The following is a 138659-nucleotide window of genomic DNA, read 5'->3' as shown; positions in this document are numbered from 1 at the left end:
CCATGCCTGAAATGCTCTTATGGTGTTTTCAGTCAGGCCTTAGGAGCTGATTCTAAGGTCAGAGTGCCGTTTAGGGTGTTTGTCATTCTATGAGTCTGCTATGTAGACTGCTTCCCATGTTGGAACTTTCTCTCCTTTGTAATTCTATCTATTGTTATTACCAGGCACTTGGTCTTATTTATGTGATTCCTTTGACTGATAGTCTTATGTATATGATCAATTCCATTCTTAATATGATCACTTTATGACATAAGATCTGCCCATCTCTTATACTCTAAGATTTCTACTAGTCATGACAATCCAAGTGGACTTTTACCTTTTTTTTTATTTTATTTTACAGAGTTAGAGAGAGAGCAAGCCAGAGAGAAAGGTCTTTCTTCTGTTGGTTCACTCCTCAATGGCCGCTACTGCCAGAGCTACACCAATCTGAAGCCAGGAGCCAGGTGCTTCCTCCTGGTCTACCATGTGGGTGCAGGGGCCCAAGCACTTGGGCCATCCTCCACTGCCTTCCTGGGTCACAGCAGAGAGCTGGACTGGAAAAGTAGCAACCAGGACTAGAATCCAGCGCCCATATGGGATGCTGGCACCGCAGGCGGAGGATTAACCTAGTGAGTCATGGCACCGGCCCCAAATTTTTACCTCTTAGATTCGACTTGAAGTAATGTATACTAATTTTCCCCAGGCAGTCTCCGAGGAGTCTGTCTGTGAAGTACTGGGAAATGCACATTGAAAAGTGTCAGTGGGGTAGACACAGTGGAAAATCAGATGACACCTTTTCCCCTCAATTTAAGAACTTGTATTTTCCCTAAATTATATGGCTTTTTACAAAATCTAATCTGCATTGTAGTTGCTGCCAGGTATGTCATTATTTGATTTGAAAGAAAAATGAAAAGATCAGAGAATCAAATCTAGAAAAACATACTTAGTAAGTATGTACCACATGCCACTGTCAGTGCTTAGATGCAAAAGTCAAACCAACCCATGGCAAATTGGCTCCTTGCCTGCAGAAGCCCAGTAGATAGACCACTGCAGCAGGACACAGCCAGGTGTAGTGGGGGCAGCTGGCTACTGGCTCTCGCCACTCAGCCGGTCTATCCAGCATGGCGTCTCTCACGGCATTGCTTCTCGGGAGTGTACCTTCCCAAAGTCTCTATCCAAGGATCTGGCTCAGGATTAGTGGAGTACAGGTCACAGCTGAACACAGTCCACATGGGATAAAGACAGACAGTTGCCTCAAGGCTACGCAGTCAGTCACCCAGAATGCTTCTACAGGGGCCGCTCCGTAAGAGCCTCTTGTCAGCTCCCAAGGGTGGGCACAAGAATGCGAGGCTCAGGAAAACAGGCACTGCTGGACGTGCTGCAATTTGTCAGCTAAACGTTGGGCCATTTCAGGGGGACTCAATGTGTCTGCTCATGCACACATCCTGTTTCATATTGGTTGAGGTACTGACCTCCCTGTGGGATATCAGGGTTGATGTGAAGATTACATGGTGATGTTGTTGTGAGAATTAAGTGAGATAAGCTAGTAAACTTGGAACTTCGCCTATTATAGAGTGTTTTTATATTTTAAGCCAAAATATAGCAAGTATCTGAAGTAGAGATATTAAGAAAAGTGAACAGATACAGTTTAAATAGTCTCTTTGGGGAGAAAGGCAGATTTTTGTATTCTGAGATCTTCTCATTTTTTATTTACCATTCCTGTGAGAACTGTTAATTAGAAATAGAGTGCTGGAGCCAGTGTGGTGGCACAGCAGCTTACACCAACTCTCTTAGGACACTGGCATCCCACTTCAGAGCAGTGGTTCTTGTCCCGGCTGCGCGACTTCCCATCCAGCTCCCTGCCTGGGAGCATGCCTGGGAAAGTAACAGATAATCGCCCAAGTACTTAGGCCCCTGCCACCTATATGGGAGACTTGGATGGAGCTCCTGGCTCCAGGCTTTGGCCTGGTCCCTGCCATTGTGGCTATCTAGGGAATAAACCAGAGGATGGTAGATTCTCTCTCTCCTTCTCTCTCTCTCTCTCTCTCTCTCTCCTTCTCCCTATCTAAAGTTCCCTGTCTGTCACTCTGCCTTTCAAATAAATAAAATAAACCTTATCTCTTAGAGACTTATACTGATGTGTTTGTGGCTGAAGTTCTGTAATATCTGGGTTGGTTGAAAATTAACACAGGAATAGAGCTAGAGAATGAACGAGCATATGAATGAAACAAGTTGGTCATGTGCTGACAATTGTTGAAGCTGGGCCATAGATGCATGCCAGTTTATACTCTTCTCTCTACTTCTGTACCTGATCAAACACGTGCTGAAATGTAAAATCATAATAATAAAGTCAGTATTTGTAGCTGCTGTCTGCTCCAGTGTATAAATTATCCGGTGGGGGAGTGAATGCCCAATTTTCTTTTCAAACCAGGAGAGCATGCATTGCCATCAACCTGTTGCAGAAATCATGTTGCTACAGCAACTCTTCACTAAGCTAAATGGCTATGGAGTCAAAATGGCAGTAAATTCTCCCCACCCCACCCCCAGGAGAGGATTAGAGAGAGAAAACCATCTCAGAGAGAGAGACCCCATATGGTGATTCACCCCCCAAATGCCTGCAACTGCCAGGAGTCAGGAACTCAATCCAGGACTCCTGTGTGGGTGGCAGGAACCCAAGTACGTAAGTCATCCCGGCTGCCTCCCAGGATCTGCCTTAGCAGGAAGCTGGAGGCAGGAGCTGGGGATGAAAGTGTCCCCAGTGCTAGGCCAGATGGCTGCCTGTCCCTTCCAGTTTGGAGCCAGCAGCACTAGAGGGGAGGAGCTGCTGGGCCAGACCCCTGGCGGAAGCACTGAAGCTGGAGTTCTCCCTCTGCTGACTCAGGTGGGACAGCTGCAGGGCCAGCGTGGGACCCCTTTCTCGGGAAGACAGCCCATCAGCAAACATCTGTTTCTTTCCTTTTATGCCCTTCCCAACATGTGCAACTGATCACTGGCAAGAAACTGGGCCCAGTCCCTACTTCCTGCACGTGGCACTTGGCTTCCTTGGAGGCCCACTAGGCCTCTCTAGAAGCACAATAAAACCATCATTAAGTCCATCCCCTGCCTGCCGAGAGACCCTTATAAATCATCCATCTGGTGATTCTGACAGTGCTGGGAAGGTAGAGGGACCCCGAGATCCCACAGCTTGGAGCCGGACGGCCAGGCTTTGCTCCTGTGAGGGGTTGGCTGTGGTCTACTTCTTGGCCTAGTGTCATCTGGGGCCAGGGTATAACCTTTGTGTGTACATTCCCATTTTAAAGAAACAATAGTTCCTTCCAGGTTGTGATGAGAACAAACCAAGATGAAAGAAGAAGAAAGCCTTGGAGAATGCATGGGGTGTAGAGCTACCCATGGGAATGGAGTGGTATGGGGGGATGGAGTTACAGAGCTGCCTAAGTGATCTGAGTGATTGCTTCCCCCACCCCCCCACCACCATGTATCCCCTTTCTTTTTAAAAATCCCACAAACCTGCCTGAGATCCGTGTTTTTGGCCTGTCCCATGGAGACCGTCTAATCACATTTTCAACCATTACTCCATTTTTCATTTTCTGGGTGATGTCAGGGAGCTTGTTGAGTAGCATGTGGGTGCAGTCCCCCACCAAGGCCCCGGAAAGCACCTGTTGCACTGCAGGCAGAGCTGTCCTCCTCCAGGCCCCCTCCAGCATGGAACTCCACAGAACACCAGTGCTCTGTTGTGAGAGTTGCCCACACAGGACACACCAGAAAGGTGGCAACTTGGAATTGCCTATCTTCAGTCAGGGGGGCGTCTTGGTTAGGGGAGTAATGAAATGTTTATTTTGTCCAAGTCAGCACGCAGGGCCTTTTGCTTGCTTGGGTTTGTTTGCTCACTTCTGTGTTTTGCTTTATTACTGGCTACACGAAGCCCCTAACATCTTGCTTGGCTTGGGGATTCACAACATGTTTAAAGTGACAGCAAGTCTGTGCTGGCATGTATTTTAATACATCTCAGTGGCTGGGAGCAGGCTGTCTTCCGTGAGGCCGCTTCTGTTCTCTGGTTTTTATTATTTCAGGTAGAAATGCTGATAAATGTTAACAGTCCTTATTTAAAGCTGTTTTGTTTTTTTTTTTCTTTTAAAGTCTTAAAGACAGTAACACAAAATCCTGTCCTTGGTTTTCAAATGCTCAGTGCTTGTCAGGCCAGTGAATGGCATGCTAATTGATGGGGCAGTCTTCCTTTGCTTGCCATAGTGCTGGGACCTCTCTCCTCCTAAGTTCTCAAGGGCTGGGCACCCCCTGAGGAGACAGCAGCAGCAGAGAGGGGCCTGGGTGCTGGGGAGGAAGGAGAATGGGGGGTGCAATCTCAGGAGGATCCCATGGGATCCTGGGAGCCACTGCAGGTTCCAGAACAGAGCGCCCCTGCGAGATCTTTGAAGACCCATCCATCTTGTGGCCATCTTCTGCTTGCTTTGCTAGTCTATAACTGTCAGATCGGATCATAAAACAATCTACTTGATGGCTGAGCAGCTGAGTGTCCCCGATGGGGCTCAGACCCACTAAATCCTAGACGTGTCAGGGTAGACAAAGGAACTCACCCACTGTGAACACACTCAACGCAATGTCTTTCAAGATGGCCGTGGAACATCTTCCTCGTTGCTAGGGAAATTGTGCTAAGAGAATTTGTTGTAAAGGCATTAGAGAGCTGTGTGACCAGGATCCCTGTCTCGTAGTCACATTTTCTACCACCCTAAGACACAGGGGAAAAGCAGAACTTCAGGCAACATTTTGAAAACTTAACTTACAAAGAAGTCGATGAAGTCTTTGCACAAGAGAACGTGGGCTCCAATCAGAAAATATCTTTGTCGGTGTGGAAAGGACCCGGAGCAGACTCCTGATGCCGTGGGAACATTTCCCAGCCTACTGGCTTGGGGGAAGAAGCAGTGTCCAAGCAGCAGACACAATATCGCGTGTCACTCACTCAGCAAGTGCTCCATCTGCCCCACCCTCGGGTTCCCAGATTCCTCCCAAACACTTCAGGGACAACAGGGAAGAAGGTGTGGAGAGAGTGTGACATCCATCCTGGCTCCCATGCCATTGGTCATGAGACCAGGGCAGCAAGTGGCCAGCGGAGGAGGAAGCTTCCTAGTAAAGACACCACCCCTTCCATGGCCGTTGAGATTACTCTGTTGGTCTCTACATTCCTTAGAAATTTTAGTGAAGCAGCTTAGTTTTTTGTTTGTTTGTTTGTTTGTTTGTTTTTTTAAGATTTATTTATTTGAAAGGCAGAGTTACAGAGAGGCAGAGGCAGAAAGAACAAAAGGTCTTCCATCCACTGGTTCACTCCCCAAATGGCTGAAATGGCTGGAGCTGGGCCAATCCGAAGTCAGGAGCCAGGAGCTTCTTCCGGGTCTCCCCCATGGGCACAGTGGCCCAGGCACTTGCACCATCTTCCACTGCTTTCCCCGGCCATAGCAGAGAGCTGGATTGGAAGTGGAGCAGCCGTGACTAGAAGCAGGCCCAGGAATGCTGGTGCCGCAGGCTGCAGCTTTGCTCACTACACCATAGCAGCAGCCCCGAGCAGCTTAGTTTGAATCCTTTTCTTTTTATCAGGAGAGATTCCAGCATCGTTTAGTCATTCCTTGTCTAGTTTTTTTTGACAGGCAGAGTGGACAGTGAGAGACAGAGAGAAAGGTCTTCCTTTGCCGTTGGTTCACCCTCCAATGGCCGCTGCGGTAGCGCACTGCGGCCAGCGCACCGCGCTGATCCGATGGCAGGAGCCAAGTGCTTCTCCTGGTCTCCCATGGGGTGCAGGGCCCAAGGACTTGGGCCATCCTCCACTGCACTCCCTGGCCACAGCAGAGAGCTGGCCTGGAAGAGGGGCAACCGGGACAGGATCGGTGCCCCGACCGGGACTAGAACCCGGTGTGCCGGCGCCGCAAGGCGGAGGATTAGCCTAGTGAGCCGCGGCGCCGGCCCCTTGTCTAGTTTTATGCAAGGGCTTTGCAGTCAGACTTGGGATTTGGGTCCCAGGTATTGTTTTCTCTAGCCGTGTGACTGAAGGCCAGTCACTAAGCCTCAGTTTTTTCAACTATAAAATGGGAATGATCCAAGCCGGCACTGTAGCAAAGTAGGTCGAGCCTCTGCCTACAGCCCAGGATTCCATATGGGCTCCAGTTCGAGTCCTGGCTGCTCCACTTCCTATCCAGCTCTCTGCTATAACCTGCGAAAGCAGTGGAAGATGGCCCAAGTGCTTGTACCTGTGTACCCACATAGGAGACCCAGAAGAAGCTCCTGGCTCCTGGCTTCAGATCAGTGTAGATCTGGCTATTGCAGCTATTTGAGGAATGAACCAGCAGATGGAAGACCTTTCTCTCTGTCTCTCCTTCTGTCTGTCTGTAACTCTGCCTCTCAAATGAATAAATCTTTAAAAAAAATTTTTTTTTAAATGGGAATGATGATCATAGCACCTCTGGGCCAGGAGGTGTCCTCGAGCCTAAACTGATGGACCCCATGTGAAAGGCTTATCACAGTGCCTGACCTAGCACAAGCCTTCCGTCATTTTTTGGGTGCAATTGTAACTGATGCAAAATTGTAGCTGTTCCTGCTAGGGTCCCTCACGCTGGGACTTGACTGTGAGTCCGTGGGGACAAGGCAGGAGAACAATGGGAGCCTCCAACACCCAGTGCCTGGCACGCAGTCCCTGTTACAGTGCCACCTTCCCCTGTTGACACGGTCTTTCACCTGTCCCTGGTGGCTGAAGGGTACACTGGGTTCTCTCTTTGCATTTTTCTCTGTACCACTTAAGCTTTTTGGAAAGCTTTAAAATATAAATCTGTATGGGATTTCTTTTCTGTACTTAGCTTTGCTTTGTTTTGACCTCTGCTCCATCAATTAGTTCTCATTCCTCACCTTGAGAGCTGCCCCCACCCCTGGAAACAGATCCACTCAACCCCACTGCTTCTCACAGGAGTGTGTGTAACCCGGGCCTGCACTTGCCAGCTGGCCCCAGAGCCTGCGCGGCCTGCTCTGGCCACTCTGCTGCCCGACAAGGACCTTCATGCTGGTGAAAGGACTCCTAAGACTATTTTAAATACTTCAAACAGCCTCCCAGAAATCATAGAGGGGCCAGCTGCAAGAGTTGCCCTGGTGAATTAAAATGTCATGAACTTGCCATTTTGCTGGAAGTACGTCAACTCTTTGGGGCACTCCCTGTCCCTCTTGCTGGTCACATGCTCTGAGCATCTAACAAAAATGGAAAACCAATTAATTCTGACTTCCTTTTTCCTCGATGGGAACTAGAAATAATTAAAAGAGTTATTGATTTCAGAAAGCTGATGTGGGACGGGCAATTGACCTAGATGCTGCTTCAGACACTGACACCCCAGATCCAAGTATTTGGAGTTAAGTCCCAGTCCCACTCCCATTGTTAGCTTCATGCTAATGTAGACCTTGGGAGGCAGCAGGTGATGGCTCAGGTAAATGGGTCCCTGTCACCTACATGGGAGACCTGCATTAAGTTCCCAGCTCCCAGCTGCAGTCTAAACCCAGCCCTAGCTATTGTGAACACTTGGAAAGTGAACTGGCAGATGGGAGCTCTGCTCTCTGTCTCTGTGTGTGTGTCTCTCACAATCTCACTGCCACTCAATTTTTAAATTTAAAGCTAATGGGGCCAGCGCTGTAGCATAGTGGGTAAAGCTGTCCCCTGCAGTGCCAGCATCCCATATGGGCACCAGTTCTAGTCCCAGCTGCCCCACTTCCTATCCAGCTCTCTGCTGTGGCCTGGGAAAGCAGTAGAGGATGGCCCAAGTCCTTGGACCCCTGCGCCCACAGGGAGACCCAGAAGAAGCTCCTGGCTCCTGGCTTTGGTTCGGCCCAGCTTCAGCTGTTGGTGGCCATTTGGGGAGTGAACCAGAAGATGGAAGACTTCTCTTGCTCTCTCTGCCTCTGCCTCAGTATCTCTTCCTTTCAAATAAATAAATAAATAAATATTTAAAAAATAAAGTTAAAGAAAGCATAGGTAGGGAGGAATCTCTCCTAAGTGAGCTCCCTCATCCTTTAAAAGATACAAGAGTGTTTTTTTTCTCTCTATGTATGGATTTTTTTTTAAATTTTTTTAGATAACTTTTTTAAAAGATTAGTTTTTCGAAAGGCAGAGTTACAGAAAAGCAGAGGCGGGGGGAGAGAGATAGGTCTTCCATCTGTTGGTTCACTCCCCAAATGGCCATAATGGCTAGAGCTGTGCTGATCTGAAACCAGGAGCCTAGAGCTTCTTCCAGGTCTCCCACATGGGTGCAGGGGCCCAAGGACTTGGGCCATCTTCTACTGCTTTCCCAGGCCATAGCAGAGAGCTGGATCAGAAGTGGAGCTGCCAGGACTCAAATCGACGCCCATATGGAATACTGGCAGTACAGACGGTGGCTTTACCTGCTAGCCACAGCCCCAGCCCCGAGATTTTTAATTTACATCATAGTCAAAGGTTTGATGTACCACTAAATAAAGAGTTCAACAAATCAAAAGTAAAGACCAGAGTTCCACAGGAATACAGGCAAGGGCTACAAAATTTCTTCTTAAACGTGTCTGCCTGGGGAGAATGCTATGGTAGCATTAATAGACAACAGCATTTGAATTATGAGTTTCATATATTGTATTACAAAACCCAGCAATTTTAGCAATAAACTATGGCGATTACACAAAGCATTTTTAGGAATAATAAACCTCAGCTGAATATACTCATGAACCACACTAAGACTCAATTTCAGGGCGGTGCTGTTGCGTAGTCGGTCAAGCCGCCACCTGCAGTGCCAGCCTGGGAAAGCAGTAGAGGATGGTCCAAATCCTTGGGCCCCTGCACCCACGTGGGAGACCTGGAAGAAGCTCCTGGCTCCTGGCTTCGGATTGACACAGCTCCAGCTGCTGAAGCCATTTGGGGAGTGAACCAGCAGATGGAAGACTTTCTCTCTCTCTGCCTATGCTTCTCTGTAACTCTGCCTTTCAAATAAACAATTTTTTTAAAGTTACCTCAAAAACTAAATAATAATCTGTACAGAGATCCTTTGAAAGAATGAGGGAGCTCCTCTATTAGGAGGGATTCCTCCCTACCTATGCTTTAGTTAACTTAATTTTTTTTAAAAGATTTATTCCCTGGGGAGTGAATCAGCAGATGGAAGACATCCCCCCGCCTTTCAGTTACTCTGATTTTAAATAAATCTTTTAAAAAAGACAATTTCAGCTCTCATTACTCATATCAAGTAATATAGATGAGTTGACTAATTTAAAATGTATTAAATGTAAATTGATTTTGCATTGTCGGAAATAATATCGAGAGGCTTTCTGTAGGGGCTGTCATGAACCTTGCCTGGCTCCTGCCCCATGCGTTTCTCATCACGGACGCTTTACACAGCGTTTCTATTTTCATTGTGTGTTATCTTGGCTGCCTGAGGGGCAGTAGCTGTGCTTTGCTGTTCACCAAGCTTGGACTTGTCTGTCCGATACCAGCCAGGGTCCAGGCTAGGCGGAGCCTGGGCAGCCTGGAACAGCCATCCCAATTTCCAGGGACAGCTGCGTCACTCCCAAGGTCTTTGTCCCACCAGAGCCAGCAAATTCAGATAAGTTGCAGTTTGTTGCACAATGTGAGTGAAGATTTGTTAAATGCGTCTTTATTCCACCTTTGACCGGCTCATGAGGCACAGACTCTGTTTCCCTGGGCCCACAGTAAGGGATCTGTGAAGCTATCTCAGATTTCTTTTTTCTTTTTTCTTTTTTTTTTTTTTTTGTATGCAGGTGCAGGGCCCAAGCACTTGGGCCATCCTCCACTGCCTCCCTGGGCCACAGCAGAGAGCTGGACTGGAAGAGGGGCAACTGGGACAGAATCCGGCGCCCCAACTGGGACTAGAACCCAGGGTGCTGGCACCACAGGCGGAGGATCAGCCTATATTGAGCCACAGCACCGGCCTGATTTCTTTATAACATTATCACAGGCTTCCTAGGAGCTTGCATTCTGTAGAGTACGTGAAATCTGCCCCAGATAAATATGGGGAAAAAAAATGAAAGTACAACTAGATGGCACAGAAAGCAGTTTTCAAGGTGGCCTGGGAGATGCACGGAGATGGGGAAGAAACAAGTGTCGTGTGAGCAAGAGAAGCAGCATGTGCAAAGGCCTGGAGGCAGGTGGCACTGGAGAACAGGCTATGTTACAGAAGCAGAGCTTTGTGGGAACAGCGGGGGAGGAGCTGTGCCCCTTGGATCTGCCTCAGATCTCAGGGCAGGGGCCGGCGCTGTGGCATATCAGGTAAGGCCACTGCCAGCAATGCTGGCATCCAGTATGGACACCGGTTCAAGTCATGACTGATCCAGCTCCCTGCTGTGGCCTGGGAAAGCAGTAGAAGATGGCCCAAGTGCTTGGGCCCCTGCAATTATGTGGAAGACCCGGCTTCAGATCAGCCCAGCTTTGACCATTGTGGCCATTTAGAGAGTGAACCAGCAGATGGAAGACCTCTCTCTCTTTCTCCCCCTGCCTCTGCTTTTCTGTAACTCTGCCTTTCAAATAAATAAATCTTAAAAAAAAAAAAAAAAAAAAAAAAAAAAAACCTCAGGGCAATGTTTAAGGAGGGGCAGGGCCATCCCCAGGAACACCCCTTTTACCCAGTTTTTTTCAAGGTATAGTTGCTCTTATAGTCCATACCTATATAATACCCTGCTTTCATTGTATTTGTAATAGCACCAACATTTCTCTGTTCTTCATTAGATCCACTTTTAATTGCAAAATGGTCATTCAGCCATTCCTTTTAATTGAATATTTGGATTATTTTTTATAAGTTAGAGTAGTGCAAGAAATTTTGTAAATAACACTCTTCCTCCTGTTTAAAAAATAGTCCTGGGTCAGGATGTTTCTAGACGGCATGCCAGTCATAAGGGACAATGTTAATTTCCTTGACTATTTGATGGGGAAAAAATCATTATCTTCTCGTTTCAGTTTACGTTCCTTCAATGACTAGTAAAATTTAATAGGCCTCCATATTTTTCAACAAGTATTCTCAGGGCAACAGATAAAGCTATAAAGTAATTTAGTGAAGAGATAAAGGCAATATCAATTTGCTATTTTACAGCCTAGTAAATTTGTGACATATGCAGTCCAGTGAAACAATTTTAGACTAAGCTCAAGTACTTTCATAAAGCTCTATTGTTATTTAAAAATCAATGAGTGTTCTGAAGGCTAAATAAACTTTTCTTCGGAGGGAAGGCATTCAGACAAGCTAAGCACATGCTGAGCAGGACGTACAGGTTAGGGAGCTATCTGGCTTGGACAGGAGAGCGAGGTGTTTATAAGGTGCTGTGCCCACACCAGGGTCCCGGGTCCTAAGAACTCGGCTTTTGCACTAATAGAAACAGAGGCCCCACTTCTTTTTATTGACCTGGTGGAAGTGTCTGTAACGACCTCACTGGAGGGGAGCGTTCCCCTGAGCCCCCCACACAGGAAAGGACCGCCTCCAGATCGATTTACAAGTGAATCGGTGAAAAGCTCCGAGCCGGAGCGTGCAGGGAACCCACTTCAAAGGACAAGTTCTGAGAGGGAATTTCTCTCCCTCCAGCTGCCTCCGGGACAGGACCCTTCTCTTAAAAGCTTCGCTTGAACTGTGTGTAAAATCTAACTGGTTCTCAGGGTAGTGATTACTGCAGAAGCCTGACGACGGACTGCTGCTCCCAGCCAGGAAGATGAGCTCTGTGGGTTCTGAGGGTTGAGTGAAGCCACCCTCCCGGAGGCCCCGCAGACCTGTGCGGAGCTGGCCCCGGGCAGGCACAGCCGGGACGTGCGTCTCGGACCTGGAGTCTCTGAGCCTGAGTCCTGCCCTGGAAAGCCTTGGCATTGACAAGCCCTCGCCCTTGCGGAGGAAGAGGTACCCGTCGGGGCACTTGCGCCCTCCCAGCAGCCAGGCGCCCTTCCTGCAGGTGGGCACATCCCTGGGCTGTCCGGTCATCTGCCGGCAGAATCACAAGCAGGCTGGGGCCACGACTTCGGGGACTACTCACTGTCCCTGTGAAAGCCGAATGCTTAGGAGCTGGGTTTAGAAAAGGCCATCAGAGTGTTCTCTGACACCTGGAATTAAAATCCAGAGGATAAGTACTCTTTGAAGCCCCTGGGGGCCACGGTGTCTTGTTGTTCTCAGGTTGGAGTCTCTGATAGAATATTTTGGCCACCTCCGGATGCATCCAATCAAAGCAGGCCCACCTATCTGCTGAACCCCTGGCCAGGGGCGGGGAGCCAGTGTGACTGCAGAGACCCGCAGGGGGCCCCCATTATTGTCTTGGGTGTGATCAATAAGTCTGGCAGCCAGCAGAAGAGCTGAGAGGCGACCGGTCTCTCTGAAGTATTGTCTGCCTCCCGAAATAGGCACTGTTCATTTTGGGGGACTCCCTGCCCCGTTCCGCGCTCCTGAAGCTGCAGGCTCCTCCGGCGAGGGCAGAGCGGGGAGGGCTGGAGCAGCACTGCAGAAAGGGATAATTAATCAGGCTGTGGCTTGGCGCAGGGCCAGGGGTTCCTTGGAAACACGGAGCCTTCAGCTGTTGGCAATCAGACTTCAGGCAACTTTCAATTATCAACGCTATTGGAGGGGGCAGTGAGGTGGGTAATGCAAAAGAGCAGATAATCCCTCGAAACCATTGAATTTATCTTCGGAATGACTTTCACATGTGTACTCGCACACACACAAGCCGTTCCTCCCTGCCTCATTCCGGCCTGCTTAAGCCCAAACCGAAATAGACGGTGACTCCTGGAGGGCACACCAGGCGATAAGAAGCTGGGCTGAAGGAAGCTGGTCCTCGGATTAGAGATTTTCGCTGGCCCGGCCACTTGTGGATAGTCAGGGTGTCAACGTCCTAATTCCGTAGCTTCGCGCTGATAGGAACCAAGAGGTCCTTCATCGCACAGCCTTTGCTCTGCGGGTGAAGAACCGGATTCACTTGTGCCTGGCTTGACTGCGCGGGCACTCTTGCTCGGACGGAATTCTCTTCCCCTCACTTTGTTCTTAGTGGGGGAAAGTCGCAGGAACTCAGGCCTACCCTGGGGCTCCCCGGGGGCTAAACTGTGGGACGCTGAGTTGCCAGGTGACCCTGGCAGCTCCTTAGGTCACCCTTGCCCAATCACGGCAGAAACTGGAATGGGGGAGGGGCGCTGTCGGTGAGACCCAGGCGAATGCCCAGTGCAAAGTGGAGAGTCTCGGCCTGGAATCCTGACACCTGCACAGCCCCGGAGAAACGCACTCACCTCTCCTCCCTTCCTTTTCTTTGTGGAACAGAATGGTGCTGGAGACCATCCCATGCTTGCCTTCCAGGGTTGCTGGGAAAACCCAATAGTTCATGTACCGCAAACATCTAGAACATTTGGCAGCATGTGGAAGGCGTGATACAAATGGTAGCTGTTACTGCCACCGCCTCCACCACCACTGTTACCATTTCCATAGGAAAAAGCTGGAGGGACTTCTAGAAACCCTGGGCTACATGCAGATCCGGTGTGAAAGCTTGCCTTGGGGCCTTGAGCTTGAAGTCGAATTCCTTACTCAACTAAATACTCAAGGAGGGGGATGCAAGTGTAGGAGGGTGGGAAGAAATAAATCAGCTCCTAAAAACAGACTTGTGTTCAACTTGGTGGGAAGGAAGAACAATTTAACTGGCTGGATTTGAGTGACATCTATGTGGGTTTCTTTTTTTTAAAAAAGACTTACTTATTTTAAAGGCAGAATTATAGAGAGATGGGGGTGGGGGGAGACTGAGAGATTTTTTTTTTTTTAATCTGCTGATTCACTACCCCAAATGACTACAGCCTGGCCCTGCAGATACCAGGAGACTGGAACTCCACCCAGGTCTCCCACGTGGGTGCAGCGGCCAAAGTGCTTGGGTCATGTGCAGCTGCTTTCCCGGGTGCATTGCAGGGAGCTGGAGCAAAAGCAAAGCTGCCAGGACTTGAATTGGCGCACACAGGGGATGTCTGCATGGCAGGCAGTGACAACCTGCTGCAGCACAACCCCGGCTCCCAGGAAACCCTGAGCTTGTGGAGTCTCCCACTGTGACTGCTCAGTCCCAGCCACGCCAGGAGTCCTCCCACGCACCCTCAGTTTTTTTCACAGCCCCGGTGCAGAAGCCTCACACAGTCATAAGCTCCTAGCCCCCGGAAGTTCTCCCCACCAGAGTCAGGAGTCTCCACTCAGCTGGTTGCTGGGCACAGACATGAGCTGGCACAGCTGTTATGTGTGTCCAAAATGGCGACTCCTCTACCGGCTTCTTTTTTTTTCCTCCTCTAGTTTGGCTGGTGCACTATCCCCCATGGGGCTCCAAGCTGGGTTCCCTCCAGGCTCTTCCTGTAGCTTTTTAACCAGCAGCGTGGGCTGCTGCGGTCTGGTCTCACCTCACTTTCCAATGCTGGTGCGTAAGCTGCTGGAGTCCCAAGCTGTGGGCGCCCCTCCACGTAGGTCCACCGTGTCCCTCTAGCCTCAGGAGAGTTTCCTCTGCCATTTTCTCCCTAACTCTTCCCTGAGACTACACTCTCTCCACTTTTTTTAAACTATCTTCTCCTGGGCTAGAGCAGTAAGCGCCCTCCCTACTCCACCATCTTGGAACCCAGAACGCCAGCGCCCAATGTCTGTGATATTTAAGTATGACAGCAGCTAGTGTTGTTCAGTTAACATATCCAGACAAGCATGCAAGTGTGACATACCTCACACTGGGATGAGGGAGAAACCTGCATTTGCTGCCCTGAGCCCAGAGTGGCAGGGGACACTGCTGCTATCAGCTCACTCAGTTTTTTTTTTTTTTTTAAGATTTATTTTATTTATTTGAAAGAGTTACAGAGAGAGGTAAAGAGATAGAGAGAGGTTTTCCATCTGCTGGTTCACTCCTCAGAGCTGTGCCCATCCGAAGCCAGGAGCCAAGAGTTTTTTCCGGGTCTCCCATGCGGGTGCAGGGGCCCAAGGCCTTGGGCCATCTTCTACTGCTGTTCCAGGCCATAGCAGAGAGCTGGATCGGAAGAGGAGCATCTGGTTCTCCAACTGGTGCCCATATGGGATACTGGCGCATCAGGCCAGGGCTTTAACCCGCTGCACCACAGCACCGGCTCCTTACTCAGTGTTTTTTTTTTTTTTTTTTTTTTTTTTTTTTTTTTTTTAAGTTTCATGTTCTAATTCCACAGTGGTGCCAGGAATTCTTTTATTTCCTCTTTTTTTTTTGGACAGGCAGAGTTAGAGAGAGAGATAGAGAAAGGTTTTCTTTTTCTGCTGGTTCACCCTCCAAATGTCGCGCTGCGCCGATCCGAAGCCAGGAGCCAGGTGCTTCCTCCTGGTCTCCCATGCAGGTGCAGGGCCCAAGCACTTGGGCCATCCTCCACTGCCTTCCCAGGCCACAGCAGAGAGCTGGACAGAATCTGGCGCCCCAACTAGGACTAGAACCCAGGGTGCCGGCGCCACAGGCGGAGGATTAGCCTAGTGAGCCGCGGTGCCTGCCTTATTTCCCATTATTATGGACTGAATGCTTGTTTCTGCCCTCTACCCCAAAATTCATATTGTGGAATCCTAAGGCCCTATGTCATATTATTAGGAGATGGGGCTTGGGGAGGCCAGTAGGTCAAGAGGGTGGAACCCTCTCTTGTGGCATTAGTGCCATCATGATAGACACCAAAAAGCTCTCTCTGCTCCCAGGATGAATGGGAACATGGCCACCTGAAGCCTGGACAGGCCTCTGCTGGGACCCAGCCTTGCTGGCACGCTGAGCTCTGACCTCCATCCCCAGAACCATGAGAGCTCACTTCAGTTGTTCAGACAGCACCCAGCCTGTGATCCTCTGGGCTAGCAGCCTAAACTCCAACACCCAGACTTTATCTTATTAGAAATGATCCGTTACTGCCACTCCTTCCTGTTTCTTCACAAAGCAGCAACCAGTGGCGTTTTAAAGAAGCACACGCACTGTAGGAGTAGTTTCAGGCCAAACAAAATTCACCTGCTTCTCACCAAACTCTGGTTACAAAAACACTAGCAAGTGGACTTCTTTCTAAATAAACAACTCTTAATTTACAGAAAAACACATTGCGGCTAATAATTTGTAATACGTAAAGCATCATAATGTTTCCGTATTTTAAATGCTATGCGATTTCAGAATTTAGTTCATGTGTCCTAGTGAAGAAACAAGGTCAAAGTTAACTTGGGATTTTAAAGACCTCTTCAAATAGACTTTTCAGAGAACCCACTGTGTATCTTTTTGTAAATTGCATCATAGCATAACAAACATGAAGAAGTCGGCCAGTCATCAGTGCACAATATGATTAATTTTTTTAAAGTACTTTCTTAAATTTTTATTTCTTTGAAAGGCAGATCAACAGGAGAGGACAGAGACAGAGATTATCCATCTACTGGTTCACTCCCCAAATGACCACAACGGCTGGGGCTGGTCCAGGTTGAAGCCAGGAGCTCAGAACTCTATCTGGGTCTCCCACATGGGTGGCAGGGACCCAAATGTTTCCCAAGTGCATTTGTGGGGCACTCGATGGGAAGCAGAGCAGCTGGGGCTTGAATTGGTGTTCTGATACAGGGTGATGGAGTTGGCGACAACCTGCTGCACCACAAAACCCCAGCATGCTGAATCTTTACACACAAACCACATGGCAGACAGCTTAATCAAGTAGCTCCCCAGAATCCTACCAGGCCTGGCCACTACCCACGCGTATGATTCTGAATGCTAACGCTGTCTGAGAAGTTACCTTTCCAATTTGTTTTTGTGTTTTACTATAAACATCTTAATGTTGTATAAATATAATCACACAGTATGGCTCGCTTATGTGTTTCTTCCTTCATTCAACGTTATGAGATGCCACGCATATTACTGCATAGAGCTGTAGTTTCTTCATGCCACTGCTGTGTGGGAATCCCATTGCCTAAATATGCCACAATTAACGAATCCATTCTACTGTAGAGAGACTTTTTACTGTTTTTAGCTTGAGGTTAATGGGAATAGTTCTGCTATGAATATTCTGGCTCCAGAGTACTTAGAAAAATTCATGGAAGGTAGAATTGAAAGATAAATTTGTTTTGGTGCAAACAATTTTTGACATCTTTGCAGAGTTTTTTTTTTAATTTTTATGTTTTTATTTTCATTGTATTTGAAAAGCATAGAGACAGACAGAGACAGAGAGACATGGAATACGGTTATCCCAAGCAGTGGCTTAACCTGCTGTGCCACAACACCCACCTCACTACTTTTTGACTTTTTACTCTGACTGAAAAATGCTGAGTTTCTGCTAAAGACAATCCTTTGGGGTCTTGAACCAGTGATGCTGTGCTCTGGGGCCCATCTGTTGCCTCCCTGGTTTTCTGTAGATCTCCCTGAAGCACGGCTGCTCAGTAACACTAACTGCTTACAAACTTTCTCACAAGGCTTATTCATCACAAATCTCTTTTCCTAGCAATGCTGCCTGCCCTCATCTAGCGTAACCCCTGCAGGAACAGGTCCGGCTTTAGAGGCTTACCCATTTTTGCACCTCCTAGCTGCAAAATCACTTATTTGAGCCCTGTTTCTTCATTTGGTTCTACGAGGATTAGATTTTTAATGTGTAGCATACTTAGCACCACTTCTGGTGCGTATAGGGCATGCACTAAGTGGTAGATAATGTAATTAGCCAATATTTAATACCTCACCTGTCAGATCCCATGGCAGCATGTGTCAAGAGTCTCACTCCAGGCTGGCACCGTGGCTCAATAGGCTAATCCTCTGCCTTGCGGCGCTGGCACACCGGGTTCTAGTCTCGGTCGGGGCACCGTATTCTGTTCCGGTTGCTCCTCTTCCAGGCCAGCTCTCTGCTGTGGTCCGGGAGTGCAGTGGAGGATGGCCCAAGTGCTTGGGCCCTGCACCCGCATGGGAGACCAGGAGAAGCACCTGGCTCCTGCCTTCGGATCAGCGTGGTGCACCAGCTGCGACGGCCATTGGAGGGTGAACCAACGGCAAAAGGAAGACTTTTCTCTCTGTTTCTCTCTCTCTCACTGTCCACTCTGCCTGTCAAAAAAAAAAAAAAAAAAAAAAAAGAGTCTCACTCTGAGGAGGCCACACTGGCACCATTGATAATGCCCCAGCAGGTGGCTGCTCTTTCATAGCCAGGCAAAGGCAGGCAGGTATCCAGGGGCTGGAGGAGAGGATTCAGCAAATGGTCTGGTTTTATATACATTTTCGAAGAATTTATTTATTTATTTGAGAGGCAGAGTTATAGACAGAGAGGGAGAGACAGAGAGAAAGATCTTCCATGTGCTGGTTCACTCTCCAAATGGCCACAATGGGTGGAGTTGGGCCGATCCAAAGCCAGGAGCCAGGAGCTTCCTCTGGGTCTCCCACATGGGTGCAAGGGCCCAAGCACTTGGGCCATCCTCCATTGCTTTCCCAGGCCATCAGCAGAGAACTGGATCAGAAGAGGAGCAGCTGAGATACAAACCAGCGCCCATATGGGATGACGGCGCTGCAGGCGGAGGCTCAGCCTACTATGCCACAGAGCCGGTCCTTCTATTTTTAATCTCTGATATGCTGTCTCACAGAACCAGCAGGTGTTTCGATTTAATCCCAGGTAGGAATTTTCTCCCAGGGTTGTTAGTATCTCTACCTGTTCTAGTGAAACTCAAACTGTGTCAACCCTTCGGGCTGATCTGTCCTTTTCTGAATTTCAATCTCTCTTTTCCTCAACCTTGACTCCAGTCTCCGGCATCATTCCTTTTCCCATGTTTCTTGTTGGAATGTTAAACCTCCAGATGTGTTCTCAGGCATTTTTCTGAAATGGCTACTGGATTATCACCCATGGTCAGTTCCAAAAATGGGATTAGAAAACGTCAGCAAATAGCCTTTAAGGCCAGGCCCAAGGAGGTCGGAGCTGTGGCACTGACACTGGAAGGTTCTCCTGGGATTATCCAGTAGTCTTCGTTAAACATCTACTTGGGTCAAGGAGCTGCAAAGGCCCCAAAGACTGATCAAAGACCGTCCTCAAGGAGCTTGCAGTTTTGAGGAGAAAACGATTAATCAGATAACATGGAATGGAAACAAGCATAAAACCAGGATAACCTACATTTGAATTCCTGCTCTACCACCTGCAATCCGTGCGATCTTGGGCAAATTTCTTACGTCCTGTGTGCCTTACTTTCCCCATGTGCAGAGCAGGCAGAACAGAACTCCTCTTGATTATGTACTGGGAGGGCCAAATGAAGCAACACCCGGAAAACACTTAGCACGTTGGCTGGTGGAGGAGCCCTCCTGAGCAGATTGCTTCTTTGCCTCCATGCCTGTCTCCCAGTTGCACGCAGCACGCAGACACATGTACACACGCATCTCAGGTACATTTAAAATCAAGGGGGGTTTGAATTAATTGAAAAATAGAACGTTAACATGTAACATTGCTATGTTAATAAAACCCACACACCTAATGGCAGCCATGAGTTCCAAGGACTGAGTGAGTGCACGCCCCCTGCTCTCCGGGACTGACCAGCAGCTGCAGGGTAACAAGCCCCGGTCCTCAGATTCTGACAAATGAAAATACAAGTCTGAACTTGCAATCCTTAGGTTTTGGAAAATATTTCTTATTTTTCAAATTGAAGGCAATGTTAATTTGATGAAAAATAGAACACAATTGTCTTCCTAAGAATATCGTGCAAACAGATTCAACAAATTTTTTTTCCAAAGCACTGCTCACTGTCGGTATCACCACACCTTGTTTAATTAACCACAGCGATAAGCACCCTTGCAAACTTGCTGCTTAACTCGTAGAACTTTGGACTTTGGGATGTGAACAAACTTCAGAATCTACTTGCTGCTAATGTTGTCAGTGACTGCTTAGAAATCGTTGTTCCAAATTCCCTTTGCACCTGAGGACTGCCTGCAACTGGAGAGAGCAGTAAAGTTCTACGGCTTCCTGGGGGATGCACTGTGTTCTACATCACCCTGGGAAACAGAGGCGATCCTAACCAGCTTTACTGAGCTTCTTGAAAATGAACGTGCCCCTGTGGGAAATACCTTAGAATACAATAATAAAATAATAAAAGATAAATAATATGATGTTAATAATAACATTTAAAACCACATGTCTATACATTAAAATTTTTTCACAGTGAGGGGAGGAATATCCTTTTAATTCTGTTATTAATTCTGTTTAATTCTGTTATTTAATTCTGTTTGGTGCAGTGAGCTAAGCTGACACCTGCAATGCTATCATACTTTATCAGAGTGCTGGTTCAAGTCCCATCTGCTCCATTTCTGACTCAGCTCCCTTCTAATGTGCCTAGGAAGGCAGCAGGAGATGGCTCAAGTACTTGGACCCCTAAACCTATGTGGGAGACCTTGATGGAGTCCCAGGCTCCTGGCTTCAGCCTGGACCAGTCCCAGCTATTGCAATCCTTTGGGGGAGTGAACCAGTGGATGAAAGACCTCTCTCTCTGTGTCTCTCCCTATCACTCTGCCTTTCAAATAAATAAATAAGATAGTTACTGTATCAGAAAACAAATTTTTAAGTAATTATTGGGGCTGGTGCTGTGGCATAGTGGGTAGAGTCGCCACCTGCAGTGCTGGTATCCCTTACGGGCTCTGGTTCAAGTCCCGGGTGCTCCACTTCCAATCCAGCTCTCTGCTATGGACTAGGAAAGCAGTAGAAGATGGCCCAAGTCCTTGGGCCCCTGACCCACATGAAAGACCCAGAAGAAGCTCCTGGCTCCTGACTTCAGATTGGCGCAGCTCTGGCTGTTGAGGCCATCTGGGGAGTGAAACCACAGAAGGAAGACCTCTCTTTCTCTCTCTGCCTCTGCCTCTCTGTAACTCTGCCTTTCAAATAGATAAATAAATCTTCAAAAAATCATAATTATTATCATTATTAACATTTTGCCAATTTTTAAAAAAGATTATTTATCTATTTGAAAGGCAGAGTTACAAAGAGAAAGGGAGAGACAGAGAGAGGCCTTCCATCTGCTAGTTCACTCCCCAAATGGCTGCAATGGCCAGGGCTGCGTCAGGCCAAAGCCAAGAGCCTGGAGCTTCATCCTGGTCTCCCACATGGATGCAGGAACTCAAGCACTTGGGCCATCTTCCATTGCTTTCCCAGGCCTTTAGCAGGGAGCTGGATCAGAAGTGGAGCAGCTGGGACTCAAACCAGTGTCCATACGGGATGCCAGTGCTACAGGCAGCAGCTTAACTCATTATGCCACAACACCACTCACCCCTCAGAAAACAGTTTGATTTGTAAATAATCTCAAGCACGTGCAGTACACAGTGATCCCTTACATGCCCCCCAGCACCTACAATAGCCGCCAACCCCAGCCACTGTGCACCACTCATTCTTTTGTGTACTTCTTCCCTTCCACACTATTTTGAAGCAAATTCCTAAGGTTATGCAATTTCACTTACAGACATTTCAGTGCTTATCTCTAAATTTTAACAGCTAGTTGTCAGATAATGGAGACAGAGACACCATCAACACATCTAAAACAACTAACAATGAGTCCTTTGTGTCATCAAATACCCAGTCAACATTCAAATTTCCTGTTCTCTTAATGTCACAATTCAATTAAAAATAATTTCATTAAAAGATTCCCCCTTAGTCTGTACATTGCAACTGACTGTGTGTCTCCTAGGTCTCTTTTATTTTACTTATTTATTTTTATTTGAGAGGTAGAGCTACAGACAGTGAGAGGGAGAGATAGAGAGAAAGGTTTATCCATCCATTGGTTCACTCCCCAAGTGGCTGCAATGGCCGGAGCTGAGTCAATTCGAAGCCAGAAGCCAGGAGCTTCCTCTGGGTCTCCCACGCGGGTGCAGGGGCCCAAGTGCTTAGCCCATCTTCTACTGCTTTCCCAGGCCACAGCAGAGAGCTAGATCAGAAGAGGAGCAGCTGGGACCAGAACGGGTCCCACATGGGATGCCAGCATCACAGGCAGAAGATTAGCCTGCGCCACAGCACTGGCCCCAGCCTAGGTCTCTTTTAAATGACAGATCCCCCTCAATCTCTCTTTCTCCCTCTTTGCTATTTATGGCAAACAACTGCGTTGTTTGTCTTACAGAGTTTCTCCTCTCCGGATTTTGCTGTGCCCCGGGGCGACCTTTGCGGTATTTCTCTGGTCTCTATTCTCTGTAAATCCTTACTTGGTAGCTTGGTCCCTCCTGTGCAAGTTTCACACGTGTCATCTCTTTTTATTCATCCAACTTTTACTGAATCCCTACTGTGTGGCTGTGGTTGGGGGTTACCATGGAGATAAAAAATGCCTAGATCAGAGTAAAAGAAGTTCCGGCACACAGAATGGCAATCGGTGTGTTTGGTGTGAAGCCCTGAGGACTAACAGCCAGCTTGCCCAGGGCAGTCAGAGAAGGCTTCCTGAAGGAAGTGACCAGTAGGAGTTTTCTAGTTCAGTGCACAGGGAGAGGGAGAAGAGAAAGGCAGGTCATTTTCGACCCTCAGGATCTGCTCCTGAGAAGGCAGAAGGTCACGGAAGAACTGCATCCGGCTCGGAGACCAGCCCACCTGAGGCAGGAACCCAGGGGACGGCGCCCCTGGGCAGGTGACGCCAGCTTCAGCTCCCGCTCCTCTATTTCTGCTCTGGAAAACCAGCTGCTTCATTCCTGCCTCCTTGGTCTCTGGGAAGAGTGGATCCCTTTTGGCCAAAGGGCAGAGGAAGTGTGTATTGCGAGAGCAGCTGAGGACACTCGGCAGGGGGTCTGAGCGGTGTCGGTGATAGCAGGGCCTGGTCTGTGCCTGGGGCCTTTGGCGGCCTGGGGAAGCCGGTCACTCAGCACAGTCCCCTCCTCTTTCTCCCTTTCCTATCACTCTTAGGCCCGGCAGTTATGGCCCTGATCATGTGCGGATGTGAAAAGAGGAGGAAGAAGCACTCAAGGGTGGTGCGGGGTGGTGGAAAGGAGTGAGGGAAGTAGAAAGCGCGGACAAGACCCCCACCCATCCCAGGGTCCTGAACTTCCCCTTCTTTGGCTGGCAGACTCCGGTTCATGCTCCACAGCCTGCTCAGGGCCACCGTCACCTGTGCCTGTGAGGCCTCTCTCGGTGGCCAGGCTGGGTGAGGAGGTCCCACCTCTGCTCTCACTGCACGAGCACACACCTCCGTTTCTGCACTTGTCACCCTGGGATCATCAGTGTCCTCCATAGCTCCTCCCCTTGACTCCTTCCGAGGACGGACTGGGCCCCTCTTGTTCGTCCCCGTGCCTGGACTGGTGCTGGCACATGAGGATGCTCAGGGAACCTTGACTTCGTGTCCAATTCAAAGCACTGAGAAGAAAGGTCAGTGCCTCACTCCACTTTGCTTTTGCTCCCACTGGGACCAGGGTATGGCAGAAGGTGGTCTAGAAGTCATGACCTGATTTTTCCCTGGGCCTAGAGTTAAAGTCCAGCATTGTGTATGACTTGACATGTGGGGAAAACCAGGGGAGACGCCAATGGCTTAACTCCATCAAATGAGGTCCCCTGGCACAGCCACCCTCCTTATAGGATGGACCAGGTGCTGTTCTGCCTCTCCCTGATAGCAGTTGGGGTTCCCTGCCAACCTGGAATGGAAATAAGCCACTCACCTCTTCTGTGGGAGGCAGGGCTACTAGGAAGCCCCCCTCCCACAGCCCCTGCTCACACATTGGGTCCCTCGGGACAGCCACCACTGGGTCCCTGGTGCTGCTTTCCTCTCCAGCTGGCTGTGAGGGTCTGTGACTCATAAACCGCTGTCAATCTAACCGGCCCAGTGTCAGGTGCTGTGTGTGCAGACGACCCCTAACCCTAGGGTGGCAATGTGGAAAACAGGAGGTGACGGGAACCTTACTCCTAGGAGAAGACTGGGAAGGGTGGGCAGGGGGACCCAGGTAGGCAAAGATGCAGACACCGATACATTTGTGGGTCTGTGTCCTGCTGGGCTCCTGAGGTCCCCCGGGGTGGTACTGGCTACCAGTACACGGTTACCAATGCTATTGACAAAACCCCTGAGCAATGGATGCACTTGCCCAGGCGAAACCTGCATGGGCTATGAACAGCATCGCGTGCTGGGAAGTAGAGACATTTTAAGACGTCTTTGAGACCTTCTAGTCTAGAGTAGGCTGAATGTCGTGGGACTGCTGAGGTTAAGCTCAGAGAGCCTCAGGCTTTTATTCCTACTTACATCATGTACTGTTTTTCCCTCCTAACCCAACTTCAGCCAGGGGAATCCATTCAGGACCAGAACCCTCACCTGCTGGGGTAATCCAAACCACACAGATTGCTTTGGTTGGAATTATTGCCACAGATGCCTACTTCCCACCTGGCACTAGCGCTGGGCCAGCAGATTTAATTCTGCAACTGCATTTCACTTCTGTGATGCAACAGGCTCCTTCCAGCTGGCAGCTATGAGCTAAAACCACACCTCCAGACACAACTGGTAGCCCTTCTCTTGTTCAATAACATGTTCCTTACGTAAGAATTTTCAAGATATCGGTATTAGAAAACCAGGAAAGTAACAAAACCAAAAACTCAAGTGAAGAAAAACCCAAGCTTCAGAAATCTGAGTGATGTTCTCTTGGGGGAAAAAAAAAAAAAAGCAAAACTTACCCTGCTGAATCACTCATTTTTCAAATGTGGCTCTGTGTTAGTAAGAAGTTCAGATTCCACCCACAGTTCAAGTCCATTGTTCTCTTGGTGGCTGCCCCGGCTCAGCAGGGCACTGCTCTCTGAAGTACCAGCAGCAAATCACCTCAGCGACAGCATTCTGCCTTCTCTTGTAGATATTTTTTAAAAGGTTCTTTGGCATCCAAAGGAGCTGAAGACATCTGATAAATGTCTGAGATGCTTTGGACGAGGTTCAAAGTCGTTTTTTTTTTTTTTTCCAAGCAGGGAAAGTATTCTATAAAGAGTAGATTGTACTCCTGTTTTCACATTTCCTAGACACTAACATGGGCATATTATTATGGGTTGGTTGCAATACTGTTTATGATTTCACCTCAATGGAGCACTTTACAAGAGTGAGCGATAATTCTCACCTTGCAGCCTGAAAGGCGGGTTTGTTAATTGAGTGAAAGCCAGGTCAGCGAAAATGATGGACAGTTCCACAGCTGCCCTTGTCTTTCCCATCAGAGCCCTCCACGATAGCCCTGGGGACAGCGCAGGGCTTGGACCTGGCCACTCCTCTTTCATTCCCCCCACCACACACACACACACACACACAGTGTTCTACTCTATTTCTAAATGGTGCTCTGTTCACCTTTCCTATGGTCATGAGTTGTGGAGTAGTTAACAAGGACTTGTCCATAGCCTCTCAGTCCCGGGTACAGAGCACAGTAACCTCTGCTCTGTCCTTTTTGTATTGGCCATCGCAGAGTCCTAGAAACTTCTAGGGTGCCAAGGGATGCTGACAGCTCATACAGTCCAGCCCTTAATCCCAGGCGAGCTCCTGAGTGAGTCGCAGTGGAACACTGTTTCCCTTCACCCCATTAGAAGACGTGGAGAAAAGGAGTCTGGGTTGCAGTCCTGATTCTCTCACTACCTAGCAGAGTAACTTTGGCAAATTCTGGGCCTCAGTCTCTTTGTCTGTGAAATGGAGACAATGGACCAGAGAATCTTCTAAGGTCCCTTCAGATAGAAATTATTTCTGAAGATGGTCATGAGAATCCCTATCTCCTACTGTTTTTAAGGTTTACTTTACTAATAATCACAATGAAATGCATACGCTTAGACAAATGGATCTACCTGTGTACACATTGCCACCACCAAGTTACAGAATGAGTTTATCACCCCCAGAAAGTTCCCTCATGCCTTTAGCTGGCAACCCCTACCCCAAGGCCCCAGACAACCAGTGATCTGCTTTCAGTCACTGGAGATTAGTTTGCCTTTTCTAGAGTTTCATATAACTAGAAGCATATATAATGGACTCTTACGTGTCTGGCTTCCTTCACGCACAACCACAACCCTTCTGCAGTGTGCCTGTACCATCCTCCCTTCAACCCCAACTCCCTGAATGCACGCTGGCCCCCTGACTCGCTAACAAACAGGATGCAAGCAAAGGAATGCGCTGTGATCCCTGTCACCCTTTGCACTGGACTACTGAATCACACAAGGCTACGTGCAGATAGATGGGGGAGTGTGTGGAAGGGGCCCAAGCTGCCCCCCAACTACACCAAGGCCAGACATGAGGAGAAGATCCTGGATCCCCCAGCCCCAGTTGAGGGACCCTAGTCAAGACCTCAATGGGGCAGGGAAGAGCCGCTGTTCCTCGCATACCCAACTCCTTACGCAAAGAGTTGTGAACAAATAAGATGTACTTTGTTTAAGCTACTATATTTTGGGGCGACTGGTACCACAGCAGGAGTTAGCTGAACCCATGAGTCTTTATGTCCAATCTAACATTTCTCTCTGACCCTAGCATGAAGAGGTAACCACACAAATGATTCTCCTCAAATCTTTTCTATGTCTCTTCATTTGCTTTCATGAAATTCTCCCCTCAGTCATCAAGAATTGCCTCTAAATCCTTTCTAACTACATGATAACTCTGTTTCATGGACTTGAAACCCCTACTATTCTTACATTTCACTTTACAACGGTTAAATCACATCAAATCCTTTCCTTCTTCCTTCAGATCCAGTGTTCTGGCATTTGAATTACAGTGTGGTATACAGAAAAGAATGCAAAGTTTGGGAGCCACGAGCCCTTACTTCATACGTGTTGACTGTAGGTTCTGGGCAAGTCGCAAAGCTCCCTCCACCTGCTTTTCTCCGTGCAGAATAGAAATATCTCAAGGGCTGGTAGAAAGAGCATAAACTGCAAAAACAGATGGCAAAGCTGTTCACAAGCAAAAGTGTTTTTCTTTTCCATAACTCTGCCAGGTTCTCTGCAAGGACCTTGACATAGCCTCCATGTGTCAAGATCCTGTCCTAGGCTTGACCATGACCTAACACTTAGGAGCCAAGAGAAGCACACTGGAAGAGGTGAGGGCTGTGTGTGTGTGTGTGTGTGTTATTTTGCTCTTCTCCACATAATGTTTTGTTGTTGGTCATTCTAGGACTTGTTATGGTCAAGCAAAATCTAGCTGAAGGAATAGCTCACATGGAGAAACGCAATGGTTTGTGGGGAACTTAATTACAAGGCGTAAGACCTGCAGAACCTAGCCTTAGAATTATAACAGTTCCTTCTCTCTTTTTAAACCGAAATGACACTACACGGTAAGCCCTAAAAAAAAGAGGCCAGCAAGTTTCCGATGTGCATGTTAATGAACTCACAGCTTTGAAACATCCGAACTGTTCTTTTTTCTTTCTTTTCTGTTTTTAAACGTTCCTGTTTGTGCTCCTGTCTAGAGCAGCAGCTCTCAGAGTGTGACCCTGGAGCTGGCAGCATTAGCACAATTAGCACCACCTGCCAAGCTGGAAGAAACGCTGGTTTCCAGGCCTCACCGCAAACCTGCTCCATCAGAAATCCAGGGGTAGGCCCAGCACGCCGGGTTTTTAACAAGCCCCCCAGGCGATTAAAACCCAGCCCCCTAGGCGATTCTGAAACCGGAAGCTTGAGAACTTGGGCTGCTCACGGCACTGCTTATCAAACCGGTGGTTCATTAGCGGCTCCCTGGGAAGCGTATTAAAAACACAAGGGCTGGGACTCTCTAGATTCTAATTTAATTGGTCCAGGGTGGGCCAGAAAAGCAGTGCTTTTTAAAAGCCTCCCGAGCGATCTAGTCTGCCGAGCGGCGGAGGGATCCACAGACACGTTGGGTAATTCAGCCCGGACCCCCTGGGCTGGAGCAATTGGCTGGCCAGGGGAGGATGTGGCTTCCTCAGGGTCCGCGGGAGAGGATGCGCGGGGAAGTGGCGCGGGGTTCGCAGAGGGCGCCAGCAGCTGGAGCGCCCGCGCACACCGCGCCAGGCACAAACGCGGGCCCGGCGGGGGTCTCAGGAAGGTTGTGAGGATCTGCAGTGAGAGCGTGCAGGTAAAACCCCCCGACAGTATCTAACCAGTTCCCCCCAGTCCACTGAGGACCGACACGGCACTAAACGTACGCGACAAAATGGATCTGGAAAACACGTTATGGAGGAAAAGACAAATGAGCACAGTTGTCTGATTTCCATCTGCGTCAAATTCCGGAAGAGGCCAGCGGTGCTGAGCGAATGCGCTTGCCTGGGGATGGGGTGAGACAGGGACAGAATGGAAGGCGGAGGAGCCGAGGGAGCTCTGGGGGCCACCAGTGACAGGACCGCGTCACAGGACCTAGGCAGGTGCCGAACGTCACCCGTTCTAAACGGCTCCTGTTTCTCACATTCAAATGACAGGAAGCGATTTTCTCAGGAAAAGTTGGGAGCAAAAGGGTTAAAGAAGGTGGTGGGGCAGGACGGTGGAGGACGACACACCTCACAAAACCTGGGAGTGCATGCTTGCTCTGAAGTGAGGGGCCTCTTCCGGCCCTCTGGGAACCCGACAGTACCAGCGCCACGCCAAGCTCAGGTCCCAGCCGTCCTGCACCGCCCCCGCCCCAGCCTCTGGCGCAGGGCCCAGGCTCAGCTTCCTCTCCCGAGGCCTCTCCCCGGCTGAGTGAGGCGGCGCCCACCTGCCCAGACTCAGGTGCGGCACCTTACAGAGGATGCCAGAGGAGGGCAGGTGTGACATCCGGAGCAGAAGAGGGGCTATGAGACCCGAGAAGCCGACAGTCACGAAAGCAGGGCAGAGCCGACACTGTGAGCTCCCTCCCTTGCTCCCCGCCCCAGCCGGCCTGGAGGCCAGCAGGTCCGGCCATGGGTGGGAGTGGGAGTAGGGGTGGTAGGGTGGTTGGGTGGGGGTGGGGGCCGAGACACGGGGCAACCAGCTCAATAATGCACTGCCTTGGATTCGCGTACCTAAAGAAGCTGGTGGAGAAATGGGATTAAAAGATAAGCTCGTTTTGTTTTCCTAACACGCATTTTCCATGAGTTTGAATACTTTCCTTTTCACTTTCCCTCACCCTTCCTGCCCTGGGATCATACCTTGTAATACAATTTAGCCCTTAAATTTGGCCTCCATCTGGTTTTCAGGAAGTCCTTTGGCGAACTTGGGGCTTGAGGTCCGGGCTTTTCTGAAAATTTCACAACAACAACAAACAAAATTAAGATTATTTTTCCCTCTATTTTGGTTCTGGCTTACTGTCCCATTAGAGTACTATCTTTTTTTCAAGATTGATTTATGTATTTGAAAGGCAGAGATACATAGAGAGGAGGAGAGAGAAAAGATTGATTTATGTATATGAAAAGCAGAGATACATAGAGAGGAGAGAGAGAACAAGTTCATCCATCCTCTGGTTCACTCCCCAAAAGGCTGAAACAACCGCTGGAGCTGAACCGATCTGAAGCCAGCAGCCAGGAGCTTCTTTAGGGTCTCCCATGTGGGTACAAGGGCTCAAGCACTTGGGCCATCTTCTACTGCCTTCCCAGGTGCATTAGCAGGGAGCTGGAACAGAAATGGAGCAGCCGAACTCGAACTGGCACTGCAGGCGGTGGCGGTTTACCCGAATCTGCCCCTAAAGTGCTATTTTAAAAGGCAGCCAGTTGAGACCAACCAACACTGAATGTATAAATGTGCGTAGACATGCCCCTGTTTAAAGTTGGCAGAGATGAATCTTTGGGTTTCCTGGTGGTACCTTGTCAGCTCGTAGGTGTAGGCACTGACCTGCTTTAAACATCTGGGAGCTTGGAAAGCTTGAGACACATGTGGGTACAAAACAAAACACTTTCAGTTCAGATCATGAAGGTCTTGGTCTCGGGATCTAGTTACATGTTTTTGGTTTGCTTACAAAACCATGTTCTATTTTTCCTACAGTCATCAGGGCAGGATATGTTGAAGCCCTTTTAGCAACGTTTTAGGGTTCACAATGCTTTCCAGCACAATTTTTGTTTGCCTCATTTGTAAATATCAGAGACTCCAATAAGTTGATGTTTTTCTGATAACAGCCACTGGCTTTGTGCTCCCCTGTGTGCTGCAGGCGTGTCAGGTCTGGCTTAGCTTCCCTCCCACCTGGCTGGCAACCATCTGTAACTCCATCAACAGTAATCTGAGATAGGTCTGGCCAGGGTCATATGTTAAATAGGACATTTCCACTTTTCTGACCACAAAATCCTCCCTTTCCTGGCCACTAAAAAACTGTTACCTAATCTACAAACACATGGATCTGGTGATTTCTGCTGCATGCCCCTGCAGAGGTCACACCTGCAAATGTACCTTTCCACTGACACAATGTTTTTATTAGAGATTTATTCTTGTTCCTTATAACTCTAGTCAGTTGAAACACCTCAAAAGTATTTCTAAAAACCTGTTTTGCCTTCATCCACATCATCATAATGAATTGACTTTTGGCAGGGAAAAGTTTTTCAACCTAATATTTGATTTTGAAAAATGTTTTGAAGAGGTTGATTTCAGTTGAAGGCAGAAATAAAGTCAGGCTATACACACGACGTGTTTAAATACATTTGCACAAAAAAGGAAGAAAAAAAGAATCTTTACAGAATCAGAAGATATGCCAATAAGCCAATAGGAGAGCGCCTCTTTAAATCTTAGCACTTAATCCTTTCCAAATATGTGAGGGCAGAGCCTTGGGTTTAGTGCCTTGGAGTAGATATCTGTCCCTTCAGCAGGGGTCATAAACCTGGTGCAATTGCATTGCCCTTACTCAAACATTTTTAGAATTCTTTTGAAATTTGCCACAAGGGTCTGAGTCAGATTCTTTTGAATGACATCATTAGTGATAGAAAACCTTTCTCCTGAGGGAAATTTAATTTTTAGAAATACCCTAAAGTCATCTGAAACTACACCGAGCTTAGTACCATTGTTCAGTAGAGGAAAAAAAAATTGAACCAGAAAGAATAAAAATAAGGGAGCTAATACTTTTTTAAAAATTAAAGTCAATGCCAAGAAAAAGGAGATTATGGCTGCAGGAATTGTGAATTAGAAAACAAATACAAGTATTATTCAATTATTATTCAATTCCAAAGGTAATTCTTTGGGAAAAATTTTTTTTAAACACAGAGAAATTGCTGAACGAGCAAAAACACAGAGGAAATATAAATTAAAATTTTAAGGGGACATAACAGATAGAATTGTCTTAAAATTGCATAAGACTACTATGTAAAATCAGGTGTGTGCTAATACATGTTCTGGGAAAACTCAAGTTGCCAAATTGAATCAAGAAGTAAATAATGCTCGGTGAATCAAAGCCAGGGAAGAACTTACAACAGCTTCTTGCCTAGAGTTTTACAGGCAGATGCTTGCAAGTTCTGAAGGACATGTACTTCCCTTGCTAATGCGTACACATATTGAAATTCAATTCATTCATTTTATGAATTAAGCAATTCTTGTTATAAAGCCTGTAAACTGACACAAAATACTCAAAAAATATAAGCTGACAAAAGAAACCCAAATGCCCAGAAATTTCCCCAAAATACCAGCAAAATAAACTCAATAAAGTAAGTTGTTGTTAGCATAATCAGGGAGGTTTTATCCTAGAAAAAGCAGGATATTCTAATAGCAGAAAAATAGTTGATAGAAACCAGTCAACCGTTTAGGCCATATAAGAAGAAACTTAATCATTTTGATAGATGACTAAAACTATCTAACATCAACTCCTGATTAAAACAACTAAATTAAAAAAACTTCTCTATACATATTAAATCAATAGTTGACATCAGATGTTTTAATAATATTTTTAAAGATTTATTTATTTGAAAGGCAGAGAGAAAGGGGGAAAGGGAGAGAGGGACAGAGGGAGAATGGGAGGAAAGAAGAGAGAGATCTTTTAACTACAGGATCAACCACCAAATGGCCACAACAGCCAAAGCTGGGCAAGGCTGAAACCAGGAGCCAGGAACTCCATGCAGGTCTGCCGTGTGGGTGGCAGGGTCTCACACACTTGGACATCTTCTACTGCTTTCCAGGCACATTAGCACGGAGCTGGATCAGAAGTGGAATAGCCAGGACTGAAACCAGAGATCTGATATGGGATGCTGTCCTCCAACACCCTCCCCTTAATTTTATAAAAAATAATGATGCTAACGGTAAGACAGCGGAACTACAAGGAAGGAGAGAAGATATAAATGCCTCAGCGTCCCATCATCATGCCTCATCGTCCCTCCCGAATGATAACTTTCTTTCTTTTCCTTTTTCCTTCCCTTAGAAAACTGCCTTTATTTGCAGTTAATGTTTTTGTCAAGAAAACTTCAGAGACCTGATTGAAAAGCTATTATAAAATAACTATTACACATCAAGATCTTTTGAAAAGCAGAGAGAGAGACAGGGCTCTCCCATCTGCTGGTTCACTCCCCAAATGCCTGAAACAGCAGGGGCTTGGCTAGGCTGAAGCCAGAAGCCCAGAACTCCATGAGGGTGGCAGGGACCCAAGTGCTTGAGCCATCACTGCCGCCTCCCAGTGTGGACAGCAGAGGAAGCTGGGATGGAGAGCAGAGCCAGGCACTGCTGTTTGAGTTCTGGACATCCCACGTGGTGTCTTAACTGCTGTGCCAAATGTCCACGCCCAGACCTCTATGACCAGTTTCTGAACTACCCTAACAGAAATTTCCATGCACTTAAAAAATTATAAATAACCTCTTTGAGGGGAAAAAAATGGAATCTTGCTGTATGTATTGTCCTGTACTCACTGAAGTTCCTTGAGCATTTTCCCCCATCAGTACACACAGATCTACAAATTTCTTCATAAGACTTGAGTACAATTATATGAGTGAATCTTTCATTTTTCACTCATCTGTTGGGGACCATTTAGACTCCTTTTCCATTTTCTGCAATCACATACGTGGTTCCAGTTTGCATCCTTGAGTGTCTTTGCCTGCTGGCACAGGTGTACGGGTAGGATTAATGCCTAGCAACAGAATTGCAGATGCAATTGGTATCAGGAGAGATACTTCCAAATTACTATCCAGAAAGTTGGATTAATTTACAATCCTATCAAAAGAGTATGTAAAAATATTGGTCGTTTTGAAGCTGGGTGAGGGGCACCTGGATGTTCTTTTATCATTCAACTTACTCTTGTGTGTGTTTTAAAATTTCTATACTTAATGATATGACTGTAGATTCATTCTCATTGAAAGTATAAAGGTGCCTGCTTCCACCACTATTGTTTAAAATTATGCTGAAATAATTCTGTAACAAGACAATAAGCAGAAATAATAGGTAGAATGTTGCAAAGCAGTAGAAAACTGCCTTTATTTGCAATTAATACTTTTTTTAAAAGATTTATTTATTTATTTGAAAGTCAGAGTTACACAGAGAGAGGAGAGGCAGAGAGAGGTCTTCCTTCAGCTGGAGCTGTGCCGATCCAAAGCCACGAGCCAGGAGCTTCCTCTAGGTCTCCCATGTGGGTGCAGGGGCCCAAGAACTTGGACCATCTTCTACTGCTTCCCCAGGCTATAGCAGAGAGCTGGACTTGAAGTAGACCAGCTGGAACTCCAACTGGTACCCACACTGGATACGGGCACTGCAGGGGGCAGCTTCACCTGCTATGCCACACTGCCAGCCCTGCAGTCAATACTTTTGTCAAGAAAACGTCAGAGACCCAGTTGAAAAGCTATTATAAAATAACTATTAAAAATCAAGAACTTGGGGCTGGTGCTGTGGCACAGCAGGTAAAGCTGCCACCTGCAGTGCTGGCATCCCATATGGGCGCCGGTTCAAGACCTGGTTGCTCCACTTCCAATCCAGCTCTCTGCAATGGCCTGGGGAAGCAGTGGAAGATGGCCCAAATGCTTGAGCCCTTGCACCAGCGTGGGAGATCTGGAGGAAGCTCCTGGCTCCTGGTGCGGATTGGTGCAGCTCCGGCCGTTGTAGCCATCTGGGGAATGAACTAGCTGGTGAAAGACCTCTGTCTCTCTCTCTCTCTCTCTGCCTCTGCCTCTTTGTGACTCTGCCTTGTTGTTAAGGTACAACTTGAGATGCCTGAATCTCATATCAGCGAGTCTGTGTTCAAATCTTGACCCAGCTCCTGATTCTAGCTTTCTACTAATGTGACCCCTGGGAGGCAACAGTGATGGCTCAAGTAATTGGATCTTTGCCAACTACTTGAAGACCCAGATTGGTTTCCTAGCTCCTGGCTTTGGCCTGGTGCAGCCCAAATCATTGTGGGCATTTGGGGAGTCAACCAGCAGAGGGGACTCTGTCAGTCTGTGTCTCTGCCTCTCAAATAAGTAAATAAAGTTTTTAAAAATTCCTACTCACATGTGAATAATATTGGCAAGGGTTGAAAGATATCTGTGCAAAAAAAAGCGCGAATTGAAAAATATGTTATGCTCCTAGATAAATATATTTATTTCTTTTTGTTAAAATTTTATTTATTTGAAAGACAGAGTTGGAGAGAAAGAGAGAGGGAGAGAAAGAGAGAGAAGGGGGCAGAGAGAGAGATCTTCCATCCACTAATTCACTCCCCAGGTGACTCCAACAACCACGCCTGGGCCAGGTTGAAGCCAGGAGCCAGGAGCCAGGAGCTTATTCCGGGTCTCCCATGTGGGTACAGGAGCTTAAGGACTTGGACCATTTTCCACTGCTTTCCCAGGGAGCTGGATTGGAAGTGGAGCAGACAGGACTTGAACCAGCATCCATATGGGATGCCAGCATCGGCTTTACCTGCTATGCCACAATGCCACTCCACCCCCGCCCCCCCCCCTTTTTTTTTTGCCATTTTAACTAAAATTCTAGTGAGTTTTTTTAAGTTGAACAAATTAATTTCCATATGGAGGAGATTAGAAAGTAGGCAGAATCCTTTGAAAAGGAAGAGGTAGTAGCCAGAGTTTTGCTCTACCAGATATTAATACATATTATAAAGCCATAGCAATTACAAAGAAGGCTGAGAAATAGGTTGATATTTAGAACAGAGAGCCCTGAATGAAAATCCAATACACCCATAAGAGAAGCACAAATTATCAATACGCAGGACAGAGAAACAGGCCAATCATCTGGGAGAGAAGAAATCAGCCTAAATGCTCACTCATGTCATACTATGTATTGGAATACAGCCCATACTGATTAAAGAGGCCACTGTAAAAAAAGAACAGTAAAGTACCAAAAGAAAATATAAATCAATATTTATTCATTTACTTCGGGATGAGAAAGAACTAACCAGACAACAATGAAAAATCAGAGATTTATCTGCATGATTGTTTAGAATATCTGTTTAAAAAAACCCTCATAAACAATATTAAAAGATAAATTGCAGAATAGAAAAATATTTGTCACGAATATCATAAAATTAGAGAGTGAGTATTTGCACCCAGGTCCTTAACAGCCCTTGAGATAAGGAATTGCAAAACCCACTGGGCAAGAACATCATTGTGGGATGGGCACAAACTGTAAGGGAGCTTCTTTGAAGACAAGAGTTCATGTGAAAGAATCACTTTCCCATCTTCAGAGCGCTAGGGTTTGCTGTTTATGTTTTCTTCTGCTTGTTCTCTCTCACCTCTCCTACTGTGTACAAGGAGACATGTGGATGCCAAGTGCTGATTTTTCTCCAGTTTCTGTTTCAGAAGCACTCCTTGAATGCTGTGCTTCCCCTGTGTCCTGGGAAGAGATCAATTGATTGATTTCCTGACAGCCCCAGTGGTGCATCCTCTTAACTGTGACCTTTTTCCAGGTATTTTAATGGCATTAATAACCAGCAAACTCGAAAAATAAGCCTAAACAAAGCATGCTAAATAAAGTCACAGAAGGAGAAGCCAAGCCCAGTGGGCACCATGAGGACAGAGAGGCGGCTGTTAAAGGCACCTGCCACTTCTCCAAAGACCGAGGCTCAGCCAGGATCCTCACATCCTGCTCACCTCTTTAGAAGCTGGGATCAGAGAAAGAAGAGCCCTGACTTTTAAACAGATTTAAACAAGCCCAGTGGAAGGGAAGCTGGGCTCCTAGCAAGGGGTGGGCACACTGAGAGCAGCCACAGGGCCGGCTCAGCAATCCGCAAGCCGTCGGGGTATGTGATAGTACAGGCATTCCCACGAGTGCAGAGCCTTCTACTTTTCTGAAATACTGGCTCCTGTCCTTGTTTTTGTTTTTGTTTTTTGTTTTTTTTTTTAAGATTTATTTCATTATTTGAAAGTTAGAGTTACACAGAGAGAGGAGAAGCAGAGAGAGAGAGAGAGGTCTTCCATCTGATGGTTCACTTCCCAATCACTCCCCAATTGGCTGCAACAGCCAGAGCTGCGCCGATCCGAAGCCAGGAGCATGAGGGTGCAGGGGCCCAAGGACTTCGGCCATTTTCCACTGCCCTCCCAGGCCACAGCAGAGAGCTGGATGGGAAGTGGAGCAGCCGGGTCTCGAACTGGCACCCATATGGGATGCTGGCACCCCAGGCCAGGGCGTTAACCCCGCTTCGCCACAGCACCAGCTCCTCCTGTCCCTGTTTGTCCAGGGATCTTGTTAATTGATGTCTCTGTTTACTTACATGGCCTGAGTTAGTTTCCATAACAAGACTAGAAGTTGTTTCTGAGCCACCAAAACCAAGTTCCCACTGAACAATAGGCTGTGCACTGAGTTTCTAAAGACAATCATGGTAATAAAGTTTATAGAAGTAATTTTAGAATTTGCTTATTCAGAACAAAAGCAATATCTGTTAACCTTTGAAACCGTGGCTTGTTTTTAGATCAGTTTTAGGTCTGAAATATTGTGATTACAAAGAAACACCCATGTTCTGAGAAGCTTACTTTTATAAAGTAATTCATGTTAATTGCACTAGAACTCCACCTACTGAAAAGTAGGGAATTAATCCTTTTGTTATAAGGCTGTCACTCATTTAGCTGATTTCGTTTAAGTCTGACTTGGTAGATATCAAACAGATGCATATATTCTATACTTATTTCAAAATGTTTTGTTCTTCAGAATTTAAAATCAGTATGCTACATCAATTGCAAGGGAAATCCTTTTACCTACAGTGAATTATTGCAGAATCCTCAAGTTTTGTTCTATCATTACTGTAAGACTTATCAAAGACAGTATTTCTTTAGCACAAGTATTTCCACCTATATGCTCTTTCAAAAGTGAGTCAATTCCTTGTAGTAAAGCCTTCCTACCCTCTGCTTGCTCCACACACGCATTCTTTCCTTCTAGAATTCTTTGTCATCAAAATCCTTCGGGGACCTGGAGTAATCAGACAGGTTTCCAGTATTTAATCTCAGATAGGTTAAAGATTGTTCAAGCTGAAATATTTTGGCTATGCCTCAGGGGAAAAAAAACTAAAAGGCACTCTTAATCTGTGGTTACAACAACATCATTCTGAGGTTTGGTTTTTTTTTTTTTTGATTGCTGGTGCTGGCATGAATGAAATCTAGGGTGATTCATCCAATGAGAATTTGACTGCTGGTGGAAAATCCAGGTGAGTTGAAGGAGAAAGAGATCAGGAGCTTGTAAGAGAAATGCAGGAAGGAAATGCAAAGAGATGCTCTATGGATACAGGAAGACAAACACAGCAAGCAGGAGTGAACGCTAATATTTTAAACCTGCTACGTGCTAGTGACACGTGACCCCAGGGCAGGAAGAACACTGAGTTTCTAAGCGGACTGTTAAGTAGATGTAACTGGCTCAAGAGTGTGCCCATGTGGGATTTTAATTACTCAGACATCCGTTTAGCGAAGTGTACTACTAAATAGGGATCAAATACAGAGATCAAATGGCGTGGGGAGGGGAGTGGAGATGACATTCATGGGTCAGAAAGGAGAGCTATCGGCTGGGGGGAAAAATCAATCCCAACTTCACATCTCACCAACAGAGAAGCAATTATTGTAGATGTGCGGCTGGTTAGCATCCTAGGTCATGAATTTAATTAAATCAGCCTCGAGTGGCAGCAAACAGAACAAACCACTGTGTTTAACTGTCAGGAAGACATGCCTCAAATAAATGCTCCAGAGTCATCGTCGTCGTCTTCTTCCCTCTTCCCATGCAGATTTGCTGTAGCTTTTCCGAAATTCACGACTCTTCCCTTTCCCAACGTCGCCTTTCCTTCCCAGGTGCATCCAATAAGCTCATTTTCGAGATGCTGGACCAGAGGCAGGACTGGTCTCTAAAACTCTCACAATGCAATACTTGGGAAAATGAGGCAAAAAGGGCAAGGGTCAAGTCCTGTTTGAGTTAGTTCCTTGAGCGGCCTAAAAAGGCTGAGTCATAGAAAAATCCTGGAATCAGAAAGAACACCCTGGGGCCCTCCTGTTGGGCGCAGGACAGCAGTGTGGAAGGTAGCTGAGGCAGGGGGAGAAGGAGGAATTCAAGTGGCCAGAGCAAGAACTGAGATGTCCCTAAGCAGAGAAGAGAAGAGCCAGCACTCCGCCACTTTTGAAATGGATATTTCGTTTATTTATTATACAGAGAGCTCCCATCCACTGCTCCCAAATGCCTTAAACCTCTTGCTCCTGGAGCCAGGAACTTCATCAAGGTCTCCCATGTGGATGGCAGAGACACAACTACTTGAGCCGTCACCTGCAGCCTCCCAGGGTGTGCGTCACCTGGAAGCTGGAATTGGGAGCAGAGCCAGGATTCAAACCCAGGCACTCCAGGAGGTGATGGGGCATTGCAGGCGGCAGCTTCACTGCTGTGCCAGCTGCCTGCTCAAGCCCACCTCGCTCACAAGAGCCCTGGTAGCCCTCTACTGCGCAGGTCCAGCGCCTGCTTGGAGGCCTCTGGCCCACAGCTGACTCTGAGCAGAAAAGTGCTCCTTTCCCAGCCTGCACCCAGTCTGCCACTGGACTCTCCTCCCACCACTTCCTCCCGAGCCCCACCCACTCACACCCACCTTCCAAAATGCCTTTCCTCTGTTTGCAAAGAACAGAAAGCAGCCCGGAGATCCAAAGAAAAAGTCTTTCTTTAGCAGGCATATAAGCGAGGGTCTCATGGGATCCAAGCTAAGCCTCTCAGGGAGAGCTGGCCCACAGCAGCTCCCAGGACCCCAGAGACTGACATCCGTTAGTTTCTCCAAAGGACTTCCATTAATGACTCAGCTACCAGCTCCACTGATTCCACAATCATTGCCTTTCTGTGGCAAATCTAAAATTCCTGGGAGAATCTGATTGGCAGGCATACACACACACACACACACACACCCGAGCTGTCACACTCTGAAAAGCACCCTCGAGTGCGGCTCTTTTCCTTCCAAACAGGTCCTTTTCACTACCACTTTAAATCTGTAAGAGGAAGAACTAGTTCAGGTGCTGCTCACCTGAGCTGGGTAGCTGTCAACAGTGTAGACAGAAGAATGACAGCAAAATAGGACAGAGCCTGAAAAGAACCACATCTTGCTGGGACAAGGTACAACGTAAAAGTATGTTGGCCAAACAGCTCTCTGCTATGGCCGGGGAAGGCAGTGGAGGATGGCCCAAGTGCTTGGGCCTGCACCCGCATGGGAGACCAGGAGAGGCACCTAGCTCCTGGCTTCGGATCAGCGAGATGCGCTGGCCGCAGCGGCCATTGGAGGGTGAACCAATAGCAAAAAAGAAGACCTTTCTCTCTGTCTCTCTCTCTCACTGTCCACTCTGCCTGTCAAAAAAAAAAAAAGTATGTTGGCCAAAGCCACCACGAGGGTGGCCAGCAGTCGGGATGGCCACGGAACTCTGTGGCCTCATTCATTCATTCAATCATTTTTTTCTTGATCACCAGCTGAGTACCAGGCAATGATCCTGAGTGTTGCACTGGGTACTAAAATGACTCCAGTGTGATGTCAGCCCTCATGGTGCATGTTGAAGCCAGATCTGTATCTCCTTTGTGGACAATGACCTGAGTGAGGGCTTCCAAGAATAATTTTTCATATGAATTCCAGTTTCTTAATTGTCCCAACCTGGGATGAGGCCCCTAAGAACTTTGCCTGAATTGTGAGGCAATTGTCTGTGTTAAATGGTTAAGATTTCATGCTGTGGGGGCCAGCCTTGCAGTGCAAGGGGTTAAAAAGCCAGCATCGCAAATGAATGCCAGTTCAAGTCCTGGCTATTCCATCTCCAGTCCAGCTCCCTGCTAATGCATGTGGGAAGGCAGCAGAAGAATGGCCCATTTACCAATGGCCCATTTACTTGGGCCCCTGCCACCCACATGGGAGACACAGATGGAGTTCCTGGCTCCTGGGTTTGGTCTGGCTCAGCCCCAGACAGATCTGTGTGTATATGTCTGTCTGTGTATGTGTCTCTGTGTATGTACCTCCCTCAATTCTGTGTGTGTGTGTGTGTCTCCCTCTCTCTGTAACTCTGCCTTTAAAATAAATAAATAAATAAATAAATAAATAAATAAATAAAAAAGGCTTCATGCACTGGTATCCAGAACCCTCCTTAGGCTATCTCAGATGAGAAGTGGAATGACTTCCCAAATAACCACAGCTGGGGAGCTCTTCTGTTTATGTGTGACTAGGATGGTATGAGGTTGGAGTGTGGAATTACTTTTTGTAAAATAACTAAAGTTTTCTTCCTCATCTGAACCAACACATTTTAAAAAATCAGTTGAAAAAAATTCTAGGGGCAGGAATCTGGCCTAGTGGTTAGGATGGCCGTTGGGAGGACTGCATCCCAGGTCAGGGTGCCTCGGTTTGAGTCCTGGCTGGGTTCCCAATTCCAGCTTCCTGCTAATGCACACCCTGGAGGCAGCAGGTGAAGCTTCAAGTAATTAGGTCTCTGTCACTCATGTGAGAGACTGGAATCAGGCTCCGAGTGCAAGTACAGACATTGGGGAAGCGAACCAGTGGATAGGAACATTCTCTCTCTCTCTCTCTCTCCCTCTGAAATAAATGATTTTTAAAATATATTTTTTAAAAAATTCAGGCTGGCGCCGCGACTCAATAGGCTAATCCTCCACCTTGCGGCGCCGGCACACCGGGTACTAGTCCCGGTCAGGGCACCGGATTCTGTCCCAGTTGCCCCTCTTCCAGGCCAGCTTTCTGCTGTGGCCCGGGAGTGCAGTGGAGGATGGCCCAGGTCCTTGGGCCCTGTACCCCATGGGAGACCAGGAGAAGCACCTGGCTCCTGGCTTCAGATCAGTGCGGTGCACCGGCCACAGTGCGCCGGCCGCGGCGGTCATTGGAGGGTGAACCAACGGCAAAGGAAGACCTTTCTCTCTGTCTCTCTCTCTCTCACTGTCCACTCTGCCTGTCAAAAAAAAAAAAAAAAAATTCTAGCCACTTCTGCTAACCTCAAGCATACCACACCTTGGAAGAAACTTGGCAGCTAAGTTCCCAGGGGAAAATCTGGAGCTTCTAATGAGCAGTGCCCCTAAGGCCATGGAGTCCACCCAGGGCTATACCTGCCAAGTGTCTGGTTTGGGTTTAGATCTGGGAAAAATGTGACGTTCTGGTTTGATTGGATTCCAATTTGAACAAAGTGTTCTCAAAAGTTTTCTTTTGGTTCAAATTAAGGTGTTAATTTTAAGATGTAGAAAATTTTTAAGACTCACTCTGGTTGCGGTTTGAGGATTTAGCTCAGTTCATTTCTACGATAAAGAAAGGAAAAAATGTGGTTCAAAACCTGCAGGAGCTGGTGCATGAGTCATTGGGCCTTTGCCCGAAAGAGGAGATATGGAGGGAGTCCTCTAGTATTTATTACAGTTCACTCCTTGGACTGCTCAGACCCATCTGATTCTTACCATGTGTGCACCCACTTAGTAACCAGTAATTCTAGCATTCTTGGTGGCCTTTATTACTGGGGAAGCCTGCAAGGTTAATGAGAAAACTCCTGTCCCTGCAGCTGCAATGGATCTCAAGCTTGAGATAGCTGGTACTTCAGCTCCCTTCTCAGGCCCTCTCCCTCGTTCTAGAATTGCCCCAGCCTCGGTCTCAGCAGCCATGCTGGTCTAGAAGGATTGCCTGGTAGGGTGACTCCAACCCTTATCTCCACCAGTCTTAGTCCTTGGTTGCCATGCCTACCCCAGACATGGTTTTTGTTCTTGTCTGTTTACCATTAAACCAAGGTATACAAGCATCAAGATACCCCATAAGCTCCTGGCTCCTGGGTTCAGTCTGGCCGAGTCCTGGCCACTGTGGCCATCTAGGAAGTGAACCAACAGATGGAAGAGTGATCTCTCTCTCTCCTCTTCCTCCTCCTCTTCCTCTCTCTGTAACTCTTTCAAAGAAATAAAATATTTCTTTAAAATGATACCCCTTTGGATAAGCTGTGTGCCGCACATTCTCAGCTTTCTTAATGCTGTGACACAGCCCACCTCCTCTGATGACCAGGTCAAGGCTTTCTGCTAGGACAATGACCCCTTTCCTATAAGTCTCTTGACACAGGGAAACTGAAGTCATTGAGTGGCAGTACAGTAAAAAGCACAATGGGACACTGTGTCCACTGATGAAGTTCCCAAAGGAGACCAAGACCTCTGAACTCACAGAACCTAAGATTTGGGGCATAAGAAGCAAAAATACCACTGGAAACGATAGTAAGCAGGGTTGTGCCTACATCACTCTATCCCGTAGTTCCTGGACGCACATATTCAACCTATTGGGGACATGGCACCATATGATGGTCATTGATTTAGGGTGCCATTTCAACCTGCAAGGTATCATCTCCAAGCTACAGCCTCAGGTATGTCTTTAAGAGGCCACTCCACCATTCTGTCATGCCAATGGCTTGGGAAAAGGGCAATGTATGATAGAAACAATGGACTCTTCTCTAAAGAAGTGTGGCATGGACCTTGTGTCAGTGGGCAAGCATTTTTTTTTTTAAGATTTATTTATTTATTTGAAAGGCAGAGTTAAAGAGAGGCAGAGGCAGAGAGAGAGAGAGAGAGAGAGAGAGAGAGAGAATGTCTTCTATTCACTGGTTCACTCCCCAAATGGCCACAATGGCTGGAGCTGGGCTGATCTGAAGCCAGGAGCCAGTAGATTCTTCCAGGTCTCCCTCATGGCTGCAGGAGCCTAAACACTTGGGCCATCTTCCAATGCTTTCCCAGGCACAGTAGCAGGGAGCTGGATCAGAAGTGGAACAGCTGGGATTTGAACCGGCAGGCACGCTTATGGAATGCCAACACTGCAGGTGGTGGCTTTACCCACTACACCACAGTGCCAGCCCCGAGGGCAAGCATTCGTCCGTGGTGCTGACTGAGGCTTCTGAGGCTAAGAAAGGCAGCTCACACCTACAACACAGGAGAATCCAGTCTAGGTCAATCTGCGCCTCTTCCAGGGTGGACTAAGTTCATCAAAAACACTTACCTCCGGGTGGCTGCTTGGTGTCCTCGCGTGATGGTGCGGTATTGGGAAGTCAGCACTGGCTTCTGTTATTGACAGGTTAGACGTGTGGCAGCAGCAGTAGCTGGATCAGTCTTGGTAAATGGAAGTCCATACTGTTAGGCCTAATCCTAGCTACCATCCCAGGCACGACGGCCACTCTGTTTATGTGTCCACTGAGCCAGCATGACTGTGAGTGAGAGAGGCTGACTGCCTGAAGTGGCTGAATGGTGCACCTGTGCAGCCTTTTTGGTAGTGGGTGCCTTGATGAGCGTTACCGTGGGACAGAAAGTTCTTCATTCTTCGTGTTCATACCCATCTTTCTCATCAGCCCCTGACCACACTGCTGCCCATTCACCACCATCCACGAATGCACAGTGTGCCTTGAGCCACACTTCTCCCCACACTAATGGCTGACCAGGTGCACTCCCACTTGGAGGACTCAGTCACCCTAAGTAAGGTTGTAGTACGGCCGCATCCATTTTTTTTTTTTTTTTTTTGACAGGCAGAGTGGACAGTGAGAGAGAGAGAGACAGAGAGAAAGGTCTTCCTTTTTTTGCTGTTGGTTCACCCTCTAATGGCCACCGTGGTAGCGCGCTGCGGCCGGCGCACCGCGCTGTTCCGATGGCAGGAGCCAGGTGCTTCTCCTGGTCTCCCATGGGGTGCAGAGCCCAAACACTTGGGCCATCCTCCACTGCACTCCCTGGCCACAGCAGAGAGCTGGCCTGGAAGAGGGGCAACCGGGACAGGATCGGTGCCCCGACCAGGACTAGAACCCGGTGTGCCGGCGCCGCAAGGCGGAGGATTAGCCTATTGAGCCACGGCGCCGGCCATTTTTGGTTTGAACTCTAATGCCGAGTCAAACCACATGAATGAAGGTCAACGTCTCCCTCCTCCATCCGCTGCCCCTACCGGCCATCTCCACGCAGCTACAGTTGTGAGATAGTTGAAATAGTTAAAGAGTTGTCAACACTAGTGCAATCTAATGCAGATCTGAGTCACCAACTGGCGCAACTTACCTGTGCCCTGTAGGCCCTGCTCATGCCCGCTCCTGTGTCTGCCACTTCCATCTTATGATGGATTGCTTTATGACTTGCTTGGTCTGACAGCACCATGATGGCAATCCCTGACTGCATTGTACCTCATGTCCCATGGTCAAATGCCCCATCTCAGTCGGGCATAGTCTGCAGGAACTCTTTCCAGATGAAGTACAATTGTTCACTCCTCAGAGTATGGCCTTGCTCCAGAATCCTAGGAGTCTATGCTGAGATTCTCCCAGTAACTCTGCCTGGCATTCTTCCCCAGTAACATCCCTCTGATGTCATAGGGTCTGCTGAGTGACAGGGCAGGACATCCTGAGCTAGTATCTAGGCCTGCTGCAGAGTGTGGCACTTGATATGAGGGTTAGAATAGGATTCTGACATGCTGGGAAAGCTACTACTAAATGCAGTTGCTTGGCTGCTCCAGACACCATTCTCACAGGGGCCAGCAACTCCTTCCGAAAATGGGTTCCAGATCTGAGGTCTGACTCGGACCCGGAAGCTGGGCTAGTGACGGGAACTTTGCTCTGCGGCAGCTGCCTGCAGCCTCCTCCTGCTCATCCACTCGTGATTTATTTATTTACTTATTTTTAAAGATTCATTTATTATTTGAAAGGCAGAGTTATAGAGAGGCAGAGGTAGAGAGAGGTCTTCCATTTGATGGTTCACTCCCCAGATGGCTGCAATGGGCAGAGCTGCATCGATCCAAAGCCAGGAGCCAGGAGCTTCCTCCGGGTCCCCCATGTGGGTGGAGCCCAAGCACTTGAGCCATCTTCTACTGCTTTCCCAGGCCATAGCAGAGAGCTGGATCAGAAGTGGAGCAGCCGGGATGCGAACCGCCACCCACATGGGATGCCAGCACTGCAGGCGGCAGCTTTACCTGCTGTGCCACAGCACCGGCCCCATGATGATTTATTTTTGCCTTATAAACTGACACCCTGGCTGACTTTGCATTTACCTTGCCTCTAGGAACATGGGGTTCTATTAAGCATCTCACAGCTCTCTGTGGACTGGCTCCCTGAATGCCACACCAATGTTGCTATAATTGGAATAACTGAACAAACCCTGCTTCTGACCACTGAGCGCCTCTGCCTGGGCCTATCTCCTCAGTTCCAGTAAAGGGGCCCAGTTATGTAAGACTCCTCCTCCAGGCAACTTGGCACACAGGACAGGCCTCCACTGAGACCCGCAAAGACTATTTCCCCTTAGCAATGCACTCCTGTCACTTGTCCTCTGGTGCTTGCCTGGGGCACAGTCAGGGACCCGACACCTTCCCGTCTTCCATGGCAGCTGTGGCTTTTCCACTTCCCTTCCCTGTGCTTCTCCAAGCTTCCAGGACCCTTCCTAGCACCTGGGCTCCTTTCCAGGGTGATAAATGCTGTCTACTGGAAGAATGCTCCCGTTATCAACAAGCCCTCTCCTTTATTCATAGTTAGTCGCTTCCATGATTGCACTGCTAAGTATGAAAATGAGCCTGATGCTTTCTTTTGTGTGCACAAGGTTACTCTAATCATCTCTTCAATAAGGACTATCTGGCTGGAAGAGAGAGTCACCCGTTAACATCCCAGTCCAGGCTCTGAGACGAAGGAAGGTGGATGGAGCCAGCAGAGCTGCTTTCCAGAGATCTGGTTCCACCTTGTCCTCGGAGATTGTATTTTGGATCCGATTTGCAAAGTTAAGATGAAAATTCTGTGTGGGTTATTCCAAAATTGCTTTTGCACACATAAAATCCGTCCCATAATTTGGTCTTACATCCAGTGTTTATAAATGCAAAAGAAATGACTTAATTAGTATCTCTGCTGACTTAAATTGCAGGTTTTATTGTAGAACATACTTTCCATGGGGAAGTGGGAAGTTAGGGAAGCAGTGGGAACAAGTGTTTGGAAGACTGTAATGAAATGCTGATTCTTTTACTGAGGTTAACTTGGACTCTTTGACATTTTTAATTTCTTTATAAGAGTACTCCATAAAGTTCATGGAGAACAGAACTGAAAGATGTTTAGGTGCAAAAACCCTTTTGAAATTCATGCATATGAGGGGCCTTAAAAATTTATAGAAGATGCATATTATGCAAAAACTATGCATGGATTTAAACATTTTCTATATCAAAAATTTTTGAAGTGCCCCTGTACATTTGCATCATTCACCTGGAGTTCTCTTCCAAATCTCATTTACAAGTAAAAAGAAGATTAGTAAATATAGTTCAGTGTATGTGTACAGTTGTGCAGGTTGTGTACTATACAAGGGCACCAGCACTTCTAGGCTAGCTTGGTTTACATATTAGATATCATAGATTTGCATATTTATAAAGAGAATTTTCCAGCAGATGGCAGTCAAGTGTCTTGCTCCAACAAAATACAAACATTATAATAATTTCTGCCAGATAAAAATAAGGTGCCTTGGAGACAGGGCCCCTTCTTCCGTTTACTCAAAGGTCCCACCCGCACTGGTGGTGGCACTGCACCCCACGAGCTCACCCTCACCAGCCTGAGTAGTCTCCCAGGTGCTCTTGGGGACTGGCCACAGGCCCCTGACTCAGGCTGTACAGAGCCCGCGCCCCTCGCAGCACACCAGGACACTGCAGAGAATGACGAGCTGAGGACATCCTGGTTAGCGGGCCAGCTCCGCCCTACAGGTGGCTGAGAGCTTACACGCCGTGGCCCTCAGTCCAGCCCGCCACCCCGTCTCCTGCGAGCTCATCACCGCGGCGCTGGGCGACAATGGGGATGGAAGAGAAGAGGACACCTTTCACTCAGCGGAGAGAAAGGCCACGCCTGAGTGAGTGAGGAAAACACGGCCCCGGGTCGCACTGCACTGCCTGTGCTGCAGAGAACTTGGACTGTTTATTTCCAAAAATACTTTAACAACACCCACCACCTGTAGCTGCACGTATTGTATGTCTATGTAGGCTTTTATTTTAGAATAAATTCGAGCAGGAGTATATTGCCACAAGTTCTAGATTCATGAAAAAATAGGAGCTTTAATTAATGTATAGATATGTACACCACACCACCTTGCACTGTGATGCTACATGTAATACTCTGTTGAAAACCTTGTGTGGAAAATATATCAATCATGAATAAAAGGAGCCCATTTATAGATATTTTATATTGACCCCTCGACCAATCACTGAGGATACAGTTTTTCCTAATCCACAGAAGAAAAAGTGAAATCCATCCTCCAAATAAGCGAACGACTGTCGCTATTATTTTAAAGTAAGGTGTATAACATAAGTATATTTTTCTACAATGTTTTCACCATACAAAGCCTTAGAGAGCTATTTGGAATTATGTTAACTTGTTCATGTCGATTCTTTTCTGGATTCTGACAGCCGGAGTGATGCTTTTGCTTTTTTTTAATCCATTCATATATTGCCTAAATTTTTAAGATTGCGGTATTTACACAATCAATAAGCCCGTCATTCTTTAAAGTATGATCCCTGACTGTGTGCCTGGTTGTAAGGCCTACCAAGGCCTTTTCAAAGCATAGGAAGTCATACTAGAAAGTAAAATGCCTGAACAAATCCAATTTTGAAAGTCAAAAATCTCGACAACTGGGAAATGCAATAGTTAAGATTGTCATTTGATCTTTTTAATCTCTGGGGGGAAAAAAAAAAAAACCAGAATAGCTACAAATCAATACTTTCTGAACAGGGAATTTTGTGGCAAAATCAGTCAGAGTCTACCTAAGCCTCAACATTTGCTAATGCCAGTCTTCGTGGGCTGGTTATTTGAAACACAACAGAAACATTCCTTGCCTTTCAAGGTCAGTTTCTAAACACAGCATCTTGGATTGGAGATGGCCTCGCCCAGGAATTTAAGGTCAGGGTTTATGTTGAGCAGGACCTCAAATCAAATTTTGAAACAAGCAAACCTTTCATCCTTTCTTTAGGGGCAGGGCTTTCTTCGAGAGGAAAGGGTTAGAAAAACAGGTCAGTGTCCTGTAAATACGAGGTTGTCGTTTGTTTTTACATACTAAATTAAGTAAGCCTGCTTCATGTTCAGTGTCTTGTGCCTATTTTACTCTCGGTGTCTGGACAAATGAGTTTATATTAGAAAGCTCCATGAGGGCAGGAAATGTAGCTTTTCTTTATCATAAATCATCCGGCTTACACTCCTCTTATCTCGGGGCTGGGGGCCTGGGAGAGACTGCGCACTTGCGGACCATCGCGCGTCCATCTGTCATTGGCTATCAGATTTCCCATAAATCACTGATCAGGCTTGTAGAGAACAGTGTACAGACTCGTACCTGCTCCACTGCACGGGGTTTTCACAAGCATCTGGTGAGGGAGCCCAGCGTGTACTGCCGCCCCTACTGCGGAGCTGGAAGCCGGGTTTTCAGCCTCTCTCTGCAGGAACCGCTGATTCCACTCATTCGGCAACAGCTGACCTGACTGACACGATAGCAGTTGAGTTCAATCAGTTCTATTCCTGAACGCAAAGTACTGAAAAAACAGCTGTCCATCCAGTAAACTTGGGGATGGGTAGGGAGCTTTGAGACAGGGGTTGGTCTACACAGAGAATCAGAAAATAACACAATTCAAACCAGGGGACAGGATATCAGAGATTATAGCCCATGGTAGATGCTGTTATGGCTGTAGCACAAATGAAATATATTAAAAGAAAAAAAAAAACCCTCACAATAGACTTCAAAAAGTAGAGTTTTATCTTGCTTAAAGAAACATCGTTAAGGAACGTAGTCACAGCATACATTTCCAAATTGTATATGATCAAATTACAATACCCATCGGAGCCCTATTAAATATGACATTACTTTCTTAGTTTAGTTCTGTTTGTCAATTATGAAATGAACTTTCAAAGGGAAAACTTCCAAGCACAAAGTATAACGGCAAAAATACATGGTAGGACATTCAGCGTTCCGTAATATCTAGGTGGGCTTTCCCCTAAAGAAACGAATTTCTGTCATGGGCAACACGGCTGTCAAAGACCCGGTCTCCGAGAAGAAAGAGAAAAACGGCTTTATATCCTCAGATTGGTAAAAGGCTCACAGGCAAACTGGGCAGGCAGGAAGGCAGCAAATTGGAAACAGTTACTCTTTCCTATTCCAGGGTTCAAGAAATCGCGGCGAGCAAACAAAACAGGCCCGAGGAAGTATTAGGAAAATGAAGCCGTGAGCCATCCCCGCCTGACTAAGGCCGGAAGACTCGGGCAGCGTGGGTAGGGCGCAGTTTTCAGACATAACAAAGCAGTCAGAGCCGGACTCCGAAAATGGCACGAATAAAGGCGTTTGAGAGCAGGAACCACAACACAGGCGGGGACGGAAGCCCGCACGCGGGAACACCGGGCCCCGGGCGATGACCCTGCGTGCCACCCAGCCCCACAGCAGCCGCGGGCCGGGACGCGGCAAGGCCGGGTGTGGGGTGGCACCGAAACCTTCCCGCCCGGACCCCCACACCCCCGGAAACGCGGCTGGGCCGAGGGCTGAGCGAGGAGGGGTGGGGGGCCGCCTCCGGCCCGGCCCTGACAGCGCCGGCGTCCTCGCCTCGCCGCGCCGCGCCGCGGGGCCGGGGAGCTCGGGGAGCAGAGCGCCCGCAGCCCCAGGAGGGGAGCCCGAGCCCGGAGCCCGGAGCCCGCCTTCGCGGCGGCCCTGCGTGCCTCCATCAGCTTCCTCTTGGAACTGCTTCCCTTCTGTAGTTTTCTGTGTAACTCGCAAGGCCAGCTTTCCTTGTCTGTGCCTGTGAGGAACTGGTCAGAATAACTGAGGGTTGGCCGGCTCCGCGGCTCACTAGGCTAATCCTCTGCCTGCGGCGCCGGCACCCAGGGTTCTAGTCCCAGTCGGGCCGGGTTCTAGTCCCAGTCGGGGCGCCGGATTCTATCCCGGTTGCCCCTCTTCCAGGCCAGCTCTCTGCTGTGGCCCAGGAGTGCAGTGGAGGATGGCCCAAGTCCTTGGGCCCTGCACCCCATGGGAGACCAGGAGGAAGCACCCGGCTCCTGGCTTCGGATCGGCGCTGCGCCTGCCATAGCGGCCATTTGGGGGGTGAACCAATGGAAGGAAGGTCTCTCTCTCTCTCTCTCTCTCTCTCCCTCACTAACTCTGCCTGGCAAAAAATAAAATAACTGAGGGTTTTCAAACACCATCTCGCATCTAGACCAGGTGGGGGGGGCACGTGTATGGTTTTTAAAAACAATAACAAATGCCTTAAAAACCCTTTAATGCCTTTAAAAAAAAATAAAACCTACCTTTAGATAAAATGCTATGCATACAAACGACCATAAATAGCTCCTCATATATTCAAGTTCATAATTTTTAAAGTACTGCATATTGGTAGCTTTGGGATCCGCAAGGAGAGAAGGCCTACACTTCCGGGAATGGAGAGGCCCTACCCACACTTCCGGGGAGGAAAAGTCCTTGTCAAGGTCCCCGCGGGTGCCTAAAGGTCAACCAATGAGGATCAGACCCACCTTGACCTTTAACCCTCACACCTTGTATCTATAAAAGGAGCCCTCCCAAGCTCTGACGGTGACTTCCCTGACACCCCCCCCCCCCCCCCCGTTGGGACCGGGAACCTCACCTGGGAGCGGAGCTTGTGAATTAATTGATTCATCTGCCTGGGAAGATTTGTTACGCACCGGACACCTTCCACATATATGCATAAAAGTTTATTTAAAGGTATTTTGCATTGAGTAAATCTATGATTTACTTAGATAAAATATTTAGGAAGGACTTCAACAACTGCTATTCACAAAGACTTTGCGGTCTCGGTATAAAAACATGACTGTTTAGTTAGTAGGCGGTTGATAGCTGTCCACCCTCTGCAGAAGTGCATCTGAAAACCCAGGGGAATAATACCTGAAAAAGAAAAAGTTGCTATTAGATGTTTATGAAAAAGATGTTGGCACCATGGGCACAAATGTTCAGTACAAGGCAGTTACCTGAAAAATTCTGCAAGTGAAACCTCAAATACACCCTGGGTAATTATGCTCCAGGAATGCTTGATGCACGAGATTGGGGGCTACCAAGAGAGAGAAAGAGAGTAGGAAGCACTGGGCCAGAGACGTCAGCAAACATGTATGGGAGTAGGGACGCTGGTCAGGCGAGAGACTGCCATCCAGGGAGAACAGTTGGTCAGAGAGACCGTCCTCATTCCACCGAGAGACCAATGTTGCTGGTAGATTTGTTTCCCAAGTTAGACTACGTAGGTGCTCACTGCTAATCCACACCTTCATCCTGGTTGCCTTGAAGATCATTTCTCAGTGTGTGTTTTCATCAGATCTGCTCACCCATAAAAACAATTTCTAGGCGTATAACTCACACTGAAGAACTACTTAATAAATAGTTTACAAATATTTATACCACATACATCTAGAAAATTCATCATTTTCATTGGTTCTTGGGCATCATATATACATTTACATTTATAAATTGAACATTTCATAAGTGATTTAGTATAAAAATATAAATTATTGATTAATGCGGTCTGCGATGCATGCTGTGCCATAGAAACAAGTTATATGTGTATGAAAGTATGTCAAGGGAAATTTGGCAGTCATTCTAGAATATGATAGATGGATTTCTTAAATTTAAGGGAAGTGTAATTTTAAAATTTCCCAAGCGCTCTACACAATGACGCCTTCACAGGCATTTTCTCCAGATCAAACCTCACGTTAGGGACTTGACTTTGTCCTTTGTTAGTTATCTTTACAGCAGAGCCTTGACTCAGAAACTCATAATTGACATTATACTAACTTCTTCCATAATTTGTCACGCTAAGATGGGCAAAATAGAGCTGTATGTTCTCAACAGTGTGCTCATAGGCGGTCGTGGCTAAACAGATACGTAATATTCATACATGTGGGCATTTAGTCTAGTACCTAACATGTCAGTGTCCCATATCTGAGTGCCTCAGTTTGATGCCCAGCTAGGGCTCTTGACTCCAGTTTCCTGCTAATGCAGAGCCTGGGAGGCTGCAGATGATAGCCCAAGTAATTGGGCCACCCTTGTGAGGGAGCTGGATTGAGTTCCTAGCTCCTCATCTTCAGCCCTGGTCCAGCCCTGGCCGTTATAGGTATTTGAGGAATGAACTAGCTTATGGGAGCTCTCTATCTCTTTGCCTCTCAAATCAATAAATAAAAACTAAAAATTTAAAAGCATTTAAAAATAACCATATTTGTAAAACTCCCTTGAAGCAAGTTTCTCCTCTAAAGGCTGCTACCCTTCAAACAGGTGTCCTGTACAGTAGGTTTCTTCAAAGTGGACCTACGCTAAGGAGTTCACCACTGGTTCTGCGAATTACTCCTGTGTTTTAAAGCAGGCCTCACCCTTCTGGGCCTTATAAATGTACCTGGGGCTGGCACTGCGGTGCAGCAGGTTAAGCCAGTGTGATGCCAGCATCCCATCCCGGCTGCTCCGCTTCAGGGGCAGCTCTCTGCTAATGCACCTGGGAAAGCACACAAAGATGGCCCAAGTGCTTGGACCCCTTCTACCCATGGGGGAGACCTGGATAGAATTTCTGGCTCCTGGCTTTGGCCTGGCCCAACTCCAACCAATGCGGCCATTTGGGGAATGAACCAGCAGATGGAAGATCGCTTTCCTCTCTCTGTAACTGCCTTTCAAATAAACAAATCTTTAAAAAAAAAAAGTGTCCAACACCAACTTGATACCTCTTACATAAATGCAAGAGGTAGGTTTTTTAAAACTCTTTTAAAATTGTACTGTTTAACATGGTAACCACTAGCCCCATGTGACTATTGAGCACTAGAAATATGACTAGTGGGTCTGAAAAACTGAAATTTAACTGAATTAAACTTAAAATGGACACTCAAATTATTATAAAACTTAAGCATCCTTAGAACAACTTATGAGTTGACTTTTTCAGCTGCAAATTTTACATAATCCAAATACAAGTATTTCTGATCAAATTTAGTGTCTGAATTATGATATGCTAGAAGTGATAAAATATCCACTAGATATTAGAACCCTATTGTCAAAATGTAAAATAACTCATTAATAATTTTATATTGATTATAAGTTGAAATTATAATACTTGCATATATTGGGTTAACATAGATCAACTGAAGTTTATGAATCCTGTTTCATGGTACTTTTTAAATATAGCTATCAGAAAATTTGAAATCATATTTGTGGCTCACATTCTATTCCTATTGGACAGTGTTGCTTTAAAGTAAAGGTCCTTTAAAAATCAATTAGGATCTGTCGATAATTCTTGAGGTCTCACTGGCTTATTCCCAAGCCAACTGCCACCGCCATGCCTGTCAACCCAAAGACCCAAGGGACTGCACAGTCTCCAGGATTCCCACTGGGAGGAAATGCGCTCAGCACTCAGCTCCCTCTCCTGCCCCTGCACAGCGCACCGCTCGCGCTGCCTAACTTCTCAGAGGGGCAAACCGACCACAGATGGAGATATACCAAATTGTCCACTAACTGCCAGAAAGCCCCTGTCCGACCAGTACCTATCTGATGCTCCGCTTCTCTTCAGGAAAAAGTCTGGAATCCTATATTAGCACAAAGTGCAATTTGAATCTAAACAGAGCAATCTATGTTTTTTGTATTTGTAAAAAAAAAAAAAAAAGGAACAAAAAATTTGCTTGATGTGCATTTATCATCAAAACAAATAGTGAAAAATATGTGCCCAAGAACTGCTACATCATTTTCCAACATTATTATAACATTAAATTTCATCCCCCTAATGCTGTTTAATCTCAATAGAAAGAGAAGTGAGAATAGAGGTGTTAAAAGAGGACAATAACAGATATTTACTGAATTGCATTCTTCCTGTGTGTAAGCCCTTTAGCTAAACATTATCTCATTTAATTCTAACTCTGTGAAACAGGTAATTATCTTTATCCACATTTTGCAGATGCAGAACTGTGGCTTAAAGGGTTAAATATTATCTCCCAAGTCAGGCAGTAATTACTTGCTACTGAGATAGGAATGAGGGTCTGTTTGACACCTAAGCCTTAGCTATGAGCCATACCCGCATGAAAGCAGCAAAGGAACAGAGGGAGAATCCTTGCCTCCGGCTCTTGGGGGCTGCTGTCTGTCCCAGTTCTGAATGGCCTTGAAGAGAGTAACCTCACACAGACCCGTGCAGACTGGGGACTGTCATTTATATGGTCAGGATGCCAGGCAGGTGCTGAGTGCCAGGCTGCACGGCAGGCCTCCTTTCCCAGATCAGATGCGTCCCCAAAGCCACTTCCCCTCCTGGGCCTGGGCGGACATCCAATAGGCAGAGGAATTCACAAAACACCTTACTGGTGGGTGTGGAGGAGCCAGGCCGCAGTTTGGGCTTCCAGGCTGCTCTGGGCCTCTTCTATCCTACATGCTTGCCTTTCTAGAACATTTCTAAAGATCACTAAACTGGAAAGCAATGTGAAATCAACGTTCAGGCTGATAACATGTGAGAGAATGGATCCACCCATAAGCTGTTCTGTAAAGAATTCCCTTCTAATAGTTGTCACCAAGTACTTCTTGAGAATTAATAATTGCAAAAATAAACCATTTAAAATTACATTTGACAATTTTTGTAGAAAGACACTGTTTCACATACTTCTTTAAGATACCATCAGAAACGGAAAAAGCTAGCCAAAATTCTTCTTCATAATTAGCAAATTCTTTTAAGAAATGAATTTTAGATTCACTTTAATTTATTTCCCTTTCTCCTCCTCTATCAGTCTCTTAGAGAGAGAGAGAGAATCTCCATCCTCTGGTTCACTCCCCAGATGCTTACAACAGTGGAGCTGGGCCAGGTTGAAGCCAGGAGCCAGGAACTCAATCCAGGTCTCTCATGTGGGTGGCAGGAGCCCAATTACTTGAGCCATCAGCTGCCACATCCCAAAGTACGAATTAGCAGGAAGATGGAATCACAGAGCTGGGACATGAACCAACTCATCTACACTCCTGCTCCTATAATTAGCCAGTTTTTAAAATGATTATCCTAGTTCACAGAACTCAAGAAGATAAAAATTTACAATGGCATTTTGACAAAGCACTTGATTAAATTGTAATATCACAGTTTTTTTTTTTATTTCCTCCAGTGCTCAGTTGAAATATTCCTAAAAGAGAGTTGTAAAAAACAAAACAAAACAAAACTTCTTTTAAAGAAAACACCTTGATTGATTCTAATAGGCCAGTCCATTTGGGAGCCCTTTAGATTGCTTTCTTTCCATTTTCCTATACTTTTGTTTATGTTACAAAATTGAACTGAAAGTCCTTTTAAGCTTATATAAAATAACATTCTCCCTGAAGAGACATATATTCCATGCATAAAAATCCATTTTATTTTTCTTGATAAAATATTTTCATGTTTCCTTCATTTAGTGGTTTCACACATATTTTAGGTTATACAAATTATTTTGGTATATATTTGTATATATATATTTTTTAATTTGACAGGTAGAGTTACAGACAGTGAGAGAGAGAGACAGAGAGAAAGGTCTTCCTTCCATTGGTTCGCCCCCCAAATGGCCGCCACGGCCAGTGCGCTGCGCTGATCCAAAGCCAGGAGCCAGGTGCTTCCTCCTGGTCTCCCACATGGGTGCAGGGGCCCAAGCACTTGGGCCATCCTCCACTGCCTTCCCGGGTCACAGCAGAGAGCTGGACTGGAAGAGGGGCAGCCGGGACTAGAACCCGGCACCCCTATGGGATGCCGGTGCTGCAGGCGGAGGATTAACCAAGTGAGCCACGGTGCTGGCCCCATGTATATCTTATATATAGTAGTAGTTATGCATGTTATGATAGACTACTGCTTTGCTACACTGTATATGTATGCGTGTGTATGTATGCATAAACTTGCAATTCTGGAAAGAATTTAGTGACTCAATATAGGTGAAGAGGAAACAACCTTAATCTTAAAATTATTTTTGTGCCTTTACAATTGTTGTCACCATGTGTATTAAAACCTACTGATGCTAAATAAACACATAAATAACTGATAAAAGTTACATAACATGTACATGTTAAAAACTGAAGTTTATATCTCCTACTGTTGGGGCCGGCATTGTGTGGTAATGGGTAAAGCTACCAGCTATGTGTCATCCAGTGATTTCATGATTGTGTGACTCTGAGAGCGCTTACTCAAACCTAAACGGTGCAGGTCAGTCACTCAGTGTGGCCTCCTGATGGCATCGGGAGATGGGGTAACACAAGATGCATGGCGTTGCTGCCAGCATCACGTGGCTCACTTTGTGGTAAGTTTTTATAAGTGGAGGGGGTTCACTCTGACACAACAATAAAAAGCATAGTACATACACAGACATACATAAGACATAGACATACATAAGCCACTCGCAAGTGCTCTGTACTGCACGTACTTGTATGCACCATGCTTTTAAAGGGCTGGAGGGGGCAGCACCACAAGCAAAGGCCTGAGCCGTGCACTGTGACGTTGCCGTGGCTACAACAGCACCAGGCGACAGGAAGTTTTCAGTCTTCCGGGCCCACCCTGGTGTATGCGGTTGGTCACTCACTGAAAGGTTGTTAGGCAGCACGTGACTGTGTGTTGTCAGTGCAGGGCACATGTAAAGCCGCTGTGAGTGCTGAGCCCTGGCCGGAGAGCTTCAGATCCATGCCCCCATGCTGGGACCGGCACCTCGCAGGCTCCCTTAACTGTACAAGGGCTTGCAGGCTAGAATGGGTGGCCGGAGCGAGTGCAGGGGCTGAGGAGGCAGCAAGGAGGGCGCTGGCCAGTCTGCAGCTCTTTTTTTTTTTTTTTTGACAGGCAGAGTGGACAGGGAGAGAGAGAGACAGAGAGGAAGGTCTTCCTTTGCCATTGGTTCACCCTCCAATGGCCACCGCAGCCGGCACACTGCGCTGATCCGAAGGCAGGAGCCAGGTGCTTCTCCTGGTCTCCCATGGGGTGCAGGGCCCAAGCACTTGGACCATCCTCCACTGCACTCCCGCGCCACAGCAGAGAGCTGGACTGGAAGAGGGGCAACCAGGACAGAATCCGGTGCCCCAACCAGGACTAGAACCCTGGGTGCCGGCGCTGCAGGCGGAGAATTAGCCTATTGAGCCGCGGCGCCAGCCCAGCCTGCAGCTCTTACTTAAGCTCGGTGCTCCATAACCATGTCTCATCCAGTACTCCCCGTCAAGGTGTGATGCAGTCTATTACTTGGCTCAGAAACGGTCAACTCTTGGGGCTAGCGCTGTGGCGTAGTGGGTAAAGCTGCCACTTGCAAAGCTGGCCTCCCATATGGGTGCCGGTTCAAGTCCCAGCTGTTCCACTTCCGATCCAGCTCCCTGCCAATGCACCTGGGAAAGCAACAGAAGATGGCCCAATTCCCTGGGTCCCTGCACCCACAAGGGAGACCTGGAAGAAGCTCCTGGCTCCTGCCTTTGGCCTGGCCTAGCCCTGGCCATTGCAGCCAATGGGGAGTGAATTAGCAGATGGAAGATCTCTCTCTCTCTCCTGGTCTCTCCCTCTCTCTGTAACTCTTTCAAATATATAAATAAAACTTTTTAAAAAGCTACATTATAATTTTTAATTTATTTTTTAAGATTCATTTTATTTATTTGACAGAATTACAGAGAGAGGTAGGCATGCAGAGAGAGAGAGAAAAAGAGAGAGAGAAGTCTTCCATCTGCTGTTTTACTCCCCAAATGGCTGCAATGGCCAGAGTTGAGCCAATCCAAAGTCAGGGAGCCAGGAGCTTCCTCTGGGTCTCCCACATGGATGCAGGGGCCCAAGGACTTGGGCCATCGTCTACTGCTTTCCCAGGCCACAGCAGAGAGCTGAATCGGAAGTGGAGCAGCCAGGACTCAAACCGGCGCCCATATGGGAAGCCGACACTGCAGGCTGGGGCTTTAACCCCCTGCTCCACAGCGCTGGCCCCCTGTCATTTTAAAAATTATTTGTGAGTCCGACAGAGCAAGGGTGAGAGCACTCCTATCTACTGATTCATTCCCTAAATGCCTGCAGCAGCTGGAGCCAGGACTGTAGCTAGGGACTCTGACATGGGACATAGTGTCCTAACCATGATGAAGTGCCCTGTGTCTGGAATATTAAATTTCCCAAAGTCTGTGTTCCTCACCTTACTATTTCTTCTGGGTAGCAGTTGTTAATTTTATTGATATATTCTTGAAGGAGAGAGCCAGGTTCTGCTTTTATTTGCTGAATCTTTTTGAGGCCACCACTTGTAACAAAAAATCTTCGAGCTTTGCTGTCGTGCGGTAGCACCTGCAATGACCAAGCACAGAAACAGGTCAGCCTTCCCACTCCAGGGCCCATTACTGCTGCCCAAAGTCATCACGGTGCATCTGAGAACACACGGAAGAGGACTTCCGCTCTCTGTACCTACAGTAGGATGGGCCCAAATCTGCTGGCAATGGGAGGTGAAATGTGCTCCTTCAGGAAATCCATTAAACTTTTTATGTTGTGGAGACAGAAGGAAGGCCGTGCCCATGAGCCAAGGTGCTGGAGATGGGCTCACAAGCATAAAACGCGAAGTTTACACGCACTCAAGTCACTGCGCTGCCTGCAGAATGAAAGGCAAGTGCCGGGACAGCGAGGCCAGGGCTCTGACCCCTGGTGCCCGTCGCCTGCCAAGCTCCATCCCAAGCTTTTGTTTCAGCGACACCAAAGCAGACCTGCTGGGCCACTTCTTGCTTTTGCCAGGGCCTCTTCTCTTCCTGGAAAGCCCTCCCACACCCACCACCTGCTCGTTTCCTTTGATTCTGGCTTACTCTCCTTTTTAAAACAGCCCAAGTGTTTCCTCTGTGAAGAAACCTCCTCTGGGACGCCCTTGGCCCAGGACGAGCTGGGTTCTCCCCGCCCCCACTCCCCAGCACTCTGTCAAACCGCTATCAGTGCATTACCGCATAAGATTTTAATTACCCGTTTATATGTCTGTCATGTGTCAATGTCAGTGAAGGCAGAAACTATGCATTCATTCATTCAGTGACTCATTCAGTCATTTCCCTCATGCCTACTGTCCAACAGATGCTCAACAGATGTTTAACAAATGAATGAGTTCACTAAGCAATAGGCAAAGAAAAGCAGATTAAGGAGATGTTGAAGAGATGGAAGAGGAGGAGAGAATCCATAAATCCAAGGGAAATTTTTAAAGAGTGACCAGTGAGAACTTAAAGGGGAAAAAAAAATCACTGCATTTGACAAGAGCGCTGCAGAATGAAGCGGAAACAGGTGCACTTGGAGGGTGGCTGTGGAGAGCAGATTACTACAGTTGTGAGTATGAAAGTCAAGCCAAACAGGAAAATTTCAGGAAGAGGCAGGTGTTGTGGTGCAGCTTCTTAAGCAGCCACCTGCGACGCTGGCATCCCCTACAAGCAGCAGTTCAAATCCCAGCTGCTCCACTTCCAATCCAGCTCCCTGTTAATGCATCTGGAAAAGCAGTGGAAATGGCCCAAATGCTTGGTGCCTACATGCATGTGGGAGACCCAGATGAAGCTCCTGGCTCAGACCCAGCTGTTGTGGCTGTTTGGGGTGTGAACCAGCAGAAGAAAGATTTTCTCTCCCTCTCCCTCTCCCTCCCCCTCTCCCCCTCCCCCTCTCTCTTCTCCCTCTCCCTCTCCTTCTGCCCCCCTCCCTCTCTCCTCTTCTCCCTCTCCCCCCTCCCCCTCCCTCTCCCTCCTCTCCCTCTCCCCTCTCCCCCTCCCTCTCTCCCCCTCTCTCTCCTCTCCCTCCCCCTCCCTCTCCCCCTCCCCCTTTTCCCCCTGAGATGGCTTCAGCAATGCAAAATGGCTGCTTCCCAGGAGCCCAGTGCTGAAGGCACTGCTGGAGGCACGGCTGGAGGTCCTGGCAGGGTCCCTTTCACAGAGCACCTAGAACCGGTCTGCTTACCTGAAGGGCCTGCTTGCAATGCTGTAGAGATATACGGCTTTTGTTTGTTATTTACAGAAATGTAGCATGCAAACAGTCGTGCATTTATTATAGCATTAAAGCTATTAAAATGAAATTGCTCCCCTCTGTTTAAGAAAAACATTTTAATATAATCACTTGCACGTTTTATTATTTACAAAATGACTTTTTGGTTATTTCTGGTATTAGAGTGTTCCATAGGTTGGTATCACATTCTTTTTTTTTTTTTTAAGGTTTATTTATTTGAAAGTCAGAGTTACACAGAGAGAGGAGAGGCAGAGAGAGAGAGAGAGAGAGAGAGTCTTCCATCTGCTGGTTCACTCCCCAAATGGCAGCAACGGCCGGAGCTGCGCCAATCCAAAGCCAGGAGCCAGGAGCTTCTTCCAAGTCTCCCATGCGGGTGCAGGGGTCCAAGGACTTGGGCCATCTTCCACTGCTTTCCCAGGCCATAAGCAGGGAGCTGGATCAGAAGTGGAGCAGCCGGGACTCAAACCAGTGCCCATATGGGATGCCGGTGCTTCAGGCCAGGGCATTAACCCACTGTGCCACAATACCAGCCCCTGGGATCACATTCTTAAAAGTGGAATATCTTTTATCTCTACAATGATTCTGTGAAATAAGCATGCTTAGTATTCCCATTCTGTGGGTAAGTTAGCTAAGGGGAGACTCATGAGCTCTGACTCCAGGGCCAGGGCGCACTCCTGCTGTGCTCCATCACCCATGCAGAACGTGTGGAGCACAGGGTGACAGTCACCCGAGCACCAAGCACTGTGCTGGTGCAGCCGTTCTCTCATCCCTTGTGCCATCAGGGGTCCCATCTGTGGTGGTGCCCACCTCCTGCAGCCTGAACCTCCTTCCTTAGCACCAGTGACTGCCACTTATAAGATCTCAGCAGTGTCCCCCAGGGAGGGCGACTTCTTTGTATTAAGAAGTTTCTATGGGCTGGCGCCATGGTTCACTTGGCTAATCCTCTGCCTGCGGCACCGGCACACCGGGTTCTAGTCCTGGTTGGGGCACCAGTTCTGTCCCGGTTGCTCCTCTTCCAGTCCAGCTCTCTGCTGTGGCCAGGGAGTGCAGTGGAGGATGGCCCAGGTCCTTGGGCCCTGCACCTGCATGGGAGACCAGGGGAAGCACCTGGCTCCTGCCTTCGGATCGGGGCAGCGCGCCGGTTGTGGCGGCCATTGGGGGGTGAACCAATGGAAGGGAGACCTTTCTCTGTCTCTCTCTCTCTCACTGTCTACTCTGCCTGTTTAAAAAAAAAAGAAGTTTCTATGTGTTGACATACTACTTACTTCTTGGGAACATTGAGAGAGAGAGAGAGAGGCTGTGAAGGACACGGGAGGGAGCGGGGGTGTTTTGTTTGTGGGTGAACTGTACGAGCTGTGCTCCTGCCCCGTCATCGCAGAGCCTGGTGCAGGAGCAAGCACAAGCCATCAGGGCAGTGGCGCTCCCTCGCCTCCTGGCGCAGACTGGTCTCCCACCTTGCTGAACTGTTCCAGCACGTGCTTCAGGATGCTGGGGGGTGCGTCCTGCAGGAGGGGCTCCAGGGCTGGGACGTGGGTGCACTTCTGCAGGATGTTCTTCATGGATTTCTCACACTGCGGAGACACAAAGCCAAATGTATGCGAAAGCGAGGGGTCAGCGGGAGCGCCACAAGAATCCGTGTCCCACATTCCTGGAGTTGGAAGATCAACTCAATTCCCCAGTCTCTCCTGGGACGGTCTTTGTTTTTAAAAATAGCGGTCGGGGGCGGCGGCAAGATGGCGGAATAGGAAGGGAGCACATTGAGAGTTCGGCAAGACAGAGGTTAGTAAAAGTGGAGATACTGCAGGGTCAAGGAAGAGTAGGGGAAGAAACAGCAGAGGAAACTCTTCCGGAACTAGTGATTCACAGTGGACCTGCGTGGAGAGCGTGGGAGCCCAAGTTCGGGACACCAGCGGCAGACTCAACGCACCAGCGCTGGAATGCGAGGTGAGCCGAACCTCCATAGCCTGAGACACCAGTGGGCAAGTGGAAAGAGGAGACTAGAGGGAACGAGGCTTGAAACTCCGTGGGGAAAAGTTCACCAGGCTGACTAGAAGAGAGAGAGGAAAAATTAAAAAAAAAGTGACCGATACGGACACGAGTTTCTCTCTCTCCGCTCACCTCTCAAAGGCAAGCAAGACAGAGCAGGCGCCATTTTGGACATACATCATAAGCAGGGCGACCTCAGGTCTGCACCGGCCCTGAGCCTAGCAAAAACACCTGACTCTGGGGGGAGGGGTGAAATAACAGGAGATTAGCATCTAACTTGGCAACCCAGTGGGAGACTGCAGGAGAATTGGAGCCCACACTGAGGGCAGCAGAGATTCCCTGTGTGGTTCTTGGGAAAGAGTTTCCGATCTCTGGCTCCTGTGGGTATATCCTTCGCCTGCTAACTACCTCCAATTATGTTCAGCTGTGCGGAATTACTTCCCTTTTGAATCAAAAAAAAAAAAGAAAAAAAAAAAGAAAGAAAGAGATTTACCACGCCTAACCTGGGAGTGTCATCTTTGACACACCCTCAAACCTGAGGAACCAAACACAGCTCTCAGGCCACACTCATCTCAAGCCTCTAAGGCTCCACTGAAAGCAGACAGTCCACTTAATATAGAGCCATAGTGTAACAAGAAAAAACACCCCAGTGAAGAAACCAAATATCTCCAACATGCCAAACAACAAACACAAAAACCAAGCTAACAAGAACAAGGAAGAAACTATGATGCCCCCAAATGAAAAAGACACCCTAATTCAAGATTATGAAGATGATGAGATCGAAGAAATGCAAGAAGCGGATTTCAAAAAATTGATAAGAACATTAAGAAGTTCTCAAAAACAAATTCTTGAACTACAGAAATCCTTCATGGACAAGATAGAAAATCTCTCTCATGAAAATGAAATATTAAGGAGGAATCAAAATGAAATGAAACAACTAGTGGAACAAGAAACTCTGATAGTGACTAGAAATCATAATGAAATGAAGAGTTCAATAGATCAAATGACAAACACATTAGAGAGCCTTAAAAACAGAATGGGCGAAGCAGAAGAGAGAATATCAGACTTAGAAGACAGAGAACAGGAAAGGAAACAGGCAAACCAAAGAAAAGAAGAAGAAATTAGAAATCTAAAAAATATTGTCGGGAATCTACAGGATACTATTAAAAAACCCAACATTCGGGTTCTAGGAGTTCCTGAAGGCATGGAGAGGGAGAAAGGATTAGAAGGCATTTTCAGTGAGATACTAGCAGAAAATTTCCCAGGTTTGGAGAAGGACAGAGGCATCTTAGTACAGGAAGCTTATAGAACCCCTAATAAACATGACCAAAAGAGATCCTCACCACGACACATTGTAATCAAACTCACCACAGTGAAACATAAAGAAAAGATCCTAAAAGGTGCAAGAGAGAAACGTCAGATCACTCTTAGAGGATCTCCAATTAGACTCACAGCAGACTTCTCATCAGAAACCCTACAAGCTAGAAGGGAATGGCGAGACATAGCCCAGGTACTAAGAGAGAAAAACTGCCAGCCCAGAATACTATATCCTGCAAAGCTCTCATTTGTGAATGAAGGTGAAATTAAGACTTTTCATAGCAAACAGAAACTGAAAGAATTTGTTGCCACTCATCCTGCCCTGCAAAAGATGCTTAAAGATGTCTTACACACAGAAACACAGAAACATGGTCACCAATATGAAAGAAGGTAAAGGAAGGAAACCTCACAGCAAAAGATCACAGGAAGCTCAATTTCTCTTTGACATAGAATTAAACTCTGATGCTCTGTTAAAGCAATGTGTTAAAGTAATCTATTATGTTCTCTTGATGTCTGTTAAATTCTAATTGTTCAAAAACAGCTGAATTTTTATTAAGAGCTATGGGTTACTTAAATATGTGCTTATTTTCAAAGATTTGAAGAATCACCTTGTAACAATGATCAAATTTGGTCTATGTTATGTCATGATATTAAGGAATCTTATTTCAAGCAGATATTTTGGATTTTGAGCCTTCTTGGCATTCTTGACAGGCATTCAAAAAAATCAACGTTTCAAACAATCTGGACTCTAAAATTTCCAGTGTGTGACCTGAATCTGTGTATCATATGTTTTAAACTTGTTGGTAGAAAGAAACTAAAAACATTTTATATGGTTGTGCTTAAGTTTACTGGTTAAACAAACTACACCATGTTAGATATTTGAGGTGTTTTCAAATACATGATTCTTAAAATTTATAGAAGGCATTGGACCTTCTGGTAAATGTTTTCTTAAGTTGTTATCTAATGGTTGAAACGGTTTGCTAAGTATTCATGTAATATTGCTATTGTCAGCAAGCGATCTAAGGTTGAAACTGTTTGCTAAGTATTCATGTAATATTGCTATTGTCAGCAAGCGATCTAAGACCTGCTCCCTCATTTCTCTATTCTAAGCCCAACTAGTTCTTTCATTTCTCTATTCTCTTCAAGGTAGGAAACTAATTCTATTATGAAGGAAACTGTAGGACACACAATTTAATCTTTAGACCTTATAAAAGAGATGGCTAACATTTTTCTGTAATAGCATAGCCAAAATAAGAACTTAAATAATAATCTCATAGCTAGATTCACTTCGCCATCAGCAAAGTATACAGTAAGTAGAAAAAACCTCCCTTTCAGACCAAAGGGAAAGAAAGTTTTAAAGTGAGAATATAATTTTCCTCATGGGCATTGTCTACCTTAGAAAAACTACTACAGAACATGCCTGTGACTATAGACCTGTAGTTCAGGCCACCGAAGAATAGAGATGGGACTTGGGCACTCCCTTGACTTGCATCCTCTGATCTGCTTTAACACAAACCAGGAGGAAAAGAAAGCTAGGCATCAGAAGCAATGGGTGGCAGGCCTATTAATGGCTGATCTGTACAGTGATCTGCCCTCAAGGAGACCCAACAGGCTAGTCCACTGCAGTGGCTTTCAATGTGGTAAGCCTGGGCTTCAGCAGAAGTCAGCTTGTGAAGAGCCCTGGCAGCTCTGCCAAGAGTTGGATCACTGGAAATGGACCTGCCCTGGAGTTGAAGGATGCCCAGGTCAGAGCCACAGATCTTATTGGCTCCAAGCTGAAAAGCCCTTCACTCAGCCCAACTTCCAAAGTGACCACTGCAGCTGAGGGTATGGCCAAGTAGGGTCAGCAACATTGAAGGCAGAACTGTAAATTTCTTGTTAGAGATGCCACCTGCCTTGACCTGGCCAGCTCTCCTCCCAGGCCAGCCAAGTAATGAAAGTCAACAGAGTGCCTTCCCCTAGGAGGTTCACACCTCCCTTAGGATGTACCCCATGTGAATAGATAGATAGGTCTGGGCCTCTTAACTTACAAGGCCTAAAGCCCACCAGATTATTATCAAGCCCCTTCTGTCAGGTTCTATTTGCCTCTCAATCAGAAAACTTAATTGTAGCTTAGACATCACCTTTCTTAGCTCCTCTAATAATGACTCTGTCCTTTGTTCTAGACCCTGTCTAGCGCACTTGGGCCTCATTCCTTTGTAATCATAATCTCTACTCTACCACCAATGGCTCTACTCCCAACCTGTGTGTACTGATGGTCCTCTTCCCCACTTCATGCTGTATAATTGTTCAAACCTGGTAAATGCCACTCTTAGGATCATTGGTTACTATCCTCACCCTGTCTTTTATGACCTTGTCTAAATATGATCAGAGTCGGCAAACTTGGAAGGCTTCCATAGCCTTGGCAACTCATGACGACAGCCTAGGGTGGTTACTGGCGCCATAAACTAGAGTGTCAATTTGTTGGGTCAACAACAGGAGCCACTGTGCACTTGCTCCTCATGTGGGATCTCTGTCCTTAATGTGCTGTACATTGTGATTTAATGCTATAACTAGTACTCAAACAGTATGTTTCACTTTGTGTTTCTATGTGGGTGCAAACTGTTGAAATCTTTATACTAAATTGATCTTCTGTATATAAAGAGAATTGCAAATGAATCTTGATGTGAATAGAAGGGGAGAGGGAGCGGGAGAGGGGAGGGTTGCGGGTGGGAGGGAAGTTGTGGGAGGGGGAAGCCATTGTAATCCATGAGCCGTACACTGGAAATTTATATTCATTAAATAAAAGTTAAAAAAATAAAAAAAATAAAAAATAAATAAATAAAAATAGCGGTCGGGAAAACACCTTCTACTTTTGATTAGTTTTTTCACAGACTACCTTGACAATGGTCTTGGTGTTAAATCATAAAATGTATAGTGTATAATTGAGCTCTTAAAATACCTATGAGGAAATTAAAGTTGTAAGGCATAAAGTTAGAGCCCATAAATTCACACATTTTTATTTTATTAATGTAGAAGTTTATATGTATTGAAAGTGTGAAATAACTAATATTCAATTTCTTCCAGTCGACAACAGGGAGAAAATGACTTTGTTATAGAATGCCATTATCAGGTATTCTACATTCACCGAAGATTTCCCAGCTTACGTGCACGTGGTCAGAAATGTGCAGTGCGTGCACCGCTCACTGAGCATTTGCAGATAGCTGCCACAAGGCATAGGCAGAAATTTCCACATTCACGGATGGAAGCAAAACTCATCGAATCTACTGCATTGCTGAGAGACGCTCCTCTCAACAACAGCCAATGTGCCGCTCCCAAGCAAAAGAACAGGTGCCACACGTACCTCTCCCACTCCCCTGGCATTCTTCCCTCTTTCAAAGCGACACCACACGGTACTGTCCCCTGGTCCCCCCTCCAAAACTGCAGCCAGCTCCAAGGCCGGGCTGTTGCTGCTTCGTTTCTTTGTATGAAAGGCTGCCTCCTCCTCTGTGGGAAGCTTTACAACGAGCAGTGTGTCTGTGGCTGTTCGGTACCAGAATCCACATCTGCCTGTGAAGTTCGGGGCCTCAGTGCAGCCTCAGGGCCCTCCTGTTTCCCTGTTCTCACTCTAGGCCTCAGCCAGTCAGGCTTTCTGGGATCAGGGTGTTGCTCCTGAACGCTTAGCAGTGCTCTTAGACTCAAACAGCCTTTTTATTTTCATACCATGAATTTTATAATTGATAAGTGGGTTCAGAAAAACTTTCATAGCACATTTGTGCTATCAGTAAAAGATCTCTTAAATGTAAGGTTTCCCAGAGACCCAAACTAAAGAGTCTTATAACCTCTTTCCTCTCCACATATTTGTCTTCAAATGTTGTTTTATAAATTAGATTAAATAATGTACGAAATGCAGTCCAACCGTTTTCCACAAGTAGAACAAACCAACACCGGCATGAAACGCACTTCTCAACACACCTGGGTACCGTAAGCACCTCTGCAAACCATCTGCAGTCTACCCTAACTGCTTCCGGTGACATGAGCTACTGACGCAGAGCAGAAGTCACATCACTGAGTCCTACTCGAGCTGCTGTCAGTTACAAGGAAGAACTCTAGAGAGGATCCCCATGACACAAGAAATTCACTGAGCTTCACTGTTTTTCATCTGGAAGAAATGGGCTTGGGCCGGCACTGTGGCGTCATGGGTTAAGCCATCCCATATGGGGGCCTGCTAGAGTGCCAGCTGCTCCACTTCCAATCCAGCTCCCTACTAATGGCCGGGAAAAGCAGCGGAGGATGGCCCAAGCGTTTGGACCCCTGCAGCCACATGAGAGACAAAGAAGAAGCTCCTGCCTCCTGGCTTTAGCCTGGCCCCAGCTGTTGCAGCCATTTGGAGAGTGACAGCAGCTGGAAGACCTCTCTCTCTTTGTAACTCTGCCTTTCAAATAAATAAAACAAATCTTTTTTTTTTTTTAAAGAATCAAAGTTATCTAAGCCTCCTAAATATAAGGAGAAATTCTTTTTATTAAAAAAAAAGAAAGAAAGAAATATGTTCAATTTACAACTATATTTTTCCAGGTAAGAATGTACTCACATGCTGTGATCAATAATCAGCTGTAGCATCCAGCATGAAAGAAATATTAGCTAGTTGAGATTTTTAGAAAAACATTTATTTTTACTTATTTGAAAGACAGAGTTACAGAAAAAGGCAGAGAGAGAGAGAGAGAGAGGTCTTCCATCTCTGGTTCACTCCCCAGGTGGCCAAAGTGGTTGGAGCTGAGCCAATCTGAAGCTAGGTGTCAGGAGCTTCTTCTAGGTCTCCCACGTGGGTGCAGGGGCCCGAGGACTTGGGCCATCTTCCACTGCTTTCACAGGCACTTTAGCACAGGCACTGGATCAGAAGTGGAACAACTGGGACTCGAACCAATGCCCATATGGGATGCCAGTGCTACAGGTCGGGGCTTTAACCTGCTGTGCCACAGCACCAGCCCCTAATTGAGATTTTGTTTACATGTCTAATTCTGACCTTGAGATCTTTTAACAACTTTACTGAGATATAATTTACATACCATAAATTCACGCAGTTCAAGTACACAGTTGATGATTTTTAGTAAGTTGATAAAACTGTACAATCATCTCCACAATCTAATTTACGTATGCTTTCATCTTCCCCAAAAAGAAACCCCATGCCTATTTTAGGTGTTTCCTAGTCTCTCCTCCCACAACCCCCAGCCACCTGCAGGCAACTACTAATCTATTTCTGTCTCAATAAATTCGGCTGCTCTGGATGATTCATAGAAATGAAATCACACAATATGCGAACTTTTGTGCCTGCCTCTTTCACTGAATATCATGTTCGTAAGGTTCACCCTGGACAAAGTATGCATCAGCACTTCCTTCTTTGTCATTATCAAACAGGACTGCGTTATACAGATTTACCACATCTCGCTTATCCATTCACCAGTTGGTGGACACTTGGGATGCTTCCACTTTGGGCTTTTATGAATAATTCTGCTATGAAGATTCATATACAAGTCTGTGTGTCTCAAATGTTTTTGTCTCTCTTGGGTGGACACCTGGGAGTGGGGTTGTTGAGTAATGATGACACATTTACGTTTAATATTTTGAGGAATGGCCAACATTGTCAGTGTGACTGCAGCATCGGACATTCTCACCAACAGTGGGAGTGGGTTCAAGGTTCTCCACATGGTGGTCAGCACTTAATTATTTTCAGGTTGATCGATTACAGGATTCCTGTGCTTGTGAAGTAGTACCATTATTTTTTAAAGTTTTTTAAATTTTATTTATTTCATTTATTTGAGAGGTAAAGAAGTAGAGATAAGAGAAAGGGAGAGACAGACAGACAGAGCTCTCATTTGCTGGTTCATTTCCAAAATGCCCATACCAGCCGGGGCTGGGCCGGGCCAGGCCTATCCTAAGCTGGGCCCTATCTGAGCCATACCTGTCTCATCTGGAGGTACATCAGCAAGAACCTGGAATCAGGAACAGAGCTGGAGTCAACCCAGGCATCCCAACAGGCAGTTTAACTGCTGTGTCAAACACCCACCCCTCCTTAGGCTTTTGATTGCATTTCCTTGGTGACTAAAGGTGTTAAACCGCTTTTCAAGTGCTAATTGGTTATTTGTATACCTTCTTTGGTAATCAGGGTACTTGCTTTCCTATTACTGAGTTTCGTTTTGTTTTCCTTTTAAGATTTATTTATTTGAAAGGCAAAGTTACAGAGAGGGAGAGGAACAGGGAGAAGCAGAGGCAGAGAAAGAGGTCTTCCATCCACTAGTTCACTCCCCAAATGGCCACAATAGCCAGGGCTGGGTCAGGCCAAAGTCAGGAGCCAGGAGCTTCTTCTGGGTCTTCCACATGGGTGGCAGGGGCCTAAGCACTTGGACCATCTGCTGCTGCTTTCCCAGGCTCATTAGCAGAGAACTGGATGGGAAGTGGAGTGGGTGGGACTTGAACCGGTGTCCACATAGGATGTCGATGCTTCAGAAGGTGGCTTTACCCACTAGGCCACAGTGCCTGGCCTCCTTTTGTTGAGTTTTAAGAGCTCTTTATATTTTTTAAATACAAGTCATTTGTTACATATGAGTGCAAATATTTTCTCCAAGTTTGTAAAGCTTACCTTTTCACTTTCTTAAAGGTGTTAAAAAAAAAAACAGCCTTAATTCACTTTATTGCTCTTCTGTAAAAACCCATGTTGTAGCCACAAGTGGAGCCAGGGTCCTCAGCATAAACTCTCTGGAGTGGGTCTTCACAAGATGCTCAGTGAGTTCCTGACAGGGAAACTTGGAGGACAGTGCCTTTCCAGAGGTCAGGGGTCAGAGAGCTGGAGGCCTTGCAGGTAGCATCAGAGGTGTCCTTGGCAAGGCTGCCCAGGATGGCAGTACAGCCCTTGGCTGAGGTGTAGCAGTCATCAGCTTCTTGAGGACAGGGGTCAAGATTTTGCCAGTGCCTCTGGGAGTGGGGATGAGGCACCAGCACAGAGCCACGGCATGCAAGGCCTAGTGTGGGGCTGGCTGATCTTCCCCCAGTAGCCTCTCCATACGGGCACAGTGGAGAGCTTGGCCTGATGACAGCCCCTCACATGGTAGTGGCTACCTCCTTGGAGCACTTCACACCCAGGTCGACATGACCATGACCGTTGTAGTCCCTGATGGCGACAAATAATCTTCAAACCCTCATCCTTGAGGGATGCCCTCCAGAAAAAGCCAATGATCTCAGACTCCTTGATGAGCAGGACGAAGAGATGGATCTCTTCCAGGGACTTGGTCTTCATGTCTTTGGCCAGGTGACCCAACTTAGTGACGGGGAGCCACTCCTTGTGCTTGATCTTGCCTTCGTGAGCTCCACAAGCCTCTGCCCCAGCCCCGACCTTGACTGTGATGATGGACCCCAATGCCACTGCTGAAGCCTCCCATTCCAAGGGCCCCCATGGCCTCCAGGCCCTCCTGCTGCATCAGCATCATCCACCAATTGGTATTCTCTTGGAGAAGCTTAATGATGTCTTTTAAGCATCAAAGTTTTTAATTTTTGATGAAACTTCATTTTTTTTTTCACTTGTGCTATAGGTGTCATATCTAAGAAATCACCCAGTCCAAGGTCACAATGATTTGCTCCTTATGTTTGTAGTCATAAGGCTTATATTTAGATCTGTGATGGGAGTTAATTCTGGTGTGTGGTGTGAGGTAGGGGTCTGGCTTAGTCAGCTTTTCTTTGCCACAACGAAATACCTGAGGCAGGACACTTACCAGAGAAAGAGGATCTTCTTTTGGAGGCTGAAAGTCCAAGATCAGATGGCCTTATTTGTTTGACTGATGGTGACTCTAACTGTATCACAATATGGTGGAAAGCATCATAGTGTGAGCATGTGTGAGAGGAGGCCATCACAAGACTAGACAGGAAACAAAAGAGGCCGGCTGGGGCCACACTTGGGCTTTTATAACAACCCTCTCAGGAGAACTACCTTCTAAGGCACAGCCCCTCTGACTGCCTAAAGATTCCATCATCTCCCAACATTACCACCTGGGGATTAAGCCTTCAACACAAGGGCCTCTGGGGAACATTCTGCATCCAAGCCATAGCAAAGTCCAAATTAATATTTCTGCATGAGGCTATAAGTGCTCTGGCACCATTCATTGCAAAGACTAGCCTTTCCATGTTAAGTTCTTTGGCACCTTTGTGAAAAGCCAACTGACTATAAAAGGATTTACCTAAGATTGTCCATTCAATTCCATTGATAAATATGTCTTTCTGTGAACAGTTACCACATTATCTTGATTCTGAGCCTGTATCAGTGGCTTTGTGGTACATTTTAAAATTGGATAATGTAAAAAACACAGTAAGTGACAGCACTTTTTTTTTTAACCTCAACACACATAAAAATGCTAATAAAATAGAATTGCAAATACTTGCTACCACTTCAATTCTTTGTCACAGAAAATGGAAATAACAAGAAACACTCATTGTTGCTTTCCTTAAAGGGTGTTTCTTGATGAAAACTGCCTAAAATGTTTCAAGAGTTTCTTACCATAAAGTTAATTTTGTCCTGAAAGTATTCTGGCCCGAAGAGTTTCAGTGATTGAATGGAGGGAGAATCAGGAGTAAGTCTTCCTGACCTTGATCAGACAAAGCCTTCTTAGATTTAACACCAAAAACACAACAATAAAACTACATAAATTTAATTTCCTTAAAATTTACAATTCTTGTGCTACAAACAATACCATCAAGAAAGTTTTAGACAACTCACAAGAGAAAATACATACCAATCATGCATCTTATGAGAACCTGTAAAGAACTCTCTAAAAACTCAGTATTAAAAAGATAAATGGGGGGCAGTGTGGCTCAGTAGGTTAATCCTCTGCCTGCGGCACTGGCATCCCATATGGGTACCAGCTCTAGTCTCAGCTGCTCCCCTTCCAATCCAGCTCTCTGCTGTGGCCTGGGAAAGCAGTGAAAGATGGCCCAAGTCCTTGGGCCCCTTCATTTGTTTGGGAGACCTGGAAGAAGCTCTTGGTTCCTGGCTTTGGATCAGTCCAGCTCTGGCCATGGCAGTCATTTGGGGAGTGAACCAACAGAATGGAAGACCTCTCTCTCCCTCTCTTTCCCTCCTTCTCTAGGTCTGTAACTCTACCTCTCAAATAAATAAACAAATAAATTTTTTTTAAAAAGTTCACTAAAAAAATAAAAAATAAAAAGGTAAATAGCGGCCAGCAGTGTGCCACAGCCAGTAAAGTTGCCACTCACATTGCCTGCATCCATGTGGGTACAAGTTCGAGTTCCAGCGCTCCACTTCCTGTCTGGCTCCCTGCTAATGTGCCTGGGAAAGCAGCAGAAAATGGCCCAAGTCCTTGGGACTCAGCACCCACATGGGAGACACAGATGAAGATCCTGGCTCATGGATTCAGCCTAGCCTAGCCTTGGCCATTGTGGCCATTTGGGGAGTGAACCAGAGGATAGAATCTGTGTGTGTGTGCGTGTGTGTGTGTCCCTCTCTCTGTATCTCTGACTTTCAAATAAATAAATACATCTTCAAAAATAAAATGAAATAGGGGCCCATGCTGTGGCATAGTAGGTTAAGCCTCCGCCTGTAGCACTGACATTTCATATGGGTGCCAGTTTGAGTACCAGCTGCTCCACTTCCTTTTTTTTTTTTTTTTTTAAGATTTTATTTATTTGAGAGGTAGAGTTACAGAAACTGAGAGGAAGAGACAGAGAGAAAGGTCTTCCTTCTCCTGGTTCACTCCCCAAATGTTGCAACGGCTGAAGCTGCACTGATCCGAAGCCAGGAGCCAAGAGCTTCTTCCAGGTCTCCCACATGGGTGCAGGGGCTCAAGCACGTGGGCCATTTTCTACTGCTTTCCCAGGCTATAGCAGAGAGTTGGACTGGAAGAGGAGCAGCGCCCATATGGGATGTCAGCACTGCAGGAGGAGGATTAACCAACTGTGCCACGGCACCAGCCCCTCCACTTCCAATCCAGTTCTTTACTAACGGCCTACGAAAGCAGTGGAAGATGGCCCAAGTGTTTGGGCCCCTGCACCTATGTGGGAGACATGGAAGAAGCTCCTAGCTTCAGATCAACTCAGCTCTGGTCATTCTGGCCATCTGGGAAGTAAACCAGTGGATGGAAGACCTCTCTCTCTGTCTCTCCCTCTCTCTGTCTGTAACTCTGCCTCTCAAATATATAAATAAATATTAAATAAATAAATAAGTAAATAAATACAATGAAATAAAAAATAAAAAGGTAAATAACCCAATTTTAGCATGGGCAAAGGATTTGAATATACATTTCTCCAAAGAAGACATCTGAGTGGCCAAAACATGCATGGAAAGATTTTCAGTATCATTAGCTATTAGGGAGCTGCAAATCCAAAACCATGAGACTGCAATTCACACTAAGATGGCTCTCAGCAAAAATAAAGATGATAACAAACGCTGCCGAGGTTGAGGAAAAGTTAGAACCCTCTTACATTGCTGGTGGTAATGTCAAATGGTACAGCCACATTGGAAAATGGTTTGGCAGTTCCTCACAATGTTACACAGAGTCACCAGTGACTCAGAGATTCCAGCTGTAGAAACAAAGATACTCAAAAAGTTTATGGAAGAATATAATTAAAAGATGTATTTATTCTGCTGTAAAAATCCCCACAATCGACAATCATGCACAGTTTTTTCATAGTATGCATTTTTCCATGAATTTTTTGAAGACCCCCACATATACTCAGTAGAAATGAAAATACACATCCACACAAAAACTTGATCAATAATCTTCACGGCAACACTACTCATCATAGCCCAAAAGCGGAAATGATCCAATACCCATCAACTAGTGAGGCTATGAATAAACCAAATGTGCTATGTTAATACCATGGGATATTATTTAGCAGTGAAAAGGAACAAAATACTGATATACACAACACGGAGGAACCTTGAAACTCAGACTAAGCAGCAAAGAAGCTATCTGAATGATCCTGTGAGTCCATCTAAATGACACGTGCAGAAGAGGCAAATCCGGAGAGAGAGAGTGAATTAATGGCTGCTGGAGAGAGGCATAGGGGATGTGGAGTGACTGTTAACGGGTACAGCATTTCTTTTGTAGAGATTGAAATGTTCTAAAATTAGGTTGTACTGATGAGTTCACAGTTCTGTCAACACACTAAAAACCACTGAATTGCACACTTTAAATGGGTAAATTATAATGATACATGTACTACTATTAAAACTACTAAAAAAAAATGAGGGGGGAACTGTGACCACATGAACACAATGCAAAAATTCTATAAACAGCTTCATAATGCTACAGAATCAACTGACTCAACTATCAGACTGAGATGGAACACGACAATATGATGTCTCTTAATCAATACACAGATGTCCAAATAATCTCAGAACTCATGTAGGTAAACTTATTAAGTAACAGGTTTGTTTTGTTTTTGTTTTTGTTTTTTGAAAGGCAGAGTGAGAGAGTGAGAGAGAGAGAGACAGAGAGAAAGGTCTTCTTTTTCTCTGTTGGTTCATCCCCTAAATGGCTGCCGCTGCGGCCGGCATGCTGCGCCGATCTGAAGCCAGGAGCCAGGTGCTTCTCCTGGTCTCCCATGCAGGTGCAGGGCCCAAGCACTTGGGCCATCCTCCACTGCCTTCCTGGGCCATAGCAGAGAGCTGGCCTGGAAGAGGAGCAACCGGGACAGAATCCGGCGCCCCAAGTGGGACTAGAACCCTGTGTGCCGGCGCCACAGGCGGAGGATTAGCCTAGTGAGCTGCGGCGCCAGCCCAATAACAGGTTTTTTAAAAAAGTTTTTATTACGGTATTTGAAATAACCTAAGAGCAGGCAAATAGTGAGTCTATGTGACAACATGAGAGGGATTCCAAAAGGCTGATCATTGGTTTTCTTGGATTGGAACCAATTAAAGAACACTTACACAACCTGATAAGCCTTTGGGGGAAAAAAAAAAAAACGAACTTCAACATAGCTGTAGAACTTGAAAGCTGCCAGAGAGCAACAAAGAAGAGACACTGTTAGGCAGCTCCAGAGGCTCCTAGACACGCTCTTCCCTACTGAGACAATATCAAATCAAGCAGACTTGAATGAACTTCACTCTAAAGCTTTGAAAACAACCACTGACGCAACACGAGAGACCTTGGGGAAGAAAGAGGAATGATCGAGTCTCTGAAAAAGGAGAATAAATGGACTGAGAGGCTCAGAAACACCGCCGACAGGAGACTGACAAAGATGCCATTTTTTGATTTAAAACCCAGAGTATTTTCTGAAAGCAAATACTGCATCAAATATAGGCAGAAGGAACTTAATTTCCATTAATTACAGCTTAATAAAATCACCTTTGTTAAACTAAAACACAGTAAAAGTTAGCTTCAGAAAATGAAGTTTTCAGATATATTTTACTTCAGTGGTGTTTATTCGATATAACATCATAATGCTTCTTTTAAAATCAAGTCATATGAAGCTTATTGGGACACAAAGAGTACCCAGTGCTACCTGTGGGATCATTTGGAAGGGTTCCTCAAGCTGTAGTTACTATTGACCCACAATTACTGATTCACACTTTAGCACATCTCTTCTTTTACCTGATTTCCAAAGCACGAAAGAAACTAAAAGTTGCTAAATGCAGAAATCTGTGGGGATAGAAATCATTTTAAAGATATCAACAATTTATCTGTGGACAATCTCTAAATCTACTACTGTAGCCTGGGGTCAGCCTGCAGAAGAGGCCAAGCAAAGGATAGGAAGCCAAGAGGAGGGGGAGGAAGGAGGAAACTCTAGGAGGAGAAGCAGAAAGAAAATGATGGTAATGGGTTAATGAAATAGGAGGCCTAAAGGCTAAGATTCTATGTCGATGGAAATCAGCATCCTCGGACAAATCAGAACTGGAGATGGAGTTGTGGTTTCTCCCCAGACAGCTGCAGAATTGGAGAGCTCAAACCAGGAGAGACCTCTGGGAGTGCACACACCGTCTACTTGCCTGACTCCACCATGCACTGCCGAAGCACGCGCTCCACACTGCAGACGTGTGTTGGAAGCCCCCAGTCTATCACATCAGTGCTTTGGTCCAGAAAGTCTTAGAACAATTTTAAAAATGCTACTCTTAGAAGTCAACTTCCCGCACTGAGTTTGTTGAGAGATAACATGTAAATATTACCAACTAAGTATAAATTCACTTTTATAAACTTCTTAGTCAAAGAAATGATTCATTGTACGTAACTTTCAGAATCCCTCGCTGTCTCACTGTACCACCCAAAAGTCAAGTTTCAGCAAGGTTTTTTTCCTATTTGTTAATTTCCTGTTTTAAGTGAAACTTAAGCTTAATTTTTTATTATGAATTTTATTTTGAATTTTCGTTTTTTTTTTTTTCCTGTGAACTTTCCTCAATCTGGTCAATTCTGCAAGCTGCTTTCAAAAAGTTACATAATTTTTTTTAACAGGAAGTATGCTGGAAAACATCTCCTTTCTTTGAATTTTTAAATTTAAACAACCAATCTTACTTTTTATTCATATTTTGTGAATCAATTTAGTATCTAGTAATATTTTTTCACAAAATCTGCTTTTAAAAATGCATGATTTTAAAATGCTCAATTTAATGAACCTTGTGGATAATTTTTTTTAAAGAACAAATACAAGACATGTAACAAAAAGACCAGGTGGTCTTAAGGTTGGCAGAGGCACAGCGCACACAAATACCCTCTCACTAGTTACATTTCACCTTTAAAAGCCATCTCAAATTCTCTTTGCACTCAATTTTAAAAATGGAACATGGACCAAATTCTACCTCAAGTATTCTATTATTCTTCAATTCTTCCCTCATAAGAAAAGCTAAAAGGACTGTAAAATGCGATAACCAGATGCTTGTTTCTATAAGCAATTTGGCAATTGTAGACACTTTCTTTAAAACACATCACTGGGGTTCAGAGGCGAGGGTAACCCATTTACAAAGAAGACTGAACCTCAATCCTGGTAGATTTGTATTTCTTTCTTCACAAAAGCAACACTTTTCATAATGAAAATTGAGATATTTAAAATGATATATTTTTTAAAATGGGTCCAAGTCTAATAAATGTTCCCCGAGCCTGTAAGAAACGCGTGCTCACCTTAACCTGGAGGTCCTCGGAGCTCTCCGCGGCCATGTACAAGGACAGCAGGACTGGCAGGGTGTTGGTGACCGCGACGGCCTTGGCGTGCTCTGAAGTGTGTCTCCCAATCTGTCCTAAGGACCAAGCAGTCGCGGCCTTAATGTGATCTTCTGGCTCTTCTGACAAGCAGATTGACAACTGGGGCACACCCTGTGGTGTTGATCAAAAGAACAAGTGTTATGAATCTAGAGCAGGATTAAAGAGTCTTCGGACGGGCTCAAACATGAGAAGAAATCATTTCAGCCTTCACCCTTTCTTCCCTAAATGGCTCAATAAACGAGCACATCACAGGGGCTGTCATTTCTCGAAGTCAATAAAATGACTAGGACTAAATGACCTTAATTATCTGTAACAATCCAGCCCAACTGAGACTCTTTCTCCCAGCGTCTCCCCTTGAATAGGGGAGCATTTAGCCAAACAGCAGACGCTGCAGACTCGAAAGTAGGCAAAGCCAGATTCCACCAGGACAACCCAAAAATGCTTAGGGTTTTTAACACCTTGTGTTTACCCTTGCCAAAAAACATCAATTTAGAATCTTGCAAGAAATAACCATTTCACCAAGTGTAACAAATCTGAGAACAAAAAAAAGTGCTATGGATTCAAAATCAAATGTGTAAGGATCTTACATATCTTGTATATGAAATGTTTTCCCAAAGTCCTGAAATAGGAGGGCACTTCAGAAAGTTCGTGGAAAATGGAATTAAAGTCAGTTTTCCATGAACTTTTGAAATCACCTAACAGCACATGAAGATTTTTCAATTAATTTTGGTTAATTTTCCATTAACTTGTAAATTATGCTTTTGCCTATTCTAACACGATTGAATGTCAAAGTAGATATGAACGTGTGTGTTACATCACTAAAATGTGCTTATATTTTGCCTCGTTGGCAACTTCCAATTTTATCTATGTGATAAAACAGAAGTTAACTAAAGGGACTTGAATACATCACAGTTTATATCCCCATGGAAGAAGCAAATAATCAAACCAAATTCTAATTCCTGAACCTGCATAGGCATAATTCTCTAACTAACTTGAGACTCTAGTAATCACTTTAAATTTAGTACCACAAAACCAGTATCATGTGGTCACGCTGCTGCAACGAAGACCAAAAGCGTCATGTACACTTTTTTTCCCACCTCCTTTTATGCTGGTTGTTAGGACCGGTTCCCGAGGAGACCTGCTAGGTTGCTTCCCCGGCCCCTTTCTGTGGTGTGTCTGCCAGTGTAAAAGGTCAGACCTGTCTTCCGCATGAAACGGCTTTCCGGAGAGCCAGCACAGCCAGGAGGTAACAAGACGGATCAGCCGCAGGAGCAAAGGGAGCCGCTCCTACCCCGGGGCCCCAGTTGTTCCAAAAGCAAAGGACACAGGGGAATGAGTGTGCTTCGAAAACTATAACGCGCCACTTAAATGTAAAATACTATCACCAGTCCTAAACAGTGCCACTAAGGAAAAGGAGAGAGAGCTACAGGACTTGTGTGGTCTGCCTCCAGCTACTTCTGCTAGCTTGATCTTCCGGCTCTCTCTTGAAAAACAAACCAGCTTGGGAGCTGCCCGCAGCACCCCTAGCGCAAAGAAGGGCCGAGCTCCGGGTCGGTTTAAGGAGGAGGTGGAGGAAGCAAGAGCACCTGCTGCTGCTTTTCTCTGTCTCCCGAAGCCAGTAGATTTCTGACCATCAGCAAAAGAACCGAGGACCAAGAACAGCTGCAACATAGTGGCTGTGCCGCTTCCCAAAGCACCACTACTGCTCCAGCGGCCGTCCTAGTCTGCGGTCACAGCGGAGCGAAGGCAGAGAGCCGCTGACAAGAGTGGAGCTGAGAGTCACCGTAGAACAGGCAGACGACTACCATCCAAGGCTCCTTTCAATTCAGAGAATGAGCAAGGGACAAGAGAGGTGCCACATTTCTGTTTAACATATGGCAGTAGTTCTTCCACTGGAGTTAGAAAGCCATGCTTTGGAGGCTCAGCATGCACACACACATGCCACATGGCCTCTGGTGTGTTCTTCAGGGGGTCTAGATTTAGTTATCAACCCGTGTTTTCTGAGCACCCACTACGATGCAGGGCTGCCCCGTATTTGGTGGACTCATACCAATTTGTGAGTTGAGCTAATGCCAAATCCCTAGAGCAAAGAAGCAAAAACACTGCTATGTGACATGGCCAGCGTCTAAGAAGATAACTCAGTTCATGCAAGCTGAAGAAGGGGATCTGGATGAAAACAAAGCACTTAGTCATTCTCACCTCCCACTCAGATGACAGGAAAGGGAGGACATAGAGACATCTGAGAAAAGTTACTACTGGGTATGTCATTTACAACAGTTTTTCAAAAAATTATTATTTATTTATTTGAAAGGCAGAGTGCAAAAAAGAAAGAGCTTCCATCTGCTGGTTCACTTCCTGAATGCCCACAATGGCCAGGACTGAGCCAGGCTAAAGCTAAAAGCCTGGAATTCCATCTAGGCCTCCCACATGGGTGGCAGAGACCCAAATACTTGAGCCATCACCTGCTCTCTCCCAGGATGTACATTATCAGGAAGCTGGAGTTAGAAGCCAGAGCCAGACATGGAACCCAGTTACCCTGATGTGGGATGTGGGCTCCTTAACACACATCCTGCCGGCTCGGCCAAACACCCACCCCTACTTAGTTATTTATGGCTTACATGGTTTGTAAATATACACAATTAATCCTTCAACATACCAATACACTTAATATTTAAATACACATAATATTAATAGTCAAGAGTGGACATTTTGTTAGTATTCAACAGTGGGCAACACTTTAAACTTCCCTCACTTGGAGCTTGCTTTGGGCAACTCGCGAATGAATACTACAATCAGTACTGAAGCAGTGCATCGTTGTTTGTTTTTCAGGGAGTTCCTTCCCTCCAATCAGTTACAGTTGGTGTCCGTGGGAGAATAGCAATCTGTGCTTACTGCAGTGACGGGGGGAAGACGGAGCGGGCACACACCTTGGAAATGATGACAGCCATCGCAAGGTTCTCGGAATGAGCCGCCACGTAGCCAAGCATCATGATGCCGGGCAGCCGTATGCTCCCTTTGCAGGAGCTGATGCAATCAATCACAGCAGCCACTCCTCCTCGGTTAACTATCAGCTGAGAGAGCTAAGAGAAAAGAGCGAGAACTGGGTAAGTGGGACCATAAAGCCTGAGATGACCTTTAAGTGCTGGCTTAGTGTTGCCGCACTCACTCAGGACCCAGAAACAACTGGTGAAAACAGAGATGCCACTTAGTAAAATGATTGCCTTTATGAAAGAAATATACCAGTGCAATAATCCTGCTATCTCAAGCGCACAAATATAATCACTGAGAGGAGCTTTGTTGGGTGGTTCAATTGCTGGTGCATCGATGGCACAACTTCTATCTCTATTATCATGGATGTCAAAATCCGTCCCCTAGACACCAAGCCCAGGGCTGGCTCCTGACTAGCTAACCATTGAAAGCCCAATCACGGTGCGTGAGGATGGAGCAGATTAAGCACTGGATGCTGAAAGGCAACGTCAGCTTGAGATATTCCAACCTCATCATGCCCCCTCTGCCGCCAATGAGTCCTAGCTGGGTGCACTTCAATTTTGAAAAATCTCAACCAAATAAAGATGTCAGCTGAAATAAAGAGTGAGGACTATGAAAGCATAATGAAATGAAAATGGATTAGCCAAATTATACACAGGACAGAAAAAAAAAAAAAAAGATTAACTTCGGAATCAACACAGCCTTGCTTTGTCTCTCTTTTCCAGCTCAGAACTCAGAGCAGGAAACTGCTGCGTTACCAGCAGCTGTGAGCGTGGTCACTCCGGGCAGCGACTTCTGTGATCTCTCCCAACGTGGAGGCATGATGTCAGGCTCTCTGCTTCCAGGCGACACAAAATGATACAGACGGCAGAGGTCTGCAGCCCCACAACCCAGAAACACAGAGCTGCGCAGGATGAGAAACCGGAATTGCAAACCCACACTCCAGCGACACAGCCTCACGGTTCCCGACTGGGGCCAATTCTGCCCTCTGGGGAACACTGGGCAAAGCGTCGGGACACTTTTGATTGCCGCTGCCTAGGAGGAGGGGGGCTGCTGGCATCTCGCAGGCAGAGGTGGGGGATGCAGCCCTCACCCATCCTGCTGGGCAAGGGACACCCCGAGCTCACAAGATCATGGGGCACAACCCCTGGGCCCTGCAAAACAACGGGCATTTTAGTTAAAACTAAGAGCGACTATACATTATTTTTATTTGTTTATTTTACCTCGGGTGAGTGTTTTGCGATTTCTCTCACTAAGATAGACCCGTTTCTCTTCACATCGTCATCCTTGTCCTTCAGACAGGTGAGCACGACCGGGAAGATCTCTGCTTCCACGACCATCTCTGCGAGGTCCACACAGTGTTTGGCGATCTGGCTGAGCGCAGAAAGGACCTGGCACTGTGAGGGCGAAATCAACACTGAACCAGAGCCCGAGTGTCACCTAACAGCTGTGTACACATCCAGCTTGCTTTATTAAGAAGGAAAAAGTTATGTAGCAAACGTAACCTGAGATTTCCGAGCCTTGAGACACCCACACCCTAGGCATATACTTAATTTCTAAAATATGGGGCAGGCGCTGTGGGGTAGTGGGTAAAGCCACTGCCTGCATTGCCAGCCCAGCATCCCATATGGGCACAATGTTAAAACCAACCTGAAGAACCTTCCACTGCCTAGTTAACGTTGACAATTTAAAAACATTATAGAATATCTGTTAGAATATAACGGCATAATTTAAGCCTATTCACTGAAAAGTCAGATTTTAGAAAGCTATAAAAAGGGTTAGTATAAATATGACAATTTTCAGAAGAAACTTCAATATTATTCTGGTGGGCTAGAACACCTTTAGGTCTCTCCAGCCCTGACATTCAATCATCATTCCAACCCTGGGATTCAATTCCTTATTTTCAGTATTGAAGTTACCAGTGTTGTGACTTCTAATTTTCAGTATCACAGTTTTCCCAAACACATCTTTACTGTCCAAGCCTTACTGTGTTGTGTTCACATATTAAGAGACTAAACATACGGTATACTCAAATCTGCTTTATGATGGTCATTTACTAATCACTTTCATACGTAGACGCGTTTTCTTTCTTTCGGGTCGTAAGCAGCAGGGTTTGAGTACTGTTTTGACCTTCTTTCAGAATACCTTCAGTTTCGCGTTGGGACTGACGATCATCTGAGCGAGGTGAGGGATGGCTCCTGCATCCACCACGGCGTGTGCTAATTCCGGACAATGCTTGGCGATGTCGCTGAGGACTGAGGCAGCAACCCTTTTCAGAGCAATCTCCGGCTCCTGGATACAGAGGACTAAGAGAGGAACAGCTCCCTCATCCACCACAGCTTGTGACAGTTCTGTGGGCCCAAGAAAAGTAATTAAGTGAGTATGGGTGACTGACCCTTGTGCAAGCCATTTTTCACCCTGACAGATACAGCAAAGAAAAAAGGGGAGGGTGTACTTCACTCTCTCGACATCTGCATTTCAAATCAGCCTTCCTGGTCCCATAAACCATGTGGACCAATCCTGAGCTGAAAAGAACACAGGTCAATAGATGGACCTCCATTTACATGAACACATTTGAGGTAGATTAGGCTGAAATGGCTTGTTATTCTTTTTTTTTTTTTTAAGAGAGTAAGCAGATGTCAGCTGTTTAAGCTCTGACAATTCTGCACTTCTCAATAGGCAAGCATTTTATGCATGGTTTACAATAACACAGAAAATTAAAGTACCAAAAATTTACCAACCACACTAATTAGGTAGTATTTTGTGCTATTTACATGAGTAAACATTAACATGAATCTTGTGCCAATGATGTCAATTTTTAAATTCTTTCCATCTCACAGGACTTTGGAAGATTTTTTTAAAAGCTTTATATAAAATTAAAAGTTGCATTTTCATTGTACATACAAAAATTCTTTGAAAATGAGACTCACGATAGAGCCACACACTTTTATATATATATATATATATAATGTTAAAAATAAATTCATCTTAACCATATTATGTGTCAGAAATCAAGTAAGTTATTTTCTGAATACACATGCTGATTTACTTGTGTGGCCAAGAATAATAGCCATAAAAACAACATATTTTAATTTCTAGAGAATGGGAGAAAGGCAGGCAAATCCATATAAAATATTTGTTTAAAAAAGTCTCAGAAGCATAAAGCACCATAGAGAGTTATACATCTGCTTTTATTAGGCTCAGGGCCTCTTTGAGTCTACCACATACGCCCATTTCTATCATCTCTTCCTGGCAAATTATGTTTTTATTTGCCCAGATTCATAGTGCTTTAGCAATACATAAATGTCTTAATTGTTAAGCCGAGGTATCTATTCAGCATATCACTGAAAGTCTGTAATTTGAAGGAAACACAGTATTTAATTTTTTAAAAGATTACTTAAGATCTCCTTTTCTAAAAGAAAATAACGTTAGCAACCACAGGTTAATGTGTAATACTTGTTTTGCTGAAATGATCATAATTATCCTCAAAGTCTCACCGTTGTAGAAATGACTCACTCACTCTTTCACAAAACGAGTATTAATGGAAGGTTATTATGTGCCAGGCTCATTCGACTCCAGGGCCGATGACACACCGCTATAAATGAACACCATGCTCATTAACAGCTAGATGTTTCGATTTTCAAATCTGGTGTGAAATATTGTATAAAGTGGGAAGGTCATATGTGATCTCAAGAACCAGAGATAGAAAAGAGGAACATGTTTTGTGGGGTTTTATAAAAGTCAATAGCAACAACAGACTGGTGAACCAACCTAGCAATAAAACAGACTCCTCCTCAGACGCAGCCCCTGCAATGCTACTGCCAACAGCCTGAGGATCAACAAGACAGCAGGTGAAACAGGTCATCATTGCCTCGCTCCCCTCCCCACTCCACACCACCCAAGGAGATGGGCAGAAAATAGCATATATGATGTACAAATTAATTTCTAAACATAGCACTCACGTTTTCTGTTTGTTATTCACGTGTTACTTAAGAATTCAGTTCAATTCAGATTATACAGGTGTTCTATAGAAATATCAACTTTTATGTACCTATTTAATTCTACCTGGAATATATATAATGGGCTGAACATTTTGTTTCCAGAGAGTATAAGGATCAATTAATCTACTCATGTATTTTCACTGTTATATATAGTTTCTATGCAATAAACCGCAATTGTTTAAAAGTGCTGTTAACAAAAATTCAAGGTTCTGTTTTATAAATAGTTGTATAATTCTCATACATTTTATCCTTCTGTTGAGTAGTTAGCAGACTGCCATTTCCTCCTTCGCTTGAATACTACTGTGTTAGTGCGAAGGCAAACCTTGTTCCTTTGACTTGGTACCCAAGCCCATCCTGAGCTGTTTCCCATTCTCTTCAGAGCAGGGATCAGAAACGTGCAGGAGATTGGGAATGACTGGAGAAACACTGGCTGGGAAAGTGAGCAAGTTTCCTAGGACCTGGACTGGGCCTGCCAATGCCATGCTTGGAATTTCACATCTTCATACCTGACATCTCCAGATGTGTGAGGCCCTATGAAACTGACATCTGCTCCTTGGTGGCATGCATTGGTCCTCAGGAATAATGTTGGGGCAGCCATTCTGTGCAGTAGTTAAGACACTGCCTGGGATGCCAGCATCTCGTTTCAGGGTGCCTGGTTCGAGTCCTGGTTCAGCTTCCCTGAAAGGGCAGCAGGTGATGACTCAAGTACTTGGATCCTTGCCATCCACATGAGAAACCCAGATTGAGTTCCTGGCTCCCAGTTTTGGCCTGGCCCAGGCCTGGCTGTTGCAGGCATTTGGGGAGTAGACTGGCAGATGTAAGATCTTTATTTCTCTGTTTCTGGTACAGTTTCTCTCTCTCTTGCTCACTATATATATATCTATATATATACTATAGATATATAGTATATATATATACATATATACACACACTAAATATCTATATATATACTATCTATACTATATGTCTATTATACTATATACTATAGATATGCTATATATCTATAGTATATATATTATATATATTATATATACCTATATATGGGTATATATAGTATATCTATAGTATATATACATATAGATATATTATATATATACTGCCTCTCAAAAGCATAAAAATAAATAAAATTTCCGAAAGAAGTAATATGGTTCAACTACCTTCATACAGATTCTACATGTAAGACAGAGTACATATACAGACAAGAATGCAACAGGCTTAAGTGACGCACACCTACTATGCAGTACACACTGTACAGGCTAGCTCTTTTGGCTCACCTCCGCCACTCATTTCTATGGCATTCCTCTCTCCTTTTTCCCAACTGTTGCTTCCTCACGTGTTTTTGTGCCAGTCACCGTCAGCGTCTACCCAGTAGTCTTTGTCAACCAAAGCGTGGGCTTGTGAGCCAATCCTGGCTATGGAGCCTGAGCAGAAGTCAGCTGCAAGTGTCTGCAAAAGCTTTTCCTCTGTGACAAACCCAGGTGCACAGGAGAACACCCCACCTGTTCTCGGTTGGAGGTGGTCAAGTCTACAACTCATATCTGGAACTGCTACATCCACCTTACCAATCAAGGAAGAAATCATCCATACACCAAGGATAGCTGCGTGCAACAATGAAAAACAGCTGGGCCCTCCACAACGCCATCCGGCTGCCTGAAGGACTCTGGCACCACCCTGACTCTGAACTTTGCGTCATGTGTATAAAAAGCATCCTTAATGTTTCAGTCACTTGTGGTTGATAGTCTGCCACTACACTAAAAATAATCCTGATAGCAGTGAGTTCCTCTCCCAGGCGTGGGAGGGGTACAGGATCTCCTTTCTTCTGTCGCTCACCCTGTGTCCGCTAAACACTCACTCTGCGCTGGGAACTTGGCTAGATCCCGGGGAAGGAGATCAGAGTAAAAGGCCATCTTGTTCTAGCAGACTCCGCTTGGGGCGGGGACATGACCCATCACTGGGAAAGTGACACTGGGTGTCATTTCAGGAAATGCTCCCCGCCTGGCTTCTTTCTCCCCGGCTCATCTTTCCTCTACCTCTCTACTCTAAGAAAAACAGTAGGAACCAAAAAACATACAGAATTTCACACAGCTAAAATATTATTTCCCCTGGGAGAAAACTCACAGAGCTCACTTTTTTTTTTTTTTTTTTTGGACAGGCAGAGTTAGACAGTGAGAGAGAGAGACAGAGAAAGGTCTTCCTTCCGTTGGTTCACCCTCCAAATGGTTGCCACGGCCGGCACGCAGAGCCGATCCGAAGCCAGGAGCCAGGCGCTTCCTCCTGGTCTCCCATGCGGGTGCAGGGCCCAAGGACTTGGGCCATCCTCCACTGCCTTCCTGGGCCACAGCAGAGAGCTGGACTGGAAGAGGAACAACCGGGACAGAACTGGTGCCCCAACCAGGACTAGAACCCTGAGTGCCGACGCCGCAGATGGAGGATTAGCCTAGTGAGCCACAGTCTCACTTGACGTTGAGCTTACAGATACACTCAACTGGTTATCATATTTATGCAGTGGAAGACTGATATGGGGCAGATGTTGCGGCACGGGCAGGTGAAACTGCCACTAGGGACGGAGCTCCTAGGATCCAGTCTTGCTCTGTTGCTGATCCAGCTTCCTGCAGAGGCTCGCCCTGGGAAGCAACAGATGATGGCTCAAGTACGTGGGTCCCTGTCACCCATGTGGAAGACCCGATAGCATTCCTGGCTCCCGGCTTTGGCCTGGCCCAGTCCCTGCAACAAATGTGGGCATTTGGGGAGTGACTCAATACAAGGAAAATCTCTCTCTCTCTCTCTCTTTCTCTCTCCCTCTTTCCTTCTCTGTCGCTCTGCCTTACAAATAAATAAAAATAAACATTAAAAAAGTAACCAAAGAATTAATATTCACAAACAAAATTTTGGTGTATAGACTTAGATGCCCATAAAAGGTTGACCAAAAAAATCAGTGAGCTAAGAAATTTATCATTTTTAAAACAATTTTTTGCAAGGAGGATTTTTAAATTAATTTAGAAAGCAGGAAGACAGAGACAGCGGTTACACCTGCTAGTTCACACCCCAAAGCCAGGTGAGGAACCGAGAACTCAACCCAGATCTCCCCCCGGGGGACAGGTGCTCATACTTGAGCCACCATCTGCTGCCACACAGGGTGTGCATGAGCAGGAAGCCTCACTGGAAGCAGAGCTGGGACCAAACCCAAGTACCGCAATATGGTGGGGCCATCCCAAGTGGTGTTTTAACTGCTGTGCCAAATGCCTGATCCCAAAACTATTTCTTTTTAAATATATCTTCTTCTAACATGCAACAACATTTCACATAATTATATACTGTTATACTGTTAGATATCAAGATAGATCAGAGTGATTATAACTATGTTGAATAAACACAAAGAAAAAAAGCTACATTTTATACAAACACACTAACAGTATTTATATTGTGCTGATGGTACTACTGGTGATATTTTTTTTTCTGTATTTGTATCTGCCAAATTTTCTTCAGTGAGTTATTTTTTAAAGATAAACCTCTCTTGTGTGCATACATATAGCTACTGGGACTAACTATACTACCATTTCTATTACCAAAGAAAAACAAATAGAAAACTTTTAGCTTATTTCTCAATAAAGCAGAGAATTTCTTATTTTAAAAACGGAAGAATGGGACCGGTGCTGTGGCTCATTTGGTTAATCCTCCGCCTGCGGCAGCGCCCACATCCCATATGGACACCAGGTTCTAGTCCTGGTTGCTCCTCTTCCAGTCCAGCTCTCTGCTGTGGCCCAGGGGGGGCAGTGGAGGATGGCCCAAGTCCTTGGGCCCCTGCACCCATGTGGGAGACCAGGAAGAAGCGCCTGGCTCCTGGCTTCAGATTGGCACAGCGTTGGCCATGGCGGCCATTTGGGGGGTGAACCAACAGAAGGAAGCCCTTTCTCTCTGTCTCTCTCTGTCACTGTCTATAACTCTGTCAAATAAATAAATAAATAAATAAATAAATAAAATCTTTTAAAAAAAAGAAAGAATGTATGTCTCCTCCAGATAAAATATTAAGAATATGCAGTTATTCTTCTCTGAACCATTACAGTATATACTAGAAACATCATTGATTTATTTTTTCACTTACCATGCTGATTTAATGCATGCCCTTAAAATGTGACATTGTGTAAATGTTAAGAGTTACTCATTTTAAACCATTTTTAGACTACAAATTCTCAAAGACGATAAAATTATCTAGTAGCACCTTATTCACAAATATTAAGGCCACTTGTTGCATACACATAGACAACTACATTTTCAGTCCATTGCTATGGTGGTCAGCTGTTTTCAGTAAAGCAATAACGAGTTCCATTCGGCCTCAAGAACAGCTCATTGTTGAGTGAAGGAACTGAGGCAGCCTGCCCCTGGGACTGTGACAAGGCGTGGGAGGTAGCATCACACTTCACGGCCTGTTTTCCCATAATTCTTTCTAGTAACATCTATGAAGCTTATGTGCACACAACTTTTTGAATAATAGTAACATACGAAATTTGGTGGTGGCAGGTTTTTGTTGCTTACACAGTTGTGTTTTCTTAAGGTTTTCATCCTGGGCTGCCTGGGAAAGTAGTTGTTTTTTTTTTTTTTTTTTTTTGGTTTGTTTGATTTCATCGTAGCTCACTAAAGGCTGCAGTTGTATTTCTCCCTCACTAATGTATCCGAAGTATTACTATTTAAATGGATCAAAATCTTCAGTTTGGAATAACAAAAACCTCAGTACAACTTTTGAATTGAAAATGCAAAAAGAACACAGGTCAAAGGGAGAATTTTTATCATCAACAACATTGCTCGCATTAGTACCACCTGAAGCTGGTTGCGCAGAAGGTGAGCACTGACTCTGAGCTAATGAGGGAAGGCACAGCAGAGCTAGGCAGGGCTGATGCAGGGAAAGCCAGGCCAGTCAAGCCAAAGGGATCTTGCTTTTCACAGTGCTCTCAGCTCTCTTCCTAATTACATCATAGTGAAAACTATCTGTTCAGATTGCCAGTGGGAAACTCAAATGCCCACAGAGCCCAGGCAGGGTACTGAAAGAAGCCAAGCCAGAGGAGGTTAGAAAGAGAATGGGAGTGGTAGGGATGTGGAGAAAATTTCAGCCTCATGTGCAAGGGGCAGCAGTCCCTGAGCCTCAGCCCGAGGTGGCCAAGGCAGGATACAGGCTACCCCTTGTCAGAGCGGTTTTGCAGTGCAAAGTTGCCTGGGTTTTAGGTGTCGGCTAATTTTTTTTTTTTAAAGAACACTGTGTGAGACAACACAGTTGGGGCCAACGGAAACACATGGGTTTGTGGGCCAGCCCAGCCCAAATCACCATTTACAACCTCAGGCTTAACTCATGCACCTTCTGGAACAACCTGCGGGGAGCTCTCTGGACACAGAAAGCTGATGTTCTTTCCACAGTTGCTTCCTGAAGTCATAAAGGGAGAACCACTACAGAGGTTATGTAAGAAATTCAGACCAGAATTCCAAGAAAATTGACTAAACCCTAAAAACTGGACTGCAAAAAAAAAAAAAAAAAAAGTTAATCTCAGCATGGAGAGAAGACTTTGCACAGAATTAAATGATTGTGAGAACTCATAAATAGGACTTGAAAATGTTCTCTAAAAGCAAAAAGGGGAACCAAAGAAAAAAATATGAACCTAGCACACTAGTTCAAAATTCTTCTAGAACTCTTATTTTGTTCAGTTTTATTGCTTTTTAATTTTCAAACACCGCTTTTAGGTCTAAGATCTATAGAAGTTCTATTTTATTTGTTCCATTATAAAATAGGGGCAGAGGTTTAGCCTAGAGGTGAAGATGTCCACATCCCATTCTGAAATGCCTGGGTTTCTGGACTCCAGCTTCCTGCTAACACAGACCCTGGGGGGCAGGAGGTGGTGGCTCAAGTAATTGGGTTCTTGCCACCCACCTGGGAAACCTGCATTGAGTTCCTGGCTCTCAGCTTCAGCCTCTGCCTGTTGGCATTTGGGAAGTGAACAAGTTAATGGAGTCTCTCTCTCTCTCTTTTCTCTCTCTCTCCCTGTCAAATAAACAAATTTTTATAAAATTTTAGTGGGCTGGTTTTTGCATCTAGCCCTAAAAATATATAGCTGTAATACTTCAAACCCTTTTTGAAATAAAGTGGGCTAAAAATATACATTTAAAATGTGTCTACCACTTATGATATTAATCTTATGTTTATAATAATCAGCTGTCCTATTCAACCAGGTTTTGCATGGGTGAAATTAAAACAAAAGGCAATGCGGTGCAGCCGGTGCCAAAGCTGGCTGTTTACTGACCATCCTCCAAATAGGATTTTGGTAACAGCACTTCCAAAGTAAAAGAAATGTGTTTCATTTCTGGTCTAACCCAGTTTACAGCTGGTTCAGATGTCTACACCAAGCTCGGCAGCTTAGAACGGCAAACATGTGCTATCTCTCAGCTCCTATAGCTCAGGCATCATCTAGGAGGGGCTTAGCCAGGAAGGGAGGAGGGATTCAGATTCAGCACATCTCACCTGGCTACCATCAAGGTGTTGGCTGGGGCTGCAGCATCCTTGCTCCTCGCCATGAGACCCTCCCTAGAGTGAGTGAGCCAAAAGAGAAGACCCAAGGCAGAAGCTGCGGGGCATGGGACCCCTCACTCCTGCTCTATTTCATCAGTGCCCCGTGGCACTGTCAAATCCACAAGTATTTGAGCAGCAGAAGGCAGCACCCTGGGGGTCCTCCCAGAGGCTGGCTCCCACAAAACCTGTGTTCTGCACCTACACGGCCAAGAGAGGCACCATCCCTCCACAGGTGACAACTTGGGCCCCTTGGCTTTAACTCTGAGCTGAGAGGTTGACATCTCCTAAGACAGGTGGAAGTGAGGAAAGCATGGAGAAGGAATTTGCATATCATATGACAAAGTCCTACCTGTGATTTTTATATCCCCCCCCACACTAACTCACATGCCATTTTTCCTACTCTCATCACGTCCACCCCACTTTCCTCTGCAGTCTTCAGAGCCATTGGCTTACCCCTGACAGGCAGGCCTGGTGAGAGTTTAAAGATTAACATATATACACACATTTGCTTTGCAGACTAAATAATTCAGGCTCCTTTAAAGTCAAGTGACTCAAACAAGCCATTGATCTGGAGTTAATGGGGCTTTAGTGAAAAATGACAGTCAGCCGGGATGGAAAGAGAGCTCTTTTGGAGCTCAAGTAGGGAGAGCAAGGCCTGCTTTGTGGTGCAGCAGATTAAGCCGCTGCTTGTGATACCACCGTCCTGGCTGCTCTGCTTCTGATCCGGCTTCCCGCTAATTTGCTTAGGAAAGCAATGGATTATAGCCCAAGTACTTGGGCCCCTGCCACACTGTGGGGGACCCGGTTGGAGTTCCTGGCTCCCAGCTCTGGCCTGGCTCAGCCCTGGAGGCTGCGGCCATTTGGGGAATAAACCAGCACATGGAAGATCTCTCTCTCTCTCTCTCTCTCTCTCTCTCTCTGCCTTTCAAATAAATAAATCTTTAAGAAATAAAAACAAAAAGCAGCTTCAAAACGTAATAAGGAAAAGTCAGAGGAAGAGAAACTGGGAGGAAATACTGACTTGGGTATGGCCTTGGAATACAATAGGTAGGGGGAAATTTAGAGGAATTTTAACCCCCACCCCAGTTTAATATTAGACTTTCAGCAGCTTAGACTCAGTTGAATAAAGTAAGGCAAAGCTACACAGAGCATCCAGAGTGTCCTGGCAAAGAATGAAGTAATAATAAAGTCACTGCAATCAGATCTTTACAGAATAGACTTTTTGTATCTAGAAGGTTTTTTTCTATTTTTTTTTTGCTACTCTATATAGCATTGCAACAATAGTTGTGGTTTCACTCTACCTACAGTTTTGTATTCCACTTGGGAAAAAAACTTGACATGGAAAACGCGTAGTTTGTTATGGAAGGGTCACTGCTGTTAACTCTGCTTCAGTCGAGGACTAAAGTCACAGCCTTCCAGAGCTCAGTCTGATGGAGCAGGTGGGACAGTAAAAACTACGGAATTCTCTACAAGCACAGGCAAAGGAGAGAGGAAACAGGAAAGAGAGTTTGCATGGTGTTTTTTTTCCAAAAGTGGTCGCTGACCAGCTGTTCCTAGTCTGACTTCCCCCGGGGGGTTCCTTGAAGCCCCTTATGGGCTTCTGCTGTCTACTTTCATTCCTGAGGATGGAACTAACCCAGCATTTCTTTTCTTTCTTTCTTTCTTTCTTTCTTTCTTTCTTTCTTTCTTTCTTTCTTTCTTTCTTTCTTTCTTTCCTTTCTTTCTTTCTTTCTTTCTTTTCTTTCTTTCTTTCTTTCTTTCTTTCTTTCTTTCTTTCTTTCTTTCTTTTCTTTCTTTCTTTCTTGACAGGCAGACAGTGAGAGAGAGAGAGAGAGAGAGAGAGGTCTTCCTTCCGTTGGTTCACCCCCCCAAATGGCTGCCTCGGCTGACGCGGCGCTGATCCGAAGCCAGGAGCCAGGTGCTTCTCCTGGTCTCCATGGGGTGCAGGGCCCAAGCACTTGGGCCATCCTCCACTGCCTTCCCGGGCCACAGCAGAGAGCTGGACTGGGAGAGGAGCAACTGGGACAAGAACCCAAGGTACCAGTGCCGCAGACGTAGGATTAGCCTAGTGAGCCACGGCTCCGGCCCTAACCCAGCATTTCTAACTGCTCCACCGAGCCAGTATGCCGTAACTCACACAAGCGCCCCCTTCAGGACGTTTAATCGGTGTTGTGTTGGTTGGGTTTGGTTGCTTGCTATAAAGCGTTATAGCATAAAAAACCTCTTTTGCATTCATATGACAGGTTAGTTACCTCTTGTTATGTAAGAAATGACCCAAACCATAGCGGCTTACAACATCACTTATCTCAGTTTCTGTGGGTCAGGAACCAGGGTGCAGCTCAGCTTGGTGGTTTGGGCTCAGAGTCTGGTGCAAGCTGTGGCGGCAGTTGTTGAGAGGCCTCGATGTCTAGCTGGCTACCCCATTTCTGTAGGGTCCTCACGACATGGCACTGGACCCAGAGCAAGTGACCTGAATATGTCACGGACAGAAGCTCTGAGTGTCTATAGCTGTTCTCAGTAGTGACATAGCAGGATGTCTGCTGCTCACACAGGCTGATCCTAGGACACGGGGAGAGACTACACAAAGATGTCAAGATGAGGGCACAGGACCTTGGAGGTTGGGAAGTACAGGTCACACACACACACACACGTATGTGTGCACACCTGAGAGTTAAGTTACACACCCAGAAGTGAAATTATTGGGGGAGAGGGTGTTGGTGTTTGTTGAGGTTCTTGATTTTTTTTTAACTAAGCCATTTTTTGTTGTTGTTGTTGACTAAAAACAATCAAATAGGGACAGGTGTTGTGGTGTAGCAGGTCCTGGTTCAAGTCCCAGCTACAATGAGTTTCCAATCCAGCTTCCTCTTAATGTTTCTGGGAGGCATCAGGTGGTACCCCAGGTGTTTGGTTTCCTGCCGCCCTACATGGTGAGATCTGGATGGAGTTCCTGGCTCTTGACTTCAGCTTGACCTAGAACTGGCTGTTGTGGGATGATGGAGAATGAACCAAGGGTAGAAGATTCTCTCTCTTTCTTCTCTCTCTCTCCCTCTTTTCTGTCATTCTGCCTTTCAAATAAATAAATGAACCTTTAAGAAGTCAAATCCAGGTAATTTCATACAGGTCAACCTAACATATACTGGAAAACTGTTTTCCAAAGTGTGGATTCTTATAAACAAACACATCAGATGAGACTGACAGTTTAGCCACATATTTTCCATGTAGCTCTTATATCAAGTAAGTAATTGCTATAAGTTGAAGCAACATTTACTTATCCCCAAATGGTATTTTTAACTTACTGCACACTAGAGTTACAGTAATTGATAAATACAAATATTATGTATGACTTTTTGAGGCCACAGCATAACTACCACATTGCCTCTTAACAAATATCCACAAAGCACAGGTAGAGTAATTCTAAGTTAGTGTTACCCAAAGAAATGTGAGTCACATAATATAATTTAAAATTTGAAAGTAACCACATTTAAAAAGTAAAAAGAAATGGGTGAAATACATTTGAATATATCTTAATTCAACCCATCTGAAACATAATTGCAGCATGCAATAAATATTTTTAAACTGTACTGAGATATTTTACATTATTTTTATCATACCAACCCTTGGAGTCCAGTGTGTATTTTATACTTGAAATTCAATTCAGCTGCTTAGTTCTCATAAATGCTCAATTTACATTTAGATTTCACAAAGTTTACAGTTGGAAAAGTAGATCCATATACCCAAGTTTTCTCAATCATACCTAAAATTTTCTAGTAACTACATTGAGTATCAATTTTTAAATGTGAATTAACTAAAAGTAAGATTTAAAATTTAGTTGCTCAGTTACACTAGCCATGGTTCAAGTATGCAACAGTCACATGAGACTAGTGGCTGCCATACTGATTAAAATGTACTGTGAAATCTAAGGAGATACAGAGAAATGCTTTATGGTTAGTTGTAGCGTTAGGACACAAATGGTTACATTACTCTTAAGTGGTAAATGATCTTTCCAAGTCACAGGTGCTATCTTTTTTTAATAGGGAACCTTTTTTTTTTTTTTTTTTTTGCCAGGCAGAGTTAAGACAGTAAGAGAGAGAGACAGAGTTATAGACAGTGAGAGAGACAGACAGAAAGGTCTTCCTTCCATTGGTTCACTCCCCTAATGGCCACTACAGCCGGCGCTGCGCCGATCCGAAGCAAGGAGCCGGGTACTTCCTCCTGGTCTCTCATGCAGGTGCAGGGACCCAAGCACTTGGGCCATCCTCCGCTGCCCTCCCGGGCCACAGCAGAGAGCTGGACTGGAAGAGGAGCAACCGGGACTAGTACCCAACGCCCCAACCGGGACTAGAACCCGGGGTGCCAGCTCTGCAGGCAGAGGATTAGCCACAGCGCCGGCCAGGAACATTTTTTTTTTTTTTTTAAGATTTATTTATTTGGCCGGCGTCGTGGCTTAACAGGCTAATCCTCCACCTTGCGGCACCGGCACACCGGGTTCTAGTCCCGGTTGGGGCGCCAGATTCTATCCCGGTTGCCCCTCTTCCAGGCCAGCTCTCTGCTATGGCCCGGGAAGGCAGTGGAGGATGGCCCAAGTCCTTGGGCTCTGCACCCACATGGGAGACCAGGAGAAGCACCTGGCTCCTGGCTTCGGATCAGCGAGATGCACCGGCCGCAGCGGCCATTGGAGGGTGAACCAACGGCAAAAAGGAAGACCTGTCTCTCTCTCTCTCGCTCACTGTCCACTCTGCCTGTCAAAAAAAAAAAAAGATTTATTTATTTGAAATGTAGAGTAAGAGAGGCAAAGGCAGAGAGAGAAACAGGTTTTCCATCTGCTGGTTCATTACCCAAATGGCCACAACAGCCAGAGCTGAGCTGATCCGAAGCTGGATTCAGGAGCTTCTTCCAGTCTGATGCAGAGGCCCAAGGCCATAGCAGAGAGCTGGATCAGAAGTGGAGCAGCCAGGATTCAAACTGGAGCGGCTTCACCCACTACACCATGGTGCTGGCCCCCAACAGGTCCTATTTTGAATACAATGCTTTGATGATTGTTCTACTCATTTATAGTAAGCTAGTTCATTCATATAGAACCATAGAGGAGAACAAAGTGGGTCTCAAAAACTTAACTGCGAAATCAATCAGCTAACAAAAAATAACAATATAGTTCTTATTTGCTAGTAGAGTATGGATTTTAAGACCAATAGTAAGATAAATTGATGAGCATGTCTTATTTCAAAGTATAATTCTTATGCTAACAAAGTCCTGTGTTTTTAAAAAGATTAAAAAAAAAGAGATTTATTTATTTGAAAGAGAAAGTAGAGAAGTAGAGACAGAGAAAGGTATTCCATTAACTGGTTTACTACCCAAATGGCTACAACAGTCAGAGCTGAGCTGATCCGAAGCCGGGAGCCAGCAGCTTCTTCTGGGTCTCCCACATGGGTGCAGGGGCCCAAGCACTTGGGCCATCCTCTGCTGCTTTCCCAGATTAGCAGGGAGCTGGATCAGAAGTAGAGCATCCAGGACTCAAACCAGCACCCATATGAGATGCCAGCACTGCAGGCCAGGCTTTAACCCACTGCACCACAGTGTCGGCCCTAGTCCTGAGCTTTTAATAATGCTCTTGTAGGCCAGCGCCGCGGCTCAATAGGCTAATCCTCCGCCTGCAGTGCCGGCATACCAGGTTCTAGTCCCACTTGGGGTGCCGGATTCTGTCCCGGTTGCCCCTCTTCCAGGCCAGCTCTCTGCTGTGGCCCAGGAGTGCAGTGGAGTATGGCCCAAGTCCTTGGACCCTGCACCCCATGGGAGACCAGGAGAAGCACCTGGCTCCTGGCTTCAGAGCAGCGCGATGCGCCGGCTGCAGTGGCCATTGGAGGGTGAACCAATGGCAAAGGAAACCTTTCTCTCTCTCTCTCTCTCTCACTGTCCACTCTGCCTGTCAAAAATAATAATAATAATAATAATAATGCTCTTGTAGATGTCTGTGAATACTCAGTTGGAATACTTTCAAATCTCAATCAAGTACATTACGCCTAATGTGCCTCTAGAAACTCAAGTGTAAATAAAAGTGGTTTTTTTCTTCAATATCTTAAAGGTACTAGGTAGACTGATACACAAGTGACTGGGAAATAAACCAAGTTCAAGAAGGCATTATTTAAACCTGGTTTATTTCCACACCGCTGGTATCTCCTTCTCCTGAAGCTTCCTTCAGCCATCCAGCACACATTAGGTGCCATCTCTCCCGTAGGTATTGGAATAGAAATGAAGCCTTAGACGGAAAGAATTTTAGGTACTTTAACATAGAGGAGGTATTTTTCCATGGAGCATTCAGCTTTCCTTCCTCTTATAACTGCACATGTCACCTCCCCCTGTATTTCTGCCCCAGGGTCTGTTTACTGAGTACTGGATTTCATAAAGTCCTTAAGAAGAAAGAAAACGGGGCAGGCATTGTGGCACAGAGGGTTAGGCTCCCCCCCTTAGGATGCCTGCTCCCCATAGCAGAGTACCTGGATCGCGTCCTACCTCTACTTCCAATCCACTTCCTGATAATATGCTGCGGAGGCAGCAGATGATGGCCCAAGTACTTGATCCCTTGCCACCCATGCAAGAGACCTGGATGGAGTTTCTGACTCCTGGTTTTGGCCTGGCTCAGCCCTGGCTATTGAAGTCATTTGGGGAGTGAACCAGAGGATGAGAGAAGATAATGTACCTCATGATTCATCTCTCATTTAGTCCATTGTACAGTTACCTAATGCATTATACATACCTAATGCATTATACACATTCCTGTCCAGTGTTTGGCCAGATGTCTGGATGACCATTTATGCTTATCTGTATCAATTCTTTTAACTCACGTCAAAAGGCATAGAGGTGAGATCTTAGCCAATTTATATTGTTAAAAAAAAAGAAATGGTAATACACACAAGTGCCTCAAATGCTTTCTTTTAGATGCTTACCAATACATTTTTATTTACTTGAAAAGCAGAATGATATAAAGACAAAGACATAGTCCATCCAGTCTGATTCATTCCCAAATGTCTGCAACAGTCAAGGCTGGGCTAGGCTGAGACCAGACGCCAAAAACTCCATCTGGGTCTCCTAGGTAGGCAGCAGGGACTCAGTACTCAAGCCATCATCTGCTGCCTCCCAGGCACGTTAGCAGGAAGCTGGCTTAGAAGCAGAAGTGGAGACTGGACTCAATCCAGGACACTCCTATATGGGATGGGGGCATCTCAAGCACAACACCCATCCTCACATTCTTTTTGGTGATTACTATGATGATATTGATTGTGAGCTTCATATAAGAAGCTATAGGTCTGAATGACTAAGAAATTAAGTTATTTGATTACACCCTCTTATTCCATATCCAAAATTCTAAAAAATAATAATAATAAGATTTTATTAACCAAGAGTTCCTAACTAAAAAAAAAACTGCAGGAAATAAAAACACAGAAGAATGACAATGTATTTTAACTAGCACGCAAACTGAAATCTGAAAATGACCAAGGGGCCGGCACTGTGGTGTAGTGGTTAAAGCCACTGCCTGCAGTGCCAGCATCCCATATGGGCGCCGGTTCAAGTCCTGGCTGCTCCTCTTCCAATCCAGCTCTCTGCTATGGCCTGGGAAAGCAGTAGAAGATGGCCCAAGTCCTGCACCCATATGGGAGACCCAGAGGAAGCTCCTGGCTCCTGGCTTCAGATCGGTGCAGCTCCTGCCATTGTGGCCAACTGGGAAGTGAACTAGAGGATGGAAGACCTCTCTCTCTCTCTCTCTCTCTCTGTCTTTCCTTATCTCTCTGTGTAACTGACTTCAAATAAATAAATAAATAAATAAATATTTTTTAAAAAAGAAAATGACCAATAAATTAGATAACTGAGTAAAATATAAAAGAGCTATAATTAAAATTCTAACTTTCTAATTTTTTAAAAATTTTTTTGACGGGCAGAGTGGACAGTGAGAGAGAGAGAGACAGAGAGAAAAGTCTTCCTTTTCCGTTGTTTCACCCCTCAGTGGCCACTGTGGCCGGCGCAATGCGGCCAGCGCACCACGCTGATCCGAAGCCAGGAGCCAGGTGCTTCTCCTGGTCTCCCATGAGGGTGCAGGGCCCAAGTCTTGGGCCATCCTCCAATGCACTCCCGGGCCACAGCAGAGAGCTGGCCTGGAAGAGGGGCAACCGGGACAGAATCCGGCGCCCCGACCAGGACTAGAACAAGGTGTGCCGGCGCCGCAGGTGGAGGATTAGCCAAGTGAGCCTCGGAGCTGATTTAAAATGCTAACTTTTTGAAATTTATTTGAAAGGCAGAGAGAGACAGACAGAGACAGAGAGGTCTTCCATCTGCTGGTTCATTCCCCAGATGCCCATAACAGCCAAAGTTGGCCCAAGCTGAAGTCAGGAGCCAGGAACTCTATCCAGGACTTCCATATAGGTGGCAGGAACCCAACCAAGCACTTGGGCCATCAGCAATACTCCCAGGTGTATTAACAGAGAGCTGGATCAGCCTTTGGAGGTTGATCTTGATCCTAGGTATTCTGATATGGATGCAGGCATCTTAAGTGATGGCTTCATCCATTGCACCGTGATGCCAGGAGTTGGGAGCTCAATCCAGGTCTCTTCACAAGGGTGGCAGGGACCCAACTACTTGAGCCATCACCTTCTGCCCGCCAAGGTGCAGAACTGACAGGCTGCTGGAATCTAGAGTCGAGCTAGGACTGAACTCCAGTACTCTAATATGAGATGTGGACATCCCAAGCAGCAGTTTCGCCGCTGTGCCTGACACTCATGCCCAGAGAGCAGATTTTTAGTGTTCTCACCACTGTTTTCAGTATGGCTGAAAAACAATGATCTCTTCCTAACTAAACCTATTCTACACTATTCAGGCTACTGATACCTGCACTTGGGTGGCATGAGAGGGATATTTTCAAAAATTCTGAATTTTAAAGTCTCTTTGGCCTTTTATCATTTTATCATTGTCTATAAAATAGGAAGCAACCCAGTTGGTCAGCTCGGTCTTGATTCCTTCCTTGCATTATTGATTTAGTAAACAGGATATAATCTACTAAATGTTTCTGTAGTGCGCACATGGGCCAGTCTCTGTGAGCACTGCTCATGTCTGGCTGAAATAAGCTCATCTCCTTCCTAACTGCTACTGAGCTGGACATAAATCAGGTCTACAAGAGAAAGAGCAGTCACACATGTGGAAACCAGCCATCAGGGATTAAAAACAGAGGTATCTGGCAAGACTTCCCCATATGACCAGGAGCTTCAAAAGAAGAATGATGAGGTCTTGTACACGTTTCTTTCTCATAGTGTAAGAAGACTGACAAGCTGTGAGTAGTTGCCAGGCAGCTCCTCTCTGGAGAGTTGTGGGACCAGAATAAACCCTTGAAGCTCTTCCCTTGGGTTTGTTCATCCAACACAGGACAATTGTAACAGCGGGTTAAAAGTTGTAGGATACCTTACCTCTTCTGCATGCTTGATTGGCCATCGAGAGACAGCATTTGTAAAAGCTGGGAAGTCCCCAAAACAAACTCTTAAAACATGTCTGTGAGCCCAATACGGAGAAGCAGGCAGGTGGATGCTCTGGCTGTCACACTTCCTGCAGGGCATTGTCCTCCCCGGTCTGCAGAGGAGGTCACTGCAAGCGCCTGTCCACAGCGCTGCGTGCCGCTGCTGGGCTGCTGGCACTCACAGGGCCCGGGAGGAAGGAGCTGCGAGAGGAGCCTGGCGGCTGCAGAATCCTACTGTCCCTCCCACTTCTACCCAGCACAGGCCTCCAGGGCATCCTTTTAGCTCCAAAGGCAAGACCATCCCCTAGAAGCAGTGAGAGACCTGACACTGAAGAAGTGGACAGACAGGTTAATAGAACAACTCCGCAGAGCAGGAAAGAGCCCTGGGAAGGAAGAAAGTCCGCAGTCAGTCGGAGATGGAGTCCAGCTCAGCTGTCACTGAGCAGCAGAACACAGAGGAGGTCAACACCAGCCTGTGCATTGAATACCTGGCAGTTCAATCATCAGATTAACACCAGGATTTGTACAGAGTGCCGGGGAGGAAAAGAAAAACTCCACAATCTCTGGTTGTTGGTGCCCAGTGCCCTTTGGTTACCTGTAGAATGCTTTAAGATCTATACCCAGAAGCAACTTTTATAAATTTTATTATTCAAATAAGCCAAAGTCAGATAGTTCTCACTGGCTTCTCTCATCTTCTATTATATGCTTATTTTATTTTTGTTTCCTATGCAGGAAAGTTTTTCCTTCTAATGCCTGTAAAAGTATACTTTATTTCTTCTACATCTCTATTTAAATAAAGATTTATATTTCTCAAACTGTCCGATCAAATATTTTATGTCTAAGAAGAAAACATTGAATGAATATCCTCTCATTAACCTCAATATATTCCCTTTTTAGGAAATGATTGAGAAAGAAATCAGGTCATTTGGAGGCAATTCCTCCATTTTCACTGTTACAGATGTGAGCAATGACTCTATCTGCGGCTTCCTAGACAACAATTCCCTTTTCTTTGGAGAAATCGATGCAGTAATCTCTTCAGGGAGCTTCTGGGTCCCAGATCCCTAACTACTGTGAAATATTGAAATTACAGTGGGAATCCCATGTGGGACCTAGTTTATAATAAGAAATTGGAATAGGATCCCTATGACAGATCCTGTTTATGAGCAATAATCATCTTGACCCGGCCTCAGCAAAGGAAAGTGCAGAAAGGCTGTCTGTGGGCACCTGCGAGGGAGTGCACCTGTACAGGTGGCCCTGAGAGCTCCTGGGCAGCCATTCTGTGAAATGTTCATGCTACAGTCCCTAAAAGGTCCTGGTGATACACAAAAAAACCTTACTAAATATTCTCCTACAGCTTCCCACAGTGCCCAGCTTCTAGCTGAAGACACTACCTTAGTTTACTCAGTCAACACATATTAAGCAATAGCCTTAAGGTGATGCTACTTGGGAAACCAAAATTTAGACATTAAGGAATTAATATATTAATTAATTGATATTGTGTTACTCCTGAATCATTCTAAGCCATGATAATAGTTTTTTTTTCCCCTCAACTTACTTCTATGCTTTTTTGTTATTTTGTCTCTAATAATGTCACCAGTTTAAGAACCAAAAACATAACTGTGGGAGAGCTCTTTCCTGTTTCTGTTTTTAAGTATTTCTTCAGTTCTCTTTCAGGAAGTATTCTGTGAAGCCGTATGGTGTGGTAGCTAACACGGGCTTTGGAGACAAAAACAGACTCCAGTTCTCGTCCCACCATTAATGTAACTGCAGGAACCTCTCCACGTCCAGTTTCTTCCTCCATTTAAAAATGAGAGTCACACCCACCCAAGGGGAGCAACCAAAATGAAACAGTGTGCCTGAAACATGAGGCACACGGCCAGGCACACAGTAACTACTCAACACACAGTGGCGAACATTTAGTACAGACACACACACTGTAAATTCTGGGGAACAAAGAAAAAACACATTCTTAATTTACCCCATGTAATAACACATCTGCCTTGTAATTTATGCCTATATAAAAACTTATCTTCACATTATTATCATAGTAATATACTCATGCAATTTAGTCTGTTTTTAATATTATAACCAATTTTCCATGTTACCATGTAGGGTTCATAATTGACTTAATTTTTTGCATGATATTCCATTAGAAGACTATCAAAGTTTAACCATTGAATTTCTGTCCAATATTTGAAGTGTTTTGACACTACAAATAAGGCTACAATAACATTTGCATGAATACAGATTTTACGTGCTGTGGGATTCTTTCCTTAGGATGAACTTCCAGAACAGGAAATTTTGAGAGTAAGCATGGACACTTTCATGACTGACATTCCTTTTGTCAAACTGGTTCCCACAAGTTTCCACAATTTGTAGCTCCTACATCAACAGGCACCACTGTCACAAGGGCCTCTACAACCTCTCCTGTCCATGTGAATACCTTACATTATCATATCCAAGCACCTGACATGTATGATCGCGTGTATGGTCTCAGCACTTTACATGCATGATTTCATCATTCTCAGGATAACTAAGAGTCTTGGTTGGCGGATGAAGAGGCTACAGCTCTGAAAGTTTAAAGGCCGTGCTCAAAGTCACACAGCAACCAAGTGTTAGTACCAGGACTCTACCTCAGATCGTCTGATGCCACCGTGCTCTCAGCCACGTGGCTATAGTTCTGCCTTACTCTTCCCACCTCCAAATAATATAAGTGGGAAATACATTTTCACTAATGATCTAACATGCTGTTTGGTGATCGTTGGCAAAGTTGATCATTTTTACATGTGTTTTTTCTTCTTAGGCTGTCTGTTCGTAAGCAGCTTCTACAAAGTGGTGGGGGCGGTTCTGTTCCCTGTGTGTTTTTGATGACCACATGCCCCAGCTGTCAGTTCTTAGGAGGAGGAAGGTACTCCTCCCCTTCCTCCTCACATCAGGCACACATGTCACAGGACGCCTGGTTGGTCTACAGCACCCTCTCATGAGTGACAGTGAACATCCAGGAGCCTTTGAGGGCTGACAAACTTCAGTAATCTTCCCAGCTGGGTCAGTTAACCGAGGTCTGGAGAATCTGCTCCACTCCCCTACACCCTGCCACCTGCTCTCCTTTTCTCCCCTTCTTTCAGTCTCCCTTATACTCATTAAAGAAAAAGACTGAAGGCCATAGGTTTTCTGCAAATATATGAGCCAATCAACTTGGCCATCATTCAAAACTTCTCTCTCCTAATGTACAGAAACATCATTAAAAGTCCATCGATGGCTTAGTAGGCAAAACCAGATGTACCCAATCAATCCGAGCGGCAACAATCCTGTTTTAAAATATGCTCCATTACCTGCATTATGTCTTGAGATATATCCAAGGGCCCAAGCTGCAGCCTCCTTGACTCCAGGGTCAAAATCTTCCAGGCATATCACCAGAATGCCCAGCGCGCCGCAGTCGACGACCGCTTGAGCGAGCTGGGGCGAGTGTTTGCTAACTGCGCGGAACACGAACGCGGCTGCTTTCTTGTAGAAACGCTGCAGGCGTGAGACAGACAAACTCCCGATGAATGGCACACTTCCGTAACCCAGATCCCAGAGACCAAACTCAAGGACATCAACACACATAAGGCTCGGGGGCTTTTGGATACAGAAGACGAAGACGGAAAGCATCCTAAAACATGCTCTGCAGTCATTTCGACCGTTTGATGGCCCCCACTGCTTTCGTTCAGTAGCTAAACTCAAAACCAGGGAAGTTTTAGATCATGTTTCAATGTTTTATTGGGAAGTATGTATTTGAAGAGTGTATAAGATAAAATACTAATACTTTTTCACAAATCCATAATAAAATAATGAAGAGTGTGCATATCTGCATTGCACTGAAAGGTATCGTGGGACCCCTGGGAGCTGGTGCACATGTGCAGCTGACCTCAGGGCCAACCAGCCCTCAGCTTCTGAGCACCGCAGGCCTCTCGTGACCTCAACTAATCTTTCTGGTGTCCCAAATTATCCTCAAGTAACAACCATGTTCTGAAATGCACCTGCCAATTATCAAATGAACATACAGTCAAAGCATTCCTGATACATTTTAAAACTTTTCCTGGCAAATAAACTACTCAAACAGAGGGATGTAAGTTATTTAATCCCCTCTACAAATACTTTTTTTATAAAAAGGTAAAAGCAGAGGTTGGCGCTGTGGCATGATGGTTAAAGCCGCCGCCTGTAGTGCCAGCATCCCATATGGCCGCCGGTTCAAGTCCCAGCTGCTCCTCTTCTGAACCAGCTCTCTGCTATGGCCTGGGAAAGCAGTAGAAAATGGCCCAAGTCCTTGACCCCCTGCACCCATGTGGGAGATCTGGAAGAAGCTCCTGGTTCCTGGCTCCTGGCTTCAGATCGGTGTAGCTCTGGCTGTAGCAGCCATCTGGGGAGTGAACCAGTGGATGGAAGACCTCTTTCTCCCTCTCTGCCTCTGCCTCTCTGTAACTCTGCCTTTCAAATAAAATAAATAAATCTTTTTAAAAAATAAAAAGGTAAAAGTAAATTGCTTATTATTGTGTGTATTTTAAATATGTCTTCATATTTATAATAATTTTCTATATGTAAATTTTTTCTAATTAAGGAAGGAGAAAATGAAACTGAAACATGCTAAAAAATTAAATGCATAGGAATTATTTGGCTACAACATTCACTTGTCTTATTGGTTAGTGATGTCCTCCTAACATTTCCTTTTAACACTAACACCCAGTGAATTCCCCATTTTACATTCTGAGTTTTTATCTCTTTACACTAATTACTTGAAAATGACTAAGGAACTATTATAATACCTATTCTGAGAGCATTTTACTTGCTTAGGTCAAAATATTGATACATAAAAGTTACAGGAGAGAAAAAATTCATCAAGTATACCTTAACACCTCCAACAATTTAATGTATGTTGATAACATAGGAAACATTCTATTAGTATTCCTATATTTTTGTTTCTTAAATTATGTCAATAACCAAATTTCCACTAACTTACCATAAAAATCCAAGTAGAGTTTCCAAGTAGCTTTCCATAGATGGAAAAGTCATGGGGCCACATTTCTTGTCATTACCTTAAGCTCATGCTACTTTTCATATTGCAGAATCGTCAAACCGAGAGACAACCAGTTATGGATATCAGTAGTCACTCCTAGCTTTAGCACCTTTAATTCACACTTGCTTATCTCATTTTCTCTCATCCTCCATGTCACTTTCCCCAAAACCCTAACACTCTTCTCTCCTACTTCTCACAGAAATAATCGCCTTTAAAAAAAAAAAAAAAAAAAGCAAAACCACAGGACTTAGTACGGAGTAAAGAGATTGAGTGAGTACCCTAGGAGAAATGATTTAAGGCTAATGGGTGGATGTAAATAATGTTTATGTTCTCACTGCCACTTCACCTTTCTGCCCTCAGTCACTTTGTTTTGGTCCCTTTACAACTTGTGGACATACATTCCCACTTAGAAAACTTCTAAGACCCTTCTACAAGGGATACCAAAACACAGATCCTGCTCTGAAAGGCAACAGCGCAGAGCTAGGAGGAACAAAATCCAACAACAGATGGAGTATCCACAAGAAAAATAAAATTTCTGTGACTCCTTGTAGAGCCATAACAAGCATTAGCAAATGATCCTCCAATCCACAAAACCAAGGCAAATTTCCAAACAATTAGGATTTATTTTTATGTTTATTTTATGTTTATGTGTATCTTTTTTTTATTCTGGTAAAATACACATAACCCTAATTATCCTTCTAACAATTTTAAATTCCACGAAACGTGGTACGTTCACCACATTGTAGTTGCCACTGCTCCAACCAGCTACCCCTGGTGAGTCCTCACTCCCCTTTCCCTTCCTGCCTGGCCCCAGGCAAGCATTAGTCTGCTTCTGTCTCTGTGGATTTGCATACTCTGGATATTTCACACAAATGGAGTCTTTCAGTCTATGGCCCTGTGGGTCCGGCCTCTCTCATTTGGCACAGCATTTTTAGGGCTCATCTGTGTAGTATTTAATAGCACTTTATTCCGTTTGGTTTCTGGAAAAACATTTCACTCACCCATTCACCTGTTGGGCTTGGGTTGCTTCCGCCTTTGGGTTATTGTGAAAAACGTGGCTATGAACGTCTACACATTTTATTTGAGCACCTATGTTTAATTCTTTTGGACACATAATTAGGAGAGGAACTGCTGAGTCTGATAACAACGTTTAGGGGCTGTGGACCTGCCCAGCTGCTTCTTAGAGAACCTATCCCATTCCACATTCCTACCAGCAGTGGATGAGGGTTCTGGTTTCCCCACATCCTCACCAACACTTGTTTGTTATTTTTTTCTTTCTTTCTTTTTCTTTTTCTTTTTCTTTTTTTTTGACAGGCAGAGTGGACAGTGAGAGAGAGAGACAGAGAGAAAGGTCATCCTTCCGTTGGTTCACTCCCCAATTGGCCGCAACAGCCGGAGCTGCGCCGATCCAAAGCCAGGAGCCAGGCGCTTCCTCCTGGTCTCCCATGCAGGTGCAGGGTCCAAGCACTTGGGCCATCCTCCACTGCCTTCCCCGGGCCACAGCAGAGAGCTGGACTGGAAGAGGAGCAACCGGGACAGAACCCGGCGCCTCGACCGGGCGCCGCAGGCGGAGGATTAGCCAAGTGAGCCGTGACGCTGGCCTGTGTTTTGTTTTGTTTTTAATTATAGTCACCCTGGTAAGTGTGAAGAAATGATATCTCACTACCTTTTGATGTGCATTTCCTAATGAATGATGCTGTTGAGTATCTTTCATATGCTTATCGGTCTTTTGTATATATTCTTTTGCAGAAATAAATGCATGTTCAAATCCTTCCTAAGTTTTTCAGTTAAGCTGTCTTTTTACTACCCAAACAGGGATTTAATCTCAAAGCTATGTCAAGAAAGATATAGTTCTAGGTTATGATAAACTAGCAGAATAGAATGTACAAGCCATGACCTGCCTTACAGGAGGTCCTTAATGATCATGGAAACCAAGGAGGCAGCACTGTACAGAAATACAGAGCCGTGCCAGAGAGTCGGGGGAAAAATCTGGGCACCTTTAGGCAGTGCTTATAAGAGCGGGCGTGCTTGTATACTTGGTAAAAAATGCTTCATCACGCCTTCCATTATCACATTCTCTCTCTCCTTTAGGTTGCTTCTCTGCTCCCTGCTCCAAAGCCTCTTTTGTTGTTGCCCCTAACCAGATTTCACCTGCACGCAAGGAGTCCTGAAAGCGACCATTTCTTTGTGTAGGGCCCAACATGCCTCCCTAAGACAGACCCTACAGCTCTGTCTAAAACTCTCACATACAGAAATACCACGTCCTGTATAACCTCCTAAAAAGTTTTAAATCTGCTTTCTTCTTATGTGAACAACAATGGAGATAAAGCTACACGTCAGCCCAAAAGCAAAATACCACCAAGATATCATGCAATTGAAGGTTGCATTAACGTCCTAATAATTCTAACACCTACAAGCTTGCTGCTGTGCCTACACTACTGAATTTTTTAAAAAATCAAAAATAGAAAACATACATTTTAAAAATTGTTACATTCTGGGACAGGCATTTGGCCTAGAAGTTAACACACTAACTGAATCACCTTCGTCCCATATCAGAGTGCCTACGTTCAACTACCAGCTTCAGCTCCTAACTCAGCTTCCTGTTAATGCATACTCTGGGAGGCAGTGCTGACTGCTCAGGTAATTGGGTTCCTGACACCCATGGGAGAGATCTGGATTAAGTTCCCATTTCCTGGCTTTGGCCTGGCTCAACTCTGACGCTTGTAGCTATTTAGGGCACAAACCAGCAGAGGAGAGCTCTCTCTGCCTTTGCCTCTGAAAAAAACAAAACAAAACAAAAAGAAACCAAAATTCTTACATTCTGCTCCGTCATCGAATAAACAAGCTGTGGAAGGATGTTGTCCTTCACAACGGCTTCTGCTAGGTCTTCATTGTAATTGGCCAGTCTCCCAAGAGCCAGCGCCGCGGTCTGTTGGACTGAAGGGACTACATCCAGAAGAAGGGGCCGCAGTAAAGATATGACACCTGAGTTGAATTATGAAAAGCAGAAATTAGCAAAATCTAAATTAAAAAGCAAACATGCAACTCGGCATATACACAGATAAGAAAATTAAGGGTAAAAAAATCACACACACACACACACACATACACACATACACACATACAATCCATTAAAAACTAATGGGATATTTTGAAGCATCCAACTAGCCAAGACATAGAATTATGAAATGCCCTACACAGCACAGAAATAACAAAGGCCTTGGAGTTAGGGAAGAGAATCAGATCCCTGATTCAGCAAGTACTAGCTTTGTGACCCCGACAGGGCTGTCCCAAGGGACGCACAGAGAGGTCGTGGAGGATACGGTCCAGTGCCTGGTGCATGGTGAGCAGGAAGGGTTTCGTTCCCCAGCCTTTGCTGATCGTATCTCCCAAGGCTCAGGTCAGGTCCTCTCTTCTCATTGAAGTCTTCCATTTGGTATGTCTTCTTATTCCAGTGGAATTTACAGTTTATTACAAAAATTTTATCAGGATTTATCTCTCAGAGTGAGGGAGTGAGGAGGGCCGTTTGGCTAAGACCTCACATGCATGGAAAACTGCATCAGTATTATTACCAAATAAATTTTTTTTTTTTTTTGACAGGCAGAGTGGACAGTGAGAGAGAGAGAGACAGAGAGAAAGGTCTTCCTTTTGCCATTGGTTCACCCTCCAATGGCCGCCGCGGCTGGCGTGCTGCGGCCGGCACACCGCGCTGATCCGATGGCAGGAGCCAGGTGCTTCTCCCGGTCTCCCATGGGGTGCAGGGCCCAATGGCTTGGGCCATCCTCCACTGCACTCCCTGGCCACAGCAGAGAGCTGGCCTGGAAGAGGGGCAACCGGGACAGGATCGGTGCCCCAACTGGGACTAGAACCTGGTGTGCCGGCGCTGCAAGGCGGAGGATTAGCCTGTTAAGCCACGGCGCCGGCCTCCAAATAAATTCTTTAAGATAGGGAAGAAAAATATGTTACCAGCTCCCATAATATCCATCCTAAGACCAAATACACAACAATGATAAAATCATTTTAAATAATTTTAAACATTACTTTTATTTAAATAAATTTTAATTATTCAGCATTTAACAATATGCAAGCATTGTTCCAAGACATTTTTTTCCATAAACTCTCATAACAAACCTATAAAGCAGGCCCAGCTAGTAGGTCTGTTTTACAGATAAGGAAATTGAGGCTGAGAAAGGTTAAATGGTCCCACAACTGGGAAATGGGGGAGCCAGGTTAGAATCCCAACGTTTGATAATTGTTAAATAATGTGTGTATTGAAAATTGAGAGGATAGGGAACAGGAAACCAATGGTAAGAGTGCATTTTGGCCACATTAGGGGATAGTCCCTCTCTTTGTATTCACTTTGCCTTCCTGAAAAACTGTCCGCTGCTACTTCTGCTTCGTGGTGCTGTCCTAGCCTGAGGTCACAGGGAAGGCAGTAACGACTCAAACCGCAGCAAGCACCCCCTGATTTTCCAGACTTCATTGGTTATACAAGGCCATTCAGCATGATGTGGGGACGAAGTCTCTTCTTGAAAAAAACGTATCTGAGTGAGACATAACAGCAAATGATGGCAATATTGCTCTATAATGTAATAACCAGACATATTTGAAATACAACAGAAGAAAACAACACCACTTGGGAGTAGGCCAACATAAGAGAAATAGTTCTACCAGAAAACATAAGCAGAGGACAATGATGCTTCTCACAGACACATTTAATGATGTGCCCAGTGGCTTTCCCTCGGTTCCAGCTTCATTTGGTCATCACTTTTTGTGCAGGTTGGCTGGATGCGGTCATCTTGTTCCAAGTGTGGCTCCCACGCAGGCTGCTTAGCTCGACAGGCACATGGGTCTCCTGCTCACTCTTGGGTCATAGTTCATGTCACATAATCCCTATGTTCATCGGTGTTGCTTTTATTATTATCTATACTTTTTTTTTAGAGATTTATTTATTTGAAAGAGTTACACAGAAAAGGAGAGGCAGAGACAAAGAGAGGTCCTCCACCCACTGGTTCACTCCCCAATTGGCCGCAACAGCCGGAGCTGTGCCGACCCGAAGCCAGGAGCCAGGAGTCTCCTCCTGGTCCCCTATGTGGGTGCAGGGCCCCAAGGACTTGGGTCATCTTCTACTGCTTTCCTAGGCCACAGCAGAGAGCTGTATTGAAAGTGGAGCAGCTGGGACTCGAACCAGTGTCCATATGGGATGCTGGCACTACAGGCGCTGGCACCTGTTATCTATATTTTTTTAAGAGGATAACTTCTGAAATATCTCACAACACAGAATAAGGTATTAGAAAGACTACTGTTAACACATTATTTCTAGAAGATTCAATTTAAGACAGTTTGTTGATCTCTTTGTAGTCTGCTTTGTTATTTTATGTTGTTTTTATGTGGCAAAATGTAAACAATAAATAATATGTGGGGGCCAGTGCTGTGGTGTAGTGGGTAAAGCCGCTGCCTGCAGTGTCTGCATCCCATATGGGCATTGGATAGAGTCCCAGCTGCTTCAGTTCTGATCCAGCTCTCTGCTATGGCCTGGGAAAGCGGTGGAGGATGGCCCACATCCTTGGGCCCCTGCACCCATGTGGGAGACCTGGAAGAAGCTCTGGGCTCCTGGTTTTGGATCGGTGTGGCTCCAGACGTTATGGCCATCTACGGAGTGGTCCAGCAGATGGAAGACCTCCCTCTCTCTCTCTGCCTCTGCCTCTCTGTGACTCTACCTTTCATATAAGTAAATATAAATATAAAAATTTAAATGGTAAATATAAACAATAAAAATTTCCATTTAACCAATTTGAAGTGTCCATTGCTGTGGTATTAAGTGCATTCACAATGTTGTATAACCACTACCATCTAAGAACCACTTAGAACGGCTGCATCATTTTTTGTTCCGACCAGCAAAGTATAAGGATTTTAATTTTTTCACATGCTCACCAGCATTTGTTATTTTCCACAGTTTTTTAGGTCACAGCCATCTGAAGGAGTATAAAGTGGTATCTCATGTGATTTTGATTGCATTTCCCTAGTGCTAAGATGTTGACCATTTTTTCATGTGCTTATTGGCCATTTGTGCATCTTCTTTGGAGAAATGCCTATTCAAGCCCTCTACCCACTTGGGAATTGAGGTGTTTTGTCATCCCTGTTGGTGAGTATTATTTGACATTTTATTATAAGTATGCATCATTTTAACTAAAAGGAGTCAGTACTCAAAAAAGAAAAAATAAATGTGTCAATATATATAATTTTTCATTATAAATTCACTCATGAGGCAAAAAATATAAAGTATGCTTAAAATAGTTTTCAAAGAATCACATGTATTTCATGTAATTTTTTCCAGATTTTTCTGGTATTTTCTTTTCTTTGCCTACTTAATGCACTTATGTGAAGGTAGTATTTTATTGTCTTTTTAAATATAACTGAGAAATCAATCCATACCAGGTTATTCATATTGGATTATTTTTAAAGTAAATCCATAGTCTTTGAGCATGTATGTTTAAGGATTTTTAAAGTGAGTTGATTTATCTGGGGTTATGGTATTTAACTATCATTATAGTATTTAGCCAACCTATCACAAGTCTCCCAATTTGGGGAATCTCAGTTTACAGTTTAGAAGTAAAATATTTTACACCTTAAAAACATGTTTTACTAGTTCATATACTCATTGTTACATATTTATGTCTTTTCTCCATTTTATCTTTTCTTGATATTATATGTAAATATAATGTAAATTCTTCCTTAAATATTTTATTCTTCATATATTTTCTTCATTTTATACTTCTTTATATGATTTCTCCATTTTTCCACTGCATCCGGTTCATGAACTATAAGGCCAATAAAACGACTCAATTCCTTTTCTTCTCTTCACATATCCAACATCAGTCAGGCTTCTATGTTAATGCTTCTGCCCTATCACAGTTTCCCCACATTCATTAGTTCAGACAATGTTACAATTTTTTGAAAAATGAAAAAATTTGCAAACTTGTAAAAATAAAAGCTACTGTCAGCTTTGAATAACCTTATTCAATAAATGACCCTGAATATGTTCATTTTTATTGGAGAAGAAAATAAACTCCCAAAAATACTGCCTCAGATTTGTAGTTCTTGAATTGCCTTTGAGTGCCTCACACCCATCAGTACATAGGTGCTTCTCTTTTTCTAAAAGGACTTGTTTTTAGCACTTACACGGAGCAGGCACAGTGACTATTATTCTAATTTCAGGTTTGTCTTAAAAATACAGCTAAAGATGCAAGAGGAGCAGCATAAAAATGATGACGGACAGAAGGCAGTATGAAAGGCAGGGAGAAGAAGGAAGTAAGGAAGGAAGGAAAGGTGGGAGGGAGGGAAGGAGAGAAAATAAGGCAACATGTTTCGCTTATCTGCCTGTCCATTAGGAATCCAGAGATCTTGGGTGAGTAAATTTCAGTGAGTAAATTACAAGTCTGAATGTGGCTACAGCATCTGATAAACAAGACCTCCAGTGAGGAGCTACTGCTATTATTGGGTACTCATAATGCACCGCCTAACATTCCATCCAATATTAAAAATAATCATTCATATATTTGTACTCTAATATCTAGAAGATGATCCCATTTTATAAAAACCCATGAGATTATGTGAAATATTTCTGAAATTTGTCTTAAGGATACATCTTTACAATGCCCAACCCCCCCAACACATGCCAACAGATTATAGCTTTTCAACTTTTCTTGTTCTAGTGCCATATCGGAAACGCCACTTCTAATCATTGCATTGTAGTACACTTATGCAAAAACAAAAACAAAAACAAAAACAAGTCATCTCACTGATCCTGTTCACATTCATTCAAAAAATAGATTAGGGTTGGAGCCGGCATTGTGGCGTAATGAGTTAAGCCACCAGCTACAACGCCAGCTTCCCAGTGGTCTCTGGTTCAAGTCCTGGATGCTCCACTTCCAATCCAGCTCCCTGCTAGTGCACCTGGGAAGGATAGGAGGATGGCCCAAGTGCTTGGGGCCCTGCCAACCATGTGGGAGACCCGGAAGAGGCTCTTGGCTCCTGGCTTTGGATTGGCCCAGCTCTGGCCATTGCAGCCATTTGGGGAGTGAACCAGCAGATAGAAGATCTCTCTTTCTCTGTCTCTCCCTCTCTCTCTGTAACTCTTGCCTTTCAAACAAATAAAATAAATCTTTTTAAAAAAATAGGCTGGGGCCAGCGCTGTAGCATAGCGGGTAAAGCCGCTGCCTGCAGTGCCGGTATCCCATATGAGCACCGGTTCATATCCCAGCTGCTCCACTTCTGATCCAGCTCTCTGCTATGGCCTAGGAAAGCAGTAGAAGATGGCCCACGTCCTTGAGCCCCTGCACCCACGTGGGAGACCCGGAAGAAGCTCCTGGCTTCAGATCGGTGCAGCTCCAGCCATTGCGGCCAACTGGGGAGTGAACCAGCAGATGGAAAACACCTCTCTCTCTCTCTCTCTCTCTCTCTCCCCCTCTCTGCCTCTCCTTCTCTCTCTCTGTGTAACTCTGACTTTCAAATAAATAAATCTTTAAAAAAAAAATAGGCTAAGCAAGTAGCAAGAAACAGAATACATATGAGTTAAGGCAGTACCTACTGTTAAGAACTAACAATCTGGAAGAAAAGATTATGTTATAACCTTTAAATAATTACAACTCTTTCACTTAATTCCTTGTAATACAATGTAGGCCAAATCACTTTAATTTTCTTGCCAATGGCATATAGAAATCGTCAAACATTTCCCATGACAAAAAAGTCCATTCATTCTCATATTACAGTCATATTATACATATTACCACAATCTGTTGTTTTTTTACAAAGATATTTACAAATCTCAGCTTTGTATATTTGAAAACAAATATCTGGAGCAGGCGCTGCTGCATAGCAGGTTGAGCTGCTGCTTGGGACACCCACAGCTTGTATCATAGTGCCTGGGATCGAGTCCCACCTTTGCTTCCCATCCAGCTTCCTGCTGATAGGCATCCTGGAAGGCAGTGGATGACGACTCAAGTGCTTGGAACTCTGCCACCCCGGCCACCCACGTGGGAGACCCTGATGGGGTTCCTGGCTCCTGGCTTCAGCTTGTAGGGCATTTGAGGAGTGAACCAGTGGATGGAAGATATCCTTGCTTTCTCTCTCTCTCTCCCTTTCAGATAAATAAAATTAAGTAGAATTTAATATATAAATTAAAAATGAGGGCAAACTGGACCTTTAATCTATTTAATCTTATTGCCCTAATCACCCTCTCACCTGCTTTTTTTGATCTGAAAGGCAAAGCGACAGAGAGAGGAAGAGACAGAGAGTGAGAGATCTTCCATCCACTGATTCACTCCCCATGTGGCTGCAGCAGCCAGGGCTGAGCCAGGAACTCCACCCAGGTCTCTCACATGGGGGGCAGGCCCCAAGCACTTAGGCCATCTTCCATTGCTTTCCCAGGCACATCTGCAGGGAGCTGGATTGGAAGTGGAACAGCCAGGACTTGAACCAGTGCTCTGATATGGGATGCTGGCATCATAAATGGCAGCTCAACCTGTTATGCTACAACACTGGCCCCCCTGTTGTGTTTTTAAATTTTTATTTTTTTATTGTGGTAAATATATACATATATATATAATGCTTATCATTGTTACTATTTGTAAATGTATAATTCAGGAGCATTAAGTGCATGTAGAATGTGAGGTAACCATCACCACCATTATTTCCAGAACTTTCTCAGCATGCCTGACAGAAACTGTATACCATCATTAAATGAAACAATGATTCCCCATCTCCCTACTCTCAGTCCCCAGTCACTTGTGTTCTGTTTTATGTCAATGTGTTCTTGCCTGTTCTAAGTACCACATTTAAGTGGAGTCATGTGATGTTTGTCGTCTCCTGCCTGGGTGATTTCATGCGCACGCTTCCAGGGCTCATCCAGGTTCTGGCATGTACCCAAATCTGAATAATACTCCATTATTTGTATGTATTGTGTTTTGTTTATTCATCTGCTTATGGACATAAGTGGCTTTTTTCCTGCAATTAGGCTAGTATGAATAATACTATGAACACAGGTGCACATGTCCCCATTTGAGTCCCTAACTTTCAGTTCATTGGAGTATATGCCTAGGGAGTGGAACTGCTAGATCAAATGGTAATTATACGTTTAGCTTTTTAAAAAATATTGAGAAGCAGAGAGAAAGAGAAAGAGCCCTAGAACTCCCATCTGCTGGTTCACTCCCTAAATGCCCAAAGAGGCCTGGCCTAGCCCAGCCAAAGCTGATAGTTAGGAACTCAGTACTGGTCTTCCACGTGGCAGGCAGGAGCCCAGTTACTTGAGACAGTCACTGCTGCCTTTCAGAATCCACCTTAACAGGAAGCTGGAATCCGGAGCCAGAGTCAGGTATAGAATCCAGCTACTCTTTTTTTTTTAATTTTTTAAAATTTTATTTGTCAGAGACAGTGAGAGAGAGAGAGAGAGAGGTCTTCCTTCTGTTGGTTCACCCCCCAAATGACCGCTACGGCCGGTGTTGTGCCGATCTGAAGCCAGAAGCCAGGTGTTTCCTCCCCGTCTCCCATGCAGGTGCAGGACCCAAGCACTTGGGCCATCCTCCACTGCCCTCCCGGCCACAGCAGAGAGCTGGCCTGGAAGAGGAGCAACCGGGACTAGAACCCAGCGCCCATATGGGATGCTGGCTCCACAGGTGGAGGATTAACGAAGTGAGCCACGGCGCCAGCCCCCTAGAATCCAGGTACTCTTGATGTGGGACATGGGCATCTGAATGGGCATCTTAGCTGCCATGCCAAATACCAGCCCCCATGTTCAACTTTTTCAGGAACCGTCAAGCTGTTTTTCAGTCCCAACAGCAAAGTACATGTGTTCCAGTTTCTCCACATCCTCACCAACATTCATTTTTGATTTGGTTTCATTTCTTCATGAGAGCCACCCTAATGAGTGTTAAGTGGTGTCTCACTGTGGTTTTACTTGCATTTCCTTAATGAGTAGTGATATTGAGCATCTTATCATGTGCTTATTGGCCATTTGTATATCTTCTATGGACAAATATATTCAAGTCCTTTGCTCTTTTTGAATTGGATTGTTTCATTGTTGTTGCTGAGTTATGGGAGTTGTTTTCACATTCTGAATATTAATCTCATAGCAGACCCGTGCTTTGCAAACATTTTCTCCCACTCTGTGGGCTGTCTTTATACTCTCTTGATAGTGTCCTTTGATGTCCTTCTTTGTTTTTGGACTTAGAATGATTTCTGCCACTTGTTTTTTCCCTCCAATTCTATTTAAAGTAAATTAACATAAATCTATAAAATACATTAGATATTTGTTGCTTTTAATTTTATAAAACTTTAAAAATTTGAATTCCAACTTTATGTCTTTTTTTTGTTTAAAGTTCATTGTAGGTGACCATTAACTATGAAACTCCTGTTATCCACATTTTCGAAGAAGTGATTTTTACATAACCAGTTACACTGTGAAGGATTCATTGGTGTCTCTTCAGGCATTCTGTTTGGTGTCCAATGAGAACATAATATATTCCTGCTTTAAAATAGAAGGAGAGAAGCTGGCACTGTGGCATAGCAGGTAAAGCTGCCATCTGCAGTGCCGGCATCCCATATGGGCACTGGTTCAAGTCCTGGCTGCTCCACTTCTGATCCAGCTCTCTGCTATGGCCTGAGAAAGCAGTAGAAGATGGCCCAAGTCTTTGGGCCCCTGCACCCACATGGGAGACCCAGAAGAAGCTCCTGGCTCCTGGCTTTGGGTCTGCACAGCTCTGGCGGATGCAGCCATCTGTGGAGTGAACCAGCAGATGGAAGACCTCTCTCTCTCTCTCTCTTTCTCTCTCTGCCTCTGCCTTTGCTTCTCTGTAACTCTGCCTTTCAAATAAATAAGTAAATTAAAAAAAAAATAGAAGGAGAATCTTGCCCTCCTTGGTATATTACTTCCTATGTTGAGAGGCAACAGATGAGGTAGTTACTGAATCTAGAATCTAGAGGGAGACTGACTGGTCTGGAATCTGGGCTCTGCCACTTCCTAGCTGTAGGTCCTCAGCAAGGTTCTTAACACCTCTATGCTCTAGTTTCTGCTTGTGTAAAATGGTGACAAATACTAGGGCTATGCATCAGGTTGTGAGAATGAAAAGTTAAAATTTCTAAAATGCTAAGAAGGTTACTTGGGACAAAGCAAACACCATCAAATAAATAAATAAAATGCCATCAAGGTCTTGCAAAATTAAAGAACTAAGGTAATCAGTCTCTTAAGTTGACTATGTTTTTATTAACACATTATTAGCAAATGTCCCATTAATAAATACTTCCTATTGTAATGCAGAAATATAAGTTTCACAGTCCCATATAGAGTCTTTTATTAACCACATATTTTAGAATTAGTGTAGAGTGAATACTTCACTCATGAAATATCTATTAAGAATCTACAAAGTGTTGACCACAATGGTCTTTGACCTTAAGTAATTCATAAAAGGACTGTGAGAGATAACCCCAACACACAATGTATGCAACGTAGACGTTCAGGGTCTCAGCAAATCCACAACTGAACATTGAACTCGGGCTTTGAGGAACACAGAAGTGACATCCAATGTCTGAAGGCTCTCAGGCTGGGTGCCTGTTGAAAATACTGGAGCAGGTAGAGAGGGGAAGGATTGGAGAGTATTCCAACCAGAAGGAATGTATACAAAGCTCGGAAGCGAAAAGCATTTGACATGACAAGATGGCAGTGCGACTGGACTGCACGCGGGGAGGCAGGAGACAATGAGATTTACAGAGACAACAGTCCTGAGGTGCCCAGGAGACAATGAGATTTACAGACAACAGTCCTGAGGTGCCCAGGAAGCTGTTTCTAGTATTCTGAACTTTATTTGAGCATTAGTGTCAGTGCAGTGAGCAGATCAAACCTGCAGTTTGTAAAGAAGGAGCACTGGTTACAGTGGGGAGGAAGGGCGACCAGGGCAAAGGCTGGAGGCTGGCAGACCACAGAGGGAGCTGATGTAGGAACCGAGCCAGATATGAAGAGAACCTGGAGAGAATGGTACTGACCAAAGAGAAGGGAAGAAGTGAATGGTCTAAGGAGATATCTAGAAGACAAACTGTTTATTACCGAGAGGGAGGAATCAGGAATACTCCCATGTTTCTGGTTTGGACAACAGATGCTTGCTGCAAACTGTGGAAGAAACCTCAATAAATTTATACTGGCCTGAGACATAAAGTGAGAGGGCTGATGTGGCAAGAGATAAACCCAGAAAGGTTGGTTAAGGGCCAGATCAAATTGGCTGTGGGCCACATGAAGATCTTGTGATATTATTCTAAGTGGAATGGGAAGCCATTGGGAAGCTTGGAAGTTTGCCACACTTACTCTCAGGGAAGTGAATAAATTAAAATGAAGACTGAAAAACCGCAAGTCTGCCATGTATGGCTATGCTGTCTGTGCACTGCACTAATCAAGGGGATGTCATTCCTATGGATCGTGATGTAAACTGCACCCGTGAAGTTGTGCAAACATGGCAGCCGTCCTTGACAGCATGCTATGTGGTTCTCTGGTTTGTTTTATGTGAATAAATGCCCTTATGTCCTCGGTAACGTCATAAACATCTCTAGAACAGAGCTTGTATTTTAAACTTTCCTATTTCTCAAGTTACCTAGCAGATTCTGAATATACAGCTGGCCTTTATTTAAGCACCGCGGTCTTGGCAAGGAAACTACCACCCACTTGACTGTTACTTCCAGCATTGCCTGTTCTTCTGCTACAGCCTGATTGTAATCACACTTATCAGCCTTACTCAAATTTTACATTTCTAGTTCTACAAGGATTCTTCCATTCATATGACTATATTTTTACTGAAGCAAGTTTCACAAAACCCATGAACTGTATATAACATGTTCTCACTTCCTTCATTGGTAGGAACATACCAATGTTTTCACTTGAACATAGCTGTGTTCCTCCCTTGCCTTTTTCAGAATAAGAATTTTCAGGCCTTGGTGGGCTTCATTGATTGTATCCTCTGGCCATGATTCCACATTTGATAAGGAAATCACAAATTTTAGCATTGCATATCTATTTGCCTTGTTTTCTGTGAAATGTTTTTTCACTGTCACAATTATGAGTCGATCACAATTTAAGCTGTTGGGTGATCAGTGGTAATTCAGTCTGTGAGTAAAGGACTGACTGGGCAGCCAGCAACTCTGCTGGAAGGCAAAGAAGCTCATTACAAATGTACTTCTTTATTTAACAAATGTTTATCTGCTAGGTTGCCCACCTGTCAGGAACTTCCCTAAGAAATGTACAGATGTGGACCCATTTCACCTTCACTTCAGTCCTCTGAAGTAGGATTTACTCTTTCTAGCTTCAGAGTCGCCCTCTCCAGTTTCTCCTCCCTGCTGTCACTCACAGCCCACCTACTGATGAAAACTGGCCTATGTGCCAGGTTTGGACTGAATCCTAAATGCTATAATCCATTGAATTCACATTATTCTAATATTAACACTACCATACTTGCCTTCTGCGATTACTGTGTTAAATCAAAATTTCACTCATTTTTTTTCCAGTACAGCTGACTCTTGACAAGATCACAGCTACTATTGTCTGTGAGTTTTCAAACTGAGTGAAAATATAGATCACAAAATTTATGTTAAGTTCAACTTATATTATACACCAGATAAAATGATTGGGACTTACAAGTTTATAGTTACACAAGGAAATGTGAAATAAGCTGTTAGGATCATTTGCAAACGAACTTGCAGGTTCCACATGTTCAGACCATTTTTTCCAGGTAAGGTTTCTCTCCTGATCTCCAGCTTCCTACATTCAAACTACTTATCATAGTCACTGACATGGGGCTACCCCAAGCACACTTCAGTCTCAACTTTGTGAAACAGTGACACTGCCATATCGCTTTCTCTGTTAATGACTCTCTGTGTCCAAGAAGTTAGAAGCCTGAGAGTCGGCACACTCATCTCTCCTAATCCCACCCCTTCTCCTACAGACTTCACCTCTTTACTGTCTCTTATCCAGCATAATTGCTGCAATAAAAATGAACGCTCAGGCTTCCTGACCCGGTTTTAACCTCCTCCATTCTTTTCTCCACCTGTTGTTGACATCATCTTTCTAAATGGATCCAATCATTCCCCTGATTAAAATCCTCGATGGTTCTCCGCCAGTTTCAGGAGAAGCCCTAACTTCACATCAAGTCCTTCGTAATCTGGCCGGCTTCCTTCTGCAGCCACAACCAGCTCTCCTCTGCATTGCCCTATTACTCCCAGCTCCAGCCACACGGAAACACTGGCTGTTCCATCCATGACACCTTTCTCTTGTGTCTGTGCCTTTACATGTCATGCTCTCTCCGCCTGAATGTGGTTCCCTCCAGCTCACTTCTAGGCAATGTAACACATGTACCACCACCTCCTCCTGTATGCTCTCCTGGCCCACCACCCCTCATTCCCAAATTTTGAGTTTGGTGCCCTTCAAATAAATATTCACATTTCTCCCCATTAGCAAATAAGCTCCTCAAGGGCAGAAAGGGCAGAGACCATCCTGTTCTTTTTGCATGATCAGTATCAGGATCAGCATCAAAGCATTCATGTGGTCCTTGGATACTCAACACATGTTTCCTCAATGTTGAACGAACCAACTGTGAAAATTAATGTGCATTTTCTCTACTTTCAGGTAAATTAGTTAGAATAAAAACAAAGTGGATGACATTATGTTCAAATGCATTTTTTTTTTTTTGGAATAAGAAGCCAAATATATGGATAGCACAGACTGTTAACCATAAACTCATAAAGTTTTAAGGAACTTGGCTGGCGCTGTGGCTTAACAGGCTAATCCTCCGCCTTGCGGCACTGGCACACTGGGTTCTAGTCCCGGTCGGGGCCCCGGATTCTATTCCGGTTGCCCCTCTTCCAGGCCAGCTCTCTGCTGTGGCCAGGGAGTGCAGTGGAGGATGGCCCAAGACCTTGGGCCCTGCACCCGCATGGGAGACCAGGAGAAGCACCTGGCTCCTGGCTTTGGATCAGCGTGGTGCGCCGGCCGCAGCGGCCATTGAAGGGTGAACCATCGGCAAAAAGGAAGACCTTTCTCCCTGTCTCTCTCACTATCCCCTCTGCCTGTCAAAAAAAAAAAAAAAAAAAAAAAAAAAAAAGTTTTAAGGAACTCAAACGGGCCATTTAAATTGTTCTCTTACACTTGTGCTAAACCAGGCGTGTGCTCATCTCGCAATAACTAAAAGTCACTAAAGATAACTGAAGATAATCTCAAGGAAGTCGTTCCCTCCGTCTGCTCTGGAGGATATCGGCGTTCCTAGCGGGGTTAAAGGGAATGCCAAGGGAAAACTCTTCAAAGTGATTAGCAAAAATCACACACAGCACTGTATCCAGGCCAGCAGCAAGGATGAACCAGCCAAGGGGACTGAAGCTATCCCAACACTAACCTGACAGGCACTTGGGGAGCAGGACCAGGATTCCTCCCAGACGATCCAGACAGACGGCCTGGAGAACGGGAGTGTGTTCAGACTTCTGCCTCTCTACGGTCCGCACTGCTCTGGAGTGAGACTGCTGGAGAGTCCCTGGGATCACACCGGGCACTGGTGTTACCTTCTTCCCCACCTTCAGGGTAGCGACCGGAAAAGGCGTCAGCAGAGGGTTTCTGCCTCCCCCAAAAGCCATTCCGTGGTTCTCTTTGCTGGACACCAACACTGGCCACACTGAAACATCAGCTAAAACTCTGGACTCACGCGGCTTTCTCTCACATGGCGTCAGTCACTCTTAGCTCCTTTAGAGTGAACAACCCTGACATTTATTTTTGACTGGCGTTGATTTTTGTTCCCTCACACTTCGGCTAAACGAGGCGCCTGCCCACCCCGGAAGTCGGGCCTCTCCTTCCCGGCACCTCACGGGCCACCGGCGGCTTCAAGGTGAAGCTGAGTCGCCCTTTCCCAGCCACTGGCTGCCAGGGCTCACTGACGAGCGAGGATCTCGTGCATTTGACGAGAAGGGCACGGCCACTGCCGTGCGGCTGAAGAGTGGAAGGGTGATGCGGTCCAGATCCGTGGTAGGGGGCACAAGGCAGGTTTCCCGTGAAGCAAGGGGGCGTGACCCTCTGCCGGGTCCGCCTGCCGCTCAGGACAGGCCGGGCCTGTTACAGAGCAAGGCGGGCTGCAGAGAGAGCGTGCCGATCCGTGTCGGGGCTGCAATGTGGACGCCCATGTGAGTGTCCTGAACTCGGATATTGTTGAGAGAGCGAGCGAGAGATTGATTGATTAATTCCTGGACTGACTGAAAGTACAATGCTTCGTGGCCTAGAGTCCTAAAAAGAGTCGGAAGAATCTGCAGACTTGAACAGAGAAGGTAAGGAACCCAGGCCCAGGGCAGCCCCGGCTCAACGCCTCGTTACTTCAAGTGTCCTGCAGCACAAACGCAGGCCTGTTGTTCTGAGACACCTGGACGGACGACTGAGGAAGAGGCTGGAGGATGTGCTAAACGTTTGGCTGAGAGAACAGAGGAGACCAGAGAAAAATGCCAGGAGCTGCCTGTCAAGAGACAGAGGCTGTCCTCTGTGAGCACTGCTGCTTCTAAAATCCGAGTCCAGTCAAAAAATAACGTTTAAGGACAAATCTGGGGCCGGCGCTGTGGCGTGGGCAGGTAAAGCCACCTCCTGCAGCTCCAGCACCCTGTGGGGGCGTCAGTTCCAGTCTTGGCTGCTCCACTTCTGATCCAGCAGTGCTTGGGCCCCTATACTCACATGGGAGACCCGGCTCCTGGCTTTGGCCTGGCCCAGCCCTGGCCATTGCAGCCATCTGAGAAGTGAACCAGCAGATGGAAGATCTCTCACTCTCTCTGCCTCTGGCTTTCCTTCTCTGTAACTCTGACTTTCAAATAAATAAATAAATCTTAAAAAAAAAAAAAAAGAATAAGAAACTAGTAAGATTAGGTCTCAAAAAATAATAAACAATAAACTGCGCACTCGCCTAAAATCATTCCACACAGATATAATTCCATTTTCATTGGAAAGTTTAGAGAGGCACAAATTTTGAATTAGTCTTTCTTTTCTATTGTGTTTTCTCTTTTACAGTATTTCTATCACATCTATCTGTCTGTGGAAGACTGGACTATCTATAAATGGGCAGCACAGAGAGGAACTAGGACAGTACTCAAAGAATTATCTGCCCCAAGAAGTTTCCTGGATAAAATCTGAAGAGAAAACATTCAAAAGAAATGCAGTTCAAAAAAACCTATCTTCAGGGCCAGCACCGTGGCTCACTTGGCTAATCCTCCACCTGCGGCACCAGCATCCCATATGGGCACCAGTTTCTAGTCCTGGTTGCTCCTCTTCCAGTCCAGCTCTCTGCTGTGGCCCAGGAAGGCAGTGGAGGATGGCCCAAGTGCTTGGGCCCTACACCCACATGGGAGACCAGGAGGAAGCACCTAGCTCCTGGCTTCGGATAGGTGCAGCTCTGGCTGTTGTGGCCATTTGGGGAATGAACCAATGGAAGGAAGACCTTTCTCTCTCTCTCTCTCTCTCTGCCTATAACTCTGTCAAATAAATTTTTAAAAAATCTATCTTCAGATAGAATGAATATTTTTTTCATATTTTACCTATTCTAAAAACTTTAATGTAGATTACTCTAAAAATGCACATACAAACATAATTATTTATAATAATAAGAGCCATATATTGAGGAGGCAAGCTAATAACTATTTCAGAAACATGGGTTAAGGGTAGTTGCTACAGTTGAGCTCTGAACATAGTATTGAGTTTCCTGGCAGCAAAAGTAAAAATGAAGATACTTTTGTGAAATAAAAGGAAGTAGAATCGGGACAAAATATAGTCTGAGGCCAGCGCCGTAGCTTAACAGGCTAATCCTCCGCCTTGCGGCGCCGGCACACTGGGTTCTAGTCCCGGTTGGGGCGCCGGATTCTATCCCGGTTGCCCCTCTTCCAGGCCAGCTCTCTGCTATGGCCCGGGAAGGCAGTGGAGGATGGCCCAAGTCCTTGGGCCCTGCACCCGCACGGGAGACCAGGAGAAGCACCTGGCTCCTGGCTTCGGATCAGCGAGATGCACCGGCCGCAGCGGCCATTGAAGGGTGAACCAACGGCAAAAAGGAAGACCTTCCTCTCTGTCTCTCTCTCTCACTATCCCCTTTGCCTGTCAAAAAAAAATATATATATATTATATATATATATAATATATATAAAAAATATATATATATAGTCTGAGAGTTAAGATATGAGTTGGGACACCCACATCCCACTATCAGAGTGCCTGGGTTCTAGTGCTGGCTACACTCTTGATTCCAGCTTTTTGCTAATGTGGACCCTGGGAGGCAGCCATTGATGGGTGATGGCCCAAATGATTAGGTTCCTGCTGTTCACAGTGTTTAGGGAGTGAAACAGTGGGTGGGTCTCTCTCTCTGTCTAAAGTAAAATAAAAATTATTTTTTAAAAAGGAGGAAAAATCAGTGTTTTCCCTGAAGTTTTATTATCTACCAATTCATTTGACAAATAATAGTTAATAAATATTTGTTGAGGCCGGCGCCATGGCTCACTAGGCTAATCCTCCACCTGCAGAGCCGGCACCCCGGGTTCTAGTCCCAGTTGGGGCACCGGATTCTGTCCTGATTGCTCCTCTTCTAGTCCAGCTCTCTGCTGTGGCCTGGGAAGGCAGTGGAGGATGGCCCAGGTCCTTGGGCCCTGCACCCGCATGGGAGACCAGGAGGAAGCCACCTGGATCCTGGCTTCAGATTGGTGCAGCGCACCAGCCATAGCAGCCACTTAGGGGTGAACCAACGGAAAAAGGAAGACCTTTCTCTGTCTGTCTCTCTCTCACTGTCTAACTCTGCCTGGCAAAAAAAAAAAAAAAAAATTGTTGAATAGGCAAATGTATCTTTATATTTAAAAAACTAAGAAAATAGATAATGTCTTCAATGATAAATTAAAAGAAAGTGGGAAAACTTAAATGTCTATTTAAAAAAAAACTTCAGTTTTTTTTTTTTTTTTTTTTTTGAGGCAGAGTGGACAGTGAGAGAGAGACAGAGAGAAAGGTCTTCCTTTTGCCGTTGGTTCACCCTCCAATGGCCGCCGCGGTTGGCGCGCTGCGGCCGGCGCACCACGCTGATCTGATGGCAGGAGCCAGGTGCTTCTCCTGGTCTCCCATGGGGTGCAGAGCCCAAACACTTGGGCCATCCTCCACTGCACTCCCTGGCCACAGCAGAGAGCTGGCCTGGAAGAGGGGCAACCGGGACAGGATCGGTGCCCCGACCGGGACTAGAACCCGGTGTGCCGGCGCCGCAAGGCGGAGGATTAGCCTGTTGAGCCATGGCGCCGGCCAACTTCAGTTTTTAAAAAGGCATATTATTACACTCAGTCTACAAAGACTGAAAAATTTAGGCAAGTATTGTGATGCAGTTAGTTAAACCACTGCCTAGACCCACACATCTCATACTGGAGTTTCTGGGGTTGAGTACCACCTCTCTGCCTCTACTCCCAATTCAACTCCCTCCCAGTGCACCTTGGGAGGCAGCAGATGATGGATGGCTCGAGCAGTTAAATCTCGGCCACTAATGTGCGAAACCAAGATGGAGTCCCTGGCATCAGCTTGGATGAGCCCTGGCTGTTGGATCATTTCCAGGGTTAACCAACAGATAAGATCTCTCTCTCTGTCCCTCTCTTTCTCTGTTGCTCTGCCTTTCAAATAAATAAAAAGAACTGAAGAACTAATATAATCTAATATCCATGCATACATTAAAATAGTTATTCTAATTTGTCCAAATAGGACTTGAAATATTTAGAAGAGTGGGTGGAAATCATTCCACCTGGAGGTCGGCATTGTGGTGCAGGTGTTAAAGCCACCATCGGTGATGCCAGCATCCCATTTCCTCTGGAGAGACACATGTGTACACATGCACACAAATATTTGTTTTCAGCTAGAGGTATTTGTTTTTGTTTTTGTTTGTTTGGTTGGTTTTTTGCCAGGCAGAGTTAGACAGTGAGAGAGAGAGACAGAAAGAAAGGTCTTCCTTCCATTGGTTCACTCCCCTAATGGCCAGTACGGCTGGCGCTGCACCGATCTGAATCCAGGAGCCGGGTACTTCCTCCCGGTCTCCCAGGCAGGTGCAGGGACCCAAGCACTTGTGCCATCCTCCACTGCCCTCCTGGGCCACAGCAGAGAGCTGGACTGGAAGAGGAGCAACCGGGACAGAATCCGGTGCCCCAACTGGGACTAGAACCCGGGGTGCCGGCTCCGCAGGTGGAGGATTAGCCAAGTGAGCCATGGCGCCGGCCTTCAGCTAGAGTTTTAAGAGAGCCAAATATACAATAAATTTAAAGTAGAGCCATTTCTATCTTAAGATAGAAAACCTAAAGTATATGGCAAAACCAATATTTCACTTTGGATATTAGGGCAGTCGGACCTGCATTCCCACAGGCCATCCTCCTCTGCAATGCAAGAAAAAAAAATTTTTTTAAATGTAGCCCTGAGTTTCTCCTAGGGCCAGCACAACTACTCAGCTGAAGTCCTGAATTCTGCTTCCAGTGAACAGGAAAAGCACTTCACACAAAGCATGATTAGGGGCCGGCTTAACGCCCTGGCCTGAAGTGCTGGCATCCCATGTGGGCGCTGGTTCGAGACCTGGCTGCTCCACTTCCAATCCAGCTCTCTGCTATAGCCTGGGAAAGCACTAGAAGATGGCCCTAGTCCTTGGGCCCCTGAACCCATGTGGGAGACCTGGAAGAGACTCCTGGTTCCTGGCTTCAGATCGGCGTAGCTCCAGCTGTTTCAGCCTTTTGGGGAGTGAACCATCGAATGAAAACCCTCTCTCTCTCTCTCTCTCTGCCTCTCCTCTCTCTGTGTAACTCTGACTTTTGAATAAATAAAGAAATCTTTAAAAAAAAAAAAAGCACGATTAAGTGGAAAGCACATTTATGGAGTACCTCCCGCTTCACTGTGCTCTAGTTCATTTCAAAGGCCCAGGGCATCATGGACTCATAAGGCAGCTGACTGCTCTGGGCTCTAAACTCTCCTTGATGCAGACAGGACCTCAGTCCCACAGCTCTCTCTCAAGTACTACCTTGCTCCTCACCTTCCAATGCATTGCAGACTTTTGGGTGCTTTTCAAGTGCTCTTCGTTTGGAAAGACTTTTCTCTGGAGTTAGAGGAGATCTAAACGGTCCTCGAGACTCTGAATCCAGCTAACCCCTAAATACTACTCCCAGACCCTCTGACCGCCAGGAATTTTTCAGTTAAGGTTAGTTCTCCATATCTGGCCTCCACTCCAACTGCCATGATGGTCCACAAGGAGACCTCAAGGGTCATCGAGTTTCGCAATTGTTGGACAGCCACTGGTGTTCAGAGACCTGAATGGAGGCTGGTGCTGTGGTACGCAAGGTTAAACCAACATCCAGCATCCCAGACTGGAGTAGCATTTTGAGCCTTGGCTGCTCCACTTCTGATCCAGCTTCCTGCTAATGTGCCTGTGAAGGCAGCTGAAGATGGCCTAAGTACTTGGGCCCCTGCCACCCATGTGGGAGACCCAGATGGAGTTCCAGGCTCCTGGCTTTGGCCTGGCCCAGTCCTGGCCATTGTAGCTATTTGGGGAATGAATCAGAAGATGGAAGATCTCTCTCTCTCTCGCTCTCGCTCTCCCTCTGTCTTTCAATAAATAAATAAGTAAATAAATACTTTTAAAAGACCTAAACAGATGGGGCCTGGGGTCAACACTGTAGTGTTGCATGTAAGATTGCTGCCTGCAGTGCCTCCATCCCATATGAGTGCCAGTTCCAGTCCTGGCTGCTTCACTTCAGATCCAGCTCTCTACTATGGCCTGGGAAAGCAGTAGAAGATGGCCCAAGCCCTCGGGCCCCTGCACCTGTGTGGGAGACCTGGAAGAAGCTCCTGGCTCCTGGCTTCAGCCTGGCCCAGCTCTGGCTATTGTGGCCATTTGAGGAGTGAAACAATGGATGGAAAACCTCTCTTTCTCTCTGCCTCTCTGTAACTCTGCCTTTCAAATAAACAAATCTAAAAAAACAAAAACAAACCACCTATTGTTTCACCAGTTAACATCAAGATTTATTAGGAACTCCCAGAATCATCTAGAAATTCTTTACTAATTTCTATAAGGTAAAGTAGAAAGAACACAAGAGAAAGCAGAAACTAACAAGGAGGTTCTAGTTCCAGTTTGGTCACTAACTCACTTTGTGGTGAGGACAATTATCCAACACTCTCTATGTCTAAGAAAGGCCTGAGTCATATCTAATTTTTTTAAAAGATGTACACTTACAGAACTGCTGTTGTGGTGTAACAGGTTAAGCTGCTGCCTACAAGGCCGGCATCCCATATGAAAGCCAGTTCAAGTCCCAGTTGCTCCACTTCTGATCCAGCTCCCTGCCTATGGCCTGAGAAAAGCATCAAAGGATGGCACCAAAGGATGTTTGAACCCCTGCTGCCCACATAGGAGACTGGATGAAACCACTGGCCCCTGGTTTTGTCTTGACCCAGCCCTGGCCATTGTGGCTATCTGGGGAGTGAACCAGTGAATGGAAGATCTCTCTGTATCTCTCCTTCTCTCTCTCAAAAATTCTTTCAAATAAATTTTTTTAAAAAGATGTGCACTTAGATAAACAATTTGTTGTTTCTTCATTTTACTTAAACATCTTGAATATCTACTCTTTGCTTAACATTGTGGTAGGCATGGAATTTAAAGTTAGAGAAGGAGAAACAAAAACTAAATACAGTTGTGGTAAGAAAGAAATAATCAGAGCAAGGGCAGCATAAATCAAGACAACTTACTGCAGGGAGCCATAGCCTGGCAGTTACAACACCCACATTTTTTATCAGAATGGAGAGACTGGGTTTGAGTCCCTGCTCTGTTTCTGATTCTAGCTTCCTGCTATTACACACTCTGGAAGGTTGCAGGTAATGGCTCAAGTGGTTGGATCCCTGCCACCCACGTGGGAGACTTGCACTGAGTTCTTGGCTCTTGAATTCTGTCTGGTCTGTCTCTAGCCATTGGAAGGCCACTGGGAGGCTGAATCAGTAGATGGAAGCATGTTCTCTCTCTCTCTCTCTCTCTCTCTCTGTCTCCCTCCCTGCTTCTCAAATATGTAAATAAAAAAGAATGAATGGAAACTACTTAGGCAAAGAAGTATAAGAAAAATTTCCAGGCAGAAGGGCAAAGGCCCCAAAGCAACCTTCAGCTGTGAAGTGGAATTAAGGTATACTTAAGCAACTTTCCTAAAGCTTTTGGGGAAAAAAATCAAAAATTTAATCTGTAACATTAAAATTGAATCCACAAAAGTTGCCATTTCTTCAAGGTTTATTTATTTATTTGAAAAAGTTACACAGAGAGAGAAGGAGAGGCGGGGGGTGGGGTGGGGGGTGGATCTTCCATCCACAGGTTCACTCTCCAGTTGGCTGCAATGGCTGGAGCTGTGCCAATCTGAAGCCAAAAGCCAGGAGCCAGGAGCTTCTTCCAGGTCTCCCATGTGAGTGCCAGGGCCCAAGGACTTGAGCCATCTTCTACTGCTTTCCCAGGCCATAGCAGATAGCTGGATCAAAAATGGAGCAGCCAAGACTCAAACTAGTGCCCATATGGGATGCCGGCACTGCAGGTGGCAGCTTTACCTGCTATGTCACAGCACTGGCTCCAAAAGTTGCCATTTCTAAGCCCCACCTTCTTATGGGCTCATCTGTAACTTGAATTTTTTTAATTATCCATTTAAAAAAAAAAATCAGATCTTAGCCCTTACTCAGTTGTTTTTTTTTTCTTTTTTTAAGATTTATTTTTATGTATTTAAAAGGCAGAATTACAGAGAAAGAGGGTGTGAGAGACACAGAAAGACAGAGATATCTTCCATCCACTGGTTCGCTCCCCAAATGGCTGCAACTGCTGGGGCTGAGCCAGGCCAAAGTCAGGAACCAGGAATTCCAAGTTTGTCTCTCACATGAGTGACAGGGGCCTGAGCATTTGGGCCATCTTCTACTTCCCAGGCACATTAGCAGAGAGCTGGGTTGGAAGTGGAGCAGCTAGGTCTTGAACCGCTCATATAGGTGCCTATGTCACAGGCTGTGAGGTAAAGTTTTAAAATATTAAAACGGCACTACAACACTATGCTACAACACTGGCCCCAACAAATAAATCTTTAAAAAAATAAAATAAAAGTCCATGTAGAAACAGTGGTTGGGAACACAAAATTCGGAACACTCTATCATTTGTAGGACACACTGTTAGGTGCATACAAGTTCAGAATTTCTGTAGCTCCCTAGTGTATTTTCCACTTAAGCATATGTAACAAATCTCTCTATCCCTATCTTTTAAAAAAGGTCAATGTTTTGAGTTAATTAGCCTCCACATTCACAACTCTAAGACTCCTTTTATATCAACAAAATATGTCAAACTTAAATAGCATGAATGGTTACAGTTTTTGAAGTCATTTTGCAATTTTCCTTTCAGTTTCAATACCCTTTGAGACCGCAGGTTTTGTAAGAGAAACATGGCACATATATGTACACCAAGAGAGTTTTAAATACATTATACATGCTTCCTAAGGGCTCTTCCTTCTCACAGCACATTAAGGTACTAGTTTATCTGAAGACTTTCACTCTGCTCCAGACACATATGATGTAAAATCATTTTATGTCAACAACATATATTACTTATCTTCTTGAATTCTGAACTCACTAAATTGCCCTAAATTGCAAATTAGCTTTCTGCACACATACAAATTTAAGCCATTATCTAAACTTCTTTATTCCTATTCTTCTGAAAATGTGCATAACTACTGATTTGCCATGTTTTATTTACTATGTTACTATAGTTATATATAAAGTATCATAGAATAACATTTTTAAAACTTTACCCCACAGGTATAAATAGTAGGCTCAGAAGAAGTTTATGTAGCTAAGCAATTTAAAAATAGCTTTCTTGGAGCTTTTGTTAGATTATTTCAGAAGACCTCCTAAATAGACCAAAGAGTGGCCTGGTATTCCAATATTCCACAAAATGCTTCTTATATTTTATAACTAACCAATCAGCTCCAATTGCTGAACATTTACAATTGGTAGAAGCTACAATTATTATCTCTACTATTACAGTCATGTGTTACTGATTATTCAGAGAGGGGAAGCATCAAAATTCATTTTTAAATAGTTGCAAGATGTAATGGCTCAACATACATGGTTTGAGGATTCACAAAAGATTTGATAACAAACATTAACTTTTTAATGTTTTATAAGTATTTTACTGATTTTAAAGGACTAAAAGCTCAATTTTTTAAAAAAAACTACAGGTTATAAACACTGTACACAGTGTGTCTACTAACAATTTTGATTAGAAATCAAACTCGTTCTTTTCCAAATACTCTGAAGAAGAGATCTTGCAACACTTCGTTTGCCTTGTTAATTACTTTGGACATTTAAGACAAATTCTCTCATTAGCACATCAAGAGCACAATGGAAAAGATCAGAACTTTAACATGAAAAAATTCTATTGACAATATTTACCTTTAATATTCCTTTCTCAAAAATGAGCTCAAAAATTCTTAGCAAGGGAATTATTGCTTTGATCATGATGTCTAGATGGAAAATACTTTCCACATTATCTTAAATCTATTATATACATTTACTTACACAGTAAATGGGGCAGGTGGGGAAGAAGAAACAGTAAGTCAAGAGTTCAGGGCTTTTGTATGTTATGTTAACAAAATGAGGACACTTACCAGAAAAAAGCTGAAGTCCATGGTAAATTTTAAAAAAGAATAAACCAATTGAATGATTATGAGTTAATGACTATTAATAAAGAAAAGTATTCATAACAAAGCTTACAGGTTGCTTTTTAATTAAAAGGAAAAATATAGTGGAATGTTCAGTTCAAGGATATTATATTAAAAATTACTAAAGGAATACTTGAATTGAGTCTAGATACTATGAAATAAATTAAGCTATTCAGGAAAAGGAAAATCTTAGTATGCATTAAGATAGCAGTCAGAGTGCAAATAATTTTAAAACAGTCATATTCCTTTTGCATTTCATTCTTTCATAAGCCAGAATATAAGTGTAAAATGTCATCAGTAATTTAAACTATGATGATCACTTAGCCTTAAATTCCATGGTATACTCTACATTGTATTCTCATGGAAAAGGTAACCTGTCCCTATTCTACTAAAACTGGTACTCCTATATCATAAGTGTTGTGTATACTTCAATATTTCTGCATTAAAAATTTTAAATATCAATTACTTTACTATTTAAAAAATAAGGTTTCAATTTGTCATTATACATATTGCCCAGAAAGCTAATGTTTGTGTGCATTGACAAAGGCCATTGAGTAGGACTCAGGGAAAAAATTTAAATATTAACTGCATTTTAAAAATGTGATGTGCTCTAAAAACCTAACCTGTATATCTGAAACACTGTGAGGCCAGTATTGTTCTGGGTACTCTGAGTGTGTACATACCACACATACACACACACACACACACACAGAGAGAGAGAGAGAGAGAGAGAGAGAGAGAGAGAGAGAGAGGAGAGAATTCATCCACAAGAAATAATTACAGAAATTACAGAATAAAATGATCAATTTTGAATTGACGTTTTAGAAATAGAGAACAGCCAGGCTTGGGGACAGCAGTTGGGTGTGGTTATAAAAGGATAGTACAAGGGCTCCTTGTGATGATGAAGGTGTGCTGCCTCTTGACTGTGGAGGGAGTGAAACATGTGGCATAAAATTGTGTTGGACAAAACAAGCACAAAGCTGCACAAGGAAGACTAGGGAAACCTACATAAGATCCATGAGTTTTTATTAATAGCATCCCAGCTGTGATATTATGCAACACTTTTGCAAGCTATCACTGCTGGGGGTGGGGGTGGGGGGACACTGAATAGAGAGTACCTGGGATCCCTCTGTATTATTTCTTACAACTGCTTGTGAATCTACAATTATGTCCAACTGCAAACTGGAAAGCTTTTTTAGAGGCTATAAAATACACTTTCTCCTTGCTAAACATCCCCTCACACACATACACCAGTGAAAATACTGGAGAAATAAACACCAAAACCCCAGTGACCAAAGAAATTACCACATAAGTACAGTTGAAATTCCCCTCAAAAAAAAAAAAAAAAGTAAATACAGTAAGCATTCTCTTCAAATATTCTTGCACTGTCACTATTCTTAATTTTATTTTCTGTGTTAATCTAAATTAGTTTTAAACACGACACTCTGTAAACTGAAGGCTTCTCATGACAGAGCAGTAATAAAAATGCTACCTTGCAGTTCAGATGGTATCAGAATCATCCTTAATCAAACAAAGAAAACCATTATTGTCTCTGTCCGTTTATGTTCACAGATAAGAGAATCCCTCTCTCTTCTCCAAGAGTTCGGACTGAAGAGTGGAGTGAGAGTTACCATAAGGATTTAGGCAAAGCCAGGTTTTTAACTACTTTAAATTTCTTGGAAAAGATTCAAACATATCCCTCTTCCATTAATGCAAGACGAGAAATAGTGTGCAAAGCACTCTGGAATTCCTTTGCTGTGAAGAATTCAAAAGGTGATCAAAGGCAGGGTGACGCGCACTGGCACCCGGATAAAATGGGTCTGATTAGGGTAGATTCTCATTTACGTAAAATGACTTCCAGGCAATTCGTACAGCCTTGACTTTCAACCTGACACTCGCCAGACTTCAGTGAAGATGGAAGTCGGGAACACTGGGCCCCTCTCACCAGTCTGGGGGCTTCATCCCTATGATTCCGCCTTTGCGGGTGGAGAGGGTGAGGAACTTAAGTCGCGGTCCACGCGTCCCCATCCCGCGGCTCCCGCAAAAGCTCAGCCTGCGAGGGAGCCGGACGGCCGGAAGCGGGGACAAGGTGGAGCATTGGGAACGCGGGGGAGGCGAGGCCAGAGGCGCAGGGGGTGCCCGGGGTCCAAAGGGCCAGGCGAGGCCGGGGCACCGAGCCACGGGGATCAGGGCGAGAGCTCACCCGCGTTCTGCAGGATCTTGATGTTCTGCGGTTTGTTCGCCAGCTCCGCTACCATCTGCACGAACTGGACGCGGGCTTTCTGGTACTGCTCGAACACTGCAGAAGAGAGACCCTGTGGAGCGGCGGCGGCGCCGTGGCCCGCCGCCCGCCGCCCGCCCGTCGGGGCGCCGCTCGCCCCCGGCCCTACCGTTAAACACCTGCCGCTGGCTCATGGCGCTCGTCGCGGCCTTGGGCCCCTCTGAGCCCAGGTGTCGTGGGAATCCGCGGAAGGCGCGCCCGCGGCTGCGCCTGTGCCGCCGACGGGATCCGTTTCTGTGTACACGCGGCGCCCGCGCAACCGACGGGATAGCAAAACGGCCGTCTCGTGGCAACGGCCAGTCCCGGGCCTGACGTCACGGCCGCGGTGCCCTGGCGCCCGCGCAGGGCGGCGAGAACCCGGCCAGCCCCGGGGGAACTCCGTCCTCAGGGGCCGCCCGGGCGAGCGCCCACCCCGCCCAACGGCCGCGGGCTCTGTGCACCTGCCCGAGCCACTGCCCCTCCGGGCGGGCGAGTGGTACAGTTGTCCACAAGGAGTGCGGGGTTCTGCGCAAACCGACCCCAGCCGGCGTGGCTTCCCGACTGCACCGAGGGCCGGGCCGGGCGCGGGGAGAGCCCCACGTGCGAACAGAGCCTGAGTGAAGGGCTAGCGGTGCGAAAAGCAAACCGCAGCAGCCGAGCTGTCCGAGCGCCGACGGCCCAGCGGAATCTCGCACGTGACGCGTGTGATCCCACGGGTGCATTGTTGCTGAAGCATGGCGTTTCTGGTGTGCGCACACCCTGGAAGCAGAGCAAGACACAGTATGGCACATGCTCTGCGTTGCATGTCTTTTCCCCAAGTACCGCTAGTTTGCTGTCTCCTCACTTTCATGTGAATTGAAGACACATTTTTGTATTTGTCTTTAAGTTTAGCCTTCACTTAGGTAGCTGAATGCCATTTGCAGAAGAGAGAATCTTCACCTGGGAAGCCACTTTTCCCTAGCTTAGGTAACAACTCAGTTTCTTATAACAAAATGGAAGTAGGTAGTCTATCACTGTTTCCTAACTCGTCTTTGAAAGCCGTATTCTGACTGTTCCAATGGCAAATGTCAACGTCAGTGATTCACCAGCAGTGGAGTGGGTACCTAAGTCACAGCTGTGGCTTGGCAGGACCAGCACAGGAAACTCCTGGGTATCTTCTTCAAGAGGAGACAGCATGCAAACCTGGCTGGCTGTCATATTTGGAGTGATTCTCTGTAGTAATCTTAGATCTCACCTTAACGCTCATGAGATCTCTGATGAAGTCCTGATCCCACGTGGGTCTCCAAACAGTTGGGGAAGGAGCCAGCAATCAGGAAGCAGAGTAAGTGTATGTAGACAGGTTTCTTATACCCCCCCAGGGCAAGGTACCTGTCTGGCTTCTGTAGTTCAGAAGCCAGTGAAAAAGCCAAAATCTACCGAACTTTAAACCTAAGGTTCACAGTGAGCTCCACATTTTCCCCAGGGAACAGGTCCTGTCAAGTGTTTGTATGTTCCCATTTAGAGAAGTAGGGGAAAACAGAGTGAGGAAATTACTAAGATTGCAAGTAAACCATGGTTATTTGTTTCAGCTCCTTGTTTGCACCATGAGAAGAAAATCCCCTCAACACTACAAGGTTCATATTTGATTTCAGTCCTTAAATAACTCAAAAGTCTAAGCTCCTGTATCTGCCATTTCTAGCAATTGTCTTACTATATACTATATATTTCCTACTTTAAAAGTGTTAAGAGCTCAGTTGTGGGCATAGAGGTGGGGGGTCTAAACCTACAGACATCAAACAGTCCACATAGGGAATGCTACAAACTTTGGAAAGTTCAAATGGTATGTTAATTATTTTAAAATACAGAATCTCAGTATTTGTCACTAACAGTGTCTTTGAGTTGAATTCAACAATGTCTGTGAGTTGAATTCTATTATTGTTCCTGAGGAAAAACACAATATAGGACATTTACTTTACTTCATATCTGAAATGGAAATATTTAAAAAGCTAATATCTGCTCTTTGTTCTAGCTTTCTTTAAAAAGCCTTCAAAGTTTATTGGAAAATGTAATATGGAATGATCATGATATACATAAGTGAAATTACTAGTAATTCAAATATAAAATATGGTAATCATTAACTTTACTGACAAGAAAACCAGTCCAAATTTTCTGATACATTTTTCAACTTACTAACTTGAAACAAAATAGTACTGTTTTACTAAATTAATTGAATACCCCAAGATCACACAAACACACACCTCTAACCTAATAGTTAAGCAGTGAAAAAAGTATTCAAAAGAATACTTCAGGATTTTTTTTTTAAGTGTTATTAAACTCATGACTGTAAGTGCCAGCCTACTTTGGAGATCTACAATGTATTTGACACTTGAAACAATACATTTGATTGACATGAAATATCTGAACAACTTGCAAAAGTGTTTCCATGAAATGCTTACTTGGAAGTTTGGGGCTCCTTTTGTAAAAAGCTATAGTGTATTACTTCAGAATAATTGTTCACTTAATTCCTTCTTTACTTTTGCAAAAGTCTGCAAATACAAGCCAATTTTTAAGTCTTCTGTTTTTCTTTACAGATCTCCTTTGCTACATAAAAAATTCTAAAAAGCTTTGCTAACTTCAGTATACATGTTTTTTTCCCCAACTGTTGGCTGAATTTTAAAAGTTAAAGTGTAATATATGCTAAGTAGGTGTTAACAGCTATACTTCAAAAACTGCTATTAAGGTGAATCAAGGCAAATACATATTAAACACCAATGTGTACTAAACATGTTGTTAATGAGATTGTGTCAAGTAAGAGATGGACATCTACTCACTCTACTGGCATATACTGCAGCCTGTGTTAATTCAGTCAGCAAGCATCTACTAGTCACTGTTTTAAGGACTGTAATAGCTGGAGGCGCTGTAAGTGCTTAGGGAACAAAATGGGGTTTAGGGTAAAGTAGGTGCTGTGGTGAGATTATCTAAAACATTTAAGTAATAAAAGGCTTGTTTGTAATAAAAATTAGTTGAGTTTTATCTGATAGTAAATCTACTACTCCAAAAGAGAATTAAAATGTATCAGCATTTAATAGGGCATTCAGTTAGCAACTGCATGTAGTCATTCAAGCTCTGGGAATCATTTTACCAAGACAAAATCTAAAATCACTGAAATAACTCCGTTTTTACACACTTTTATTAAAAACAAGGTATTACATACTGCATAACCAAGTTAGAGGACCTGAAATGTAATTTATAATGATGGCGCAAATGTGACTGTCTTGAAGGTGGCATTGTCTCTTTTTTAGGAAAACAGTGTTCCATGCTGAGGTCTGGGCAGAACATCCAGGCATGCCATTGAGTTTGTCAGCACAGTAGAAGACTTGGACTTTTCTATCAAGAAGGACATGAATATTTCTATCCATGCTTTAAGTCTTATCTCCTGCTCTTGTCTTTTCCACTCTAATTTTGAAGTCAACTCAGTTTTTGTTTCTTTTTAATGTGAAGGCCATTAGAATAGTAAGATGACAGCGCTTTAGCTGGTCCCAAAGTCTGTAAGATACAGCTGGCCATGGCTTCCTCTCCAGGAATTTACCAGGTGCAGGAATTACACTCATCTTTTCCACTTTCAAAGAAAGCTGTGATTGATGGGATTCCGCATATGAACATTTTCGCTCCCCAAAGAAGACACTATATAGCACAAAATGACTGACACTAAAAATTGAGGCTTTTAACATAGAAATCTAAAGTACATAACATTTTTAAAGGCAATAACATACATTTTAAAAAAGGTGAGCTTGCGGCGGCTATGTGAGTGACGGGAATATCTTCTTTTTAAACACTCAGGCGAGTTTTCCTAAGTAATTAAAAATTGTACCTCAGCCTGCATCACCGGATGGGGAACCCTAAGCCTCCTGTCACTCCCTCTCAACACCTCGCCAGCTCTCTGAAATGTCAGCATTGTGGAGTCGCTCAGAGCAGACTTTTTATTGTCACCCGACGCGAGACACAAAGGCCGGTGGTGCCACGTAGGAAACGACCCCTCGAGGCCACCCAGGCCGCGCTGGACGCGACCCACGCATCCCTCGGGTGCGGGTCTTCCAGGGGCTGCGCCTCGGCTGGTCGGCCCGCGCGAGTTCCA

The 138659-nt window shown here is 45.2% G+C and overlaps 1 protein-coding gene across 1 annotated transcript; it reads right to left on the bottom strand.

Annotated features, from left to right (window-relative positions):
- Positions 1-50886: 50886 nt before the first annotated feature.
- SPAG6 (sperm associated antigen 6) lies at positions 50887-134700 on the bottom strand. The gene is made up of 11 exons (XM_062211367.1): positions 134676-134700; positions 134489-134584; positions 108350-108516; positions 103811-103994; positions 82580-82785; positions 81658-81831; positions 80374-80526; positions 77366-77557; positions 61424-61540; positions 58156-58301; positions 50887-50956 (listed from the first exon to the last, which is right to left on the bottom strand). The coding sequence occupies exons 1-11, from the start codon at positions 134698-134700 to the stop codon at positions 50887-50889; spliced, it is 1530 nt and encodes a 509-aa protein (XP_062067351.1).
- Positions 134701-138659: the final 3959 nt, after the last annotated feature.

This window comes from Lepus europaeus, chromosome 14 (genome assembly GCF_033115175.1).
Source record: "Lepus europaeus isolate LE1 chromosome 14, mLepTim1.pri, whole genome shotgun sequence".
Taxonomy (NCBI): Eukaryota; Metazoa; Chordata; class Mammalia; order Lagomorpha; family Leporidae; genus Lepus; species Lepus europaeus.
This window is presented reverse-complemented; position numbering and strand designations above follow the sequence as displayed.

Excerpts from the sequence above, each read along its gene's own strand:
- SPAG6 (XM_062211367.1), bottom strand. The coding sequence starts at position 134,700 with ATGAGCCAGCGGCAGGTGTTTAACG. Across the intron at positions 108,517-134,488 it reads CAAGATCCTGCAGAACGCGG|GTGTCATATCTTTACTGCGG; the intron begins GTGAGCTCTCGC and ends AATTCAACTCAG. Across the intron at positions 103,995-108,349 it reads ATTCGATGACGGAGCAGAAT|CGTTTCTACAAGAAAGCAGC; the intron begins GTAAGAATTTTG and ends TCACGCCTGCAG.